We start from the raw sequence: 144,179 nt of genomic DNA, 5'->3' as shown, positions 1-144,179 counted from the left end.
GCGCCGCACTGGCATGTTTAACAGTCTTGGGAGGGAACCTTCAAGGGTGGGTACCTCAGGTCGAGATATGCCGAGAATATGTTAAGTGCCATATGCGAGACGATGCTTCAATAGTCGAAATGCAAGGACTGCTGCAAGACTACGTGAAAGAGGGGTGACGTATGAGAGCCTCCTGCCGTCATACTATGTATTCACGGCGTGAGTCAGTCTTAAAATGATTATATGCACACAGAGCCCGAAGTCTGTTTTTCGCTGCAAACAAGGCATCGACCATGTCCAGACACGTGAATACTGACAAGGAATGGGGAATCTGCAAAATGAAGAAGAAAAACGAGCAATGCCAATAAACGTACTGCTGTTTCATGCGGCCGTAATGGTACAGAAAAAAAAACTACAGGATAGTCTGTCACTAAAGAAACAGTATATACTTAGTGTCTCAACGCAGAGACCGTACCTGCCTACCTCATTTTCATCTGGTCAGAATTTCCAGAAAAGCACGACTTCAATAGCTCTGAGCACTAGCGAAAGAGCACAGCTTTCCGGCAGGGGACTTCTGACTGCAGATGCTGGTATCGCAGAAGCGTATGCAGTGTATATGTTTGTGGTTTCCCGCGCGTGCTCTGGCGATAAATGCAGCCGCATGCGGATAAATAAAAGTCAGTTCATAGCTCAGCGATCGCCTTGTCTGCCTCTTTCTGTCCCGTGTTTTAGATCAGTGGTTACAATTCGTGTTACACTACCAGAATTTTGTTTTGTAATATTCCAAAAGCTATCATATGAACACTGCAGGCGTCACAACTTCCGCCGCCGTGCTGTTTCAGGCCAAGCGCAGCGCATGCGCCTTCTTGTAGGTGACGTCATTTGGGCTGAGTGTGAAGGTGAACGTGCGAGGGGGAGAGAGATGGCTAGTGCCTTGAAGCGCACTGTCTTTGCAGCCACGTATTTTGTAGAAGACATGAACTGCTTGGTTTTTGAGGCGTGACACAGCGGAATAGGAAGAGCAGCAACAGCACGGAACGTTCGCTTTGGGACAAGCACGTCATCATACCAGCAATGTCAATGCGAGTGCTCGCGGTCATCGCTTCTACTCTGTTACAGAGGAAATATAACAGCGATGTCACATATCGACATCAATTGCTTTGGAAGCCCTGCTGATGAAATTGCTCATTGCTCGGGAGCTGGGACGCATAAATAAATTAATTGCTGCTGTGTGTGTTTCTTCTCTCCGTCGGGGTTCAAATTTCCCTGCTTTTCAAAATGAACGTAAACCAAGTTAGCCACCATTTTAGTCTTGTTAGAGTAAATAATTTTCAGGCCTTCAATTTGGTAGAAACCGGTGGACCGCGTCGAGGTCAGCGGGAGGAGGCCTACTGAGATCAAATTTTTCATCAACAATCCGCATAACCGCAACAAGTCGTAATGCTCATGACACCGTTATTCTTCAGCCAATAATGGTTTTCAAGTTACGTCACCTTGTGGGACACCTTGTTATTTCTGGGCCTTTGTTACTACCTACCACGGCTTCTGCGTTGTGCGGTGTTTTTACCTCTGCATTTGTATATGCGGTACTCCACCCTACGCCATCTGTCCCCTTATTCACAATAACAGCATCCCCAGCGTCAGCATGTGACCTAAATCAGTTTAGCTTCAAAATTTTCTCTCGCAGGGTTTTAGAAATTGCGGTGAACCTAACTTTCAGTCTGTCAATTTTCTTTGAGAAAACCACACTAGCCGGCACTCTTTCACAACCTGGTACGTCACACGATATAAAATTGACGCAGAATGAAAGTATGTGGTGTGAAACTGAGGCAGCAACGAATTTGCAAGGCAGAATTGCATTGGACAAGAACTAACGTGCACTGACGGAAAAAAATGTGTTATACCGCCATTCTTTTACAGTTTCTGCTGCTGTAGATTCACCGTCGAAGTCCGTTTCCTAACGTCAGCTTTTACAAACGTCGAGTCACCTTGGAGGGAGATCCCTAAATTTGTATCGATAAGACGATATCTTAAAAGCAACATGCTAACTAGCTAATGCGGTTCGCAATCGTCAGTACTTCTGATATATGAACGGCAGCTCCAAATGAATTTGCGACATATTTGGGTTGGGCTGCATACATGTTTCCTGTAGAAATTGATGAAAAAAATTACGAGGATTCAGCGCACTTCTTAAAATATATGTGAAGCGAAAGTTTCTTTAGAAGAGTATAGGCTCGGGCTGGTTGGTAAAACATAGTTACACGGGGAGCATAGCGCGCAAACGACGATCCACATAGACTAGACAGGACAAGGCTGCTATAAAATAAATGCACTCGGGACACTTGCGGTAACCATTACATGCAACATACCACATGATGTGTGTGTTGGTGCACCGCACAGCTGACAACGTTAGTGTCATGCAATATTTATGGTTACACACTACACCTGTTCACATGGTATGGCGAAATGAAAACAGCAGTTCAAGTGAGCGCGCGCTGCTGTTTGCATGAGCTGTGTAGATGACGAAGGCGATGATGGACATTTGTTGAGGGACGAATCGTGCGGAGAGATGTGTGCAGAGAAGACGCGAAAGACAGGAGTCAGGTTTTGCTTCACATTCGCACGCTTGCACGTGCGTGCACGCTCTTATACACAACTGCTTTCAGACGTGCTGTAGTACGTCAAGCACGCGCCAATGGCGCCAAAGAGCTACCCGCCCTGGGTACGCGAGACGTATGCGCACGTTTACATATTTATTTATCAAATACTGCAGGCTTTCACAGCGGGCCCTAGCAGGAGTGGCATAAAAATACAACAACGCGCAATATAAATTCAGCGTAATGACAGCACAAAACATAAGTGCTAGTCTACAATGGGATAGGTATGTTAACACCAGAAAACTTGCGCAGTGTGTAACATGAATATGAATCAGAAGCAATCAATTTGTCAATAGATTCAATGGTCATAATTGCATTACAAGACAGCTTGTTCCATTCCTCAATTGTACGTGGAAAAAGAATACTTAAAGACGTTTATTCTGGCGTGGTATGGAGTTAGAGATAGATCATGATGATGCCTTGTACGACGAGTAGTAATGGACGTAAGATAAGGGTGAGGACTCGTAGAAAGTTTGTTGTTCTTAAGTAAAAATATAAATTTTAGTCTGAATTTTAGTCTGAATCGGAGGGTGAGTCTTTACTGCGGTATTTTGAAAAAAATGAAGCGTACGGCTTTCTTCTGGATTTACTCTGGTGCCTCAATATTCTATTTAGTGTAGGGGTCCCAAACTGTGTAAGCGTACTCTAGTTTTGGTCAGATGAGGCTATAGAATGCTAAATGCTTTATCCTGTGAGGATAGCAGGATTAAAAAAATTGCGTGGTCCTATGGTTAAGAGATGCCGCTTCTTGACAGGCTTGAATCTGGAAATAACGCATAGCCATTCTGAGTGGAAGCTATTCGGCAAGACAGCGCGAACAGTTGCGTCCAGCAAAGACCGTGAGGATACGCAAAGAAAGCCTCACTCTAAAAAAGCGCTGTCCTACTTTCCCTAGTATATCCCTGTTCTGCGCATTAGCTATGTAATCGCGATTACATGGGGATGATGAAATGCACATGTTTATTATGACACCCAAACTAGGACTCTGTCGCCGCCGCAAGCCGACACACCCATTCTAATCACAACGACAGAACTGCATTAAAGCCTGATTTCCGAGGTCACCTTCGGAGGCGACCATCTTCTTTATTTCTCGTTTCGGCACATACAGGGGAAGTGCATATATAGGCAAGTGAACTAGCAGATTTTTTTTTTACTCAGACGAAATGTCGTAGCCTGAAATGCGTTCTGGTGAAGCACGACTGTGATGTTCGCTAATGAACGGTGCGCTGCGTTTCTTCCCAACCTGAACCAACAACGACGACGATGTGCACGAGCTCTCCTGCGCATCACCGATGATGGGCCAGAGCAATAAATAACGTAACCCGTGTCGGCGGCACATGAAAAACGACAGGCGAGGCACGTTCGGCTATGTTATAATGATTGTGCAGAGGGTTGCCATGACAAAGAGAAAAGAAAAGCCTCTTTGCTTCTCTTTTTAAAGCTGGCATATAAATAGGGTGGGACTTCGTTTATCTTGGGCAGTTCCGCTAGTTTTGCGATTTGTTCGAGTACATAGCAGAAGAGTCTTTAAATGTTTCCGAAAATTTTGATTCTGCTATGCTACGCTATGTCATGGTGCGAAGCCTGTGATGTAGACGACCGTGAAGGTAGGATTACCAGTAATCATTGTCATAGTACCTGTCTCTAGATTTAACTGCACTCCGTTGTGCAGGCGCACCACGTAATGTTTCAGATTGATTTCGACATCTACGGGGTGGTCCTTGATGATCTCTTTCACAATCTTGATTCTCTCAAAATTCAATTGAGATCAGTTTGTATGTATTTCCCACCATCGTGTACTGCATGTGCGGCGGTGCATGTTTAGTTCCTGCGGTAAACTGATATGCTAGGACAGAGCACTAAAAGGTAATGTGGGCTTGGCCAACGACCGAGCACTCACTGAAATTGTAGCCCCATTTACTATAAGAGTACACACCAAAAGCGACTTAAAATATTTCCGCAAGCTTTTATTCTATAATGCCACGCCATGTCACGTTGCGAAGCCTGTGATGTGGATGAAAGTGAGGGTAGGATTATCTATAATCATTGTGATAATGCCCGTATCTAAATTTAACTTCACTGCGAAGGTTAGGAGCACATCAAGTAATGTTTCAGTTCTCACTGACGGTCATCATTTTGCGTCCACTTCGCCTTCCTAACGCGCAGTGCTGTGGCTCCGAGATTATCAGTACAGAGCGCGTCAATAAAGTTATACACACTAAAAACAGTTGCACCCTTTGGGGTGTATATTTGCCACTCAACAATAATCGCCACCTGTCTTGCCCGCATTTCCTTTCTTTAACTTTGCGAGCCCAATACTTCGAAGTCAGGAATGGCATGTGCGTTATCAGCACGACAGAGGATTCTCGACATGAAAGTAACGAGCGCAGCGTTTTCAAGACAGGAAATGCAGGCAAGACAGATGACGATTATTGTAGTGTGGCAAATATACACCCCAAAGGGTGCAATTGTTTTTAGAGTGTGGCACTTTATTGACGCACTCTAAGAAAAGAGTACACCCTTTGGGGTGTATATTTTCCACACAACAATACTGGTCATCTGTCTAATAATATTGGAATTGGCCTGAAAAAAGAAGACGATGACGGCGCATGATAGGTTGGCTTCCCAACGCTGGTCTGTAATTTTAGGTCACTTTTAGCAAGCGTGGAGTTCTTTCTTTTTGTGCTTTGCTCTCAACTGTCGCCGGTCTCGGGTCACCGTCCTACGAGAGAAACACAGCCAGCGGCTCCCGATGCACACCGCGCCGAAGCAGCAGCGTAGCGGGCCTCCGCTGTCGCCCGCCCTACGTGATGCTCTAATGGCATCCACCACAAGCACTCAGCCATGAGGTCAGCATGTTCTTTCTGTTGACCACAGAGAAGATGAGCAAGCAAAGGAAAAGGCTTCGTGAATATGAGGTCCAGACAAGGGAATCATCAGGAGACAACGAAGAGATGGACCAAACAACCTTCGCTGCTGTCTCTTAAAGAAGGAAAAGAGCCGCAGGTGTTTATTCAGGTATTTATGTATTCAGAATACCGCTAAATGCCTTCTCGCAGGAGAGTATTATATGCGGGGGGGGGGGGGGCTGTAACGCATACAGATGTAACACATGAGTAATAAGTCGAAAAAAAGGCGGGAATTGACAAACTATAATAAAAGCAATAAATAATGATACAATGCTAATATAATTGCCGTAGTATTAATTGTTGTCATATTCAAGCCAACTCAGCCTGACAGTAGCTTATGGAAAGTAAACGCAAATCCCCTGGTTTCTGCGGTCATGACAACAGCTCAAGAAAAGGTGGTCAGGCATCTTCTTAAAAAGGATGGCGGCCTCATAGTGCCAGTGTCTACAGTTCCTGCAGCTAATCGCCTCTTCACAGTGACAGATCTGTCGGGTATTGATGCCGAAGCTCGACTTTCATGTTCCTATTCTGCCACGTACGGGAGGATATAGGACGTCCCTGTTGAGTACTCGGATGACGACCTCAAGGAGTATTTGAGCGTACAAGGAGTCATATCTGCTAAAAGGCAAGTTTCATACCTCCCTAATGAACATAGCATGGTAACGGAGACCCGAAGACGCCCAGTCATTCTCGCATTCCCAAAGGACGCCCCTTTACTAAACTGAGTGTCGTTTGGATTCTGCAGTTATCCCCTGACGGTGTACATGGGGTTCACTACTTAATGTTTCAGATCTGAACGACATGGACATATATCGAAATGTTGTAACGGTTCCATCCGCTCGAAGATATGCGCTGATCCACATACGCATAAGGAGTGCCCGTCACGTTCCCAGCCTCGATGTGAAAACTGTGCAGCTGAGCATGCTGCATCACAAGGTGGGTGTCCCAAAACTAAAGCAGCTTCTCTTGCACGAACAATGGAGTAAATCCAGGGAAATGTGCGGAAACGACGAGAACCACCACCGAATCGTGATGTGATGTTTATGTCTACAGACCAGAGGCAACACGATACGGTAAAGCGCAGCGACACGCTTTCGAAAATGTCCTGCGCCTCAGTCGTGAGAGAGAACCAGCAATGACGATCATCTGCGCAGAGTTAATGAAAACCCTCAAGTGATACAGCCGGCAGCCAACAACAACAATAAGCCCCAACGTCGCAGCAGAAGAACAGGAAGAACAAAGAAAAGCTGTTAGATGGTAGCACTGTAAAGGACACATCATGTAAGCTGATTCCTATGATCGGAGCAATGAAGGCTCTTCTCGGTGCCAGTCCGTCGTTTAAAGACATCCCCGAGATAGAAACCATCCTGGCTTTCGAACCGCTGGTGTCGACTTCTTTCACAGCGCAACGCCACTCAACGCCGTTCAGCGTTGTAACAATGACTTCGCCAACAATCATCTCGCCAGCAATGTCCACCAACAAGCATTTCCGCACATGTATTATATCCCCGTGGAAAGCTCATGATTTGCGCTCGCAGTTCACAGACTTCAAGTATCTTGCGCGAGTGTACCCATTGCCTTTTATGGTCATTTCTGAGTCTCGCGTAGACGAGCAGTTTAGCATAAAGGGGCACTATTTTTATCATTCAAAGCAACAAAACGCAATGAGTGACTCCTCGTTGGATTTCGAAACGAGGTGCCTGCTTCGGTGATTGACATAGCACCGCGTGACAGGGATCAATATATTTGTGCAACCACAGCGACTGAATCTAAAGTGTTTACCCTGATTTGCATCTACTTGGTACCAGGTTCACCTTCCGACGTGTCAATATTTGAAAACTTGTTGACAAGCACTCAATCCCCACATATCATTTGTGGTGGTGTTAGTGCACTTAACGAAGTTTGGGGCAGTTCACATACATGTGCTCGTGCTCCTAAACTGGTGAAGCTTCTTGCAAGATACGATATAGAGCTCCTGAATGATGGCAGCATGACACACCTGAAAAACGCGAACACTGTTAGCTGCACTGACGTCACATAGGTATCAAGAGAAGTTGCATTTATGTTCGGTTGGTGTACAGATATCGAGACTCATAGTAGCGATCACTACTCCGTCCTAATCTCTGCTCTTCATTTTCGGACGTCGTCCAGAAAAGCGAAAATTTAATAAAGTACCACGTGTTTTCGTAGTATATCTCACTCCAAAATAATTTAAATGCATGAGCCATACATTTCACGGTACAAATACGTCAGAGTGTGGCATGAGATGACATGCCTCCTATCGCTCGAAGCGATGGTTTCAATGTGGACTGCCTTGCGCTCTTTAGTAAACCAGTCGAGGACACCATCACCAGGCCTGTCTACATAATGTGCTCAGTGTTTAACGCCGCAGATAAGATACAAATTTCGGTACCATTTCATTGCATAACCGCATCGGCGATACCTGCGTGCCCTAATGGCGATAGCTTTGCTGGATTTGTTTTCCCACGCTTGTTGTCTTTGATTCGCAGTCGTCTACTACGCAACCGAGATTGGACGAGCCACCCAACGCACTGCGCGGGAGTGCGTTCCAATAATAAGAGGTATTCGACCGCATCCTCCAAACGAAATAGTTATAAAGGCAAGTAACAGAATCATGTTTAAACTATTCTGGTCAAGCAATTCCAGTAGTAACTGAAAAGGTTCTACAAGAAACATTGAAGAACAAGACAACTAAAGGTCAAAACTAACGTGAGAATTGAGAGTGTCGGCAACTCTAAATGCTATTTAAAGTCCAGTGTTGCAGATTATTCGTCTTATCTGGAATTGAAAAAAAATCCCATACGTCACAGCATTCTGAGATTGTATATCAAGGCTGGACCATTTCACCCGCCACCTAAAACGTAAAAAAAAATTGTGGTGTTTCATAAAAACGATTTATGTATCATTTCTCTGTATTCTTCATCACGTGAATGTGATGGAAATTTCGAAATTTGAAGTATCCTAAGCTCGTTTATTCATGCAGAACTTGTGACAGACGGCTAGCAGATATTGTGAAAATGCGTTTTTTTTATTATCGCCTGCCCTTTTGATTCACGTTGCCTTGAAGAAAACATAAATTTTCACCTCCGAACGCAAGATTCGGAGCAGGAGGTGTTAATACTTGCGTAGCTATTGGGATGATGAGATGGTAGGAAGTTGGCAAATGACCAACACAGTCTGAAGACGCTCACATTGGACAAAAACATTTAAAAAAAATTCGTAACTTCAATCTTCTGTCAACTGCGTTTAGACAAGACCAAGTTGGGAGCAGTACTGTATGTTCTTCCTCAGAGAGGCAAAACCTTCTCTACAAATTGCAAGTCATCAGCCTAGTCCGCTTCGAGGGACCCTTACTGACTTAGAATTACCATATACGCGTAGAAATGAAGAGCTTATGGCAGCAATCGGCGACACAAACAAGTGATCATAAGCTGGCCATGACGATGTGAGTTATGAAGCCCTCGGAAATCTATGCCGCGCATCTCGCTTACGTTTTCTGGAGTACTACAACGCCTCATGTATAGATGGGGAGGCCCCCCTACGGAATGGAAGCTTGCAAAAGTTATTCATATATTGAAGCCAGGAAAACTTCCAATAAATTTCGCCTCCTTATGACTCACATTTCTGCTTAGTTGCATAGGGAAGCTATTAGGGAAAAAAAGATTCACAAACGGTTAAACTGGTGCTTGGAAAATACAAAAGCGAGCGTAATAAGTTCTAAGGCGCAATAACAACATCATACGCGTAATTCGAAGACATGGGATCATTCCCCACCTGCGGCAAGTTGCTTTTTCATCAACTTTCAATTTGAATAATTTATAATATTTTCATTTCAATTAGTAATTACAAGTAATTTCCCCTATGTTGTCCTTGGTCTCCTTGTTTGTTGGCTGCTTATGATATCGTTAATAAAAATTGTGCCCCTCGGGTAGCCCAGTTTCTTCTCGTTTATTAAACAACGAGGGTCTCGAATCCGGCAACATTGATAACTTCAGGTTCCACGTGTGGGTTTTGTGACGGGTTGCCTTCACTTAAAGAATAACGTACTCGTGACGCCTGCGACAGAAAGGATGTTCCACATATGACGCCAAGGTTTGTGAGTAGTGGCGCTGGCTAACACTCCCTGGTATTGTTCTAGTTGTCACACATAATTACCCCAAAAAGTGGATGGGAAGACGGCGCTGCGGTAGCTCAAGTGGTAGAGCATCGCACGCATAATGCGAAGGCGTGGGATCGCTCCCCACCTGCGGCAAGTTGTTTTGTCACCCACTTTAAATTCCATTAATTTATAATTTTTTTTATTTCAGTAAGTAAGTACAAGTAATTTTCCCTCTGTTGTCCTTGGTGTCTTTGTTTGTTGGTTTCTTATGATACTGACCGGAGCTGTGAGACTTTAAGCACTCCAGAGGAAGGACAGACTCAGTTATTGTTATCTTTAGCCACCTATCAATGCTGAGTAGAAGTTGAGGGTGCGAAATTAACCAATGACTAAATGCACGCCCGAAGAAATCTGATGCGCCAGGTACGCGTACAGCGCGTCGATGGAATCGCCCACGCTGACGGCGTTGCTAGTTGCGCTCGGGAGTACCGTCCAGCGCAAAATTCCACGTCGGTGCTCGTGCGTCTCATTTTGGTCTTCCGACCGAGAGATGAACTGAATCTCGGTGAGTGGCCGCAGCACTCTATAGCCAGAGCTATAGGCACAGCGGCTCAGTTAAACGAGAGCACGCTCCACCAGCTAACCATCCGCATACGCCGAGAGCAGAACTTCGCAGTGGTCAGCACACCGGACAAAGAACTACCGGCAATACTGCAGCTGATCAAGTCTATATGCCTGGAAAACAAGCAGTACGAGGTTCAGGCCTATGTGGCTGCTCCAGATGCTTCCTGCAAAGGAGTAATCTCCGGCATAGAAAAGAACAGAATGCCGACAACGCCGATGACAAATATCCGATAAACGATGGCTCAGGTCCTGCATGCAAGAATGATGGGAAATTCAGCCACGGCCATAATCACGTTCTCTGGCATTCGGGTTCCCCGGTACATCTACTATTACGGAGCAGAATACCAGTGCTACATGCATAAACCCCGACAGCAGCCGTGCAGCGTGTGCCTCTCTCTCCACGGGTCATCGAGCGGATGTTTGCCCAACCCCGGATAAACCCCGGTGTGCTGCGTGCGGAACTTCCAACATCTCCGAAGGACATGATTAGACACTGAAATGTTTCCATTGTGGTGGTGAGCACCCCGCCACTGACTCTCGATGTCCAGTAAGAAACGCAAACCCTTTAACAAGAGCCACGTGTTCCGAGAGCAGCAGAAAATGGCGGAGCAACAACTCCCGCACGACAAGAAGTCCAGCAAGATAACGACTGCAATGTAACGTAACAAGGTAACAAGGAGGTGGCGACCGCCACCTCCTTCGCGTCTCTTCCGAGCGAGGACGTGCCTCCCAGCACGCCCGATACGCCGTCTACTACAGAGGGCGGCGCGCCCTCCGCAGCGTCGTCTTCCAGCAGTCCGGCTACACACGGGAACGCTACCGACGCGATGGAGCTTGCAGAGGAGACAACCACCGTTTTGTCACCGCAGGGCCCCGTGCAGCCCGCGGCGTGATAACTGAAGGACCCACCACGCCAGACTGCTCCGCGGCCGAAGCCAAAAGGGAAGAAGAAGAAGCAGAAGCAGAGAAACAGCAACTTCCTGATTTTATTTAAGTCGGTAATTCAACCCCATTCAATGCTATTCCCATAGATATTAGGAAATTTATGCTCTATATAATTTTGGAATAATCCACCCATTTCTTGGCCAATCCCCCATCGTGGGTAGGAGCCACACGTGCCACAGGCTACAACTACAACAACAACAAGGAGCCTGCCGATGTTTCGCCGTCCTCTCCCGTGGCAACAGACCACTCGCGGCGCCAACCTGCTACCCTGGTCGCCCCTAGCGTGCCTGCAGCGGCAGTACAGAAGGGGACGCCACCTGCCCGTGAGCCAACGTCAGACGGCTTCACTCTGGTGCAGTCGAAGGGGGACAGGCGGTGTGCACGGGCCCTGGAGAATGCTGCGCTCCCGGTAGACCCTGCGGTCATCGGCACGGTGCTCTTCCGTCCCTCGGCGCCTGGCTGAGCCTTCCGAGGAGCACCGCGCCTCGCACTTGCCGCGGCCCTCTCTTCGCGGCCCGGTGTATCAGCGGTTCGCGTCAACCACAGGCGCAACATCGTGTGTGCCCACACGACCACCCAGGAGTGCCTGGAGGGGTTGCTCAAGCTCACCGAGCTGCACGTGATCCCTGTGACTGCCTGACTACCGGCCGAGCGCGGCAAGAGCACCGGCTTCCTGCACGGTGTGAGCGGGCTGCCTGCAGACACGGACCTACTGGGAGCCATCGAGTCCAGCATCCCTGTGCTGTCGGCAACGATGGACGGGAGCACCGTCACCATCCGTTTCGCGGGACCGGTCCCCCCGGAGCACGTACGCCTCTTCAATCTCGGCTTCAGGGTGAGGCCAGCCAGGCCCCGCCCAGTACAGTGTCGACAGTGCGGCCGCTTCGGGCACGTCCAGGAGTCCTGTCGGTGGCCGACAGACTGCATCTCCTGTGGCAAAAGCCACACGGCGAACGTCTCCTGCCAGGCCGTACGCTGCAGGAACTGCGGGGCCCCCACAGGGCAGACACTCCTGGTTGCCCCAAATGCAAGGAAGAAAGCAAGGTGGCCACAATCATGGCTTCCTCCACATCGCCATTGTCGAGGCGCGCTGTCAGGGCAGCAGTCCGCGAGGAGAAGCGGCCGCAGCAGTCCTCGCCTCCGGTACCAGCCCCTCGTGCATCCCGCCGCCAGGACACACAGGAAACTGCCGCGCCTCCTACCCAGACTACCATGGATCAGCTGGTAGCGAGCCTGCTGCTCATCATGGAAGCAGTCAGCACCATGCTGCCAGCTGGCCACCCACTCCGACCCATCTGCCTGCAGGCAGTGGCGTGCCATCAGCCAGCCAACCACCATGGCTGATCAGCCAACAGTAAGGAAAGGTTGCCGCCGCCCGAGTGTTCTCCAGTGGAACACTAACTCTCTGCTGCGGCGACACGCATACCTTTTCCTGCATCTCCTGCAGAGCGACTAGGACGTGCTTGCTCTGCAGGAGGTGTACGCGATGGCCGAGCATCTGCGACTACCGGAATACACCGGTTACCCAGGCGCCACCACCTGCACGACACGCGGCTGCACGGACCCGCCGTGCCTGGACGACGCCCACCAGCCCGGCAAGCCACGGGCAGCCATCTACGTTCGGTGCAACCTGGCGCACGCTGTGGTTTCAGTGGCCGACGTCGTAGGAGGCTCCCTGGAGTGTTGTGCTGTCACGATGCGTCTCGGCAGCCAATACACGACCATGGCGAGCATATACATGCGACCAGAAAAGCCATGGGACTCCATCCTTGAGCATGTGTCTATAGGCCTCGGGAGGCAGGCAGTCCTGTGTGGCGATTTCAACGCCCACCACACAGACTGGGGAAGTCGCCGCTGCTCCAGCTGGGGCCGAAGCCTCCGCGACGACATCAGCAGAGCCGGACTGGTGACCTTGAACAGCAGAGGACCCACCTATGTCCGCCGAGGGGTGAACTCAGCCATCGATCTCTCCCTCACCACAGAACAGTGCTCCTACTCCTGGGACACAACTCCGAACACTTGGGGTTCGGACCACTTCCCCATTGTGATCACCTCTGTACACGGAAGGAAGCCAAAGACCAGAACTTTCCACGTCATAGACTGGTCTCTGTTTAGGAAGCACTGCAGTGAGGCGGCCGATCGCTATGACTTTCTAGACGCCATCGCGGAGTGCGCCCAGGCGGCTACCGTTTAGTGCTCTGCGCCTCCGGACACCCCTGCCCCGGATGTCCGCCTACTCAATCTCGGTGCCTCCAGGCGCCGCATGGAGCGCAGAGAAATTCGGGCAGGGAAGGCAGAGCACTGGACTGAACACAGACGAGTGGACGCCTGCTGTAGAAGACCGACCTGGCGCAGGAGGAACCAGAGCTGGGTGAGCCTGTGCTCCAGCATCAAGGACCGTTCAAGGGGCCCCCTAGCCTGGCAACTACTCAAGTCACTCACCGGCAAGAGGACGAGCCGTCAACCCGTCCTCGCTGTGCAGATCTCGCTAGGAATCAGCGAAGATGCCTTGGCGGAACTTCTGGCTCACCGGTTCGCCCCTCCCGTGCAACAGAGTGCAGCCATCCTGCCGGTCGGACACCGCCCTGCCCAGCTGCCCACCTGTCTAGACAGCATCCACCCTGCTTGGACGTCCAGCCAGGTCGCTGCCCTCAGCCAGGAGCCACTTGCCCTCCACGAGCTCCGGGCGGCTCTGAGGCGAGGGAAACGCCGCAGCGCACCAGGAGCAGGCGGTGTAACGCCACAGATGCTCCGCAACCTGGCCGCCAGCGAGCAACAGCGCCTGCTCGAGTGCTTCAATGACATCTGGCAGTCAGGGAAGCTGCCAGAGGCATGGCGCAAAGCCATTGTGCCACCCATCCTCAAGGCCAAGAAACCGGCTAGGGAACTGTCATCCTATCGACCGGTCTCCCTCACCTCCGCTGCCTGCAAGGTGATGGAGGCCATGGCTCTGGCACGACTGGACTGGGTGGCCCGTGCTCGCGGCTTCCTGGCAGACCAACAGACGGGCTTCCGGCGGCGGCGGTGCACTGCGTACTCCATTGCTGACATAGTATCCACCCTGGAGGACGCGAAGGTGGGCGGGGACCTCGTGATGCTCTTGGTAATCGACGTACAGGGTGCCTTCGACAGCCTCCCTCACGCAGTTGTCCAGCAGAGCCTGGACCTCCTCGGCATCTGTGGCAACCTGCGTGATCTCGTCTCGTCGTTCCTACACAATCGCACCCTCAGGGTACGTGTGGGTCGATCGAAGAGCACCCCCCGTCCAGTCACTGCAGGCGTGCCACAGGGGTAAGTGGTGAGCCCCTTCCTTTTCAACCTGGCCATGGCACGGTTGCCTGCTGCCAAGCCGATTGACCCTCACTTCCCCGTGCAGTCCTCAATCTACGCGGACGACATCACCCTATGTGTGCGGGGACCACCGCAACACATCCGCAATGCACGTGTGGCCCTACAGAAAGCCCTGGACACTGCGGCTGCCTACTTGTGCAGCATCAGCCTTACCATCTCGGCCAGGCAGACCGAGGCCCTGCTACTGCATCCCAGAGCATCAGCCCACCGCTAAGCTGCCCGGCTGCGCTTGGAGGGCATCCAGATCCCATGGAGCAAGGCAGTCACCTACCTGGGGCTGCGGATTGACCATCGGCTGACCTGGCTGCCGGCTACCCAGGCCCTGTGCGCCCAGACGCTTCGGGTCCGCAAGGCGATCTCACAGCTGCTTGCCCGTGGACAGGGCTGTACCACCAGGTGGGCGCTGCAGCTATTTGAAGCTGCAGCCACTTCAAGGCTACTGTATGCCCTCCCTCGTGTCGCGCTGCCCCCACCCCGCCTTCGGAAACTGGAGCTGCACCACCGGTCAGCAATGCGGCTCTGTCTTGGTGTTTCCCGAACCTCACAGGTGGCCGCCACTTTGGCTGAGGCAGGTGCCGGGCCCCTGTCATTACTCTTCCTGCAACAGGGGCTACGGCACATTGATCGCCTACATCATGCCGCAGATGTTCAAGCACTCCTGACCCGCCTATGCTCCCGGCCAGCATCACACATGGGACGGCTGTGTGGCCTCTACAAGGAAGTCATCGGGGACACGCCTGCAAACGCTGTACAGCCTCGCTTACTATATCGACCACCAATCCTTATCTCGACAGAGCTGCCAGGTGTCTCGAAGAACCGTTCCCCAACATGTGCCATACAGCAGACGGCAGCCTTTCTCCTCCAATAGAGACTTGGGGACCACCTTCACATCTTCATCGATGGGTCCGTGATGGCAGAGACGGGCTCATCCACAGCAGCCTGCGTTGCACCTGCCCTACATAAGAGCAAGCTGTGCCGTCTCCCAGGACATGCAAGCTCTACCGCAGCAGAGCTAGCAGGACTCCACCATGCTGTGGACCTACTTGCAGAGGAGCTACAAGCGACCCCGGCAGCCATCTTCTGCGACTCTCCAAGGCGGCGCTGTTCTGCCTGCAGAACCCTGACAGGGCTAGCCTTGGGGTTGCGCTGCTCTCTTCAAGACTGACGGCCCTTCAGGACGCAGGATGCTCACTATCCCTGCATTGGCTACCGGCACACGTGGGGATCCCGGGCAATGAAGAGGCGGACACTCTTGCAGAAAGTGCCTACCACTCAAACGTCCCCCTCAGCCCTGCTGTAACAGCCGCAGACTTCTCGAGACACAGGCTGCGCCGGCACATCATCGCCTGCCACCCGGACAAAGGGGTATCTCTGGGCCGGCCTCCACGGCCTCTTCCACAGCACGGCCTCCTATGAAGGGATGCCTCGTTGGTGCTCCGCTGCGAGTTGGCTGCTACTGGACGGCAGCCCGCCGGCACCGCCTTGGGAAAGTCACCTCGCCAGCCTGTGCCTCCTGTGTTGAACCAGAGACTCTGGAGCACCTCCTGCTGGTCTGCCCTGCTCACCTGCAGCACCGAGGCCGACTTCTGCAAGAGGTCCACCACCAGGGGCTCCCATGTTCACGAATAGAATATATCCTCTTACCCTGTCGTAATCAGCTACCAGCCTTCCTAAGTGTCGTCGAGTACCTCGACTCGTCAGAGCTCTCGGCGAGACTATAGCAAATTTCCACAAAGACGGATGGCCTAACGGCTATCCCATCACCTCGGGCTTCCTGATCCGCCACTACTTCGCTTGTGCTGGGCCACCTCCTATACGGTCTACCTCCAGCCTACTCGTCCGGTCGAACCCACTGGGCCCTCCCGGCCGGACTGCTCTGATGCTGCTAGGACGACCCTCTACCTTTCTCCCTCCTACCCTCTCTCTCTTTTAATCCCATCTCGCACACCCTGCTGGCGCTGAGCCGTGCTCCCGCATGGGTTGCAGAAGATAGTGCTAGCCTTTCCTCCTTCCTTCCCCACAAGAACCACTTCTCTCTCTATATATATAACAGTGATGAGTGCGCTGAAGAACCAATGTACGTCACGCCAGGCCGAGAGACGGGGCCCCAGCTCGCCGCATCGATGGTGGAGGCCATGGAGGAAGGAAACTGAGGAGAGGCCCTACCCCCTCCGCGCGCTAGGAGAAAAGTGTGGAGGAAATGACGTAATAGGCTCTTTGTGTTGCTGTTATTTCACTTCTATGCTGTAGTGACCCCGCCTTTCGGGCCGCAATGGCGGCTTTGTTACTGTTCTGTGCGCTCACACGTCTTGCTCCGTAGGTTTCGTACCGTGGCAAAGGCGCCGTGCGGGCAGGTTTGCGTTGGTCTCCGTGATTTGTTGCCCTGCGTTATCATTACCGTGCTCTACCGGATGTTGCTGTGGCCAGGTGGGACAGGAGGAACTCAAGTTCGTGAAATGAACGCGCATGCAACGCTGTACGCAATGTACCGCGCCACGGCAATGGCTACGGACGAAGGAATATCCGCGGGAAATGTTGCACTCTTTCGCGGAATCATGCTAACATGCTAACGATTGCTTAGTATTGCTGCGGAGCGCGCGGGTCCGGGCAGCACCATTGCGCGCAGCACGGCGTGGTTTCGCGAGAAATGTAAACAAGAGAGGACAGCAGGCCCGATAAGCGGAGCAACGCCATGAACAACGCCAACTTCCGGCTTCACTTTAGCTTCACAAAGAGTGACGTCAGGGCCTCTCCTTAGTTTCCTTCCTCCGTGGTGGAGGCGAAGCCTTGCGCGCCGCTGCTGCGGCGTTACCGAGAGAGGGCGCTCGCCGGTGTGATGTTACGCCAGACCGAGAGACGGGGCCCCAGCTCGCGGCATCGATGGTGGAGGCGAAGCCTTGCGCGCCGCTGCTGCGGCGCTAGTGAGAGAGGACGCTCGCTGGTGTGACGTCACGCCAGACCGAGAGAGGGGGCCCCACGTTGGGCCCCAGCTCGCGGCATCGATCGTGGAGGCGAAGCCTTCCGCGCCGCTGCTGCGGCGCTACCCAGAGAGGGCGCTCGCTGGTGTGACGTCACGCTAGGAGGATAAATGGGGCTACAGCTCGGCTCCTCGCAGTGGTCGGCGCGCTGCCTTGCGCTATGTCGGATGATGTGTACAGTCGCGATCTTTTTGACGGTGAACACGGGAGCGCGTGGCTTTCCGTACTGCCAGCGCAGTTTAGCGGCGACACCGAGAAGCAGTGCGCATGCGCAGTGCGCCTGGCGTGTGAGAATTTCACTTTCGCGCGCATTGCGTCACGCAAGTACGCGCGTGTCGTCTGCTACACAAGCACCGCGACAAGGGAGCCGTGCACTGCAAGAGCTGTAACAATACTGAAGTTGAAATTACATTCCACACGATGCATGAATAAACTTGAAACTGTTATCTTTTGCCGACGTTCCTATACTTGTAGGCATAACAGTGACCACCCCTGTGTTCGAGGAAGGTATGTATTTGTTCCCATTACCACGTTTATCAGAGCAGCTGCCTAACCTCAGCATGTCCCGTGTTCCTGAAGACGAGAGGTCGAAAATAGTAAAACTTTCGCTGAAGGAATATTTTCAGCGCTTCATCGGCGCATTGGCGCACAAGCCCCTGAAGACTATCAATAGGATCATCCAAGCATTCAGGAAGGAAGGCCGCATTTCTGACTCCCCACATAGGCGTCGGGAAATGGTAGCTACAGATGAAGGAGCCGCGCTTATGGTAGTTTCAGTAGTGGAGAATCCCTTTCAGTCCGCGAGGGAAGTGCGGGAGCTGCTCGATGTGGCCGCTTCAGTTCTTACCCTACGGCGATCCCTCAGGTGCGCTGGATAGCGAAGTTATGCGGCTGCATAAAAGCCCGTTCTCAGCGCTTCGAACAAGGTGTCACGACTACAATTTGCCGAAGCTCACGCCTTGTGGACTTCCGATGACTGGGGCCGAGTAATCTTCTCGGAGGAGTCGACTTTTTCAACACGTCAAAACCAGTGCGCGCGGCTGTGGCGCTCAAGAGGGACACGGTAAGAAAATTTTCTCGACGGATTTGATTTTGTGTGAGGAACTAAATTTAATATACTGTCGATGCTGTTACGAGCCAGCCAATCTGCAGGGAGTCGGGGCGAGCGGACGCACCTGCGTGAACGTGTGGGGCGCGCTGTCAAGACTTGCTGTCGGGCTTCTACATCGCATCGAGCGCCCTCTTACTTCGCAGGGCTACTGCAGCGAAATCTTGGACAACGTGCTCCTTCCTTAGGCCCACGCCGCTTTGCCAGATGCCGGTTTTGTGTTTCAGCATGACCTTGCGCCGGTGCACACTGCGAAAATTGTGAAAGAGTACCTAGAAACTAGTAGGGTCCATCTGTTCTCCGGGCCGGCCAAGGGCGCCTACATGAACATATGCGAAAATGTATGGGGCCGCATAAAAGCAGCCATGGTGCGGCACCTTATTCATTTGGCAACTGAGGACGATCTGTGGGAAGCTGTTTACCAAGAGTGGGAGCATCTCAGAGCAAGTAACTTTGCGCCTGCCCTGTGCTCTTCCCTACCGTGTAGAATCACAGCAGTTTTTGCTGCAAAAGGGAACATGACAAAATGGTAAAGAAAATGAAACAGCGATTAATTCAAGTTTACAGCTATTACTTTTCTAAGTCTTTCATTATATTGTGAAAAATGCACAAAATAAAAGTTCAGACGTTTGCGTTTTTAGCTTGTTTTCTGCATTGTGTGACTAAAGGAACCCGGGAGAAAAGAAATAAAAAAATTAGGTCACGATTTCCAGGTATTTAGCGTAACGCTAACAATGAGGAAGAAACCATTTACATTGGAAACATCTCGATTATGCTTACAGTGATAATTCGGTCACTGCCGAGGAAACAAAAAACAGCTAGCAGACAACAAGCGAGCGCTCCGATGACGTGGTGCGCGCGAAGGGAAGCTACTCTCGCCGCGCATGCGCACAGAGATTGTAAGGCGCCGCTTAACTGCGGTGGTAGTATCGAAGCCACGCGCTCCCGTGTTCACGCTCAAAAAGATTGCGACTGTACAAGGCGAGGCTGGAACGATCTGCTGCGGCCAAGCGACGGCGCTTGGCTTTCGCAATCTTCCAGGCTTAACCAAGCTAAGCCTTCAGCCAATTGTTTTTTGCTCAGGCCGTCCCCAGCAAAAAAGTGTTATGCGGCGTCCGCGCGCGGCTGCCCTAGAGGGCTTTGTTAGCGGAAGCGTGTTAGTGTGCCTATTATGCCTAGATTATACGCCGTGAGCAAAACGCCGCCAACGTCGCCTGTCACCCATGCTACGAAGCGTAGGCGAGCTTGGGCAGCACTGTTCCCGTCAGCGCTATGTGTGTGCTGCCTTGTTTGCCTCCTTGATCGTGATTTAACGCTTCTGTAAGCCTTCAGCGATGTCTTGAAAGCACTGTTGCGTAGTTGGTTGCTTTAAACTCGCTAGGCACACACTTAGTTTCCGGTGCTGCTTCACGAGCAAGATCGACGACGGCGGAGGTGGATCGCGGCTGTTCGACGGAGAAGACAAGCAATCGCCCGTTGATTACTGCGGTTTTATAGCGATTATTGTGTATTTATATTTTGCTTCATGTCGCTGCGCCTTTAGTAAACGCCCCCGCGTTTAAAGTTGGATTAGATGAATATATTAACACGTGTAGTTGTCTTTATCGGGCGGCACGTTTCACCGCCTACCAAATTTTATCGCACAGCGCAGGACGCGCCTCAATGTTTCGGAAGTTTCTGGAATGTTCTCGATGGGTCTAACCGCTGTTTGTTGTCGCCGAACCTTGCGTAATCTGAGTGCATGTATGCGCAACGCGAATGGTGTAGAAATTTGTGGAAGGCACGCGGGTCCCAGCGACTACTCTCGAACTATCGACGACTAATGTATAAAAGACTACGCGCTTGACTCGCTGATCAGATTTTCGACGATCGCCGAGTATGTTCGCCGCTATCATTGTTCTTTCAGTGTAGCCTGCTTTCGAGGGCACAAGTTCGCCCATTAAAACACCAGTTTCTATAATCATAGCTTGGCTGCCTTCTTCACCGTTACTACTACGTCACAATATTATGGAGTTTTACATGGAAAAATCACGATCTTATTATGACGCACGCCGTAGTGGAGGACTCCAGAAATTTGGACCACAGGCGGTTCTTTCACGCGCGCCTCAATGTGAGTACACGGTTTCAGGATTGGGGGCTCAATCCCATCGCTCGTAACCCGTTGTCAAGATTGGAGTCCGGCATGAATTCGAAGGTAGCTAGCCCCCCATGCCGTCGTCTCTCAGCAGTGTCCTTAACTCCATGATTGCTGCTTTACTGCCTTGGTGCTGCTCGTTAATTCTAGCTAGGAAAACACAACCTATCTAACACTCAACAATCTAGCTTCCCTACTGTTCTAAACAGAACAACCATAAAATGAAGCCAAGAGAGTCAAAGCAAGAACCAAGCACTCACCGCAGGCACAGCACCACGTCGCAAAGTCCATCTCACCGCTGTCAGCCAGTTTTCAGGATTGGGGGCTCAATCCCATCGCTCGTAACCGGTTGTCAAGATTGGAGTCCGGCATGAATTCGAAGGTAGCCGGCCCATGCCGTCGTCCAACTTATCCACGCTGAGGACGTTGATGAAGGGAAGGACTGCTTCTCATCGAGAACGAGGAATAAGGGTTTATTTACAGTATTTACATGCAGTTCATCAGTCTAGCATGACTGCGAGAGAAAGTACGTCAGCCAAACACGACTGCTTGAGAGAGTGTCTCAGTCTAACATGACTGCTTAAGAAAGTGTATCGAGCATCCGCACAACAGCCGTTTATAAACACTCGGTCCTCCCCCGATTACAATGTGGCGGAAACGTTCGTCCAGTCATCGTAAGCACGCCGCCTCTCCGCGCGCGCGCGCACACACACACGCACACGCACATACACACATACACACACACAGACAGGTTCTCGGTCCAAAACCACCATCACACGAATTTCGTAGAACTCGGAGCCGACCCGCGCAGTGCCACCGGGTAGCCTTTCTCTTGCGTCTTGGTCGGCGCGTGGGAAGGGGTGTCCGACGACGTTCCCGCGGCAACTCCCCCACTCATAGCAGATCAGGTCCGCGTGGGGGAGTTCGGTAACAATAGTTGGCCCGCCGAACTCATTCAGACACAACGGAGACGAGGCTAGAGTGTAACGGTGGCGGTTTCAGCGCAAAGCCTGCTTCGTCAAACGCATCCTAGCTGAAGCGACGGAGAGTGGAGGACGCGTGTATTGTTCCCGACACAAAGTCGACTTAGTCACGCCGTGGCTAGAGGTTGGCGGCGGCGCTCCAGGAAAAGATGATGCCCGCGGTCGCTACTGGTTGGCAAAACTTGCACTGCAGCTGGCCGTTCTTAGCAGCACCTCCATGGCCCGGAAAATCTCGACTGTCTAGCGCGGACAACCGCTAGGCAGGAAGAGAACGGCTGGTGGCCAGGGGGTGATGTCTTGACTCGCATTAACCACTTGAGTAATAATGTCACCGACTCGAATCATCCAACAAGGAGAGGCAACTGCAAAATGAACCCCACAACATGGCTCTGCGCTTAGATGACGTACCTTGGCTCTCACTTTAGACCCGCTAGGCTTAAAAAAACATAGGTGCAGAAAAAAAAAATGCTGCAATTCGCTATGCCAATTTTGGAAGCAATTTCGTCCTGACAAATTCAGCAATCATGGAGGGAATCCTGCTAAATGAGAGGGGATCTTCTTGGCTTAATAAAATTAACACTAGTAACACTAAAATTTAGGCGGGACCCTCAAAGGCAGAATTCAAATTATCCTGCTCAAACCATCCGCATTGCTATGCAGCATTCCCTTCTTATATCTAACAGAGAAGTTGTACTTTTGGAGAGTGAGACTCCATCGGAGCAAGCGGCAATTTTTGTGTGACATTTGATTCAGCCACGTCAGAGGACAGTGGTAGGTCTCGAAGATGAACTTCGCTCCGTACAAGTAACACGACAACTTCTGGGCGGCCCAAACTTAGCAAGCGCATTCCTTCTCTGAAGCGCTGTAGGCGTCCTCTCTTACATTTAGTTTACGGCTGGCATAGCGGATAGGATGCGCCTCGTTATCGTCGCCGACCTGACTAAGTACCACGCCCATACCTCTGTCGCTTGCGTCGCATTGAACTATGAATTCCTTTGTGTAGTCTGGCGCGCGAAGCACAGGAAGAGAAACCAATACCGTTTTCAAACTTTGGAAAGCGTTCTCTTTGTCCTTATCCCAGTGTACGCTACTCGCTGCTCCCTTTCGGAGGGCGTCCGTTAATGGACTTGCCATTTGCGAGTAATTCAGAATGTACCGTTGATAGTACCTCACAAGTCCCAAAAATGAACGAAGGTCTGTTTTCGTGCGCGGCTGAGAAAATTGTCCAATCGCAGCTATTTTCAGCTCGGCCGGCCGTCTCGTGCCTTGGCCGACAACATGGCCCAGATAAGTAACCTGTGAACAACCAAATCCACACTTTTCCACTTTCATCGATAAGCCGGCTTGCCTCAACCGTGAGAACACCTGTTTGAGGTGCGATACGTGTTGTTCCCAGCTGTCCGAAAAAATTGCTACATCATCCAGATATGGCAAGGCGAACTCCTGCAAGTTTTTTATGACAATATCCATTAACTTAGGGAAGCTAAACGGCGCGTTCTTCAGCCCGAAGCTGAGTGCGAGAGGGCGAAAAGTGCCTACAGGTGAGATGAATGCGGCATAGCGGCTGGCACTTTCTGAAAGGGGAACTTGCCAGTACCCCCGCACGAGATCTATAGTTGTAATGTATTTAGCAGCACTAACTCTTTCAATTCGTTCCTCAATGTTGGGTATCGGGTACAGCTGATCCCTAGTGATGGCATTTAACGTCCTGTAGTCAACACAAGGACGAGGGCACTTGTTAGGGGTTTCTACCAGTATTAGCGGTGACGTGTAGTCACCCTCAACGTACGAAGCCTCGCATTCTTGTCGTAATAGAATTTGGCGTTCTTTTGCGCCTCTCCCATGTTCTTTTCGACGAGTTCTTTGGTTGCGCTTAGCCGTTCCAGCAAATTTAACACGTATTCAAGCACTGTTGGACTCTCCCCTCTTTCCTCCCACATCTCTCTTAACATTCTCAATGGAGAACGGAGTGTCCTCCCATACACTAGTTCTGCTGGCGAGAACCCTGTCGCTTCATGTGGAACCGTTCGCAAAGCAAACAAAGTTGCCGGCAGACAGTTCTCCCAGTCCTGCTTGTGCTCCTAACAGAGCGCACGCAAAACTCGCTTAAGCACTGAATGCCACCTTTCTACACTGTTTGACTGAGGGTGATAGACGGAACTGTGTATTAACTTTACCCCGCACTTTTGCAAGAATGTGGAAGGCAGTGCGCTCGTGAATACTGACCCTTGATCTGCCTGAATTTCGGCTGGAAACCCAACTCGTGCAAACACTGTCAAAAGCGCGTCTACTACTTCGCTGGAGCTGAGCTCTTTCAGAGGGATTGCTTCCGGAAACTTTGTAGCCGGACACAGCATGGTAAACAAATACCTGCAGACCGATTTTGTTTTCGGAAGAGGCCCTACCGTGTCTATTACAAGTCGTCTGAAAGGCTCTCTTATTAAGGGCACTACCTTCAGTGAAGCTTTCCATGTCTCTCCTGGTTTACCCGAGCGCTGGCAGGCGTCGCATGATCTTACAAAGTTTTCTACGTCTTTGAAACAGCCAGGCAAGTAGTATCCCATAAGCAATCTTTCGTTTGATTTGTTTATGCCTAGGTGGCTGGAACACCCATTTCCATGACAGACTCAAAAGGTCCTCCCTATACTTAGTAGGTACGTACGACTAACTGATCTAAAATCCTACCCTTTCGATCTCTGTAGTGCCGATACAACAATCCTCATCTCTGATGTATCGTCACGTTGCGCCTAGCAATGCCTTCGTTGGGTGTGATGTAATTTAGCTAAGCTCTCATCATTATTGTGCTCGGCTGCCAATGAGTCTCTATCCACACGTAAGAGCTGATCAAAGTTCTTTGAGGCCGGTGATAATAACGACCCTGTCTCGCTTGTGAGTGCGTCAGCTTGCTCTTCCTGAAGGCTTGAACTAGGACACTCTAGCGATAAGCTCTCATTGAGCTGGTCAGCTGGCAGGCTCTCCTCGACTGATTTTTCATCCCTCTAGCCTAGCTCGGATTCGGGTATTGAATTTATCCCCTTTTCTGCTTCCGCTGGAGCAGCTTGTGCATTTTCAGCCCAAAGCGACGCGATTTTAGGAGCTTGGCCTCTCGTCAATGCCTGTACTATGCCCTCTCCCAGTTTAAGCCCTTTGTCACGCAGTAACTGATTCGAACGATTCGAAAAGATGTAAGGGTGCTGCAGTGACAAAAATTTGGAAACTGCAGCCTCAGTTCTAGCTTCCCGAATGGTCCACTGATTTTGACTTTGGCAATGGGCAGACACACGCTGTGTTCTTCTACAACCTGTTTGAACCATTCTACTTCTCCGGTGAAGTCATCTACCGTCACGTAAGACGGATGGACAATGTCCATCGAGGCAGCACTGTCTCTTAGCACTCGGCATGGTTTTCCATTAACTTGCAGGTCGTGAAGATAGGGGCTTAAAAGTTCCATATTGCCGTCTTTTTCCTCTACGTAGGAAAAAGCTACGCTAGGCTTCCCGCAGTTTACAGCTATATGTCCCAGTTTGTGGCATTTATAACAGCGGATCGGCCTAAAAGATTAGAATTTTCTTTTCTGTTCCTTTTGTGCGGTTTCTCCGTTAAGTTTGTCCTCGCTCTTTTCTGCGGGCTTTTCCTCCACGTCTACAGGCTCCGATCGTCTAGTCTGCGAACCCTTTTTGAAAGAAAATGGTTTCCGCGGTCCAATTCGACCGTCCCAATTTCCGTCCTCGATGTTCAACTTTCTACGGGTTGCGTACTCTTCGGCTAATTCAGCCGCCCTTTCCACAGTGTTGACATTCCCACTGTCTTGCACCCACAGTTGCACACCCTGGGGGATGGTTTTGTAAAACTGCTCTAGACACATGCATTCAATGATCATGTCTCTGCTGTCGTACGCTTCCGCGCTTTTCAGCCACTCGACTAGGTTGGCCTTTAAGCCGTATACAAACTCCGGATACCCCTCGCTATCTTTCTTGCTTGTGCTCCTAAACGTTTGCCGAAAAGCTTCGGCTGAAAGGCGGTATTTCTTGAGGAGACTAGCCTTAACTTTTGCATAATCATATGGATCCTCTGCACTCAGTCTGGCGATGACTTCCGCCGCCTCACACGGCAGCATAGACAGCAACCGCTGTGGCCATGTACTCGGGCCGAAGTTCACATTCTCGCAAGTCCTTTCAAAATTGCTTAGGAACAAGATTATGTCGGTCCCGACCTCAAATGGCTTTAATAGCCTGTCCACGCGGTATGATTCTGCCTCACTTGATCGTTCCAGAGCCCCTACACTTCCTTGAGACAACTCCAAACGTTTGCTTTCGGAAATTAAATGCAATAATTCCGATTTTAACATTTCCTTGCGTACATCTAGGCCCAGTTCCTCACCAACAATCAACAACTTGTCTCTCAGCAGTGTCCTTAACTCCATGATTGCTGCTTTACTGCCTTGGTGCTGCTCGTTAATTCTAGCTAGGAAAACACAACCTATCTAACACTCAACAATCTAGCTTCCCTACTGTTCTAAACAGAACAACCATAAAATGAAGCCAAGAGAGTCAAAGCAAGAACCAAGCACTCACCGCAGGCACAGCACCACGTCGCAGTCCATCTCACCGCTGTCGGCCAGTTTTCAGGATTGGGGGCTCAATCCCATCGCTCGTAACCGGTTGTCAAGATTGGAGTCCGGCATGAATTCGAAGGTAGCCGGCCCATGCCGTCGTCCAACTTATCCACGCTGAGGACGTTGATGAAGGGAAGGACTGCTTCTCATCGAGAACGAGAAATAAGGGTTTATTTACAGTATTTACATGCAGTTCATCAGTCCAGCATGACTGCGAGAGAAAGCACGTCAGTCTAACAAGACTGCTTGAGAGAGTGTCTCAGTCTAACATGACTGCTTAAGAAAGTGTATCGAGCATCTGCACAACAGCCGTTTATAAACACTCGGTCCTCCCCCGATTCCAATGTGGCGGAAACGTTCGTCCAGCCATCATAAACACGACGCCTCTCCGCGGGACAGTTTACACACACACACACACGCACATGCACACGCACACACACACGCACACACACACGCACGCACACACACACACACACACACACACACACACACACACACACACACACACACACACACACACACACACACACACACACACACACACACACACACACACACACACACACACACACACAGGTTCTCGGTCCGAAACCGACATCACACGAATTTCGTAGAACTCGGAGCCGACCCGCGCAGTGCGCCCGGGTAGCCTTTGTCTTGCGTCTTGGTCGGCGCGTGGGAAGGGGTGTCTGACGACGTTCCCGCGGCAACTCCCCCACTCATAGCAGATCAGATCCGCGTTGGGGAGTTCGGTAACAATAGTTGGCCCGCCGAACTTATTCAGTCACAACGGCGACCAGGCTGGAGTGTAACGTTGGCGGTTTCAGCACAAAGCCTGCTCCGTCAAACGCATCCTAGCTGAAGTGACGGAGAGTGGAGGACGCGCGTATTGTTCCCGACACAAAGTCGACTTATTCACGCCGTGGCTAGAGGTTGGCGGCGGCGCTGCAGGAAAACATGATGCCCGCGGTCGCAACTGGTTGGCGAAACTTGCACTGCAGCCGGTCGTTCGTAACAACGGGTGTTTTCCCATTTTGCCCCATCGAGTTACGTTCGCCGTGGCCGTGATTCGATTCCCCGACCTCGTGTATAGCAGCCCAGCAGCACAGCCACTAAGCAACCACGGTGGGTCGTTTAAACATGGGGGCCTTATCTACAGTCCAGAAGATACTGACACGTGGACTTGTTTATCTTTTTCGGGTTAGCGCTTTTCACCGTCTAACAAATGTTATCGATCAGCGCGGGACGCGCCTGCATGTATCGGAAGTTTCTGGAACGTTATAGATGGTTCTATCTGCTATGTATTTTCACCGAACCTGGCGTAAAATGATTGCATGTATGCGGGACGCGAACGACGTAGAACTTTCTGGAAGACATGCGGGCAGCAGTGATTACTCTGGAACGTTCGATGCCTCATGCATTAACGCTGACGTGCTTTACCCGCTGATCTGATTTTCGACGATCGCCGATTGTTTTCGCCGCTGTCACCGTTCTCTAATTGTAGCCTGTTTTGAGGGCACGGATTCGCCCAATGAAGCACTAGTTCCATCATTCCCAGTTTTTCTGCTTTCCTCACCGTCATTACTATGTGACATCTTGTAGAGGTACTAGTGCGTTCATGTACCGAACGCTCCCGCCAAGCCGCGATGCCAGCCCGAAGCCCGAGGACAACACCAACATCGCCAAAGACCAGAGAGCTAGCCGTTGGCAGCAAGGACTGCTACCGGTGAACGGACCTTTTCCCGAGAAGACCAGAAGGATCAATCCCAAGTCAGCAACCCCAATGGCTGCCCCAGCGTCCCCCATCCTGCTGCAACAACCTCGGGACCCACCAACCTTTCCCACCAACGCTCCATGGATCATCGTCTGAGGACTCAGAAACCTGGCTATGAAGACCTATGAGCGAACCGCTATGGAGACCTATGAACGAACCGCAACCTTGAACAACAAAGTGCCACGCCTTAACGACGTGGCACTTATTCCGAAGTGGCTTCCTGCAGACATTCACAGCGTCGTACGCCGAGAGCGAGCCCAAGCTCTACTAGAAACCCGAGTGCAGCTGCTTAATGAGACCACCGCGATCGTCACGGAGGAGATGAGCCGTCTCTTCCGCCGAAAAGAATGCGTTCTTAAGCTTGTGTCGTTTCATCACGTTGCAAGTACGAAAACTGTACCCTTGAATGTTCTAGATGTGCTGGTCGAAGGAACAACTTCTTCAGTGGGACTCTGGCGAACATGAATTTGGGAAGAAGTCTACCGAGAGGGAGGATGGGTATTCTGTAAGTGTCCAACCAGTGGACATGTCTACTTCGTCTACTGCTGACGTTCCGATTGGCTTGGCTGGGGTACGCGTCAGAAGGAGACATGCGCTAGCAGGCAATCAGCACTTTAATAGCAGTCAAAATGGACATGTCCACTGGGTGGATACTTGCAAAATTTAGGCTACCCGGCGGGAGCTTCCTAAAACGTCCAGCGCAAGAAATATACGTTTGGAAGTCGGCAAACCTACAGTTTCCTAGAATAATACCTGGATGGAACTCTATGATCAGCCACCATCGAAATCGTGGTTCGCTTCTTCGTGCTTGCGGCTTAAGATGATCTTCTGGCTTTGTGTATTACGCTTATATGCCCTCACTGGCCTATGCTTCCAGGCAGTCTGTAGTTTTATAAACGCGGAAGGCACGCATAACTGCTACTAAGGGTAATGTTGCTGCTTGTCTAGGGGGCCAAATCAAAACGCGCTGACTTGCCCCCAATAAATTCTGTATTGTGTCGATGCCACTTGGTGATGAGTCCGTTCATGGCTTAATGGTTTCAATTGGGCTTCTCTGCTAGATGTACATTGTTTGAACAGAGCCTTCGGACAATTTAAGAATGTTTCACTACAGTCTCTACTGTCACCGTTATGACGCGGACCGAACGAACAGCTAATATTTCACATTACAGAGACGCTACACCATATAAGTGATGCAGGCCATGAAATAACCTTCCAGTGGCTTCCAAGGCACTGTGGTATTATCGGCAATGAACCGGTCGATCAAGCTGCCCGCTCAGCCCATATTGAGGAGCACCACGTACCAGTTCCACTTTCTAGAATTGACGCAGCACGGAAGCTCCGCCTGCTTGCTCAGCCGTGCACCACGTCGCAATAGATGGAGCCACATTTAAGAAATACTGGACTGCACTACCTTGATCCGACATTAAGTCTTCGAGTGCCATCAAAGCTTCGACGTGGTGACGCCACGCTTCTGTATCGACTGTGGTTGGGCGTTGCCTTTACCAAAGCCTATGCATTCCCCACAGGGATGACCGACACCGCAATCTGTGACCACTGCGGCCGTGAAGAAGCGATCGACCCTGTTTCGTGCACCTGCCCGCAGTACAGTCCACAGAGTGAACGCCTTCGCCTAGAACATGACCAGCTCGAAGACCAACCGCTATCGGAAAAAAGAATTTTACACCATCGAAAGGACCTAACGTCACAGAAGAAGGCGGTGCAAGCACTATAGCGCTTTTTGCGATCTACCGGCCTTTGTGAACGTCTTTAACAGGAACGCCTTTTGTGTGTGTGTTTCTACGTGTGTGCATGTTTTTTAACGCTTTCCTCTCTGTCCTCTTTCTGACCCCTATCACCCATCCCCAGTGTAGGATAGCAAACCGGAGACTGATATCTGGTTAACCTCCCTGCCTTTCCTCTTCATCTCTCTCGCCCTCTCTTATGAATGCTTCATTATTTAAAAGGTAGTACTGTATGGAGAATGGTGAGTTCGCAAGGTCACGAAGACGTTTGAAGCCGGGAGAACGAAATTTAGTTATATCCGTTGAGAATCATACTGGCTGAACCACTCTGCTTGCACCTGCCGCAGACACAGTTCCTTGTAGTAATTATTGTATCAAAGGGTGTGGGGTCAATAGCTCGGGGGCTGACATCGTGAAGTAGCTCCTATTGTACAGCTGAAGAATTGTACAGATGTGTGGCCCACAGGCTGCGATATGCACACAGGCTACGCGGACCAAAGTGGCGTTTTGTTCAAGGCGAGAGAAGGCCGCGCATTTTGACTGCTATGAATATTGGGGGTATCAGGTCGAGTTCTACGCTAATGATTTATTCGCGATATCTATAATGGCCACTGTTTTCTACGCTGATCAGAAATGAAAATATGTTATTCTGTTTTTTTCAGCCTGTGTCTGAAGAAAAACCGGTGACTGTTGGTTATGTTATTAGTACTTACTGCGATATTTGTTTCCTTTAGCGCGAACGTTTATACGGCTATCAATGAAACTACACGCTGCATTCTGCGACGTGTCGCATGTCTTTACATACCCGCAAGCTACATAAAGAAACCACAACCTGATCTTTTCAGCTTCATCAGCTTTCCCATTGATTATCCTAAGCGTCTGCTGAAGGTGTCTGCGGCAAAGCTCTTGTTCTTGGAGTGGTTGCTTCGTGGTCGCTCAGTTGCTATGGTGTTGGCCTGCTGAGCACGAGGTCGCGGGATTGAATCCCGGCCATGGCGGCAGCATTTAGATGGGGGCGAAATACGGAAAGACCCGTGTACTTCGAGTTAGGTGCACGCTAAAGAACCTCAGGTGGTCGAAATTTCCGGATTCGTCCACTACGGCGTGCGTCATAATCAGACAGTGGTTTTGGCACGTAAAACCCTCAATATTTAATTTAATTTGCTGTATGAAAGACCGAATCTTTTAAAGGAAATCGCTCATTCGACAAATTGTGTGGTGAACGTGTAAAACATAGGTTCATCCTGCACTTCTAGTCGACAACGTGCTAGTATGGCTTTCTGGGAGGGCAATCCGTATGGAAAAAAAACGGGAACTGGTTGTAATTTGAACGCTGTTCTGTATGATTTCGCCTCAAAGTAACTTTTATAAAACCAAAGTTGTACAGCCTACGTACATAAGTGATGTAATGTGTTACTCATTCGTCATAGCAGTAATCGTGCAGTGTGCTTTTATTCGCTTTCTAACCAGTTTCTCAAGAGCGTTTGTGACGAGACCCAAGCGTGCGCAAAAGAACTAAATACTTTGGAGCTTCAGGTAAGCCCTCGCGAATGCGTAGGCCATAGTGAACAGCATTTGTTGAGTAAATACAGATATGAAACACTGGTGGAAGTACTGCAAGGGGTTCATATTTCCATATTTCCAATGGGTGCAACTCCGTGGAACCTGATTAGGCTCGGTTTCTTTAGTCCAAATTAAGACATAAATTAAGCTTTACTTCTGAAAGAACCTGTATGGGCTGAATGACAGCTATGATGAATGTACCAGATGTTTTCTAGAATTCTGAGAGAACCAAAAATCTCCTGCCGCAGATACCGCAATTTTATTACCTGAAGTAGATCACTCAAACATATGGGCGTTATTTGCGTGAGTAAACAATGCTTACACTTTGTTGTTTCGTCATTTTTTATTAGCTAGCGATTTAGCTCATTACCTTAAGGTACGCTAGGAGAGTGCCGACTTGAGCTCGGTGGTACGGCATTAAGGAAACGGAAAAAGGGTACACAGTGAAGGGGACATGCATACAGCGTTCCGTGTGTCCCTTCACTGTGTTCTCTGTTCGCGTGCGGTTATACGCCTATTTCGAAAAAAAAAGGCCTGGCGCATGTAGCAATTGCAAACTTAATCAGGTCAGTTGACAGCCGCCATGTAATATCATTTTGAAACTTTTATCGGTTTCGAGCTAGTCACTGCCACACCTGCAACATAAATGTTCTGTTTTTCTACATACGCACCACTTCGGGAGAACGCCCAATGTGCCGGCGACCACATTTGACGTGGGACATTGGTGTTCTGCGGCAATTTTGGATAGTTGTTTACCGTAGTGTTCTTTGTAATGTTTGAGCGAAGTAGCACACATTCATTGCAGAAGTCGAAGGAAACAACTGAAATTTTAGCAGAAAGGCTCATGCATAACGCCGCTCATGGTGGGATGCACGAGCTTATTCGGACCAGACGGTACCTGTTGTTGGCGTTTCTTGCTACACATTAAAAAATATAAACACCGCAACGGGAAAACTTTTCTAAGATTACGCACGCACCTAATTATGTTCTCTCATATTATTGTCTGACGCTTTGTTGCAGGCAATCATGCCGTGCGCGCGGAAGAAACTTTGGGCCATCTGGGTAGGTTACTACCAAAATTTTTTCTTTTTTTTTGTGTGTCAGAGGCTAAAATGCAGCATGAGCAGCTGCTGTTCTCGCAATGTGAGAGGCATTTACCCATTTAACACCGAAAAAAATGAACTAATTTAACCGGCCGCGCTGGTTTGTGCAAGCCTGTTAACATACATTTAACTTGCCTTGAACTTGACATAATTGCAGCACAATGCTTTCCTATGGCAGAAAATGAGCCTGTGATAGTATTGTCAGGAAAATGGCCCCCTTTATTCCTGACTGAAGGATATTTGTGTTCAAAATTTCCGCACATTCATGGAACCGCTACGGTAGGTTACCGGGTATGCCGTTGCGCTGCTGAGCTCGACGGAGTTCTTTCAATGTTGTCAATATGCAAAAGCGCTCGTGTACTAAAGTGTAATGCACGGTAAAGAATCCCCGGTATTCAAAATAACAACGGAATCCCTCGCTACGTTGGGCCTCGTAATATGATTGTGATTTTAGCAAGTAAAGCAGCAAAATGAATTTCGGTAACAACAATTTGTTTTAAGCCGAGCCCCACCAAAGATCTTTCTTGTATACGCACATCACGCAGTCGTCATCGCGCAAGACTGTAAGATGGTGATAATTTGCCTACCGAATGTTTAGGATGCAAGGCATAGCAAGGTTCGGTTTATAAAAACAATTGTCCTCTTCTATTTGTGTTGTTGTGGCAGTGTGAATGTGTAGGCGTCATTTGTTTGATCACTGATCGAGTCGTTCTGTGACAATATTCCTGACACCGGGGACATCGAGGTGAGTCGTAAAGATGACACTTTTTGAAGCGTGTTTCTGTGAAACTAAGTTGGCGATTATGGAGGACGACGTTGCCAATAGGTGACGGTTACAGCGTGATTGAGGGCTAGCGTAAACATCACCCCCGGAGTCTACCAGGTTGATACCAGGCGTCATAAGCAGTGGGTGGCCAATTAAGAAAGTTTCGGTGTTGCCAATAAAGCGTCTCAATTTTACTGGTATCCAACGGAAACCTCAATCACTTTCGCGTATTGCGGCGCTATGTTCTTTCTTTCTGGTTCGGTTTCTGTGGCCGCGAACGTTCCCACAACGTCGGAAAACCGACGACAGAGCACAAAGCGTCCTGAGCAGATCTATGGTGTAGCAACTCGCGAAGGAACAGCATGGCGAAAACTTTCCGTTTCCCAGCGAACGGCAGGCAAGCACGCCTTTTCTGCAGTCGTTATGACGGAAAAGAGAGCTATCCTTATGAAAACAGCTATAAGAAGAAAGAAAATATATTTCTTGATTTATGTCTAGTGAATATCCTTTTGGTTTGGCGGGACACATTTTGCTGCAGTGTTGTAAAGAACTGAAGCTACCTGTTTGCGATTGCTCATGAGCCGATTGATGCTAGCTCAGGAGCAGATAGAAATTTCGCCTCGTTATATGTTAGCGGTTGTTGGTCATTTTTTCAGCAATAGAAAACTTCAGAATTTATATTTACGAAAGGTACTTTAATGATTGCTGCACGAACTTGTTAGACTGGAGAAGATTGCGTTGACCAGTTTTTTGTTGTGACATCACCAGCTTTGAATGCTTATGACCAAGCAAGAAGCTAATAAAATTGAATTACATAGCAGTCACCGTTTACGTTTAAATTAAAATAAGAAATTGGAGCTACCTGCGTGACGACCGAGGTGCTCTTCACTTTTCAACCTGTGCTCAGAAGCAGGTAATTGTTTTGTAGCTTCTTCATACTCTCAAGTTTGGTACATACTGCTTGGAAAGCTGGCGGCTCTATATACGAAGTGTCTATCGACTGCCAGGGTCCCAGAAAACGAAGAATTCAAACATAATACTAATCCACAAGGAAGACGTTAAAGAAATAAAATATTATAGGTCCATTAGCTTACTCCCAGTATTATATAAAAATATTCATCAAAATATTCAGCAATAGAATAAGGGAAACACTGTACTTTAGTCAACCAAAGGAACAGGCTGACTTCAGGAAGGAATACTCTACAATGCATCACATCCATGCAATCAATCAGGTAATCGAGGTATTCACAGCATACAGTCAGTCTCTCTACATGGCTTTCATAGATTACGAATAGGCATTTGATTCAGTAGTGATACCAGCACGCACAGAGGCATTACGTAATGAAGGAGTACAGAAGGCTTACGTTAATATCTACAGATTCCACAGCTACCTTAATTCTCCAGAAAACAGTAGTGTGAAGAAGAAGACGCGCCTCGCGGCACAGACACATCGCCAACGCGCGGCTCGGCTCCGCTCGCGCTGTTGATTACTGTCGCCTTTTTTAGACAGTGCTTCGGGCTGTCTCGCCGTTCCCGGTCGCTGCGCTTTTGCCTTAGGAGCCGCCAATAAACCTCTTCTCAATTGGTGGAGGTGCTGGGACTCAAACCCCGTCGCTTGTAACCCTGGAGCTGCGATCAAGAACGCTATCGCCCGCCATGACCGACAGCTCATCCCAAACGGCGCCGACGCCACAGTCCGTCACTTGCACCGGCGTTGCACGACAACGCGACCCCAAGATCTTCAGCGGTGCAGACGACGAAGACGTAGAAGACTGGTTGGCGTCATATGAACGGGTGAGCGCGCACAACAAGTGGGATGATCCAGCGAAGTTAACCCACGTCATCTTTTATCTGGCTGGTGTTGCCCAACTCTGGTTTCACAACCAGGAAAGTGACTTACGTGACTTAGAAGATATCTATAAAGAAAGGGGTCCGACAAGGAGACACACTCTCTCCAATGTTATTCACTGCCTGCTAGAAAGATGTACTCAAACAATTAAACTGCGAATGCTTAATAGTGAGGATCAGTGGCGAATATGTCAGCAACCTTCGATTTGCAGATGACATTGTCTGGTTCAGCAACAATAGGCACGAGCTACAAGAAATGGTCGAGGGTCTTAACAGAGAGTGTCTAAAAGTGGGGTTTAAGGTTAATATCCAGAAGAGAAAGATAATGATCAATAGTCGGGCAAGGAAGCGATGAATAGAGCGAAGGAACGATGGAACAAAGAATCTTAGGCGTAACGTTAAGAACCGGCAGAGAACGGTGTGGATATAAGAGCTAACGGGCATACCCGATATTCTAATTGATAGCAAAAGAAAAAAAATCGAGGTGGGGAGGTCATGCATTGCGTAGGTTAGGTAACCGGTGAACCATTAGGGCTACAGAATGGATGCTAAGAGAAGGGAAGCGCAGTCGAGGATGGCAGAAGACTAGCTGAAATCGGAAAACACACACACCAGAGGCTATGTGTGTCACCAAACGACTGACGAATGAGACAGAAAGGTAAGAGAAGTTAGCGAAATAATGTTAACTACGGGGGAAGCACTAGAGAAGTTGAGGTATCTTGCTAGCCCATAGTTCTACCAACTCTTGTGGAGCCAAGTGGCACTCCATTGTTAAAGGAGGAAGCCAAGGATATGGAGAAATGTTTTCTGGAATACTTTGGCGTGATCCGTCACTTGCGCGGCGTGAACGTTGTATTGCAAGATAAGTTAAACAGCAGTCTATCCTACGAAATGTTTTGCTCTGAAAAGTGTTGCATAGACCTGATGGAGCAGGTCTGATACGCAGGGCTTTTGCTGCACATAAGTCACACCAATCTGGATCTCAAGAAAGCAGCGTTAGGGAAAGTCTGGAGCAATAAGAAAGCTCGAGAAGCTTGGAAATTACGAAAAAAAATGCTTCACTGATATCTTATTCTTTTTGTCGCTCCAATAGTTCTTAGGACGGTTTCAGGAGCAGCCTATATTTACAAAATATTCAGTCATTTGCATGAACGGCGTGCAGCGTTATCTTTGTGCAGACATTCAGTGCTCATGCGTTTGCACCCTCCTCTTTCAATTATCACATAGCTACCATACATGGATCTTGGGATGCTAGAATATCATTGAGCTTACTTCGACAAAGTTGTGCAACTACTTAGGTTACTCGGCACTCTTGCCTTCATTGGTTTGATTGATATGGATAAAGTGACAGGGCCCTCCTTTCCGCGAAGTCTCCAATAATCTTAAGTTTAAATACTTTCGCTTCTTTGTTTTGTCGACCCTAAAAGCCTCGTGACCGATAACCGCCAGCCAACGACTCAACTCGTAACGTAGCTCTGACACCTGTCCTATCTACTCTTCAAGCAGGTCGCACGAAGCTGAGCCTATGGGATCTGTAAAAGAAAGTGCATTGTGTACATTCTACGTGTTAAAGGAAGGTGTCGAAACGTTGAAACCAGAATCATAGTCAGCAGGTGGCCCTGATTGCATTAAATGCAGCCAATTTTTCTTACATTTTCAAATTTACCGTTTCTCGGCAAGAAACTCGGCGTTTTTTGTTGTTAGTTGACTTGGGAATGTTTCATTTATGCCTCGATGATAACAGAAGACACTGAAGTGCATTAAACATTTTAAGAACGATATGCACTATTCTCATGAGGAATTTCCTAATGAAAGATTGTTAGGAACGTTAAGCTCTGAATGAAGTTCTACTGGTCTTACGTGTGGTATCGCGAAACCAAACCCTATATGAAAAATGCTATTGTCATTTTCAATATAATTTTCTAAATATTTACCGCCACATCAGCATAACGCTACGCAGAAGTTTTGCTCGGTATAGCATGTTTTTTGGACAAGCAATTTCACCCGTTGTGTTTAACACAAAAGCAAGTTGTTTTTACTGGTATGCGAAAATGTTGATCTGCTTTTGATGATCTATATATTATTCACAGATAACTGTTGCCACAAAAACAGCTTTAGTAGGGTTGTATTGTGCGCAGAAAATGAACACGGCCTTTGTAGCAGTTTTCTGTCTATGAGAAATTGTAGGACGCTGTCTTATATAGGCATGATCGTAGTACAGAATGCGCCCATTTGTACTAAAAAAGTAAAGACACTCAGCTCTACATTATATTGTTGCGTATTGAATGCCTCGCTGTGTGATACGTTGCTAATAAAATTGACCGCAATTGCACTACTGTGAAGAGGAGGGGAGGCGAAGCTCGGTATCCGCGGCTCTTCGTTGTCGTAACGCCTCGGCTTTGCGCTTCCTAACGGCGGGGTCAGCACGTCGACGACGAGCGCTTTCTCGAGCGAGTTCCAGGCGACGTTCACCAAACACCGCCTCTTCTTCGGCCAAACGCAAGACTCACTGCCCTTCCTTCAACGCAATCTGTTCTTCGGCAGAACAAACCAAATGCGGCCTCCGCATCTGACTGCCGGGTCTGAACTGGTGGGAAACGTCGGGCGCGAGGCGAGCGAACACGCCATCACACCCTTTCTCTGCTCCGGGGCGAGGGGAAGCCTCTGATTGGCTGGCGCCTTGCGCTGCATCTAATTCTTCATGTATATAAAACACCGCTTTTAAGGGTGCATATGATTAACGGGCAGTAGCTGAAACGGTTAGCGTTGCGATCATGCAATGCGAGGGCACTGGTTCAAATCCCCAGCCCGAGAAGTAATTTTTATGCTCGCGCATCTTGGGTTGTTTTCGTACGGCAACACTAACACTGACACAGACGAGAGTGAGGCATTACAATCTACGCTTGGAAAAGCAGTGAATAAAGCACGTTTTTCTACCTGCTCACGTTCTGCCGAAACAAGATCGCTGCGTGCCACGGCGTGCTAGCTCGTCCATCTTGAAGAAAAAAAATATAAGTCTTCATACAAGTGCGTTTTGCACATGTGAGCATCAAAAATAAAGAGAAGCAGAAGCACGTTGCAAACCAGATGTGCAAGAGCAAACCAATCTAAAAAAAATAAATGCAAGCGGCGCAGGCTTCCGCTCGCACCTGCAGAGGAAGTCGTGCGCAGGCAACAAAAGGATGGCTTTTCACCCTCGCGCATAAGAAAAAACTTTTCGGGAGAACATGCTTGCTTTTTTCATTGTTTTTTTTTTGTCTTCCGGCCTACCAAATTTTTCCTACAAAGCACCGGAGAAGAATTTCGCGCCCGTGACAAAATCGCTGTTTACATGGGGGGTATACGAGTGACATAGACGTTTCAAAAGTATATCCGGCGCGACGGCCACTCCCTATGTGGCACGAGCGCGTCATTACAGCTGCATCCCCGCACGGTGACCGTCACTGAGCGATGGCGTTCACCGAGCGGTGATGGAATTAACGACGCACACGTGCCACATACGGAGTAAGGCTTGCGTCGGATATGCCCATGACACCTGGTAGCCATCCGTTAGACTCGAGGGATCTGTATACGCTGGGCCTCGTGTCCATAGGCCTCGCGTACTAGCTCTCAAGGCTTCGTCCTTTGAGCGAAACTGTAAACTGTTCAAGAATGCATATTTAGGGACTTGTATTTGCGAGCATGCAACGAAGCTACCACTGGTGCGTAAAATTCACGTTTCACTTTCGCGTTCTGGCTAATTCCTTTGAAAGAGATATCAATTTCTTTCGCATTCAAGTAGCCAAAATCGAAGCAGCGCAGAGTTTTCTAAATAAGAAAGAAGCACACAGATAAGCTTGGACGCTAATCAGCAGCGAGTGTCTCGAATCTGAAGCCTTGGCGCCTTTGGTGCCATATGAATGATTATCAGCAAGTTGCCTGCTAATAAGCCCACGGAATGCCTGCGGTTTAATGCGTGGTGCACAAACTTTGCAGCCGCCTATTGGTGGAGCATGAAAGTTATCAAGAAATGATAGCTCCAAAGGCAAATTGTGTTTTCAGCAGCTCTTATATCGACGTCGATTACTGTGTACCAACCTATGCTCCTGTTCCGAAAAGTTTACTTGTTCACTTTTGTTCATGTGTGCAACGAGAGAGAAGTTCCTTAACAGAATTGGTGAGGCGCGGCTTAACACGAAGTATCTAGGGTTCACTTTACTGTCCCTTCACAACTCAGGCGAAAAGAGGTAAGTGCCTTCGCCTCGCCTTTTCTCTCAATCTTTTCTTTTTCGCATTTTCTGAATGTCTGCTTGGTATGAAATGATGTTCGGTGTTGCGGATAGCTGTTTTGTTCTGAAGAGCCAGTATTGTTTTCCGATAATCGCAGTGGTGTGTTCCCTGCCTGAGTGAGCCTCGCTAACCCTTGCAGATACAGGCAAAAGTAAGGCCACTGGTCATTTTAGAGCTACTCAGTTTCTCAGACGAAGATTGTGACTGAATGTTAGAAGTCTGTGTATACGTTTCTGCGACATTTTTTATTCGTGTTACATTGATGGAGGTGCTGGGCTTATGTGCATGCCTAACAGTCCCACGGACAAGTGTGCGTGACTACCTACGCCCACCACCTACTCAACTTGAGAGTGCGTTCTTTCTGAATAAAGTGCGAGTGTCTCGCTGTTAAGTTGATGGTCACTAAATTTGGAGCGCTTTTGGCTACCCGTTTTTTTGTCAACGCGGATCGCCATGGCCCCTGAGGGCTCTTGTGAATAAATATCCGAAAGCCTATTTTGTTTGGCACCATGAATTAAAAATGATCTCTGGTTAGTTTAAAAGTTTGCCTGCTGGCTTAATGACGTCAACTGCTTGTCCAGTAACTCCACCGATCCAGCTGAAGTCAGCGGACGGGATTCCCACGCATATCTCCCAGCCTAACTGATTTTCTCAATAATGATACAGAACAGCTAAAAGAAGAGTTAAGATATTCAACGATCGAGGGCTTGGTTATAGTCACCTGAATCGCGCTCTGCGACGTTCGCTTCAGGCGAGTACATTATGTACCGGCGCAACATGGCTTCTTGTTGCCGTAATTTCCTGCTGGCCCTCCCAGATTCTCTCCAGGCTACTGTTCATGAGCAGCTCCACAGGACACCTTGTTGCAAGTGGTACAGGTGTACCGCCTGCTATGGTACAGGTCTACCTTAGCACAAGGCACCTTGGTACCAATCATTCCTACAACGGAGACCAACGTCGGAATTACTGGTCAGACCTTTACAGCTTCGTGCAACGTTTTCTCGCTTCTCCTGATATCAGCCACTGGAGTTGGCGCGCTTCGCAGGCTCTGAAGATTGCCAGCAGCCTACACAGGTTTTTGGGCTACTTCATGCCATCGACAGAGATGCACAAGCGTTCGTCCGTGTCGGCGTGCAGCTTGATGACTCTTTCGCGACATCAGTGTCCCGAATCAAGTGGTTAGCCATAGCAGCATACTACGCGAAGCGCTATGCGGTGTAACACGCTACGCACATTCACTGCTCACCATGTCCGGTGTATACGTTGCAAGTATGGACAGCTGGGCTAGTTGGTTATGATTAGCATTATGAAACATAGTTCCAGCGCACATTTGGACAAGGACGAAGAGAGAAAGACAACACGAACGCCGGACTTCAACTGACGTAGCCGCCGTAGCAGCCGTAGTACTCCAAGACGAGATACCTTTCAATGACACACCTCACTAGCTGGTCACAAACAGTAACCACTACTTCCTGTCGCAAGTCGTCGAAGAGAATCTTCGTTCCTGCTCCACAGAACGCCGACACACAGCTCCCGATCTCGCACAAACCGACTGACGAAATTAACAATTTTATTTTACCTTGTGAGAGATGATGATGTCTATGTAAAGAAGCGTTGAATATGGGCTGCAACATGGTTCCCGCGGTCGAAGGGGCTGCAAGACTTCATGGTGATGCTGAAGGAAACAAAACATAGTTTAATACTCACCAGTGCTTGAAATAGTGTTTAGTTAATAAATTGTTTTTGCGTATCGTTGCCGCCATGCAATCTGGAAACCCTTTTGATCTTGTCAGAAACTTGTCGGAGATGATGATGTCTATGTAAAGAAACGTTCAATATGGGCTGCAACATGGAAAAAAAAACATAGTTTAATACTCACCAGTGCTCTAAATAGTGTTAAGTAAATTTTTTTGCGTGTCGGTGCCGCCATGCGCTCATGAAACCTTTTCGACCTCGGGCACCGTTCTGTAACTCATTTTGAACACGAATCTGCATTTTGGCCTATCGTTGCAATTGAGATAGCCTAATGCCTCTTGTGTAAGTGACCCTCGCATTAAAATTTGCCTTCACAGCAATACCTGTGTCCCCCCTTCTAGCTTTTTCGTCAGCTATCCCATATGCAGTTTGGCACCACTTTTTTCCGGTGCCACAACATAACTCTGAATATGGCACAGAAGCATGCCACATGTCCACAGTAGCACGCCTGGTGAGATCACCTGCAATCGACTCAGAGTGCTACAAGAATCACAAATGACCAAGACGAGAAGAAAGGGGGTTAACCGAGGGGCCCGATTTTCATTAGTCATATCATCGGAAGCCAACAAACACAGACACCAACGTCAACATAGGGGGAAAAAGTTGTGCTTAATAAATTGAATGAAGAAACGATAAATTAATGGAAATTAAAGTGGATGAAAATACAACTTGCCGCAGGTGGGAACCGAACCCACAACCTTCGCATTTCGCGTGCGATGCTCTACCAATTGAGCTACCGCGGCGCTGTTTCCCCATCCACTTTCTTGGCCAAGACGACATTCACCACCTGAACTTTCAGATATCTCTTGCAACTCTAGCTCTTATGCCGTGTTCTTATCCCTGCGCCGGTACACATGAGAAGCTGCTTTCACGCTACACCGTCCCTTACAAGGTTTTTCAAGGTTAAGCAAAGTGAACTACGTAACTTGGCCTGCTGAAAGAAAATAATCGAATGATCTTCCCTGTTACAGGTGTTGTATGCCGTTCAAAATTGTTCACTTAGGGTATTTGCAGGGCATTCTAGCAAACTTCAGATGACGCTCCAGCAGCTATAAAAAATAGTTATGATCCAATGCGAAGTGCAGTCACCGGCGGAGGAAAGTGAACTAGAACATATGACGAGCTACTTGCCTGACTACGTGCGTACCACGTTGCGCGTCTGCCAGTGTATATATATATATATATATAGACGGTATGTATATTGTTACGTCCAAGCGCGTAAAATGGACGCGGGGACCAAGAAGAAAAGAGGAAAACGAAGACTGTGCAGCAGCCATTTCTGTTGTTCGTAGCCTGCCGTTCCTGCTCTCGCACGCCTAAATAAACCCTTCCCCCGTGCTTGTAACAAATTGGTGGAGGTGCGGGGTAGACATTCTTCTTAGTCACTGCGTGTAATCTTCGATAATCGGCGCAAAATCTCCAGTTACTGTCTTTCTTTCTGACGAGTATGACCGGAGCTGCCCAGGGACTCGAGGACTCCTGTATTATCCCATTTTTTATCATGTCACTCACTTGTTCCCCGATTATCTTGCGCTTGTTAGGCGACACGCGATAAGGCTTTTGCCTGATCGGGTGCGCAGATCCCGTATCGATAGTAGGGCGTGTTCGTGACTCGGGGATCGAGAACGCTTTGTCCGGCTGCGCAAAGTCAAACACTGACAGATGCTTAGAAAGCGTATCCACCAAGGTATGGCGCTCCGTTGTGCTGAGCGACTTTTTATCATAGACAGAAGCTTTTTGTCTGAGTCGTGGCGAAGGTCAGCAGGTTCACACGGCGAGTCTGTTAGTACGGCTACGGACGAAGACGTGTATTCTGTAAAGCAGGCGAGTTTCAAGCCGTGTGGAAGCAGGACAGGTTCTGCCGCGCAGTTGGCCGTCCACAAGCCATCACGCCTGTTGCGGATGGATACCACACAGTGAGGGACAAAAACGTTCTTCTTCACACAATTCAGATGCATTGGCTCTACGGAGGCATCGAAACTGTCTGGAACTTCACCGCGACATACAACCGACACGCACACAAAGGTGGACGCAGGCACAACAGTATCTGCAGATACACAAAGTTAACCTTGACTGCAAGTCTCCTCTAAGAGCCCGGACGAAACATGGCCATCGACGCAAACTTCCCCCGTGCGACAATCGATGGTCGCACCACACTGTCGCAGAAAGTCGATGCCCAAAATCACTTCGTGCGTTGATCGGGGAATAACTACAAATTCCGTCGCGAAAACTCCACCAGCCAGGGACACTTCAGCAGTGCACACACAAACAGGTGCAACGACTCGCTGCTCACTCCCCAAAACGTTGCAGCCTGGTCCCACAGAAATACAACTTTGCGCCCCAACCAACCTTTCAAACCGAGACTCATTACGGATACAGTTGCTCCGGTATCCACTAAAGCCATTGTAGAAACACCATCAACAAGTACATGCACTTTGTTCTTAATCATAGCAACTGCAGGGGGCATTTCTGTCGATAGCACGTGTCGAGCGACTTCACCACCATCGGCCGCGCTAGCTAGTTTTCCGGTTTTGAAGGCGAGGCGGAGCGGCGCACTGGCGATGGCGATTGACGTAAATGCGGTGCACGAGAAGATGGCGGTGGCGTCAAACTCCTGTAAGATGCCGGCGAGCGGCTCCGAAAGCTTCTCTGCCAGTAATCGTTGCTGGGAGGGACGCCAGCTGACCAAGAGGTGTTGTACGGCTGTTGGGTTGTCCTCATAGGAGGTGTGGTCCTTGTTGAAGACCCGGATCGACCATTCCACGGCGTTGGGCGACGATTGCAAAAGCTCGCTATGTGGCCCGCGACACCGCATTGGAAACACACCGGCAGATGCCGCAAATTTCAATGTTCTTCCATGTAGTCACGCATGTTGTTGTCGACTGCATATGCTTTCCATGTATGTTGCGTCCGATCACAAGAACTGGGGTGAAGTTCTACCGTTTATTACTTACGCATACAACACCGCCAAGCACGAGACAACCGGCTACAGCCCCTTCTTCCTTCTATATGCTCGGCCGCCCTGGTATACTCTCGACACTGTTCTCCCTTTTTACCACCACGACAATCCTACGGTCGCCGATACGCTATGCCTCGCTGAAGAGGCTCGGAGACTTGCGCGTCTGCGGACTTTGGCATCACAAGAAAACTCAAAAGCCCGCTACGACGCACGACATCGGCCTCTTACATATCATCCTGGTGATCTAGTTTGGCTTTGGACTCCCACAAGGAAGCGCGGTTTGTGCCAAAAGCTGCTGGCAAACTACGATGGAACGTATTTTGTCATCGACAAAGTCAGCGAAGTGAACTATACTCTCGCGCGCCTCACGAACCCTGGTAGACGTTCTGCTAGGAAACAAGTCGCGCATGTCGCACGGTTGAAATCATGCACGCCACGACAAGCTAGTTGACTCGCCCAGTGGGCTTTGTCGGCGAGGAGAGGTATGTTACGTCCAAGCGCTGTTGGGAATCGCACCGCTGGCACGAGTTGTTGGAACCTCAGTGCTGACGCCCGTTATTGCAAATGGGTCGCAAGCCCCAAGGGTAGCGTTGGCCTGGCGGCCTGGGGCACTGGAAGCATCCGAAGGTCTCGGCAAAGCATGAGTCGACTGGTAACAGAACAACTGGTTTATTCTAACATCGCAAAAGAGCGGGCGGTCAGGTCGACCGAAGTGAGAGACGGGAGAGCACGTAACTCGACAGAAGAAATCGGAGCCTCTCTCTCGGCGTCCGGGGGCAGCTGCTCTTATAGTCTCGGAGTTGAGGGCGAGAAGGAACGCCTCGTCACTGGCGCACGTGACGGCGCCACGGACACGCTGAGAGACAGGTTGAGACAAGTGTAGTGACGCATCGCCAGGCCGGCGCCGTGGTCAGACCTCCTCGCTTCACTCTTGGGGAGCTCCTCTCCCCGGCTGCCGCGCTTTGACAAGCGTGGGCACACACACACACACGCACACACGAAGACACGTGGCACTGAAACACGCCTGGACGCGCTTGGCGGGGAGGCGTATCGGCGGCGCTGAACGGGCCAAAATGTCCGCCGCTTTGAACGAAGCCCCGGCGTCCGTTGCATCCGCGCCGGCTATACCGCGCGTCGTAGGCGAAACGTAACAGACCGCCCCGCCGGGGGAAGGAGATCCCGATGGTCAGGGGACTGCATCCGCTGTCCGGAGGGATGTCGCTCGATGATGCACATAACCGAAGTCGGGCGTCCGTCGGCGTTTCTTGAGCGCAGCGCACGGAGAAGGCCTCGTTCTCTCGTTCAGGTTCACACAGGACACTGCAATGTGACTTCGGGAGAGTTGACATTTTTGTTCTCGTTCCCGGCAAGCGTTAGAACTACGCCGAAAGTCAACCGCTCAGTCAGCAAGCACGGCACAACCCTCACTAAGCCCTGCCAGGCTCTTTCCCCTTTTATACTACTGCCTAGTTCCTTACAGTAGTTTAGCAGCACTCAGAACGCGTCCATAAATCGGAAAATTGCACTAGAAAGCACATCATCACTTTGAAACACTACACAAAAGCAATATGTTAAAAATCCTGCCTCAGGAAGAAAAACATCAGTAACAAACAATTTTGAGGCTGATTCCCACGTTAGGGGCTTCGACTTAAGCCATCGGCGTTACCGTTGAGACTCCCCTTTTTGTAACGCACCTCAAAGGAATATTGTTGCAAAGCGAGGCTCCAGCGCAGGAGGCGGCCATTTTTGGGAGAGATGGTCTGCAGCCATTGGAGAGGGCAGTGATCCGTCTCGAAGCATGCGAAGCGGAGATCGCAGCGAGCGACCGTACACTAGCTCAGCTGGCGAAAACCCCGTAGCCGCAGGCGGCGCGGTCCTCAATGCAAACATCACCCCAGGCAGACACAGCTCCCAGTCAGTTTGTTGTTCAAACCACAATGCTCTCAACACGCGCTTCATGACGGAGTGGAGCTTCTCAACGGAATTCGACTGTGGGTGGTACACTGAGCTGTCTAACAGCTTTACCCCACACCTTTCGAGAAAGGCTGTCGTCAAAGCGCTAGTAAACACTGTGCCCTGATCTGATTGGATTTCCGCAGGAAAACCAACTCGCGCAAATATGGACAGTAGTGCATTGACTATCTCAACTGAGCTTAGTTCTTTAAGCGGCACTGCTTCAGGGAACTTTGTCGCTGGGCAGATCACAGTCAAAATGTGTCTGTACCCCGTGGCTGTTACCGGCAGAGGTCCCACTGTATCAATAACGAGCCGTCTAAAAGGCTCCGTAATGATAGGTACCAACTTCAACGGCGCCCTCGATTTGTCCCCTGGTTTGCCCACCCGCTGACAGGTGTCACATGTCTTCACAAAGTGGTCTGCGTCCCGAAAACACCCTGGCCAATAGTACTCTTGCAAGAGACGGTCCTTAGTTTTCTTCACTCCTAGGTGTCCGGACCACGAACCCCCATGCGACAAGCGCAACAGATCCTGACGGTAGCACTGAGGCACGATCAGCTGATCGAACTCCACTCCTCTGCGGTCTAGATACTTTCGGTACAGGACCCCACCTCTTTCCACAAAGCGAGCATTTTTCTTGGCGATACCTTCCTTGACAGTGCAGCGGATGTTTTCTAGGCTGCCATCCTTCTTTTGCTCGGCTATCAAAGCCGACCGGCTGACTTTTAGCAACCTATTAAGTCCATCTGACGTAGGCGCGATGAGCAAATCTGCAGATAGCTCTTCTAACTTTCCCGCATCGGGAATTTCCTCTCCAGTATCTGGTGCCTTTAACGCTACAGGCTCAATTTTATTCAGTTCGGGCGTGCTCTGAATACCAGCTTGCTGCGCTTCTGACTCTTTCTCATTGTTCGACAACGTCGGCCCCGCAACTACTGCCTTTGCAGCGAGCTCCCGAACCTTCGATCTGGTTAAGGCCTGAACGCTAGCCTCACCAAACAAAAGCCCCTTCTCGCGCAGGAGGTGATCGGACCTGTTCGAAAATAGGTACGGGTACTGGGGGGGCAGCATAGATGACACTGCGGCCTCCGTCTCAAGCGCTCCGAAAGGTCCTTCAATAAGCACTTTTGCTACGGGCAGACACACGCTATGAGCTTCCACGGCTTGCTTGATCCATGCGCACTCGCCCGTGAACATATCGGGTTCTACGTAAGAGGGGTGAACTACATCCATTGTAGCTGCGGAATCGCGAAGCACTCGGCACTCTTTCCCGTTCACGAGGAGGTCTCGCATGTAAGGCTCGAGAAGCTTCATGTTCTCGTCAGTGCTGCATAAAGACAAAAACACGACTTTTGTTTTTGTTTCTGGACACTGCGCCGAAAAGTGACCCGGCTTCTGGCACGTATAACAAACGCGCGCTTGCCTCGTCTCGAACCGCTTTCTGCGTTCGGCTTCGGTTGCCGCCGTCTCCTTACGTTCGGTCGGACTGCTTTCACTCGCATCCGCACTACGTGTGTCCCCCTTTGCTCTCATGGGCGTGAACTTTGGCCTCTCAAACTTGGAGCCAAATTCACCCTTTTGACCGTCCTTAGCTCCGCGAGCCCGACGCGTCACAAACTCCTCGGCTAGCTCAGCGGCTCTAGCCACCGTACTAACGTCTGGCCTATCCAAGACCCAGTACCGCACGTTCTCAGGTAACCGACTATAAAACTGTTCTAGCCCGAAACACTGCAGAACTTTCTCGTGGTCACCAAACGCTTTCTCTTCTTTGAGCCACTCCTGCATGTTTGACATAAGCCTGTAGGCAAACTCTGTATATGACTCACTTTTGCCTTTCTCATTTTCCCGAAACTTCCGACGGAACGCCTCCGCGGACAGCCTGTACTTTTTTAGCAGACTCGATTTCACTTGGTCGAAATCCTCTGCCTCCTCTCTCTTCAAGCGAGCGACTACGTCGGCCGCCTCGCCGGGTAACAAAGTGAGCAAGCGCTGTGGCCACGTTTCCCGAGAGAACCCCTGCTTCTCGCACGTTCGCTCAAAGTTAACCAGGAACAAACCAATGTCCTCTCCAAGCTTAAACGGCCGCATCAGGTCAGTCATTTTGAACGATACTCGTTCTCCTGCACCGTGTGCCTGACTTCCATTACGAGCGCGTTCCATCTCTACCTCGAGACGCTTCATTTCCAAAGCGTGTTGACGGTCGCGCTCTGCTTTTTCTTTTTGTTCTTTTCGTTCGCGCTCCTGTTTCTGTTCTTTAAGTTCGCGCTCCTGTTTCTCTTTTTTCTCTTTAAGTTCGAGCTCATGTCTTTTTGCCCGCTCCTCAATGGTCTCAAGGCATTCCGACAGCTCGTCATCCTCAGCTTCTAACTCGAGAATAGCCCTTAGCAGTTCTGGTTTTCTGAGTTTGTCTGAGACATCCAGACCCAACTCTCTTGCAAGCTCCAGCAATATCGGTTTGCGCAACGACTTCAAATCCATGGCTGCTCTGAATGCTGCTTTCTCTACTGCCTACTATTGTCTTGCCGCAATGTAACCCGGCAGCAACGACAACCACAATTACCAGCTCTGTTTCTGACACTAACAAAAGCCTGGCAAAACTCAGTAGAAGAAAGTCCCGCACTCACCAAACCTCGCAGCCAAGAATTCAGCGCAGTCGTTCCGCTGCAGGCAACCAGTCATCACACAGGGCTCGTTGCACTGCTCCCGGATGGTCGTTGTGCTGCTCAGCATACAGTCAACTGCATCTCTTCGCTGCTGGCCTCCGTTGTCGCGATCTCACCGCTGGCAACCAGCTGTTAGAATCGCACCGCTGGCACGAGTTGTTGGAACCTCAGCGCTGACGCCCGTTATTGCAAATGGGTCGCAAGCCCCAAGGGTAGCGTTGGCCTGGCGGCCTGGGGCACTGGAAGCATCCGAAGGTCTCGGCAAATCATGAGTCGACTGGTAACAGAACAACTGGTTTATTCTAACATCGCAAAAGAGCGGGCGGTCAGGTCGACCGAAGTGAGAGACGGGAGAGCACGTAACTCGATAGAAGAAATCGGAGCCTCTCTCTCGGCGTCCGGGGGCAGCTGCTCTTATAGTCTCGGAGTTGAGGGCGAGAAGGAACGCCTCGTCACTGGTGCACGTGACGACGCCACGGACACGCTGAGAGACAGGTTGAGACGAGTGTAGTGACGCATCGCCAGGCCGGCGCCGTGGTCAGACCTCCTCGCTTCACTCTTGGGGAGCTCCTCTCCCCGGCTGCCGCGCTTTGACAAGCGTGGGCACACACACACACACGCACACACGAAGACACGTGGCACTGAAACACGCCTGGACGCGCTTGGCGGGGAGGCGTATCGGCGGCGCTGAACGGGCCAAAATGTCCGCCGCTTTGAACGAAGCCCCGGCGTCCGTTGCATCCGCGCCGGCTATACCGCGCGTCGTAGGCGAAACGTAACAGCGCGTAAAAGGGACGCGGGGATCAAGAAGAGAAGAGAAGAGGAAAACGAAGACTGTGCAGCAGCCATTCCTGTTGTTCGTAGCCTGCCGTTCCTGCTCTCACACGCCTAAATAAACCCTTCCCCCCGTGCTTGTAACAATATATATATATATATATATATATATATATATATATATATATATATATATATATATATATATATATATATATATATATATATATATATATATATAGGTCGTATATATGTTTCTGCAATAGTCTTCCATCCCATGTCATCATACATGCAAAGGAAACGTGTATTCAAGAGTGCAGTCACTGCAGAGAGTTTTGTTCTCTAAAACGTGCACAGGCTTTAATTGCATGTTTACGGAAACATTTTCTTGTGTCTTCCCTGTTTGCAATATGGTGCTTCCTCGAGCTGCAAACCTAATACTCCCTTTACCTGTAAAACAATCTATTTTTTTCCATTCCTACAGCAAGACACCCTATCTTATGACATGAAGACAAGAAAGATTGTAGACAAGTTTGTGGTAAGTACTGAGAAAGAGTCCAATGTATCTTCTTGTATTCATGGGGAGCATTATAGGTGCAGTTTGTTACGCACTGAGGTTACATGCATTTTTTTTTTATAATTCGGCAGTGTTTTTGGTACGTGTGGAGCCGCCATCCAGGCGGATTTCAGAAAGTGCTGGGTAAGAACTATCGGCGACGAGAAGGGCTACGAGATAAGTGGTGGACGCTGGGTTGTGTTGACGTGTATAAGGAGTAGAACGCGCTGTTCTCAAATTGCGGTCGGACAAGCTCTTGAACCATCGCAATCGTGGCTGGTGGTGGATTTGTAGGCATCGTGGAGACGGATGGTGAATAGGCTGCCTCAAAATCGTGGCGCACGATGTGGATTACACTGTTACACTGGCTGACGCTACTGATCCTTACCAGACGTTGTCCTTGCGGTATTGGGCGGACGCGCGATGTGCTGCGTGATATGGCGGCTCTTGTGCAAAGCGAGGGCATTCCTTTATAATGGCTTGGATAGTATAGGCTTGACAGAAAACAAGCAAGTGGGAAGCGGCACTAGCGATTTTTTTAGTATGTTAGCCACTTTTTTTTAGGCATCTTGCCATCTCCTCAGCGGCAAAGGCCAAAATGTCTTGTAATAATTAGTCATAAGGCTCTGTAGATGTCCGGACAAGCTTTGAAAAAGGCCTTTCTTGAGGCAACGCTGCGCCCAAGGAGGTCGCCAAAAAGATCGCGTATCTTTGAAAATATCTCGTCTAGGTAACTCGTCTTTATGCGTTTGGAACCACGTATGTAGGCATAATGGTTCTGTCCCAGCAATTATTAGTTCTGTTGCATGCATCAAGCTTCATTCATTCGTCGACGTCAGCCCCGTCCAGGCCGAAACACTTATCAGGATTTCGAGGAGAGCAAGCGTGGCAATTGGCGCAATCTCACGAGCCCTAGTCATTGCTAATGGGGTCTATTCACCGGGTGGCATGCTCACTGTAGCGACCACTGCAGAGCGCGGCGGCGTGAATGAGGATCACGCATGTCCATTAAAATGCTACGCGTGGAGAAACACAGAGAAGCAGACTGTGTAGTCTTTATGTAGAAGAGCAGGCTAGCCAGAAACCACGGTAGAAAGTTGCTCGCGCCAAGCGCCCAGAAGCATTGGGCGCAATCAAATATGGGATCATGTTAAGGCATCGGTGATGTAATGCTGTATACTTAAGTGTTCGCCAGATCACAGTGTCAAATCGCACTGCTAATTACATTGCATTTGTCCCTGGCTCTGACATTGTTGCAGCCGCAGAACGCAAGGTGCAAGTGGCTGCTTCCTATCTCGTTCTTAATAGCGCAATGTCACCGCAGTATATCACCATGGCGCGTAATAGCTTATTGACTCGCCCCGCCTCCGCCCCCCCCCCCCCGCAACAAAGCTATAAAGATTCCAGGGTCATTCAATGAAGCCGCAGGAAGAAGGGAAACGTGTGTTTCATTGGACAAAGGTGATGCATCAATAAAATAATGAATTGGTGGCCCGGCGACTAACCCACGCCACATTACACACAACCCGTTCGCAGTATGACGGCCTTCACGCGAAGCAGTAGTTAACAATGTGCAGTGATACTTTATGAGTATTGCTGGAGGACTGTGCGACGCAGCCTTTCACAGATGCGTTTTGCATGTGTGAAACTTAGTGGGTTATCTCCTGGTGAAATGGCGGCAACGAAAAAAATTTGTGGGGTAGTCACGAGTAGAATACAAGCAGAAGCACCAACCCGCGACGTCACAGCACCATCGAGAATGCAGGAGTCGATGTCGACGCGAAAAAAACGTCGGCGATAGAGACACGAGCCTGGCGAGCATGGTTTCTTACGTCCTTGCAAGGTCACGATGAGTCTCTTCCCCACTTTGGCAAGTGTATTAGCGACTACGTCGTGTGCTCGAGCAAGTCGCCATGCCAGACACTTTCAATAGATGTAGCCGAACCCGCCTCTGTAGCTGAGTCGTTAAAGCGACCTACTGCTAAGCATTCGGTCGCAGGCACATTTGGATGGGGATAAACGCAAAACTTGATTTGACCTAACGCTTTGAAAGTGCGCACTACCAACCGCAAGTACTCAAAATTAATCCGGAGACATGTATCATGAGGCGTTTCTCATAGCCACAGTGTTGTTTTGGGCCGTTAAACCTGCTGGTATAATTAATCCAGATTAGTCAGACTTTATCAAGCTAGCACGTAAGAGTACCCGAAAGGGCTTTAATCTGGAAACACACGTAAGCCCGGACAGCGTTCCTGACTTGGTTTGGTTACGCACGACGCCACAGCGCATTGTTACGGCGTAGCTGAGGCGTAGCTGACAAGCAAGAATATGCTGGACCCCCTCCAGTGGCAAAAGTATAAATCATTCACGAACGCAGGCGCCTCAGAAACAAACTTTCTAAAGTGAATGCTCCATGCCACGGAGACCTGGGGCCCTATAACGTAAAACTATTCCAATATGTTTCTATTCCAATTTCCTGACGTCAAATTTGCGTAACCACCGACGCAAGCACCGGGCGGTCACCCGCAGTGTTGTCTTAACAGACCAATCAAACACTCTCCTCGTTCATAGGAGGTCATAACATTGCCTACACTGAGCGGCTTGTCGTATCTAATTGGCTGACAAGAGGCGAGGAGCACGGTCAAGTGGAGAGGGATTCACTGGGGCAGAGCCACAGCACTGAAAATCGATAACCGGATGAAGAGGGTGGTGCCGGCGTCTGCGATTGGTCAGCTTTCCCTTACTTAGCTTGCGGTGGCTGGTCGAAAATCTCGGTGGCATGCAACGGAAGCTTAACAATGACGCTAAAACTGACCCTCAGGAAAGAAGAGTTGGCCGAATGGGGTGGTAAACATGCCGAAAGTGCTCGAAAACCTTACACGGCCACGCAAGAAGTTTTATTATACGCAAATACACCCATGCTCTACGGCAGGTGTGAGTAGCCAGCGTCTCAGTGATCGGCGGCAGCCATCTTTTATTCCTTTCGGAACGGGGCAACCTGCGGCTATTCCGAAGAAAATTCAGTTTTTTTCGGCATATTAATGCATCTTTATCGCGTACACGTCACTTTGACGCGGTGAGTTTGTGCGGTTTTGTGACGTCGCGTGACAGGCAGGTGAAGTGGGTGCAGCCCTAAAACTTTTTACCAATAGCCGAGGGCTAATGGCGAAAAGGGGTCAAATCAGAAATAACTGTTTTTCTTTTTTCTGTCAAATCACGCATAATCAGTGTGTACACATCATATCAGATGGGGAACTATCGCGGTTTTCGTGACGTCGCGTGAGAGACAGGTGAAGTGGGGGTGGTCGAAAAAAGCTTTTCACCAATCGTGGAGGGCTGATAGCAGAATTGGAATAGAAAAGTTTGGAATAGTTTTACGTTATAGCGCCACTGCACGGAAAACGGCATGCAACCGGCGCTGGCAATTTGAGCCGCATTTGGTACTTCACATGATTTCACTTTTCTCTTCACTCGGCACGACAACACAAGAATGCAAGAAAAATTGCCCCTCAAAGAATGATCAACTTCTTGAAATTTGTCATTATACATAGAGTCTGTTCATAGTCGTGATGTCGGCAACTTCACGTAAGGCAAGAAAATGGTGCATGAAATTCAGTCTAATGAAGAATATCATCTTTTTATTTCAGACCTGCACTGTTTCCACCGCTCCCAACGCCAAGGTAGCATGGCATCTCCTAAAGGTGGTATTGCGTGTGGCAGGCTAGATTTCCGGCCTGACCGAGGAATGTAAAGGTGACGGCACTATAATTTCGATTATGTTAAGTCAACGAGACTTACACAAATAAAGTTTCAGGAGCCTTGTGGGTAAAAAATGGCAAGGCGTATAGCATACATAAAAACGCGCGTTCCTTCTGGTTTTTTTGGCTGTAATAAAATGACAATACGGAAGATCATGCCAAGGGAAACTGGTTTGATTGCAACAATTACTGTTGCCTCGCTAGAAACTCTGTCGTAGCTGGATAGCGGCACCGATTGCTCAGTACCTCCTAAGCGGCTCATGAAGAAACCTTCAGAATATATGAGCTTCACTGAAGCAGACCATGACGAACCACTGATCATAATCGGCCCAGAAGCAGGCTGGTGATTTATTTTGCATAATAAACCTACATTTGCTGCACACGAAATCTAATGTCAGGCCTGCGGCACAATATAATAAAGGCCAAGTACAGCATGATGACCGACACCAAAGGTGCACCGGAAATCTACTGCCAACTCCGTTGGCGAGCGATTTCAAATATCTGCAACAATGCAGTAGGGGTGTCGTTCGTGTCTGAAAAAAAAAAAACGCCCTGGTTGCTGCTTCTATTCTCATATTTTCAGACTTATTTCTGTGAGGGCATCCTCCCTGCATTGTTCTCGAGCTAACAGCACCAGTGAATCGGCATTGTTGTTACATAGTCTAGTGCCTGCCACTACTGGCAGTTATTTGCTTTTGCCTACAGCATTTAGATGTTCACACATTGACGCAACGAACTTTCCGGGCGTTCTGATTCGCTGGAAGACATTGATCATGAAGATTCGCTATCAAATTAGCTTGATGTATGTTAAACGAAGAATGTTATTCATGAAACCCACTGAAGTATGGTCGGGGTAGGGCGGCTTTGCCGGAGCGAGCCGCATCACACTTTTAAGCTACTGAAGAGTGCGTGGCCCGTCTAGCCTATGTTGCGGGTGCCAACGCAGTACTTCATTCTCACGCACTAACAAATGTTCCTATTTTTCTCGTACTAGTCAACAAGATCCCCATTATCTATCAATACACCGTCTCTTTCTCGCAGCAGAGGAACTACCTGCAGATACTGGTGCCAGAACGAACGTTATTATGTTTTAAAACGGGTGATAATGTACCGGAGCCGCCACTTGATTTGTAGAGACGTAGGTCTCGTTGTTCTTCATGGAATTTAGCACATAATATTTACAGAATGGCTGCCAGTGATGGCTAAGTTAAAGAGCTTAATCAGCTTGGTGTATTAGAGCTCATTCTAAAAGCGCCTGAGCGTTTTTGCAACCCGCCTGATGGGAACGCGGCTTTCCTGGATAGAAATCGTCGCCGCGGCATCATGCTGAGATGCAGGCCGCTACTAAGTCATTGTGGCGATTTAAGAAGCGCACATATGACTGCATGTTGTAGTAATGCTGGTAACTCGCGCTGAGAATAACAGTGTTCTTGGTTTGCTGCTGGCACTTCTCCAAGTACTCGCATTACATTGTACTTATTTGCTCGTTGAATATTACGAATACTCCACAGCATGAACTTGGAAAACACAGCGCCAACAATGACTAGTTCCTACTTCAAGTATGCACCATCAACCGGAATGAATCTTGCACGTCCCGGCATCAACCCCCAAGGGCCATTGCGTAACCAGAGTTTTGGTGTGTTGCAACACCACGTACCGGACCACATGGGGGCTGGACCCTCCCGCGTCTAACCGTGCGCGGCTTAACCTAAAAGGGCATCCTTAGGGCTGAATTGATGCTGAGTGTGTGGACCTTAAAGGCCCCTTGGCGGAGGCAACACATCCCTTTGGCTTCGGCTTCACGTAGACGGCACCCCAGGATTGACCTAGCCGGGGGAAATCGGCAGTTGCCTTTTCCTCCCACTCCTTCTCCAACCTGCACCTTTCTCTCTCACTTTTAATACTTCCTGTCTTCACTTCTTTTACTTCGGATCTTCCTGTCAGCAAGGGCTAATCTTGTGTGGAAAAACGAACCTTGGCCTTACATATTTGGTTATAGCTGAAAAAAAAATAGTTGGCGTCCGCAGGACTTGTATTCTTCAAAGGCTTGAGGCGTCTTCTTTTTGGACTCCACTATGGCCGACTGGCGTTACTTCCAAAACTGAATATTTCCAATGCATAGTTCTTTTCCAAGACTTTCTAATTGCCCTCAGAAACGAGGGCGCACGGAATCAGTACATACATTTTTGGGCATACACACTGAAAACTTCTTCCGCTATCAAGGATTTCCTGGATTCTCAGAGCGGCACATATTGTGCCGCTCTGGGAATCCAGAAAAGAAAATGAGAATGATCTCCCTCTTCCCGTTTACAAATGTCAAACGAAAGAAAAAACCCACATGATTGGCCCAGGCAATAAGGCATCGACACTGGCAAGTGTCGACCTGCTCTTGAAACTTGATGACAAAAAAAAACATTATCAAGAACTAAGTAACCTAGTGTCTTTCGGGGATACACCAGATTCAGCGACCCCTCAGCACACCATGAACACCATTCGGGGCGTGATTTCTGCTGACGACTTGATGGAGATGACCGAGACTGAACTTCTGGAAGAACCTAAGGAGCAAAGTGTTATCAACGCAAAACGAATGAAAAGAAGGCGTGACAAGAAAGAAATCGACATCACGCACCTAATCCTTACATTCGCCCTAAAACCATCCAGGCAGGCTATGTTAAAATCCAAGTAAAGCCGTACATCCTCAACCCTCTCTGTAGGTACAAATGCCGAAGATTCGGCCACAGTTCGCAGAACTGCTGAGGCAGACGGACCTGTGCTAAGTGCAGTGCACACGAACATCTATCTGAATCATGTAAAAACGCCGTACACTGTATAAACTGCGATAGGGGAGCACGTCGCATGCTCGCGGTCCTGCCCATCTCAGAAAAGTTAGAAAATATCGGGGCAATTCAGGTAAAAGAGAACCTATCTTTGAAACAAGCATGAAGGCAGGTGCCGTAAATGACAAAAAAATAGATTTGTCGAAGTGGAGAGTGAGTGGGCAGCGTGAAAACGGCTTCCGGTTGCAGTGCTGCCCACACGTAGTGAGGCGACAGCAACGACACCCGCCCCCTTGGTGGCTACTTGCCAGCGCTATTACTTAATAAGAAGGAGCCGACGTATTATAGCGTTGCACACAATACCTACTTATCAACTGAGTTACGTACAGTAGCCAACACTCTTCTGCCGTACTTCGAATGGAGCGTTATTAAGAACTCTTACGGAGAGAGCGAGATGGAGGAAAGATAGGGAGGTTAACGAGAGGGTAGTTTCCAGTTTGCTACCCTGCGCTAGGGTGGGGGATATAGCGGTTAAGGAAGTGACCACTTCCTGGTAGCTTTAAATTTTGCAATACAGGATGAATACTCTCCTCATGTTCCTCGATGGAAGGTTATCTCGGCGAACTGGAAACTACTCCGAGGAGGTATACGTTTAGACAGGGAACACATTGCTGACATTAATATAGACAATGCTGTGGATTACTTGACATGTTTTTTTTATAGACGGTGCCACAAAATGCATCCAAGAAACGCACTGACTATGTAATAAACGCCGCACCCCACGATAAAATTACACATGTCAAAAGGCAAACAAACAGCAAAACAGCTTTGAGGGCTCCTACGTGACTGCCCAACTGCGAGAAGATCCTTAATTTTAAACAAGCAGCGCCGCAGGGCTGAAGAACACTTCGTCGAGCTAAGAGATATATTAGGGAAACGCGTATATACAGTATTAGTTCACACACTGTTAAGAAAAAGCTACGCAACCAGGTAAACAAACCAAAAGGCTGGCAGTCTTGTCCTCTACCCCTGGCAAATGCCCAAGGAAACAGCCCAGGTAATTAGGCAGATTTTCAAGGTGAGCACTTCGGACAATTCTCGAGTGCACTGCTCTACACAAACACCTTCCTGTTGTTCAAAGAATACACAGAGTGACCGCACCTCGAACGCAGTGATGGGAGAAATGAAATGTAGAGTCGCCCGCTCATTCTAGTTGAACTTGAGGCATCTCCGAATGGTTGAAAAAACTCGGCGCCAGGCAGTGACCGCAACAATTACGAAATGATCAAGTGCTTACACTAAGAAACTCTAAAAACGCTTGCTATGTGGGCAGCTGGATACATTCCACCTGATTGGAAAGAAGCTGGTATCTCCAACAAGGGAAGGACTTGCCGTCCCTAGCCAGTAGGTACAGACAAATAGCTCTGACATGCTCCCTGTGCAAGCTCTTCGAAAAATGATAGACCGGCGGCTAATGTGTTGCTTAGAACATAACAACATATTAGACTCCTTCCCATTTTGTTTCCGAGAAGGCAGGTCGACATCAGGCCACCTCGTTCGCATGTACGCCAACATCAGGAATGTCTTTATACATAAATAGCTCCGTATTTCAGTACTTCTCGACCTAGAGAAAGTAATAAGATACGACATGGTGGTTCGGCATTCTACCGGGTTTCGTGTAAGAGTGGGCATCAGTTACTTTAGAACATTCACCCAAGAGGCGGGTGTGCCCCAAGGAAGTGTGCTTAGTTGTACACTCTTTGTCGCAAAAATGAAGCCATTTTACACAGTCATTCCACGTAAAGTTTTTATTCTGTGTATGTCGACGATGTGCAGATGTTGTTCGTGGAAAATTGCTATCTGCGTACATTAGGTCCATCTTGGTTTAAACAAATAATCTAGATGGGTGAATGAAAACGGTTTTTAACTGAACACACACAAAACTACTAGCAAGCTATTCTGCAAGAATAGAGGCGCAACGCCAATCCCTGGTATTTTTATCAATGGAGATGAACTCACTGTCAGCAGTGAACATAAAGTCTCAGGTATTATCTTCTATTCAATACCAACGTTTATAGGTAATATCAAATATCTCAGAAGGAAATGCATGAAAACAATGTGCATCCTAGAACTTCTGTCACACACTATACGGGGTAGCGACAGGAAGTGCCTATTGGACCTGTACAAAAGCCTTATACGTGCACGTTTACACTATGTTGACGCTGTATGCCACTCTGTCGCACTGTGCGCATTGAAGATGCTGGATCCGAGTCATCATTGGGGTATTCGCCTAGCCACAGGTGCGTTCAGGACATGTCCTCTGCAAAGCTTCCACACGGAACCGAACGCGTGGTCAGTTAACTTGCGAGGTCATACTCTGGCTCTTCATATTTTCTGGAGGTACGCTCTAAAAAAAAATTATACCCTTTGGGGCTTGTCTTTTTTCCATAACGATAATCGTCATCTGTTTTTGTCCATATTTCCTTTATTTAAAGCTGCGAGTCTGGTACTTGCAAGCCACGAACGGATTGCGCTTTATCAGAGTGACACTGCATTCACGACAGGAAAGTAACAAGCGCCGACTTTTCAACAAAGGCAATGCAAGCAAGGAAAATGACGATTATCGTGGTGGGACAAATAGACACCCCAAATATTGCAGCCGTTTTTAACAGTGTACACACAAACCCTGAACATCCGTGTTACGCCACTATAAATGATGTGATGTGCACTACACGGTTTCGTAACCGACACACACCAAAGAAGGCCTTCTCCCTGCGTGTGAGGCGGCTCACTGATGAAATGGGTGTGCCACTTGCGTAACCACGTCTAAAGGATTCCGGCAGAGCTGCTACGGCTATGGCAATGGCAGCTTATTAATTATGCCACGTTGTCTGTTCACATTACCAAGCACAATTCGAGGAAGACATCCGAATGCACTTTCTAGAACTCCAGTTAAAGTACTCATTCCCGGCATTTTTATAGTGACGCATCAAAGTCCCATCTTTTGCAGCGGTTTGTCCATGATTCCGATTGCACCCGGAAACAAGTATCCATTCCGCGGAAGCATACGTAGTAATGTGGCCTCTTAAATGTATCAGGAAAACCAACCTACCCAATGCCATCCTATTCACTGAATCTGAGTGTCATCATCATCATCATTAGCCTGGTTACGCCCACTGCAGGCCAAAGGCCTCTCCCATACTTCTCCAACAACCCCGGTCATGTACTCATTGTGGCCATGTCGTCCCTGCAAACTTCTTAGTCTCATCCACCCACCTAACTTTCTGCCGCCGCCTGCTACGCTTCCCTTCCCTTGGAATCCAGTCCTAAACCTTAATGACCATCGGTTATCTTCCCTCCTCATTACATGTCCTGCCCATGCCCATTTCTTTTTTCTTGATTTCAACTAAGATGTCATTAACTCGCGTTTGTTCCCTCACCCAATCTGCTCTTTTCTTATCCCTTAACGTTACTCCCATCATTCTTCTTTCCATACATCTGAGTGTAGTAAGGTACTTAATGTCGTTGTGCAAGAACAAAAGTCTTGTACTAAACAAGCTTTATTTACTTATGTGCACTGCGTACATATTAAACTAGCTTATTATGATCTGCTGGGTGGCCGGCCACAGAGGCATCGAAGGGAATATGCTGGCTGACCAGATGGCCACATTTGTTACAGCAAAAGATAGCAGCACTTTCATACCTGTCACTCTGACAGACTTGAAGTCTTTTCTCCACATAAAAGTTAGGACATACTGACAGCGAATGTAGGACACTCAAACGTCAAATAAGCTTCATTAAATTATGCCTCACTTGGGTAATTGGCGACAAACAACAACAACACGTCGAACGAAAGTAATTCTTTGTCGGCTTAGGATAGTCCATTCCTACGCGACCAACTCTTACTTGTTCTCTGATGAACTTCCCATCTGCGCTAAATGTGGTGAGACGCTAACACTCCTACGCGTCCCGTTGGAGTGCTGTAAATCAGAAGCTGAAAGCAAATAGCAATTTTTCTCTAGCTTACAGACATAATATTCCTTTTCATGCAACAATGATGCTTCACATGGAGTCATTGTTCAGCAGGAAATCACTTCTAAACTATTTAGATGATGTTCATTCATTACAAGTTCCATGCCCGATGAATTCGTAGCATGACCTCTCAACAGAGGCTACTGCTGCGATAGTTGCGTTTGTGTGGCACGTGCCTCCAAAGCCTTGCATGACGGGGAGGGTGGCATATCCAAAATATATGATTGGTGTTCAGGCGGTCGCCGCTGTGTATGCAGGTAGGGGGATCTTCTGCTATACCTTGGAGAAGGTGAAGGTGGGCTGGTGCCAGTTAGAAGGATATCTGTGTCTGCTTTGCAGATGATGGTGCCTTGTTGGCTTGTGATGTTTGGGAGTTTGCAATAGAAGTCGGTGATAGCTCCGTTAGACAGGATACCAGTAAGCTATCGCAGGAGACGAAAGATCTGATCAAGAAACGCCAATGTATGAAAGCCTCTAACCCTACAGCTAGAATAGAACTGGCAGAACTTTCGAAGTTAATCAACAAGCGTAAGACAGCTGACATAAGGAAGTATAATATGGATAGAATTGAACATGCTCTCAGGAACGGAGGAAGCCTAAAAGCAGTGAAGAAGAAACTAGGAATTGGCAAGAATCAGATGTATGCGTTAAGAGACAAAGCCGGCAATATCATTACTAATATGGATGAGATAGTTCAAGTGGCTGAGGAGCTCTATAGAGATTTATACACTACCAGTGGCACCCACGACGATAATGGAAGACAAAATAGTCTAGAGGAATTTCACATCCCACAAGTAACGACGGAAAAAGTAAAGAAAGCCTTAGGAGCTATGCAAAGCGGGAAGGCAGCTGGGGAGGATCAGGTAACAGCAGATTTGTTGAAAGATGGTGGGCAGATTGTTCTAGAGAAACTGGCCGCCCTGTATACGCAATGCCTCATGACTTCGAGCGTACCGAAATCTTGAAAAAACGCTAACATAATCCTAATCCATAAGAAAGGGGACGCCAAAGACTTGAAAAATTATAGACCGATCAGTTTACTTTCCGTTGCCTACAAAGTATTTACTAAGGTAATTGCAAATAGAATCAGGAAGACCTTAGACTTCCGTCAACCAAAGGACCAGGCAGGATTCCGTAAAGGCTACTCAACAATAGACCATATTCACACTATCAATCAGGTGATAGAAAAATGTGCGGAATATAAACAACCTTTATATATAGCTTTCATTGATTACGAGAAAGCGTTTGATTCAGTCGAAACCTCAGCAGTCATGGAGGCATTCCGTAATCAGGGTGTAGACGAGCCGTATGTAAAAATACTGAAAAATATCTATAGCGGCTCCACAGCCACCGTAGTGCTCCATAAAGAAAGCAACAAAATCCCAATAAAGAAAGGCGTCAGGCAGGGAGATACGATCTCTCCGATGCTATTCAGAGCGTGTTTACAGGAGGTATTCAGAGACCTGGATTGGGAAGAATTGGGGATAAGAGTTAATGGAGAATACCTTAGTAACTTGCGATTCGCTGATGATATTGCCTTGCTTAGTAACTCAGGGGACCAACTGCAATTCATGCTCACCGACCTGGAGAGGCAAAGCCAAAGGGTGGGTCTAAAAATTAATCTTCAGAAAACTAAAGTAATGTTTAACAGTCTCGGAAGGGAACAGCAGTTTAGAATAGGTGGTGAGGCACTGGAAGTGGTAAGGGAATACATCTACTTAGGACAGGTAGTGACTGCGGATCCGGATCATGAGATTGAAATAATCAGAAGAATAAGAATGGGCCGGGGTGCGTTTGGCAGGCATTCTCAGATCATGAACAGCAGGTTGCCATTATCCCTCAAGAGAAAAGTTTATAACAGCTGTGTCTTACCAGTACTCACGTACGGGGCAGAAACCTGGAGGCTTACGAAAAGGGTTCTTCTTAAATTGAGGACGACGCAACGAGCTATGGAATGAAGAATGATTGGTATAACGTTAAGGGACAAGAAAAGAGCAGACTGGGTGAGGGAACAAACGCGAGTTAATGATATCTTAGTTGAAATAAAAAAAAAAAGAAATGGGCATGGGCAGGACACGTGATTAGGAGGGAAGATAACCGATGGTCATTAAGAGTTACGGAGTGGATTCCAAGGGAAGGAAAGCGTAGCAGCGGGCGGCAGAAAGTTAGGTGGGCGGATGAGATTAAGAAGTTTGCAGGGACAACATGGCCACAATTAGTACATGACCGGGGTAGTTGGAGAAGTATGGGAGAGGCTTTTTCCCTGCAGTGGGGATAACCAGGCTGATGATGATGATGATGTTTGGGAGTATAGAAGGGAATAAGCGTAGAGAACGCTTGTGTGGCTCGAGTGGAGGTGTGTCTGTGGTGCTTGTCTGGGTAGACCCAGAAATGAGGGTAGCTCGGAAAAGTGTTTCTCGGGCGAGAAAGTTGTCTTTTTCATTGCACGGCATACGCCGGTGACCTGGAATGCAGACGATTTCAACAGGTGAGCGTACGTCGCATTGGATTTGTTGAGCGATGTGGTATGGAATCGAGTTATGTATAAGGCGCCGACAAGCGGCCATGCACTCCGTCAATATGACGGGTACAGCGGTAGTGGAAGCTGAAGGAGTGTGGGTGATGGCTGCTGCTATTGCGTGTAATTCCGCTGTGCGAATAATGATCTGTGACAGCTATGGCTGTGTGTCTGAGAAGTGCTGGCATCGTTGTAAAGGTAAGATTGGTGTGGATTGCAGGCACTGTAGCGGATGTAGTATGGAGTGCGTTGAATGCATTGTGGTGAATACCGTAGTGAATGCACGTGCCGAGGTAGTGGTGATATGTAGGATTAGGGAGAGTTGTTTCGCGTAGAGGGGGGTGGTTTGGACATGGTGACCTGGTTGTGTCAGAATGTGGCGTACCTGTCGTGTGAGAAGAAGGCGGATTTTCCGACGGCGTCTGTGAAAGGCCACTAGTTTATCAAACAAGCGCGACTGTGCCAAGTGAATGCATGGCAGCCTTCTGGCTTCAACTGCTGACGTGCGCGTTGTGTGCATGCAATAAGCGGCCCAACTAAGCACTTATGCGCGTACCACACCGTAGTGAATGTCAAGCTAAATGTATGTAATACTTTTTGAGCTGCTGATCAACTACAACAATTTTCTTTTAGTCTCACCATCGACGTGCGACACGTGCAACGCTGCTGGCACGCTCCTGATAACGTAAGCCTCCTCTATTTTTTCAATGCCCGTGCAATCTCTCCTTCCCCAATGGGAGCCGTTGGTGCGCCTTCGTATATCGTGAGTTGCCGCGATGCGATGCTACCCAAATGATTGGACTAAAACCCCTAAATGAAATAAAATTAGCACCATCTCCTCTCTCCTCTTAATGCGCCGGCGTTCACTCTCTCTCTTTTCGAACGTGGCTACCCCAACGCGGTGCAGAACTTGTAGAGGCTCACCGAAGACGCTCTCCGCGCGTCTCTCTTCAACGCTAAGCGGTGAGAACCCAAAGGGGGAAGCTATATCAGCAGTTGTGCACACTTTGTCGGCAACGCAGATCGCTTTGAAGGAACGGTGCGTGAGGCGGTGCCGCCGCCCGAGTACGCTTGGTCACGGTTGATGACGGTTCGACGGTGATGGATAAGGCGCTAAAGAGTGACACCGCCTTATAATGATCGGAATGTCATCAGAGCACCTGTTTGCTTACGTAGCGTCACCACTTCGTAACGAACGGCGATACACTCACAAGGTGGTGTTTGCATATATTCAGGCCAAACAAAGTCAACGCCGTGGAATGTATGACTGAGCCGACAAAAAGCACGTGCGTTTGAAGACGACTTGATTGAAGTCGTGCAAGAAAGTTGCAAATAAGAGCAGCACGAGCGTGTGGAATTTATGACAGCGAAAAACAAACGAAGCCGAATAGAAAAGTGACAGCATATGAGATGCGGGATGACTGAAGAATCGCTCGTTTACTTCACAGATTCGGGACCATTGCGCTGAGTTGAAATCAGCCCGCCTGATTTTTTGAAGCCAGACCTTCCTCCGTGCTGCGTCTCGCTTGGCAGATGGAATACGGAATAGTCGCTTGCCATTTTTTTCACTTGCACTCCACCCGAAGGCACATCAACGCGGCATCGCAAACACGGAACTACGCTACAAAAGTAGAAAGGAGGCGCTAAGGTTTTGGAAACTGGACCGCAGTATCAATAAATAAATAAATAAATAAATAAATAAATAAATAAATAAATAAAGACGTGATGCTTGAGTATGCCACTTGCAATGCTTCGCGCCTCGATTGCCGCGAAAGGAAAATACAAGCAATAAAAAAGCGCGCCAGAGCGCGCTACGGCGTTCGTCCAATGGAATGGCCGTACGTCCAGTAAAAGTGTAGGATAGGAAAACGGCGGGAATCTTCAAAGGATGGCGCTAATCTTGTTCTTTATTTAGGGGTTTTAGATACGGCTATACTCGCGGACAGCTTTCTGTGGCAATGAAGGGAAAGCTACAGGGGCGAAGCTTCTGCACATGTGTTAGCGCGCCAAGTAGTGCGCCAGCATTTGACGGTGCTTTGGTTGCTCGGAATAGACGCTTAATCGACGCAGCTTCCACATACGACGGCTTCGCGTTTGCCCAGACGCGGAAGGGAAAAGCTACAAAATAAATAAACGTTTATATTCAGTGGCGCTTTTCATCATATCGAACTATTCCTAATAAGGTGCTTATATTTTCTCTTTCCAGGCTTAAACTAACGTTCATGAGAGCACGGGACATATCAGAAGCGGTCTCACTTGTTCGCGCTTTGCCTTGGTAGCTTACCCTTGATTGCCACAGAAAATTGTCCGCCAGTATAGGTACGACTGCTTGTGTCACGCATGCGTCTGAGCGCGCACCGCTGCCGTTCCGGCAGAGGACCGGTAGACGTTCCGTCCCTGCGCCTGTCAGGTTTTCCTACGTCTGTCAGTCTTCCTCCGCCTTCCGTCGTGAGGCCCCGCCGAGATTGTACTCGCCCCCACGACCGCAAAGCAGACGGTGGAGGTAGGAAAGGACGATAGGAGAGGGCGGTGAACGGTCGAATGAACCACATTTGGCTGGCTAGAGGCGGTGCTGCGCGAGCGCTCTGAGACGCCTCAGTGCCACGCTAGACCTTGCTATTACTTTGAGTGCTTCGGCTTCTGGCGAAGCTTACAATTTTGTAAAGTTGCATGTGGTCGGTGCTGCTCACTTCCTGTACTTCCGTTTTTGTGCAACTCAGTAGTTGGCAAATTCGTAGTGTGCTCATTTTATTGCGATAGCGCTTATAGGGCCATTCCAGACGCACTTCTGCCATCGCCGTCGCCATGATGTTCCGTATGAAGTCCAAGGGAGCTAACACCGTCGCCGCGCGTCGTATGGTGAATGTGCGAGTGAATGCACGCGAGGAAAGCCGAAGATCGCGGCTCTACCTGGCGAGCGTGAAGAAAGCGGAGAGCAGGCGCACCGCACCGTCTTCCGTCGCGCGAAAGAACGTGGGAGATCAGGAGGGAGGAAGGGAGAGGGCGGCGTTCTGCTCCGGCAGCAACTAAGCATTTCACGACGATACCTAGAGGGGAATTGACGATCGCGGCTCAGCTCTCGCGAGCCATAGATGTAGGAAAGCGGGGAGGCCGCGCGGGAGGGAGGAGGGCAGCTTGGACTCCAGCAACAAGTGCCTACTTTGCACGTCCGCGCGCTACCGTTCGCCGTAACTGGAAAGGGATCTGCAGATGGCTCATGCCTTTCTGCGCGCTGTTTTCGGCGCTCTTGCACTGAAGCGATGTACAGCACGAAGGTCACTTCGCTCGCTGCTGCAGGAGCGCTTGCTTACGCCAGCGTTTTGATAGCAAGTGTCCTTGCTTGTCCTCGCTGACACCATGCTAGTTACTTCAGTTAGTAAGCGAATGCTTTCGAGTTTATACGGCGGAGAAGACGACTATCCTTACTTCGTATTGCTGTGTAACAATTTGGTATCGCACTCGATGCTTAGTCATTTGGACGAGACTGCATCTTTTTTACTGTATCGGCCAACAAGGAGCGTTACAGTTGCTGACTTCTGAACTTTATTCATAAATGTTTGGTCATTTTGAAACTGCGTCCTTCATTCGTGCTCACTAAATCCTCGTACATGTGCGTGCGTGAGAAGTGTGTACGCGCCTGCAACGCACCTGCGTCGTTGTCTGTCTGCCTGCGTGCTTTTTTGGGATGGCAAAAGCAAAGTGAGTGTAGGCCTTCTATGTTACAGACAGGTTATTTTCGCAGCCATAGGTCGCTATACACAGAGGGTAGGCGTCGTACATTTTTTTTTTTTTTTTTGCTGCCAGAAGTAAGAAAGGAAAGGAAGAGGGGAAAAGCCGAGAGGTTAACCAGAGGTAAGGGGCACAATAAATAGGAAAACCAGAGAAGACTAAAATAAAAAAAAAAAAACCAGTTTGCACATTATGTGGTTTTTCAATGAGTCATGTTTAATTTAAATATCACACTAGCGCTCTTAAAGCAGTTCGTGCCGACGTCAGGTTGGACCAGGGTCCAAGAATTCTGTCTTCCGTGTGGGACGGTTGTAAATCCTGTCGAGCTTGGTGCTGAGGACTTGTCTTTGTGCACTGAAACGAAAACGACAACAATCACAGAGAAGGTGTGCTATCGTCTCTTTGCGTCCACAAGCTTCCCAATCTGGACTTGTGGCCATTCCGGTGAGGAAGGAGTACGCATTGGTAAAAGGTACTGCAAGCCATAGGCGACAGATGAGAGTTAGCTCCCATCCTGGTAAGCCATGTGGAAGGTGGAGCTTCAGATCAGGCTCCAGGGAACAACGGCGCTAGTTTTTAGTGTCCGCCGACTTCAGCGGCAGAGAAAAGTGTATAGCAGCTGTGTCTTACCAGTACTCACGTACGGGGCAGAAACCTGAAGGCTCACGAAAAGGGTTCTGCTTAAATTGAGGACGAAGGAACGAGCTATGGAAAGAAGAAAAAAATTAAATTATGGGGTTTTACGTGCCAAAACACCTTTCTGATTATGAGGCACGCCGTAGTGGAGGACTACGGAAATTTCGACCACCTGGGGTTCTTCACGTGCACCTAAATCTAAGTACACGGGTGTTTTCGCATTTCGCCCCCATCGAAATGTGGCTGCCGTGGCCAGGATTCGATCCCGCGACCTCGTGCTCACACCATAGCCACTGAGCAACCACGGCGGGTATGGAAAGAAGAATGATTGGTATAACGTTAAGGGACAAGAAAAGAGCAGATTGGGTGAGGGAACAAACGCGAGTTAATGACATCTTAGTTGAAATCAAGAGAAAGACATGGGCCTGGGCAGGACATGTAATGAGGAGGGAAGATAACCGATAGTAATTAAGGGTTACGGACTGGATTCCAAGGGAAGGGAAGTGTAGCAGGGGACGGCAGTAAGTTAGGGGGGCAGATGAGATTAAGAAGTTTGCAGGGACGAGGTGGCCACAATTAGTACATGACCGGGGTAGTTGGAGAAGTATGGCAGATGCCTTTGCCCTGCAGTGAGCGTAACCAGGCTGATGATGATGATCATGATTATGATGATGATGAATTCAGCGGCATAATTCCCCCTCCTCCCCGCATACGTCACCACTCCTCACACACATTCCTAAAGCACCGCCAAATCAACCTTCAGAGTTGAAAGCTATTCGGTGGCCAAAATTTTCCTGCCTTTGTCACTCCTTTTCGATGGCGGTAGTTATCGGCATCGCCTGGTGTGTGAAGGACTGTTTTCTAGTCCATTCGGTGCCCGCGCGATTAACTAGAGATGCGTTCAGTGTTCACCATCTATTCAACGGCCACGCGCATCTATATGTTGCTTCGTTAGCTTAACCTTCTTTGTTTAGACTGATCCAGGGACCAGGAAAAGGACTCTGTTCGTAGTCAGCTGGTCTTTATGCGGGTGGAACGAGTTGTGGCCGGAGAAAACTCCAGTTCGGTTTAACTTTTCCTTTTGCTTCATTATTTCCTCGAGTGACGTCTCGGCGCGACGCTAGCAGATACTCAGAACCATGTACCCACGATATGGGTTAGGTAAGGTAGACCATAAGATAACGCGAAACAGCGTCCATTATCAAATGCTGCAATAACCCTTAAACTCATAAGCAATATGACTATCACCCATTACCTCGTCTGGTTTTTCCCGAACTATACAGCACTTTTCGCGCAACACTGGTAACTGGAAAGAACTAGTCGCAGGGAGTTGATAAATTAAGCGAGCTACTAAGGGAGGCAACATAAAAAGATGAAGGAAAAGCGATAATTAACAAATTTAACCCTTGTTTTATTTAAAAAGGAAGTACAGAAAACGATGCCGGGAGTGGAGAGCGATTCCCTGTGTTTTGAATGATGCTTCTAGTTACCAGTGGAACCGCCTGACGTAGTCACTTGTCTGCTGTGCTTATGTGCGTGTCTTACCCGCCGTAGTTGCTCAGTGGCTATGGTGTTAGGCTGCTGAGCACGAGGTCGCGGGATTGAATCCCGGCCACGGCGGCCGCATTTCGATGGGGGCGAAATGCGAAAACACCCGTGTGCTTAGATTTAGGTGCACGTTAAAGAACCCCAGGTGGTCGAAATTTCCGGAGTCCCCCACTACGGCGTGCCTCATAATCAGAAAGTGGTTTTGGCACGTAAAACCCCATAATTTTTTTTTAATGTGCGTGTCTTTCTAGCCTTCCGCGGTGGGCTATGTCTAGAACCGCAAAGTCCTGCGCTCTACGCGGTTGTACAGGATTGCCGCCACGCATCGTTACGCAGCTTCTCAAATAACAATACTAGACGGCTTTGGCACTTAACTTGGTAGACCAGTAAAAGAGGAATCCAAAAGAACTTTGATTGTTCCGCAAATATATATATATATATATATATATATATATATATGGTGTATAATATTCATGCAATCCCACATCGCCTGTCTGTGACTCGACACCACGAAAACCGCGATAGCTCCCCAGCTGATATCACGTGTACACACTGATTATGCATGAATAGACCGAGCTGAAGAAACATAGTTATCTCTTATTGGACGCCTTGTTGCCACTTGCCTTCCGCTATTTGCCTTCCGCTTGACGGACGGTGGTGTCGCAAATCTTTTAGCATATCACGCGAAATGTTGCGTTGAATCTGCAAATACCGCAAACATTTGGCGTCGAAATGCCTCCGATATATTGGGAGAGGAATGGCGGATGACCTGCTCATAACGGCTACGCATCGTTGTTGTATTATATTTGAAGCGTGTATGCTTCGTATGTGAAGTTTTCTGTGCTCACTATAAAACTTAGCGTTCTTGTGATTTACTCTAAAAATGATAGATATGCATTTTTTTATGATTGTCAGGCATTTTAGGTCATTCCCGTTTTTGTACTTACATTTGTCAACAGTGCAATGACCACTCTAGGGAAAGCCGCGAAGTGTACTCTTGTGGTCAGCCAAACTGAAAGTACCTGCAAAGTGTTGCAAAAATTTTGAGAAAGGCGGAGCAAAGTGACCCAATCGATTCCTTGCAGGCATGCATGGGATATAATAGATACGACTATGGTAACCATTTGTGAAGCTTGTATTGCAATAATGTCTTGTCTGTAATACATAAACTAGTATTGTGACAAATTCAGCTAGTTAAATGCGGCAACCTTAAGAGGAAGTTTCAGCGCGGGAGCTTCAATTTTATTACATGGGAACGGAGAAAGTGCTTATACCAGCAAATAGTAAACTTAATAAACAAAGAAACAGTGCACAGACTTAAAGTTTTACGTAAACTGCGAAATGATGCATTGAATTTGTTCATCTGAAAAGACTATAATACATGCGTTAACATTTTGTTGCAGAGTTACGTATTGAAAAAGTTCGTACTTGTATTTTTAATTACCAATGTTTAGCAATTTTTTAAACATTTGAAGTCCTCAATTCAAGTTCTGTTCTATGGAGTTACTGAAATTTTAATTTCTCTCTCAAATGCGACAAATTTTATTCGTATTGATCGAGCGCATGGCTCACACAAGCAGTTTTATGTTTTACATACATTTGAATAGGGAAATCGGAGTTCTACAAAAGCTAAAGCTTATTGTTGTACTTCTGTGCTTTGTACCTCGTTCAAACCTGCTACAAAACGCCTACTGTGTAAAGAGCGGAGTACTCAAGCGCTCTGTGATCCTCTGTAGCTACTCACGCTAAACACTGATTTATATTGTCGTCTGGTGGTAATGCACCAGTCATGAAGGATTGTTCGCAAGTTTTTTGTTCAAAAGTTCTTGTTTCTTTTTCTCTGATATTGACACGTGTACTTATCTTTATCGGGCGACCACGTTTGGCCGCCTAACAAATGTTATCGCGCAGCGCAGGACGCGCCGGCATGTAAAAGAAGTTTCTGGAATGTTATCGATGGTTCCGTCCACTGTCTTTCACCGCAACTTGTGTAATCTGATTGCATGTATGCGCGACGCGAATAGTGTAGAACTTTGTGGAAGCCACGCGGGTCCCATCGGTTAATCTGGAACATTCGACGACTGATCTATAAAAGCCGACGCGATTGACCCGCTGATCAGATTTCCGACAATCGCCGACCGTGTTCGCCGCTATCATTGTGCTATAAGTGTAGCCTGTTTTTGTGGGCACAGGTTCGCCCAATAAAAGCTAGTTTTGTATTCCACCGTATTGCTGCTTTCTTCAACGTCACTACCACGGGACAATATCAAACACAACACGGAATTCCCCTGTGCTTTTCCCTTTGATCTAGCCTAAAGAGATTAAATGCACTAGTCTTTTTTCTAGCTGTTGCACAGGTGTAGTGAGTCTCCATACAACAAGTAGCTTAATTGTTTATGCATTTCGTATTATTGACATTCCAGTAAAAGAACGTTCCGTCGATAGCTCAGTTGGTAGACCGGTAGACTAGGAGTACTGCGGGAGTAAAAGAACATGCATGTAATTGATGACCCAAGACGCGAAAGACTAGATCTCTTTCCGGTATATATCCAACCATATAAAAAAAAGTTTCTCGGACGACCCATATTTTTAAAACATTCGTAACATCGTAAAAGGGCGCCGTAAAACATCGTAAACATCGTAAAAGAGCAAACAGCTCCTTGTATTCAGTGCTGGGACATTTGAATATTCGGTTTTGACTTCCACAAGACAATGTGTACTCCCATATTGCTTTGCACGGTAAAAGCTAACTACAAGAAACTTTAACTTTAGCAAAATTAGTAATATATTCGTAATATATTCAATTCAAGCAATTTTGATTGCTGTGTAATTTTCGCTTTGGCATCGTTTTAATAGCACTTAGCACACGGCGCTTGCACCCGGTGGTTAGCGGATATAAAGGAAATCGCAACATGCCACCTCACAGATTTCTCAGTTACCGCCAGCTAAATAGGGTACCGCCTAATTTCTTAGAGCTTGGGTCCTGCTGGGGTACCATGCTGGTTATCAGGATGAGTGGTGGTTCTCAATATGCAGCTAAGAGACAGATGTACCCCTCAGGACAGGAAAATGACAGACCACTGAAAAGCAAGTCTATGCAGGTAATTTTTAAACACCCGAATTGTGGCCATTTCGGGCGCTAGATCTGCAACAATTTTATCAAGCTGAGGGGGACACCAACATACCTTATTTTATAGATGTATCTAAACAAGAATCAACGGATACATGTTCTAGATGTTTTCGGCGAAATGTTCTCTAGCCATCTTGAGACGACGCTATGCAGACATGTTAGCCATCTTCACAAGATAACTTTAGACCGTCTTTCACGAGACATCTTCTAGATTTCGACAAACGTGTGGTTTGTAGCCATCATAGGTAGTTGACGTTTTATTGAGGATTGGGCGAGTTGGTATTGTATTCTAGAAGTTCTAGAATGCAATACCAACTAGCATTCTATAAGTTTCTTCCTTTGTATGTTGCGCTGTACCAGTTCTAGAATGACGTTTTAGCACATTTTCGCTGATCAAACACGTCACAAGATGTCTTGTGTTCAGTGGGAGGCATGCCCCATGCTTGTACAGCAAGGGCCTTATAACGTGAAACTATTCCAATATGTTTTTATTCCATTCTCCTGACGTCAAACTTGCGTAACCACCAACGCAAGCATCAGGCGATCACCAGCAGTGTTGTCTGAACAGACCAATCAAACGCTCTTCTCGCTCATAGGAGGTCGATTTTGTTTGCTTCAAAACCGAATAACATTGCGTACACCGAGCAGCTTGTCTTATCTAATTGGCTGACAAGAGGTGAGAAGCTTACTCAACGGCAGAGGGATTCGATGGGACCGAGCCAACGCACTGAAAATCGACAACCGGATAAGGAAGGGTGGTGCCGGCGTCTGCGATCGGTCCGCTTTCCCGTACATAGCTGGCAGTGGCTGGTCGAAAATCGCGGCGGCATGGAACGGAACCTTGAGAATGACGCCAAAACGAATTCTCAGAAAAGAAAAGTTGGCAGAACAAAGTCGTAAACGTGCCAAAGTGCTCTAAAATGTTAAACGGACACGCAAAAAGCTTTATTATACGCAAGTAAACCCATGCTTTGCGGCAGGTGCGTGTAGCCAGTGCCTGAGCGATCGGCGGCAGCCATCGTTTATTCCTTTCGGAAAGGGGCTGCATGCGGCTATTCAGAAAAAAACAGCTTTGTTCGGCATATTGACACGTATACTTATATTTATCGGGCGACCACGTTTAGCCGCCTAACAAATCTTATCGCAGAGCGCTGGACGCGCCTCCATGTATCCGAAGTTTCTGGAAAGTTATGGATGCTTCTATCCGCTGTCTGTTGTCGCCGAACCTTGTGTTATGTGATTTCATCGCGTGACGCGAATGGTGTAGAACTTTGTGGCAGGCACGTCGGTCCCAACGATTAGTCTGAAACATTCGACGACTGCTGTATAAAAGCCGACGCGCTTGACCCGCTGATCAGAATTTCGACGATCGCCGACCGTGTTCGCCGCTATCGTTGTGCTATAAGGGTAGCCTGATTTGTGGGCACAGGTTCGCCCAATAAAAGTTGGTTTTGTCCTTCACAGTATCGCTACTGTGTTCTTCAACGTCACCACCACGTGACATCCGGTGGAGGTGCTTTTTGTTCATGTACCGGACGCCCCCGACAAGCTGTGATCCAAGCCCGGACCGCAAAGAGAACACCAACGTAGTCCCGGACCATCGAGCAAGCCGCCGTCTTCAACAGCGGCCCCAGGAGCACGGACCTCTACCGGAGAAGACCAAGAAGATTGTGACCAAGGCAACCCCAATGGCAGCCACAGCGTCCCCCATCGTGCTGCAGCAGCCCAGGGAACCACCGACGTTCCGCGGTTCCACATTTGAGGACCCGGAAAGCTGGCTGGAAACGTATGAGAGGGTCGCTACGTTTAACAACTGGGCAAGCGACGACAAGTTACGACATGTCTATTTCGCATTAGAAGACGCCGTCAGGACTTGGTTCGAGAATCGAGAAGCCACCTTGCCGACGTGGGACGTCTTCCGTAGCGGCTTCCTGCAAACATTTACAAGCGTCGTGCTAAAAGAGTGAGCTCAAGCTCTACTGGAGACCAGAACGCAGCTGCCAAATGAGACGATCGCGATCTTCACTGAGGAAATGAGCCGTCTGTTCCGCCACGCCGACCCAGAAATGTCCGAGGAGAAGAAAGTCCGCCTACTGATGCGTGGTGCATAGGAGGAACTTTTCGCCGGAATGGTAAGAAGCCCTCCGAAGACCGTCGACGAGTTTCTTCGTGAGGCGACGAGCATCGAGAAGACACTGGAATTGCGGAACCGGCAATTCGAACGACGCACCAAGCCGACAAGCTACGCCGGAATTCAATCACTGGCCACGGACGATCTGTGCGAGACCATCAGGGCCATTGTGCGCGAAGAACTGCGCCAGGTCTTCCCATCGTCGCAGCCTCAAGTGGCCTCGATCGCCGACATCGTGAAAGAAGAGGTGCACCGATCGCTTGGAGTTCCTGAGGTGCAACCACAAGTACCGCAGCCCCAGCCAGAAGCGATGACTTACGCCGCCGTCGCACGCCGTCAAGGTCCCCCTCCCCGACCGCGCCAGGGCCCTGTAACGCCGCAATTCCGTCGTCCGCCGCCACCGCCTCCAGCACGCCCACCCGTCGCCCAGCGCACCTACGCGAGGAAGACGGACATCTGGCAAGCCCCCGACCACCGCCCACTCTGCTACCACTGCGGCGAAGCCGGCCATGTTTACCGCCGATGCCCATACCGCGAGCTGGGATTGCGAAGCTTCGCCGTCAACGCACAGCGCCCGAGGGAAGGTGAACGCCCTCGTTACATCGCCGACTACCTCGCCGCTACTCAGTGGAGCCCTCGACGACCGTCCCCTTCGCCGTCACCAGGCCGCTACCTGTAACCACATCGCCGACCATACACTGGCCCAGCCCGGCTGCAACAGCTCAAAAGTTCGCGTGCAAAGGGGCATTACCTTGCAACAAAAAGCGGTGCAATGTTTTTCAGCATGCATGTGAGGTTTTCTTGCCGAGGCGGGAAGGCAAGATATGTTTTAAAGGGTGTTTAAAGAGAACTTCACACACGTACGCTGGACAATTATGTGAACGTAATTTTGGCTACCGAAACCAGCCGATTAAGGGTCGTCGGCAAGAGCACTATCGGGCCTGCAGTTATGTCACTGGTCGTTAACAGGACGCCATTTGTCCCATACCGTGGTTCACAGCAGCTGCACGTTTTCGATATATGCGGTGCAGACACGTAGATTTAAACGCACTTCAAACATTCATACGCGCACATTTTATGCAAAGCTCAATTTTATGACTCACTCATACGACAAACTAAACATCTGCTTCTTAGCAGCAAATCTGCAAGTGGAAACAGGTTCAAGATGCACGAGCTTCTAGATCAAATTTATTCCGTACAAGGGAATGGATGAGCAATGACTGGTGGCAGCAGGGGAAGAGTGCTCGTTCTTGGAGCCTTGGGGGGCAGAATTAAAAGCAACTGGGAAGGCAACATACTATTAAGAGTAACAACAGGATTTTTTTATTGCACTAATCACATAAGATGGCAAACTTGCAAATTAATTAATCACTCATTGCACAGTTTAATATGACAACATATTCTTGTATATCTCTTCATACTACTCTAGGCAATTTACTATAACACAGCGCTTATTAAACATACAAAAAGAACTCACGTCGACTAAGTTCGATCGAACAAGTAAGATATTGCGGGCGGCAAATACTGAAGCTATCGCAGCTGTTTCATAAGCGTGATGGCACGATATCTTCGCTTACTGCAAAACAATGAACACTAGTACATCAGTCAACGCTACATGACAAATCAGAACGCGGACAAAAAATAAAAAATACAGGGGAGAGAAAAACTAGGGTGGAGCGGGTAAATCGCATCTGTTAGTATTTACACTGGTCTGAACACACTCTTCCATACCAGCATAGTCAGAACAATCGTTCAAGCAACACTGCGAATTGGGTGAGTTGGTAAGTTAATATTCTTGGCGTATGTGTGCAGCGCGACACAGGCGTGTCATTCATTCTTTATCCCGCGTCTGTCGCGCTGCACATATACACCAAATCGTACAAGCGAGCAACCCTTCATGCCAGGTGTACGCATTTCAGTGTGTACGGAGTCTTACTCGTGATAAATGCTGCTTTATTGTAAACAAGGCGAGCGCACCTCGCATATCCTGGTCCCTTTCAGAGCCGGCCAGTCACGGCCCATACGCAGTGGCCACACTGGTCTCCGGCGCACGTCTATCCGTCCTCACGGCACTGCGCAATAAACGTTTCCACCTTCCGTGCTGTTTGTAATGTTTGGTGCGCTGCACCCCATCACACTCTAATACAAGTGTCAATATGTGTTTAGTATCACTTTACCAAAGTCCTTAACTTAGTATCGTCGAATACCGTACCTGCAATTCGGAGCCGATGAACGCAACGCACGCTCGACGGTGCGCTAATTGCAATGATGGTGGCACTGACGAAATCAAGTCGGCGTAGCGCATGTAAAGTTGGCTTCGCAGCGGGGCAGTTGAACATTTGATGTAATTTTGCACCACGTGATAGCGCTCCGCGAATAGCGGTGTGAACAGCGCCGGAAAAGTGATGCCTTACTCTGGTCCCTGCGGTAGCATATCGTATACACTCTACTAAGGGTCACGCTCGTGTAAGGGCCGCTCCCTCAAACTTGGCAGTCAAAATTTTGAAGAAAAGTTAAAGAATCTCGCCAGAAAACGGCAGCGTCGTCGCGTCTCGCGTACGGCGCATATCGCGGGAGCCACCAGATGGCAATGGCTGTCCTGCGGCTTCGTCACGCGGCGCTGCTGTGAGCTTCGGGCGCGTGGCACTATCTGAGTCGCCTTTCCCGCCGGCGCCATTCATCCTTTGAGCCGCCATTCGTTTGGACAACTGCCTATAGCACAAGCGCTTGCGATGGAAAAGAAAAAGATGCTTAACCGCATACGATGCTGCGCTCAAACTTCAAGTTGTCGCATACGCCGAACAGAATGGAAAACGTGCAGCCGGCCGGAATTTCCACGTCGACGACAAGTGCGTGCTTCGCTGGTGCGACCAAAAGGAAGAGTTGGCCGCAATAAACAAGACTAGGAAAGCATTCCGCTGCAAGCCTTGCAAGTTTCCAACACTCGAGAAGGAGCTCATGAAAGACGTCACGGAAATCAGGAAAGACGGCTACGCGTTGCCAACCGCGATGCTCCGCGTGAAGGCCCTTGTAATCGCACGCCACATGAACATTTCACCGACGGATTTCAAGGCAAGCGAGGGATGGCTTCCGAGGTTTATGAAGCGACAACACTCAGCATCCGCCGTTGGACAACACTCTGCCAAACACTTCCACGCGAGTACGACGACAAAGTGATCAGGTTTCACCGCTTTATTAACGCGCTGCGAGCGGAGCGCGAGTACCACCGAGACCAGATAAGGAACGCGGACCAAACGCCTGTTTTGTTCAATGCTCCTGAGAACACGACGGTCAACCAAACCGGCGCTAAGAGCGTCCTTGTACGCGCGACCGGTGCCGAGCGTCAGCGTTGCACTGTAATGCTATTCGTCGCAGCGAACGGAAGGAATAAGCTTCCCCCGTACGCAGTGTTTAAACGAAAGACGCTACCCAAGGAGAGCTTCCCGAATGAAATCATCATCAGAGTGCAAGGCAATGGCTTGATGTCCGATGAACTAGTCGTGGACTGGGTGAAAACGGTGTGGGCTAACAGGCCGGGAGGCCTGCTGCAACGGAACCCCGCTGTTAGATACGGGACTTTTGCTTGGCATCCTTCGAGTTCACCAGACCACATCGAAACGCCGTCGCACCTAATTAAGGTGGGGAAAAGCGCATCTACCACATTCCCGAGGCGCAGCACGTCCAGAGAAGTTGGTGTCCCCCACCTCGTGCGCAGCATGTTGAGCTATTGTCCTACTGCTTGACTCTTCCCGAAAGTGTACTGAAAACCTGGCACGATTCCAGCTAACCTGGGTCCCGAGCAAAGCTGCTTTGCGGCTCTGAAAGGTCGCTGGAGAACGACGGCTGTAAATCACCGCGAAGCCCTCGGAACCCCCCTCCCGCTATTATGGCGGCGCTTGCCAACCCGGAGGGAACGACGGCTGTACTTCACCGTGAAGCCCTGGGAGCAGCCCCCCCCCCCCCCCACCCACCTATTGTGACCGCAGTTGCAGACCAGAAGGGCAATACCGGGGGCAAGTCATCCCTCGGATAGAGAAACCAATGGAGTCACTCCCTGAGCCGAATGTGACTGCACTCGCACGGGCGCCTACCATTGGCCGAAAATGACGACACCTGAGCGGGCTCGACGACTGGCCGAACAGGACGTGACCTCGAGACACTGAAGGGGTTGAAAGCCAGACACCGGGAACAGAGAGCAAGCATTCCTTCATTGATCTCTTTCGGGGTTCTTGCCATGGGCCGCAGCGTCCGAGTTGCTGCCGGCCAGCAATGACTTGACTACTGTTAATTTCTATGTATTCTCACGGTAAATAATGTAAGCAAACCTCCAGTTTTCATCTCAAAGTCCTCCTCAACCTCGGCCAACTCCCGCACTCAACGCCAAGATCCAATAACTGGGGGACAGCGGTGGTATTGTCCTCCAGTTCCAACAACTGGTGGCAGGGATATGGATGAACCTTCGTCCAAAGAAAACCTGTGGAACCGGGAACAACGAAGAAGAAAGAGCCTTCGTCCAAAGAAGTCCTAAGGAACTGGGAACAGCGAAGAAGAAACATCCTTCGACTCAGAGAGTCCTGAGGAACCCGGAACAGCGAAGAAGAAAGAGCCTTCGTCCAAAGGAGTCCCTAGGAACCTGGAACAGCGAAGAAGAAAGAGCATTCGTCCAAAGCTGTTCTGAGGAACTCGGAACAGCGAAGAAGAGCGAGCCTTGGACCTAGAGAGTCCTGAGGAACCGGGAACAGCGGACCGATGAACCACATGGCAGGGTGCTGCAACCGTAAGCAGGCGGTTGTTTTTTTTCCTATATTTTTTCCTATATTTTTTTTCCTATATTGTGTGTTTGCACAAATTATTTAAGGAAAACAGTTCTAACCACCAATCGGGGCAGTTGCCATGGATCTTGGAAGGTTGACGAAGCCATATTTGTTGTTAGTGTGCGATGACTTGGGAGTTGAGGCGCACGAACAGATGAAAAAGCTAGCTATCATAAAGGCAATTAAAGATAGTGGCAATGATGATGAAAGCATTAAGAGTGCTTGGGAGGCGATACAAGAACCACGGGAGCGTGGGCGTCAAGAACATGAGAGTGAGCGTGAGTGTCAAGAACGTGAGAATGAATGGAAGCGTGAGCTTTAAGAACTTAAGAGTAAGTGTGAGCGTCAGGAACGTGAGCGTGAGCGTCAAGAAAGTGAGAATGAACAGAAGCGTGAGCGTCAAGAACGTGAGCGTGAGTGGCAAGAACGTGAGCGTGAGCTTGACCGTCAAGAACGAGAGAGGGAGCGTGAGCATTAGCGAAAACAGGATAAGCACGAGGAAGGGATGGCAGAAATGAAGAAACGGATACAAAATTTTAGACAGTTAATAGCACAAAGAGAACGGCTGTCTGAAAATTCCGTAGGTGGTACAGAGCAAAAGAATGAGGAAGTATCTAGCGGATTTTCGCCAGACGCCGAAGAGAAGAGTAGTGCCTGTGAGATTAGCGGCACATTCATGGTGAACGGAAAGGGCTAGCTGCTAACGATGGCTTAGCGGCAACAGTGGTCGTTAAAAGCCGTAGTGAGAGCGACGAGATGCTGTGCCAACAGAGCACTGCAGAGACAGCTAGGCCACTTGTGAATGAATTGGCACAGTCACCGCGCATGTGCGTCGCAGGTAATGTTAACGAGGTTGTTAACGAAATACAGAGTACTGCTGACCCGACAGACTCGAGCACCCATGTCGAGTCAGATCTGCGAGCCGAAGAGAAGTGCCAGCTGGACGATGCAGTTGAGGGCAGTACGCATGATTGCGAGCCGCGGAGATCAAGGGAAGACAACTGCGTGGTTCAGGGACCGGTGCAGCTGACCGCCAGTCTAGGTAGCCGACAGAAGGATGATTTAGTTACGAATCACTCGGACTGTGCACGTGAGACAGCGATCGAGACCGACGAATTGAGTGCCGATGCACAGCGTGAGCTGGACAGTGCAGTAGAGGGCAGTTCGCAGGAGTGCGAGTTACATAACTCGAGTAAAGCCTGCTGCATTGTTTCAGAGAAGGTTGAGCTGTCCGCCAGTCGAGGCAAAGAGAGAGTCGATTTAAAGGAAAATCCCTCAGACTGTGCGGGTAGCAGAGCGATCCGGACCGACGATATCTGTACCGGCCAGCTTGAGGCGCGAGAAGGCGGCATGAATGGGAGTTCGAGGAAAAAGCGCCGTAAAGATCGGTCTGCGGTGAGTAATGTAGCGTAGCCAAAGACGGCAAGAGACGCAAAAATGAAGGGCGTGAAGAAAATAAATGTGCGGTCGTCGTGGACGACGTGTGCGCATCAAGCACGTTCGAGCCACCGGTCAAAAAGAGACCAAGAAGCGTGCTCTGCGCGGACGCAGACAAAGGGCATGGGGCAATTTTGTTCCTCGTCGTTCCGTCGTTCTTTTCGGAATGCAGAATGTAGTGCGAAGGAGTGCAAGGTGGCAGGACGAGAAGAGGTGAGAGGGAGTCGCGACATGGTCAGTCGAGGTCGTGATAAAAGCATGGCGCCAGGGCGCAACTTGGATGAGACTGTAACGTCTTGAAGGAGCTGATAGTGTGTCAGCCCTCTTGTTGTTCCTGGGTAGCCAGAATAGCTTTCGAACCGCGACCACCTCAATTACGGCTCAAAAGTATGAGTCAGTCGTAAACGTGTGGAACGGGAGACAAAAAGACTTCCGTAGAAATTAAACGTTTTCTTTTGTGTTATTTTTGAGCCTTTTAAAAATTTCGCGATTTCAGACTGAGTTTCTTTCAATGTCAGGTATGAGCTCTGTTTATGTTTTGCTTTGGGAAGCTCCCATACTTGAAAGAGGCATTTTAAGTAAAACTTTAGTTTCGCGAGGAGTTAATCAATGACTAGATATGCTTTTTTTTGTCAGTAAACTGAAGCGTCAAGGTTATCGGTGAGACGCCTGTGGGGACGCGTGTGTGCATTAGTTAACCTTCTTTATTTTTAGATGTGTTATCGAAATTTCTAAGGTTAAGAGCGTAGGTTTTCAGTTAGTGCATAATTTGCACTGAGAATCGTTCTTCGTTCCATTAGTGCGTGTCCTGTGCGGACGGAAGGAAGCAGAATGTTTATGATTGGGTCGCTCGTGTGTGTTGAGGGCGGCCGCGTTCTGACTTCTCTACTAAGTAGGCGTGCAACTAGTTATCAGAAGACGCATTTTTAAAGCGTTCTGCGGAGTGCGTAAGTTGTGCAAATTTATTTGTTCGTTTCAGGTATGTGTCCTGTAGGGACTAAACTAAGGAGCGTGAGTAAGCGTAATGAAGCGTTTGCCTACGACGCAAGTACGCGTTCTGAATAGTGACCACAAAGCTAGCGCGATTGTGATTTCATACCTGTGGAGTGGAGCAGACTGTTCAGTGGTACCAGTATGTGCGATAAGCACGCCACTGCGATAGGGTAGGAAAAGGCTGTTCGTGAAGTTAGGCCGCTTAAATTATGTTCGGCTGTTTTCATTAATTGTTTAACTTTCTCCCCTTTGTTTTGCAACGACAATATCACTCTGCCCTTGTCGGCATTCATGGAGATATGGGAAGCAGTTTAGAAAGATGGTTGGAAATGCTTTATCAAAATTGGGGAAAGAAACAGAAAGCCGGAGTTCATTTGGACATAGTAATAACCTGGCCAGTGAGGGGTAAAGAGCCTGCGCTTACACGTGGTGCAGAGCTATGTTGTTTCGTTTGTTTTACGTACGTTCTCAAGGGCCCAGGATCTCGAAGTTCGTCACACGAGGCTCGTCACCAGGACCTTACATGTTCTATCAGCCTTCCTCATGACCAGCGAATTGAGTTCACCGGCCATTCCGAACTTTCGGGGCGGGGAGGAGCTGTTAGATACGTGCCCTTTTCCTGGCATCCTTCGAGTTCACGAGACCACATCGAAAAGCCTGGCACGATTACAGGTAACCTGGGTCCCGAGCAAAGCTGCTTTGCGGCTCTGAAAGGTCGCTCGAGAACGACGAAACCCTCGGAACCCCCGTCCCCCTATTGTGACGGCGCTTGCCAACCCGGAGGGAACGACGGCTGTACTTCAATGTGAAGCCCTGGGAGCAGCCCCCCACCCGCCTATTGTGACGGCAGTTGCAGACCAGAAGGGCAATACCGGGGGCAAGTCATCCCTCCGACAGTGAAGCCCATGGAGCGACTCCCTCAGCCGAATGTGACTGCACTCTCGGGCGCGTACCACTGGCCGAAAATGACGACACCTGAGCGGGCTCGACGATTGGCCGAACAGGACGTGACCTCCACACACTGAAGGTGTTAAAAGTCAGAGACCGGGAGCAGAAAGCAAGCATTCCTTCATTCATCTCTTTCGGGCTTCTTGCCACGTGCCGCAGCGCCCGAGTTGCTGCCGGGCAGCACACCATTTATTGCTCTTAATTTCTATGTATTCTCACTATAAATAAACCTCCAGTTTTCATCTCAAAGTCCTCCTCAACCTCGGCCAACACCCGCACCCAACGGCAAGATCAATAACTGGGGGACAGCGGTGGTATTGTCCTCCAGATCCAACACCGTGCTCTTATTGCACAGCTTCCGTGGCCACCTCACAGAGCGCGTGAAGGCTCGTCTTGCAGAAGCTCGTACGCATCTGGCGGTCATCCCCGGCAGTTTAACAAGCATGCTGCAACCACTGGATGTGTCTATTAATAGGCCGTTTAAGGCAGAATTCAGACGTAGGTACTCTGAATGGGTGGCAGCGCGCCACCTCGAGAAAACGCTGACCGGATGACTAAGGAGGACGTTGCTTCAGTTGGTCTGCTCTTCGATTATAAACGCGTGGCGTGCGGTATCCACGGACATTATTGTAAAGAGCTTTAAGGTCACCTGGATTTCCAATTCCACGGACGGCACTGAGGATGATTGGATACATGAACGTGCGGATGATAGGGGCAGCGGCGACGAGCCGAGCCCGAGCAGCGATACCTTTGAAAATATCTAGCGGGGATGTCCGCAGCTAGACGCCAGATATACCATCGTTAGGCATATATGGCCTGATTAAACAGGTTTTTCACACGTGGATCGAAAATTCAACAAAAATTTCACAATTCTGTGGAAGGGCCGCACCCCATCAAAATCGCCGAAAAAGTGTGGCTCTTGCACGAGAGTATACGGTATGCAAGAACACTAGGCGATTCATGGCGCTAGCGCCATCTATGTGAGTAGCGAGCACTTCCGGTGGCACAAAAAATAAGTAACGTCATTTTGTTCTGGAAGGCGCGAAATTGGTTGTGGTGGCCTGGCATTAGAGCTGTATATTAAATGCCCCGCCATTCAACTTTGTGGGCGTTTCGAGCTTTCAGCGCCGAAAGGTCTGCAGGGAAAGGCCAGCCACCCGGTTGTCGAAATCGCACCCTTAGCCAGAACCTACTTTCTCTGGAGGCCGACGATAGCTTTAGGTGTAGAGTGCTGGTGCTTTCGTCGGACGCCAAGCCCGTCGGCCAGTCTAGTCGCACGAAAAGAAATAAAGTAAATCATCTGACGGTCGTAACTCACTAGTTTTAACTGAACAGGCTAAGAAACATTGAAGCTACCCGCGTCATCCAATTCAGACAAACTTCGACGAGCAAAACAGCACAACGTGTAAAGGGGGCGTTCTGTAAAAGGTGAACTTAACGAGCGCGACTTTCTGCACACTTCAAGGGCTGCATTGCATTATAAGTGACAGCGCCGTCTTACGATGGGCGCTGAAAAGAGGTATTTATTGATAATAATAAAATAAAAGAAACTTGTCTTTTCTTTACTCATCACGCATATTGACCGTCAGTTTTATTTTCGTTGAATGAATCTGTGTCTCCCGTTTTTTTCTTTCCCAGTCTTTGTTCCCTCCAATCATAGTCGCGCCTCAATCGCTTTTCCCATAATCTCCCTTGCTGATGTCGGTGACAATTTTTTCTGAACCTCTTTTTCCCGAAGCTTCGCGACCTATTTGGATCGACCTTGGCCCTAATCGCCGCAGAGCCCTTCGTGCGCAGCACATACCCACCCCCTCCGCTTTTCCCTTTGCGCTCCTTGGCCCTCGCCACTTTTTTCATCACCCGCTGCGCTCTGCGCTCGCTCTGGTCTTTTGCTTTGCTTATTCGCTCGGTTACGAAGTAGGACACCGACGCCGACGCTCGCCGCAGGAGCGGGCGCCTAAGAGCTGTGCTCTAAAACACCATGTGAGTAGCACTGACTAGACAAACAGCATACCTTTAGAGCAGATGACTTCCGAATGCAGATGCTGTGATCGCATGTGCAGGTGCTATGTATGTGTAGGTTTCTACGCGTGTTAGGCTATTTATATAGCCCCATGTGCAAAGATAAAGATCAGTTATAGCCCAGCGATGACTTAGTCTGTCTCCTGCGGTTTCGTGTTCTTAGTTCAGGGCATAGTTTCCTACAATTACTATAAGGAAGTCTCTGGCTGCGACCGTGCATCCACCATAAGAATGATGGATTTGCTTGATCTTCGCGGTTAAGGCTTGCGACATTCTTGTGGCTTCGTGTATCTGGATCCAAATTGGCCTAAATTTCAAAGGAAGTTATACTTTTACTGCGATAGCAGCTATACGGACACTCCAGGCCCATTTCTGTCGCCGGCGTCGCCGTGCGGTTCGTATACAGTACAAGGGTGATAAAATCGTCGCCGCGTTCCGTGCTCTGTATGTGCTAGTGAAATCGTGTCAGCGTGAGCCGGCAATCGTGGCTCAATCTCGCGCACACAACAAAGGGAAGTGGGGGGAAAGCGTGCCGCCTTCAATCGCGCGCGAGACTTCAGGGGGAGGGTAGGGAAATCGTTCGCGTTCGGCTCCGGGCGGCCCGAGCGGCCGCACACGCCCGGCGGGCCACTGTATCTTGAAAGCCATCCGCGACGGGTACACAGTCCACGCTGCGCTATGTTTTCGCGACTTAGTTCGCGTCGATGGGAGCGGGAGCGCGAAGGGCAATTCGCTCGCTGCTGCTGCTGCTGCTGCCGCGTTTCCTCACTGCAGCGTTTTCAGACCGAGTTACCGCGGTCATCGAGTGAGATGTGTTTATGTTTGCTTGTGCGCAAGTTACACCATGCTTCGTAATTTAGTTAGTATACCTATGTTTAAAAGCTTATACGGCTATTAAAGCTACAGCCTTGCTTCGTGCAACTGCCCACTTTCCATCACAATCGACACTTCCCCTTTCGGGCGAAACTGCGGATTCTTTCATTCAGAGCGCAATACGCCACTACAGAAGATGGTTTTTCTTTATTTAATTATATATAAGGCAGCGTTTTCTGAAATAAGATCATTTTCCAATGCCACGAAGCCAAGTAAAGAAAAAGGGCGACGTTTAGGCAAATCCGTATACAAGCCCTCAGTCCCATGCTGGCTGAACTGCCTTGCTTGCTGCTCTCGTAGACACTAGCGCCACCGTTCGTCTATTAATTTTATGAAATTCTATGATTCAGGTAAGCAGATTTTTTTTGTACTGATAGAATTGGCCGGGACACCTCAGGCACATTTGGGCAGCAATTTCCGCCGCCTAGCTGTTCAAACCTAAGCGTGACCTGCGCGCCGTGTTGGACAGGTGACGTGACCTGGGCCGAGTGCGATGGTGAACGTACGCGGGTGAGTGAGAAGGCTGGCACCTCGATGCGCACTGTCTTACGAGTTATGCAGTGTGGGAGGGGACATGAACTGCTTGGTTTTTGAGGCGCGGCACGTCAGACCAGGAAAAGAAGCAGCAGCAAGGAACGTTTGCTTTGGGGCAGGTACGTCATCACACCAGCGCTGTGAATGCGAGTGTTCGTGGTCATCGCGTCTGCTCATTTACACAGGATATGTAACAGCGATGCGACTTATTGTAATCCATTTCCTTGAAAGCCTTGCTGAAGAAATTGTCTCTCGCTCTGGAGCTTGAACGCATATCTAATTTTGCTCCTGCTTGCGTTTCTTCTCTCCGTCAGTGTTGGATTTGCTGTGCTTTTTAAGATCAACGTAAACCAAGTTGCCCTACTTTGAGTCCTGTTACAGATAATTATATTTCGACCTTCCCTTTAGTAGAAACCGCTGAACTGCGTCGAGGTCAGCGGGGGAGGCCTATTGATATCAAATTTTTCATCGACAGTATGCCTAACTGCAAGAAGTCGTAATCGTTAGGACACCACGATTCTTCAGCCGAAAATGCTTTCTATGTTTCGTCATCCTGCTAGACTTCTTATTCTCAGTTTTCTGGGTTATTTTTACAACCTACCGCGGCCCTTGCGTTGCGCAGTTTTTATAGTGCTGCCTTTAGGAATTCGATGCTCGCCTCTAAGGTAGTTATCGGCTCATATAATATAACGACATCCCAGCGTAAATATGTGTCATGAAACATTTTTGTTTCAAAATTTTGTCTTATAGACCATTAAGCATCCTTTCGACAAGCCTTACATTAAGTTTGTCAATTTTCTTTGAGGAAACATATCCGCCGGTATTTTTTCAGAAAGCTGGTTCTCGAATATAGATAAAATAAACCCAGAGCTGAAGGAATGTGGTCGTGAGCCCAGGCAGCAATGCAGCTACAGGGCGAAATTGAATTGGACAAAAACGTCCACTGACAGACAGAAATGTTTGAGACGGCGTTTCATCTAGAGTCGCTGCTGCCATATATAAACCGTTGAACTGTGTTTTATAGTGTCACATCATTTACAAACATTGCACCATACCTGGTGAAACACCAATAATGCAAATCGATCAGGCCACAACTTAACTTAAGCATATGCTGGTTTTCTCATGTTGGTTCAAGATCGTCAATACTTGTGCTATATAAGTGAGAACCCCAACTAATGTTTTCGGCGCAATTGGGTTTGACTGCCTGCGGGATACCTGTGGCGATGGACAATAAAAAAATAGGATGACGCAAGCGCACTTTCTGGAATCTATATCAAGCGAAAGTTTTATGAAGTTTGTAATTAAATGCTATGAAATAAATGCATATATTGCAATTGTATTTATTAACATTATGTGCTAAATATTTCATCTGGTGGACTGTTTGTTCGTGTGCTGCACATGTCATGCAACGTTAACGTCATGCAATATTAATGGCTATACACTAGACACGTTCACAGGGTATGCTGAAATGCAAGTAGCAGTTAATGCCAATGCACACTGCTATTTGCATGGTCTGTGTACGTGCAGTACTGTTTCACTCACGTGATTGTTGATGATTATTCAGTGAAGAACGGTGCGGGGAATTGTATGCACAGGGAAAACGTGCGAGACGTGGTTAAAGTTGAATGTTATTCGCGCGTTTCATTCCTGCATATCTGGTCAAATCATAACAAGTGCGCGGTCACGCGTTTTTGCGTTTCACGTGCACTCTCACCATTATTCACAGGTGTTACAGGACGTCACGCACGCTCTAACTGAATAGAAGAGCCATCTGGCGTTGGTACGGGAGAAGTAGACCTATCATTAACAACAAGGACAAATTGCGATCATACGGTTACAACACCAGGGTTCTGTGCTGGATGGTCAAGGCTTCATTGCACTTCTAACACGTCATGATTTTCTCTGCGAGAGCTGTATGGCTGCACAGTAGGAGCAGCTGCGTTCATCAAAAACAGGGAGAGTTCGCCAAGAAATCTTCGCTTTGAAAGAACCGTTGTCCTGCCTTTCGTCGTGTATCCCCCCATTTTCTGCGTGTTATCTTTTCTACTTCTTAAGTTACCGGCCATGAACTAGACTGGACGAAATGCACATGTTCAATACACGCCAACAAGGTGTGCCGCGTATGGAAACCCATTCCATGTGACGCCATTCGGGATGGCTGCCGCATGCCAACACGCCAATGCTGACAAATTAAAGCGACGCAACTACGTAAGCTCTACGCTTGATTTCGCAGATCACATTGAGCGACTACTATCTTATTTTTCTCGTTTCGGCACTTGCAGGACAGCTGCAGAGCTAGGCAAGTAAACTTGTATTTTTTTTACTATGTGGAACAGCGGTAGCATGAAAAGTGCTTTGATGAAGCACCTCAGCGATGTTTACTAATGAACGGTGCGCTGTGTTACTTCGAAAGCTGAACCAACTACGACGACGCTGCGCACGAGCTGGATGAAGGGTCAGAGCAATAAATTCCGCTACCCGTGTCGGCAACACATGAAAAACGACAAGGGAGTTACTTTTCTCTGGCTTATAAAGATTTACTGCAACATTGCCATGACAAAAATAAAATAAAAACCTCTTTGTGTCTGTTTTTAAACGTGGCATAAAAAATCTACTCCTCACTTGATTTCTTTTAGGAAAATCAACCTGAAGCAGTTCAGTTGTGCGATTTCTACGAGCGCACATCAGAAGCATCTTGAAATGTTTCCGAAAATTTTGCTTCTCTTTACCTGCGCCGTGTCTTGGTGCGAGGCCTGTGATGTGGATGACCGTGAAGGTAGGATTATCATTAAGCATGGCGATAGTTCCCGTTTGTATATTTAACTGAACTGATAAACGCAGAAGCGTATCCAGTAACGTTACACTGTCATTTCGCTATCTACAAAGTGGTGTTGATCTCTTTCACGATCATTGCATCTCTCAAAAAGCATTTGAAGCATTTTGTCGCTCACGCGATCGACCATTCCATTTTAAGCTGTGCAAGGTTAGTTCCTTGGTTTATTAATATTGTTACGAGTCAGCTCTTTGGACAATGAAAAAGACGACAACCACCGGGATGTTGCGTGTGCTCAGCCATCTCGGCCATCTCTGTAAGTAGTCTTGTTTATAAATAGTGCTTCACTGTTCATCTATTTGACGCCCCGTTACGCACTGGTGGAGTTGCGGAGTATACTTGTCAGTGTACGGAGCTCCGAAGCGGTCGGCGCTGTGGTGCAACCACCATGGAAGACCAGCCGAAATCGTCTGCGCCGTGGACCGCGATCGTGTTAGCCCACCCTCGAGACCCTGGAACCTTCAGCGGGACCAATGTCATCGATGTTTAGGAGTAGCTGACGCAATACGAAAGCATGAGTGACCACAATAACTGGGACCTGACAGTGATGTTGAACAATGTGGTATTTTGGCTTAGTGGAACGATGAAGTTGTGGTATGACAATCGTTAGGCCGAACTTGATAGCTGGGATACGTTGAAGCAAAAGCTCCGTTACCTGTCCTGTAAGGCCCCCAGTCAAAAAATCGCTGCAGAGAAACTGCTCTACACTTGAGTCCAAACGTCTACAGAGTCATACCTGTCGTACATGAAGGATGTGTTGACGCTGTACCGCTGTGCACAGCGTGGACGCTGTGCACACGTCTCCGTGTGCACAGAGCGGCCACCATCTCAGTTTTCACCGCCTTCGGCCTAATTGGGTAGGATTATCCGCCGCGAAATTGAAGTGATGGCGCCAGCTAGCCTCTTTCAACTCTAACGCCGGCGAATCGATCATAACAGCGGCTTCACTAGTCCAAGTAATCGCGCGGAACGAACATGCGAATCTCGGGGTTCACGCTGCTTCCGCTGTGGTCAGCCCGCTCCTGGGGCTCCGACATCGTTCCTTCTTTATCAACGGTTCGCTTCGCAATTTCGGAAACCCACTGACTGTGAATTGAAGACGATAGGTCTCTTCTTCTTTACCTGCCACTGTGTCGGTCACGTTGCTCGCTACTGTAACAAGCGCTGGGCGTCCCCCCAACGTACTTCATACTTTGACTTTGCTCGCCGCATATAGCGCATTCCCTTTGAGCTGCTATCTGCGGCACACCTATACAATCCTGACGTGGCTTAGACATGGTCCAGCGGCTCGCCGTCACCGAGAGGTCACCAGTCGCGTTCGCAAACATTTCGCCGTTCGTCCTCCCACTCCCCGCCACCTCGCCGCGCGGAAAACTAGACGAGGCAACGCCCGGAGGCAACGCTGCACCCATGACTCCGTCTTGAACCCCTCTAATTATGCTGCCGACACGACGATGTATGCTGGACGGCGACGTTGATCCCGTGACCATCTCTGCACTTGTTGACACCGGGGCTCATATTTCTGTCTTCACCATCGCTTAAAGAATGTGGTCACATCTGCTCTAACCCGCGCTGTGAGACTGGCCCATGGAAGGAATCCTGCCGCCCGGAGAATGTGCACCATCCGCATCACCATCGCTGGTCACCCAACTGCTGTTTAATTTGCCGTTCTTGAGTAATGTCCTTATAAAGTTATACTTGTTATGAACATTCTAAGGACTTATTCTGCCAATAATGACCGTGCGACTGGCTTCCTGCAGCTCCAATTGCCTCACCTAGCCGATGCTCGAACCATGCCTTCGACCCATCTCTGCTGTCTCAACTAGGCGCACATGCCGCTATGCGCGCTGCACCTCATCTTTTATTTGTACCACAACGAGTTCGCTGCGTGGTGCCTTTGTGGGATTTATCCCCGCTGGCCTTTCTCCTGCTCAAGCTACCGACCTTCGCTGCCTCCTGTAGTCACACGAAGACATTCAGAATTAAAGAGAAGAAAAACGTGAACTAAAATAATTTTAATTTTAGAAACCCGTCGTTTTCGAGCCCGACTGGCTCCTTCTTCAGGGGTGAGATGGCGTGAGGCGCAGCAGTGCTTATATGCATTTTAGGTGGTTTGAAATGGCACGCCGACACTTTCCGCATACCTTGAGCGTAAACGGTGGGAAGTGTTCCGGACCAGGGATTGATGTTACCCGGCGTCTTCTTGATGTGCCTGGATTCCGAAAGGAGCTGCTGCAGGTGCTGGTCTAGAGCGCACCTCTTAGGCGCCAGTTTCTGCGGCGCCGTCGGCCCTCGTAGCCAAGTATACGAACACAGAGAAGCGTGAAAGCGAACGCGGAGCACAGCGGGAGATGGATCTTCAAGGGGAGTACGGTAGCGGTCCAGTTGCTGGGCATTGCTGGCCCCAGCCAGTTGGAATGCTTCGCGCGCTGGGAGAACAAAAGTACCCTACAGGTATGTAAATGAACCTACTAAACCACGTTCAAATACTTTCAGGCAGTCAAAACTTGAAACTCTTGTAATTACGCGCGTGATGGAGCACACCGCGTGCATGCGCCGTGTTTCAGGACCACGAATTTACGCCTTACATAATATTTTTTCTCTATTGCGCAATTACAACACGGCATTATTAGGGCCAGTTACTGACAGACGAAGCAAAATCTCGCCTGAAGAACTGCTCCACAGGGCTCGAACGAAGTTTTCCGCGGATTTCCTCCGGTAACGCGTTAGCCGTCTTCGACCAATGATGTCCCAGGTAGGATCTTCACCCTCTCTGTTGAATAAAAGTTCTCACCACCACCACCGCCTTCTGCTACGGCAGGGTCGACATAGGTGCTGCCACTCTCGAGGCCGCTCTGGCCGCGCTGAGCGGTCGAGTGTAACGGAGGAGGAGGGAAGTGGTAGGCGCTACTTTTAAGTATTGAGGGGTTTTAGCGCGCTCCTCTGTACTGTCCCCTGGGCGCAATTCTCTTCTCAACCTCTAGGTGCCTTCCTCCTCTGCCGCTCACTTCCCTCGCGGCAACACACATAATCTCGCCGATTTCGCAGGCCGGGCATGTACGTTCGCGCATAAAAGAAAGATGGCAGCTGGCGCCTTTGCGTCGACAACCAACACTTGAACAACATCACGCGCAAGGAAGTATACCCGCTACCCCGAAACAATGAAGCCTTGGACTGCCTACACAGAGCCACGTACTTTTCCTCTACCGACTTGCTCTCCCGATAGTGGCAGATTAACATTGGCGCCTTAGGCCGCGAGAAGACTGCGTTAGTCACTCTAGGTAGATTTTGCAGGTTAAAGATTACGCCTTTTGGATTGTGTAATGCCGCCACAACCTTCGAGAGAATGGTGGATTTTCTCCTCAGGGGCTATAAGGGGTCTATTTGTCTTTGCTATCTAGATGCTGCGATTGCTTTTCGCATACTTCTGATAACCACCTGACCTGCCTATTGGCCATTCTCGATGTGTTTCGCCGCGCAGGCCTGAAATCAGCTCCTCTAGGTGCCGTTTCGCTCGACGTCACATCGCCGTTCTAGGTCACCTGACCCCGCCAAAGTGCGTGTCGTCCAAGACTTTCCTGTAGCTCGCTCAGTCAGAGATGTCCGGAGCTTTGTCGGCTCGCGCTCTTACTTCCGCCGCTTTGTCAGAAATTTTGCTGACATCGCCCGGCCGCTTGCTGATATACTCAAAAAGGACCTCTCTTTTTCATGGGATCGTGAGCAAGCTACCGGGTTCACAGCGCTGATCAGTTTATTTACATCACCGCCCACTTTTGCACACTTTGACTCGTTGGCCCCTGCGGAAGCTCGCACTGAAGCGAATGAACACGGTGTAGCTGTAGTCCTCGCCCAACGCAAGCACCACCAAGAACGTGTCATTGCCTACGCTAGCAGCCTTCTCTAGCCGTCATAGCGGAATTTTTTGATAACTTAACGCGAATGCCTCGCTTTAGTCTGCGCTGTGACGAGAATCCGTCCGTTCTCATATGGCCGCACGTTTTCTGTCGTCACGAACCACCACCCCCTTTCCTGGCTCTCGTCACTGAAAGATCCTACAGGAAAGCTTGGCCGCTGGGCATTACGGCTCAAGCAAAACACCTGTGACGTTCTCTACATGTCTGGCCGGAGCACCAAGATGCTGATTGCTTATAACGCTACCCTGTCGACCCTCCCGGCACCGCCGACCGTTATACCGCTGACTTCGTCATGGCTATTTCAGATCTGGCCAACATCCGCGTTGAATAGAAAAGCAACGACGCCTACGGTCTATAATCGGCCGCCTCCATTCTTGTCAGCCCAACTCATCGCTCCTTCTGTTTGAGCTTCACGACGACATTCTTAACCGGGAGTACAACTCCCGATGGCCCGCAGTTTCTGATTGTTCGGCTAAAGCAAATTCGTGTTACTGTTCTCAAAGATCTCCACGATGCCCCAACCGCTGGCCATCTTGGAGTATCTGGCACATACGACCACGTGCGGTGCCGGTTTTTCTGAAATGGCCCGTAGCGATGTGTTCTATGCTACGTTGCTGCGTGTGACCTTTGTCAGCGGCGTAAACGGCTCTGAGTTGCTTGCAGGCCTTCTGCTGCCCATTTACATGCCCAAGAAGCCGTTCTACAGCATCGCTATTGACATCCGCGGCCCTTTCCCTGCGTCTACTTCAGGGAACAAGTGGGTCTAAGTTGCCACCGACTACGCTACGCGGTATGCCATCACATCAGCTTTGCCGAGTAGTTGAGCACCTAAGGTCGCCGATTTTCTACTTCATGACGTTATGCTTCATCACGGTGCCCCTAGGTAATTGTTCACTGACCGAGGCCCCTACTTCCTATTCAAAGTCGTCACTGAGCTCCTTCGTTTCTGTTCCGTGGAGCACAAGCTCACTACTGCACACCTAACCGCAGGCGAACGAGTTCGCCGAGAGGCTTAACCGCACCTTAACCGATGTGTTGGTGATGTACGTTTTTGACGATCATAGTAACTGGGACAGCACTTTGCCACAAGTCACGTTCGGGTGCAGCTTATCTATTCACGACAATTTTACCTACTGCTTGGCCACCACCCAGCATCGCCTTTCGTGAAGGTACTATCTGTTCTTGTGCAACATAACACGGAGTATGCCCGGGATGGTGCTGCTCTAGCCCATCTGGCGCGTCAGATAGTTCATGAGCAACTCCAGGATTTGCAACTCTATTATTTTGTAAGGGCCACTATGACCGCACTCACCGACACGTCTGCTTGTCTCCGGTATCTCTCGTACTTTTCTGGACTCCTTCTCGTCGTGTAAGTCTTTCGGAAGATCACTACTCGCGTTACACCGAAGATTACAAGGTTTTACGGCAACTTAGTAACATTAACTACAAGCTCGCACCACTGGACAGTTCTTCGCCATCTATATATACTGTCATCTTGCGCCGTCGCGCACATATCCCTGTTGAAACCGTACTTTTCTGCCACCGCCTCCTTGCGTAATTAGTCTGCACCGAGAAGGCCTGTCGGGGAGGCTAGATGCTAAAAGCCACCTCCTTGGACTAACAAAGCAGACGACGATCACCGGGATGTTGCGCGTGTTCAGCCATCTTGGCCGTCATTCTAGCTTTACGAAAACTTCTCTCATCTATTTGTTGAGTCGAAATGATAACTGACTCCTTATTCGTTTGTTTCGCTCTAACAGTGCTAGATTCATCTGCCATTTTCCGAGATTTCATTCATGTATCCCCCAACATTTGTGCCTGATCCATTTGATATGGGTACCAGGGCACACGGGACTCACTTTAAGTTAGTCAGCCGACGTACTGGCGGTGGCGTCTCTTAGAGACCCTGTATTGAGGATCCTAAAACCTTCGGCATACATCACGGCTGCAAGATTTAGAGAATATTGTGTTCAAGAAGAACATGATAAATCATGTGTAATAAATAACACAGATTTCCAGCACCTTAGATTCCTTCGGCACAGCAAGTGGTGTTCAGCAAGAAAACTTGAAGTTTCATTCACTAGAATGCGTCGCCGAATACCAATGCCCAATTTTCATTCGCAGAGATCTGGTTCGGCACCCCCCCTTCATTTATTTTTATTGCAACGAAATATGGAACATTTCTTTATAGAGTGTGGTAGGTTCGGCGTGCACAGAAAACGATGTCTGGAAGGTCCCCTTCGCGAACTTAGATGGGGCCTTAACGCTCCCTGTGATACTGTCTTTTGGGGCGTCGGCACTAGGACACTGCAATAGGAACGTATTTGATGCCATATATAATTCTGTAAGTCAAACAAAGAGACATCCATGTTAATTTTATTGTTTTGCTTTCCTCAATATGAACACGAGAATATTAACTACAATTTTTAATTTAATAGAGCGTGAAAATTGGTAAATATGATTAGCATTTATTTAATATCATTTCTAAATTACAAAGTTTCTTTGAGTATTCGTCCCTTCTTACCGAACGCCACCCGATTTATGGCCGATCTCCCGTTGTGGGTTGAGCCATATCCGTAGGCAGCACACCAAACTAAACCAAACTTGGCCGTCTCAAATAGTCGGTTTATAAATCTTGCTTCGCTCATCACTTATTTGACGCCCGGTCGCAATATGCTAAAGCACCGCAGGAAAAGAAAGGCGGACTTGGCCAAGGGCAGATGATTTACTCTAATTGTCGTCCCATTTGCTATGCAGTTCTCTACGACGGTCACAAGTTTTGCGGAAACTTCTTCCTAACTCTATCTATCGAGTCCTTTTCTCTGAAAGTGTTTCTACGTGCGTTAATAGCGTACTAGCCATCGGGCACGCCGCTTTAGGTACAGTAAACAGGCTCGACCATCATGAAGGATAGTACCATGCGGTAAAATGACCTGTGAAAAGGTGCCACATTTTAAACAATAAATTTGTCTTCTGCTCAATATTCCCCTGCCACTGCCCTTTTTAAAAGGTGGGATCCTCGTCAAGCGAATTTTTTCTAATCTGTGCTATGTTAACGTCAAGATGGAGACTAAAATTGCCTTCTAATTGGCGTGCAGTTTGACTGATGCCTCTTTAAGTGCCTCATCCTGAATTGGAAAGTAACGTTTATTTTGTTTCTGTCGAACAACACAACTAAACAATGGAAGATGTGTGTTCTATCGTGAGTGTGCTTCTTGATGATTCACTGATTTACACTGGCCCAAAGCAGAAACACTTGATGCAACTGAAGAAACACCATAAGCCAGAAAAAATACGAAAATGAACACACGGAGACGAAAGAACCAAGAAACCAGGTAGCTTTATATGATTTTTGTCGCTTAACAATAGTGACATTGCTACGCGAGAAAATGAACTTTAAGTACAGCAGGGAGTAACTACAGAAACATCGACGGCATTACACACCGGGGAATGCGACAGCACACGTCTCACTGGGAATTCTTATAGAAAAAGAAGAGGGATGAAGGATTTTGAAGTATATTGTACTCTAAAAAATAATTTAAATGCCTTAGCCATAGGTTACACTTTGGAAATTCGCGATAGCATTGGCACGAGATGATATATGCCTAGGCTAGCTGTAAGCGATGCTTTCAGTCTGGACTGCCTGGTGTTCTTTAGCAAACTAGTCGATATCCAGCGTCAGTCTTGTCTACCTAATGTGCTCAGTCTTTGACGCTACCGATACGCCCCAAATATTTTATTGCATAACTGCATCGGCGATACCGGCGCGCCATAATAGCGCTAGCTTTCGTTGATTTGTTTTCCTGCGCTTGTTGTCTGATTCGCAGTGGTCTACTACGCAACCGAGCTTGGACGAGCCACTCAACGCAGTGTGCGGGATTGCGTTCCGATGTTAGGAGAGATACAACCGAATCCGCCGAACGAGGTAGTTATAAAGGCAAGTCGCAGAATTTGGTCTAAACCACTCAGTTCGAGCAATTCCTTTGGTAATCAAAAAGTCGCACAAGAACTATTTGACACAAACACAAACAAGAGCCAAAGCTAACGTGGGACATTAGTGTAGGCAACTTTACATACTAATTAAGGTCCAGTGTTGAGATTATTGGTCTCCGCTGAAATTAGGAAAAAGTAAAATAGTCACACGCCACTACAATCTTAGATTGGATGTCTGGTCTGCACAATGTAACCTACCACCTAAGACGTTAAACTTTTTCTTAGGCATCACATAAAGGCAATTTCTGCATAATTTCTGTACATTTTTCATGCGACTGTGATTCAAATAAAGGAATTTTTAGGATCCCTAAATATGTTTCACCATACAGAAGTTGTAACAGACGGAGCTTACATATTGTGAAAAACTACTTTAATTGCTTTATTCCTACTATCTCTTTCACTTTTCGTTGGCGTCCAGAAAATATAAGTTTGCTACTCGGTAAGCAATATTCGGCGAAGGAAATGTAAATATTTGAGCAACTTTTAAGATGATGAGATAGTGGGAATGTTGACAAACCTGCAGCACAGCCTAAAGAAGCTCACGCTAGGCGAAACATTTAAAGCAAGATCAGTCTCCTGTCAACAGTTTTTGGACTTCACCAAATTGCTGAATCTCGTTGAATCTCGCTGTGGTTCAGCTCTGTCTCGCTTCACAGCATTTTTTTTTATTTGGTTGTCCTTTTATTTGTTCTCTTACTATGCAAATTGAAAAGTTATAGACCGATCAGTTTACTGTCGCTTGCCTACAAAGTATTTACTAAGGTAATTGCAAATACAATCAGGAACACCTTAGACTTCCGTCAACCGAAGGACCAGGCAGGATTCCGTAAAGGCTACTCAACAATTGACCATATTCACACTATCAATCAGGTGATAGAAAATGTGCGGAATATAACCAACCTTTATATGTAGCTTTCATTGATTACGAGAAAGCGTTTGATTCAGTCGAAACCTCAGCAGTCATGGAGGCATTGCGTAATCAGGGTGTAGACGAGTCGTATGTAAAAATACTGAAATATATCTATAGCGGCTCCACAGCCACCGTAGTCCTGCATAAAGAAAGCAACAAAATCCCAATAAAGAAAGACGTCAGGCAGGGAGATACGATCTCTCCGATGCTATTCACAGCGTGTTTACAGGAGGTATTGAGAGACCTAGATTGGGAAGAATTGGGGATAAGAGTTAATGGAGAATACCTTAGTAATTTGCGATTCGCTGATGATATTGCCTTGCTTAGTAACTCAGGGGACCAACTGCAATGCATGCTCACTGACCTGGAGAGGCAAAGCCGAAGGGTGGGTCTAAAAATTAATCTGCAGAAAACTAAAGTAATGTTTAACAGTCTCGGAAGGGAACAGCAGTTTACAATAGGTAGTGAGGCACTGGAAGTGGTAAGGGAATACATCTACTTAGGACAGGTAGTGACTGCGGATCCGGATCATGAGACTGAAATAATCAGAAGAATAAGAATGGGCTGGGGTGCGTTTAGCAGGCATTCTCAGATCATGAACAGCAGGTTGCCATTATCCCTGAATAGAAAAGTTTATAACAGCTGTGTCTTACCAGTACTCACGTACGGGGCAGAAACCTGGAGGCTTACGAAAAGTATTCTACTTAAATTGAGGACGACGCAACGAGCTATGGAAAGAAGAATGATGGGTATAACGTTAAGGGACAAGAAAAGATCAGAATGGGTGAGGGAACAAACGCGGGAGGTAATGATATCTTAGTTGAAATCAAGAAAAAGAAATGGGCATGGGCAGGACGCGTAATGAGGAAGGAAGATAACCGATGGTCATTAAGAGTTACGGAATGGATTCCAAGGGAAGGAAAGCGTGGCAGAGGGCGGCAGAAAGTTAGGTGCGCGGATGAGATTAGGAAGTTTGCAGGGACAACATGGCCACAATTAGTACATGACCGGGGTAGTTGGAGAAGCATGGGAAAGGCCTTTGCCCTGCAGTGGGCATAACAAGGCTGATGATGATGATGATGACTATGCAAATAAAAAGTCAATTGTTCGTTACCCGTGAAGTCTATGAGGAACTGCAGTTAGCCGAGAGGTGCTTCTAATCATTGGCGCATTTTAGACCTATTTTTGTGCACAGAAAATACGAACCAGCTTCCTCGCAGATCAGGGCTTCGTGTATTTTCATCCCTTGAGCTGTACCTCATGCTGTTGTTAAAGTTCCGCAGGTTGTTGTGTTTAGCGATATTCTCATCATGGCGGTTGCAATTAGTTAAAGGACTGTTTTATTTGAACCTTGTCTCGTGTGTTTGCATATTGAAGTTTTATTGTTTTGTCACCATCATCTGTCACAGAAACTTACTTGTGGTAAATTATTTGGGCCCATCCTGCTGTTATACCAGCTTCCATTCCGATGCCTAAATGAAACAAGTAAACTCCTAAAATATGTCACCAGCCCTTGTATTTGTCCGGCAATTCATGGTTACTGTACCTTTCTTATTTTTTTTTACTCAGATACCCTAAAGCCCCTTACGGGCCTTACATAGAAGGGGGGGGGGTAACAACACGTTATTTGAAACACAATTAGGGGGGAAAGACAATATAGAACACCGTGGTAAATATCGCCGAATACAACAAGAAAATATAAAAAAGAAAAAGTAAAGAAAGAAATTGCTTACATGACGAAAAAAATACTCGGTACAAAGCATGCAGATGCACTTACAATGCGTCAAAGGCATAAAATTATGTTTTTACTCAACATGCGTAAAACTGCGCTTCAAATGACTTACAAATGAGTCATGATCATGTATAGAAGCAATTTATTTTGGCAGCTTGTTGCAGTGATAAATAGCATGAAAGAGCGGTGACTGTCGAAGGAGATTCGTACGCGCAAACATGGGACGCAATCTGAAGGGATGGTGGAGGCGGGGAAACTTTTTTGCGGGGGTTTGACATGGGATGCTGTAAAGGATGACGGGGTATGATACACTCTGCGGAAGTAGGAAAGCAGTGCCGACAGTCGTCGTGTTTCTAGAGACGGTAATTGGAGGGTTAATTTGGTAGCCGTGATGCTGGATGTTCTAGAATAGGTTTTAGTGATGAAACGTGCTGCTTTATTTTGTAAAGATTCAAGCTTGTTTATTAGGTACGTCTGATTTGGATTCCATATTATGGAAGCGTATTCAATCTTTGAGCGAACTAGAGCTGTGTAAGCTAATAATTTAATTGACTGATTTGCTAAATGCAAATTTCGCCTGATGAATCCAAGTGTTTTAGTCGCTTTCGAAATTATTTCATCAATGTGATGATTCCATGTAAGGTTTGAAGTTAGATGGACGCCCAAGTATGTTAATGTAGACACATTCTCTATGCATATGTTGTTCATAAAATATGAACCTGAACCTAAGTAAACGTTACTGGCTCTGGTAAATGTTATTGTTTTTGTTTTAGAAACATTAATTTCCATTTGCCATTGCTCGCGCCAACGTGAAATTTTGTTTAGGTCGGCCTGTAAAATATTAGTATCTTCAGAGGTGATAATTTGTCTGTAAAGAACGCAGTCATCTGCAAACAACCGAACTGTTGAGCTCAGGTAGTTACTGATGTCATTAATGTAAATAAAGAATAAGATTGGGCCAAGTATGGATCCCCGAGGAACGCCAGATTTAACTTGAGCTAAAGCGGAAAAGTGCACATTTACGGAAACAAATTGGTAGCGATTGGTTAAAAACTTGAGATCCAATTAACAATTTTACCATGTATGTTACGCCGACTAAGTTTTATCATTAGGCGAGAATGGGGAACTTTATCGAATGCTTTCTTTAAGTCAATAAATATAGCATCCATTTTTATGAAATCGTGAACAACTTGATGAAGATCAGTTATAAGTGCAAAAAGCTGTGTTTCACAAGAGCGTCCTTGCGGAAATCCATGCTGATTATTAAAAAAAGGTATGTTCAGAGAAATATTTCATAACTGTGGAAGATATAATATGCTCAAGCAATTTACCTGGAATACAAGTCAAGGATATAGGTCTATAGTTTGAGGGCACTGATCGTTCACCTGATTTGTAAATGAGAGTGATACGATCAATCTTCCAATCATCTGGTACAATTCCTGCATCTATTGATTGCTGGAAAAGGGCGGCTAACACGGGAGATATAATAGGTTTAATCATTTTAAGCATCTTCGTGCAGATGCCGTCTGGACCTGGCACTGAGTTATTCGAAAGTCAATCGATGGCCGATTCTATTCCCTCCGGTGTAATTATAACGTCCATCATAGATGAGTTAATTGAAGGAAACGTAAGATCAGGTGGTATTGGATTTTCGTTTGTCAATACAGAGCTGAAAAGCGAGTTTAATTCAGTCGCAGCTTCAGAGGGTGAGAATAGTACGCCGTTATTAACGATTGGTATAGTGAATTGAGCAGAGTGTTTACGGTTAATCACTTTCCAAAACTGCTTTGGATTGTTAATTAACATGCTGATGGTGTCACCGTTAAAAAACTTGTCTTTAGATGCTTCATTTTCAGCTTTACATTTAATTGATTGTTCTCGGTATGGCTGCCAATCACCATCCCAGTCGGACAACTTAGCTTTAGAGTAAAGACGTTCCTTTTTATTTATTGCACTCTTCACTTGGGACGTAAACCATGTGCTCTGTGTTGATGAGGTGATTTCAATTTTGGGAATGTCCTTTTGTTTCAGTTCAGTAAGCTTTCTTCGGATAGCGAGCCAGTTATCATTTGTGTTGTGATAAGCCATGGTTTCCAAGAACCACACAGAAAAAAATGACAGCTCTGTGAGAATCGCGTCGCTATTTGCACGGGTGTAATCGTAAATAGATTTCGTTGCTTTGTATGGTTTACTACTTTGTAAAAGATATTCACAGTGTACTGCGTTGTGGTTGCTAATGCATTCAAGGACGTGACCAAGCATATTTTACGGTTCAGTTGTGAGAACTAGATCTAGAACTGAGATTCCACGTGTTGCCTTGCAAACTATTTGAAGCAAATCAAATGAACAAAGAACATGGAGAAATTCCTTGCATTCGTTCTTCCTTGCGCAACCTAGAGGAGTACACGTCTGCCAACTTATTGTGAGGTAGTTGAAATCGCCAGCAAGAATTATAGGTGAAGTTGGATACTTGTCTTGGATTAAAGTTAGTGAATGATTAAGACTCTCGATGAATTCAGCGGTAGAATCAGGCGCACGGTAAAAGACCCCGACTGCACAAGTCACAGAGGGACAGAACTGAAGTCCACAAAATTTCAATATTTGACTGCGTGTCAACAACGCGATCACATAGATTAGATTTCACTGCAGCTACAACACCGCCTCCCCGTGCGCCCACCCTACCATTTCTAAATACAGCAAACCATAAAACTTGGTGCTGAGCTAGTTGGTGATGCATTCTTTAAAACGTAGCGTTTCGTTTCAGCAGCGTTTCTTCGTCGTTGTGTCGTCTTTTCACTGTGTGTTCGTCCTTTTTAGCGCTACCTTCAGTTTTAAATATAGCAAAGTTTCTAGTGAGCGACAGCTCGTTGTCCCCAATATCAGGTGTAAGCAAAGTTTCTGTAAACCAAGGTGAGCATACGTTGCTGTAAGCCAAGAACAATATCTACAGAACAAGCCTCAATATATTCGCATAGCTGATCTTGTTTGTGAAACATGCTTTGAAAGCTGCACACCAGGAGTGACAATGAATCACCTTGATTAGCATGACTGTGTCAATCATTCTGGTTAGTTTCGTCTCCTGTTTTTTTCCTGATGAGCTGCATTTGGGCCGAGACATCTTCTTCAATCCACACGCGTGGCTGCTGCAGGTCCTTTAGTTTGGAAGCATTTCTTAAAAGTCTTTAAAATTCAGAAATTTCACGACAATTGGTCGGATGTGGCCTGCTTTAGGTCGACCTACTCTGTGGGCTCGCTCTATTTCGCCTGCATTGAAGCCTAGCTTAGTTAACACAAAGTGATTGATGATGCGTTCAGTTTCACCCCATTTTCTTTTGTTCTTCCGGAATTCCCTTAAATATTAGGTTATTTCTGCGCATACGGTTATTCAGGTCATGAACAACTAGATTGGCCTGCTCCAACTGCTTAGTTTCTATGGTCTTCAGCTGGTCTTGCGATTCCTGAACGACTGAGTTAAAGGTGGTGACGTCATGGCACAGGTTATCAACTGCTTTTAGTCGATCTTCTACACCGCTGAGTCGCCTTTTGATGTCATTGACGCTCGTTGGAATATCCTTTAGTTTGTTTGAAGCGTCTTTCTGAAATAATGCATTTGACAATGTTAACTCTTTCACAAGCGCGAGAACTTGGTCCACGTTATCCGGGCCTGGGTTGGTCTCTACGTCACCAGCGCAGAGTATCAAATCGGAAATACAAAACAACACCAAGGGACACCGTTCACCCATGCGCCAGCAACTAGTAACCAACGCAGGCCTAAGCCATATTGGCGAACAACCACTGGCAAAATGGCCATGCGCCACAAAGCGGCCTATACCCGTGCATGGTAGGTACATAGATCAATGCGCATGGTGAATCAAACGACACTCGGGATTTGCAGCCTAAACAGTAACGAAGTTAAAGAAGCTCTCGTCACAACCGCCTCGCCTATGATACGTGAAACAAAAATGCGTCAGCTGCGAACAGTCGGTTGCAAATCCCGTTCGGTACTTGTGGACGATCCCCTTTGTAGGCGACCGAGTGCAGGGCGTTGCGTGCGATGTCAGCCGCTTCTGGTTGGATTGGGGCGCAGATCGCCTGCGCGATGGAAGGCGATCAGGCTGTAGCCACGAGGCAGCTCGGCAGGTGCCCCGATGACCAGCTATCAGCTTGGAGCTCCACAAGCTTCGTGTCGTCGCTTGCTTTTCGAAAGTGTCAGAGCCTATGATACATGAAACAAAAATGCGTGAGCTGCGAACAGTCGGCTGCAAATCCCTTGGACATTAAGGATTAAACTTTATATTCCGCCGGCTTGTGGGGATGCAGGAGGCATCCACGTTTTATTAAAGCTTCATCATCATCAATCTGCCGGCACTCTACAATTTGGACAAAACTCACCGCCAGAGAAAATCTGAGGGCAGCGCTACAATCGACCAAAAAGAACATGACTGGCTTACGAAAGAGACACGACTGTTGTTGAAATAACAGTAATAATACGCTCACACTAGCGCATTCTACCCATGCATTCTTTTACCCATGCTTCCCTGTTTATCCGGCTCCGGCTTGTGCTGGCTCTGGTATACTTTAGTTTAGATTCTCGCACCAAAAAGCATTGGTCCGTGCTTGGCTTTCCTAGAACAGTGGCCAGGGATGGATTGAGCGAAGCCCAATCAAGGAGCCGGTGACACTCTACTGATGAGACTGTTAAACAATGGCGAGGGAATGCTTCAATGCAGCTCTTCTGGCATGCTGAAAGTGCAAAGCGTACATCAGCGCTCGACAGGCACTCAAGCGCAGCGGCAGACTATAGATAGTTTGGGTCACTCATTCCTGTGGAATCGCTGTCGGCAAAAAAAGCTGCGCCACTGTACGAATACTAATTAGAGAGTGCGTTAGCGCGTCTTAATGCCATGGAAGATACATTGAGCTGCACATAATTTAACATCGCCGTTCCTTCTGCTAAAATTATGAGGCGTCCCCATTTTTGAATCAGTCCATTATTCATGTCAGCAATTTAAACATTCCGCATTTCAACATGACTCTCTCCCGCGGCGAGCTAAGCAAGTGCATATAATTTTGATACCAGTTTGAGGCGACAGTCGAAAAACATCCGCTCCTGAGTGCTACCGGCATATTTTATTACTGGAACACGCGCCTGCCAGTAGAGGCAAAATCAGCTAATGCTAACCTGCAAGCGACTGAAACAGTCTAAAGATGACGCCATTCCGATTTCGCTGGGCTGTTTTAGAGATCACTTTCCCATCAAGCAGGATCACCTTTTTTATGCTAACATGACCTGAGCATAAAAAGATGCGAATTAACCATAATAAGAAATTTTCACATTTTCGCATCACATCAACTACCAGCCGCACATTCACTCCAAGAGCAAAATGGCATACCCGAATTTGCGTTCTAGTCAAAGTTCGTTCATACTTCCCGTTTTCCACTGTCATGCCACTGTATTGTCCTTTGTCCTTTCGTTCACTCCCGCATTAACAACAACATGGTGTAAGGGAGCAACACGTATAACAACCACCGTATAATGCCGTTGCAAGCCACTCAAAATTGAGCAATTGGTATAATAACATTTTCCTCACCTGGTCCTCGCGCGAATCAGTTACTGCGAACGAATAACATCTTGAGCGTAACCGATCTTATTAACTCTAACCTTGCCATTCTTATTTTCAGCGTTTCAAGCGATATTGTTCCAGTAACCATTTTAATGAAGACATCTATCCTAATACTAACAACAGGAGATTTGCAGAAAGCACACACCTTATTTTACGTAGTTTTTGGACGAACCACGGCGAACAGTTAGTGCAGTGTTCCACTCTATCTATGTGGGACGTGCCTTTCCCTGTTAAATTACGTAACGGTCACAAATTTCAAAAGGATGTAAAGCTTAACATATTAGCGACCCCTGTCTAGTGACATAATTCTTCGCATCTCTTCTATGTTTATTGCGTTTCTTTCTCAAACTTCGTTTTTCGAATACTGAAAATGGTACAATGCGATTTTATCTGTTAATATTTTCTTCACGGCCGTAGGTTGCATGTGCATAATTTGTGTCCTGACATTTTACAACATTTTATGTTTTCACGTGTTGCCATTGCTTCTACGGTTAAAATTTATATTCATCATTCAAAGGAGGACCCAGTTCAGTTTGTAACTACGGGATCTCCTTATCTATGCACATTTTCTTGTAATGAATTATTGACATGAATATGCAGAACAAACTTATTCTGATTCTATCTTCGCCACCAATTCAACAGAAGGAGAGTGTCATATTTCGCTGCTGATTATAGTTTTCTAGCCGATGCCAGCCTCCAAACTTAAGGCACTTCATCAGAGTTGAAGTAAACAGCCGGGTAGTGCTGCTGACCTTTGAAGCTTGTCTACCGCTTACTAGAATTTTAAATTTTCTCAGGTTGCTATAGAAAATTGCAAAATGCTGATGAATTTCTCCATGTGCTTCCGGTTACGATGAAATTCTCGTTTGGGCTACGCAAATCGACAGCAAATTTTATAGTTTATACTTACTTTGAGGCTCCTGTTATTATTAAACATTTATTTAATGAAGTCTCTTTATTCAAGCTAAAACGAGAATTCATGATGGCCTAGCGTAAGCTCGTCATGTTAGATAATGTAGATTATGAAAGAAACCAGCCGAAGGGCAAGGTGATCACTATGAGACAAAATATGCTTGCAAAAAACTAGAGAAAGCAGAACAAGCGCGACACTTTAGTGATGCTGCAGGGGAAAGAAAACGCACGTAAGTGCCACCTTTGGGAGAATCGGCACAATAGGGTAGACTTTATTCTAACACAGTCGCTCTTCGCCGCAACCGACCAGGTCAGCAACATTGCTAATTCGTGTCGGCAGCAAACTACTTTCAATAATATTTAATAAGTCATGACTTCAGTTATTGGTTTAGGGCCTATAACCGCTATTGGCTAAATCTTAGGTGTCACCTGGGTGAGAACGAAGCAGCCTCCTTCTTGAAGCCATAATTATAGAAGGCATCGACACGTTTGTCTTCGCTCTACAAGGAAAGAAACCTTGAAAAACAACGAAATGCCAAAACTTGAATTGTAATAAAAATGGGTGCTGAGCCTATTTTGCAGAATGCAACGGGGTCGAAACAGTGTCACTTCACATGACCAATGTAAAACATGGGCAATAATTTTTTTATGCCACTTACGCAGTTAACCAATTTGCAGCCAAACAAGCAGATAAGCCGCTTTCATTACTTTCGTTCATGCTAGAACTCGCCCGGAAATGAGGCCACAAGCGCTTTGTAAAAGGCTGTTGTGCCTATGGTTGGGTCACGGTAAATTTTAGTAACCCGCGTAACTAGTGAAAAGCTGAGCGTCGCCAGCACCTAGCGCTCGGCGCTAAGTATATGCGTTCGCTCACACCTACATGAAACTCTGCTGCTTTGTTTGATGTGGCAGCATACGTTTGTTTCACTGGATACAGATAAATTATTCAGTTGAAGCCCACTGAAAGCGCCAGCACACCTAGACGTACGAACAGCAATAGCACAATGGCACAGTAGCAGTGCTTCGCTAATCAGCCTAGGCGATCCACAACTCCGGAGTTTACATGGCGAGATGCGTTCGTTGAGCTCCAGTACTTTTTTAGGTCATATTTTGCATGCTAATATGATGGCAATGTGTGGCAACTGAAATCAAAACACGACATCACGTGAGCAGTCCACCATCAGTCACCGTGGCGTCGCATCAGTAATTTATGAAGCCTACGATTTTTCCTTACTTCCATGTGAGAGCGCAATGTTCTTTTTTACATATGAATGCATTTTTCCTTTTTGCGAAACGAGGCGTCACATCTCTATATTCAAAAAATGTCTCTAAATTCTGTATCATTGCAGCCGGGAGAGAACTCAGTCCATATTCCACACAAAACAGTCCCTACGAAGCTTCCTCTTGCGGGCAGTGCACAGGTAGACAGGTGCCTTTTGCGGGCAGGCGTCTTTTGCACGCAGTTAATACATCCGCCTCTTGAGTTCGTTTGGATTCCATCGGGTGCGACCACCAGCGGCCGCAATTTCGAAAAGATAGAACGTCAGGCTTCGAAAGAAGCCCGAAAAGAAGCCTGGCGTTCTCTGTTTTCATTGTTCATTTAATGAAGACAACAAGCTCCTTTCTAAGCGCAAGCCTGCTGTTTTTGTTGAAACAAATCCTTCTGTTCAAAGGAATGTCTATCAGTGACGTCAGATAACGAAATAGATATTCTTCGTCGTGAGGCCCGTTCTTTTCGCTGCACTTTGAAGGGCCATCGTTCAGGTGAATGTCGTCGACGCGATGTTTGCTCACCTGCAAAGGACGACATGCATATTTTCGTTCTACTCAGGCAGCTGCCGTTGCCTGCGTCTCATGCTGAAAAAGTATATTATGCTGCTAAGAATGATGAGACGGAAGAGTGATTTCTTCGTTAGACTTCTCCACCCTGGGCAGTGTTTGGCGTTCAATGAAGCTTCATACGATGCGTGCTAGATGGAGGCAGCCAAATAAGTTTCGTGAAGCAAGATAGACGGAGGAAACTAAATTTTGCAGTAGTCGGTGTTTTTACCCTGTCTATGAACACGTTGGCTAAATGAAATAGACCGGGAGCAAGAAATATGGTTTTGTGATATACATTGCAGAGCCAATTTGACAACGCACATTGTTGTAGAGATATGGTGGAAGATTCCGTGATTTCCCGAGTAATTCAGATTGCGTCACTGACACTGCGTTTATAAATAAATTTGGGGAAGCGCGAAAAAACAACGGTAGCATAGCCATGACTTAATCTGGCATATTAGATGATAGCAGAGGACTTCTGACTGGTGATGGCCAGATGTTTAATTTGACTGGCGAAATTTTGCAGCCCAAGAATTCTAATATTGTTGCCTTGAACTATTTACTTGGTTCGACCTGTCGAGGGTAGTACAGGAAACAAAAGTTAACAGGCTACATTGCTTTGCATCCTGTGTGTGCTGCAAAGCTGTGTGGATTCTGAGGATGAGCGAGATCAAGCCGACCCTGCCCTCAATTTTGGGAACTTGAGACCCCGGACATTCGTAATCGCAAACTAGCAATTCAGAAGAACCCGGCGCTTGGTAACTTATAATCGCCTATTAAAAAGATCAATGACTGGTAAAGAATCGGGCTTGCAGGAAAAGAGGTCGCATTGACTCCTTCGAAGGCAACCGCAGAGAAATTCTGCAAAGAAATAATTACTTATGGCAACGGATATTAAGAAAACCCGTCTTGTTGCAGGGAATATACAACTCAATACTGCAGTATATTGTTAATGCACGCGCGGAACTGTCACCGGAGTATGAGGGGCAAATATAGCATATCTAATATATGCCGCACAGGCAAGTGCCGAAAGGTCATCCAACGAAAGAACTTCTAGTTGCTTTCGACGCCTGCTCTTTCGTTTTCCGTCACTAAATGTGTTTCTGGACAAACGAGTAAGCTTAAAACTAGAATTTCTTGAACTTCCGACGACAGCTTCAAACTTTTATCTTCACCTCTTCCACCCCCACACAATATCGCTCATACTGTCCATACTGTGGAGCAAAGCCCACAGTATATCATTGCACTTGGGAGTGCCCACAGCCTCCGGATTACTCCCCTATTCCTTCACTTTTACCTTCCTCCTGGGAGACTGCACTGACCAGCTTAGACCTGCAAGAGCAGCGACGGTTGATCCGGCGGGCACGCGGAGTGGCACGAGCCAATGTGGCTGTGAACTAAGGGCTATACCCTACGAGGATGTCACCCCATCTCATTACAAATAAATGTTTTCTCTCTCTCTCTTTCTTAATCTTTTACTTGGATTTCGGTGTCTTCCTCTAGATCAACTACTGAGGTTGTGATGGGCCTTCTGAAAATGGGAGTGTAAGAAACAAACCTCGATGCTTTCCGATTTTTTTTTACTAGAACGTGTCGATATAATATTAGTCTGATGAACTGGAGGAGGTGTCACATTTCTCGAAAGCCTATTTGCGCCACCGTAAACTCATTCATATGGTCGGCAACGCTTCAACATCATCTGGACACTCGTAGGAGACAACAAGATGATCGCGGATCAAATCAACACTTGATCCTATCTAGATGATACGCTTACTTTAGTGGGCTGCAAAGAATATGCATTTCACATGAACAAATGACCTAAAGTGATAATTTTCAACGCAGGAATGATGCTGAAGAAATTGTCTACGAACTGTGCTCTCCTGAAAGAAAATTTTATTAACTCCCATCAAGCGCATGTATAATTCCACAACCAGCATCTAATATTGCTGCCTAGGAAAGGTGGAAATAATTTGGCATAGCATCAGGTGAAGATGACACCATGCATCCCAGCCTTAATTTTGCGCATCTTGCTTTGAAAAATACACCACCTGCGAATTGTTTAGTTCTTCGTGATATATGTGGAATCTTCAATCCCTCGGGAAGTTTTAGTCTGTCTTAGGAGGAAAGATGTTTCTTCAACAGCTATGGATCGAAAAAAAAGGATGGTACTCTCGACTTCTGGAGGAGCATGAGTGCCAGTTGGTCACGTCGACTTGTAGAGGCTCAAAGAGATCAGCGCTTCATGATGTTAATTTTACTTTTTCACATACTGATTATGTGTACATGGTGTGTGACTCAAGTACCCATGTCTATGGTGCCGTGGCATATATGCATTGTCGAAACGAAATAGGAGCTAATCGGAAGATCTACTTGCTAAGGTCAGAGTGACACCAATCAGGTTGACAGAACCAAAGCTTGCGCGTATGGGAGCATTATTTACTTCCAGGATGACCAAATCGGATGGTATTTATTCGATGGTCTTGTATAACCACGCCTTGAACCGACTCCTCTATAATCTTAGGTTGGTTGGACGACAAAAACGGGAAACATTTGCTGCGAATAGAGTTGCTGAAATGTCAGAAATCTCACATCCTCAACAGTGGAAGTACTGCCCAAGAGAAACGAATTCGGCAGATCTGCTTATTCAAGGTAGTTATACTGAAGAGATCATAAACAGCAGTTCGGTGAAAATTACCATGTTGATTTTAAACAATCGAATTTTGAACCCAAGATACCCGGCAGGGCCAGATTCCTTGATGAGCAACTGTTTGCTTAATTTACAATTGCAGACATTCCAGAAGTACCTCTAATATGCTTATTGAGAAATGCAGCAACCTGAAGCTCTTCAATATAACCATGTCGGTACTATGTTCCAGCAAGAAATCTCATTTATTAACTAACGGTCCCTTGACCACGGCAGAAATTGAAGCTGCATAAAAATCATTCACCAAACTAGAAAAGGCCAAATAGTGCCGTCAGGCGTTGTGATACCGTATGCACTCAGGAATAAGGACGGTCTGCGGCACTACTATGCTCGAGTCATTAGTCTAAGCTGAGGAACAGATAAGAGAGCGAAGTCCACAAGTTTCATCACACCGAAACAAATATAATTGCCCGTTACATTAACCAAAATTTAATATGGGGACCTTATCATTGACGGCACTTACCGCAGACTTCTATAAAGTGCTCTATAACACCTATTAATAAAACTGCGTGAAAGCTTCTTAATTTCGAAGCTACGAAACCGTGCTAAGAACAGTATATTCTACTACCCAATTGAGAAATGGTACACACCAACATCTGTTTGAATTGTTACTACACAAATTCCCGCCTACTGACTACGAGAACGAAGGAACTTTGACGAGCTTCACTTTGACATTGGTGGACCGTTATTGATTACTGACAACAAATTAACACTACACGTTTTTATAATCATCCGTTGAATAAGAAGACCTGTTCATCTTGAACAATTGCAGTGTCTGACGACTGATTCTTGCTATGCGCCTTTGAGAGGTCCATAGCAAAATGGCCAGCGTCGTCTATTCAGACAACTGTCTTACTTTGATTTACCTATTGCTCACTTATGAACAATGAACTTCTGCTGCCACAGTGAATTTTCTCTGTTCGGCATGGCATTGTCTAAGAGCTCTTTTTTTTCTGAACGCTGTGGTGGAGTGGTTTCTGGCAGCACCTCATAGGCTCTTTAATGTGAGCGTTGAGAACCGCATTATAGAGAGCCTCTGTCACCTCGGAGCAATTTTACAGAGTGCTCTTTGAAATAGAAGCAATTATGAGATCCAGGCTGCTCAGCTTCGCTTATAGCACTAGCAATAGTGAACCATCTGTGTTGAGACGAGCCTAAATTTTATGCGGCAGAAGGCTAAAAACATCAAAACTCCGCCTTCTTCGCCAACTGAGCACAACCGGAAGCGTTGCCGCTGTTTACTGAGTGGGTTGCGGGCACGATAGGAAAAGAACGCGCTCTTCAGCTTGCATCATTTCATAACATCGCATGTAGGAAGACTTGAAAGTTGTAGACCTGCTGTTCGAAGATCAAACTGCTTCAATAGGACTCTGGAGATAAAAAGTGACCGAAATAGTTTACCCAGGGCAAGACAACGGATTTCGCAGCTGCCAAATTAGGCTACGTGCTGGAATGTTCTGAACACGTCAAGTACAAGAAGTACACCCTCTGGATGTCGTAAAGCTTAAGAATTTTCTGGAATAATTATTAGAGGCAATTCTGCTGCTTTTCTCGTCCGCCCACCACTGGAATACTAGTTTCTTCGTGCTTGTGGCTTGAGATGTTCTGTGGCTTTGTGATTACGCTTAATTTGTCTTCATTCTTCGATATTTCAAGGCAATGTGTACTTTTCTAAATGTAGAATGCAATATCATCCGATATACACGCATATTTGCTACTAATTGCAGCAGTTCCACCACTCAAGGTAGCGAAATTGCCACGCGCCAAGCGTCTTAATTCACCCGTGAGAAATTCTTCAGGGTGTTCTTTGCCGTTCAGCGACAAATCCGCTCGTGACGCAGTAGTTTGAATATTGGGCTTGTGTTATAGACGTGCTATATTCGGATCGTGCCTTTGCGCAATTTTGTGAATGCTTATGCAATCATCTATAACGCATGACTTTGGTTGAGAATGATGAGTTTGCAAAGTCACGAAGCAGTATAAAGTCAGGAAGACGAAGTTTAGGCAATTCTATGTACTAAAAATCATTCCCATGATCGCTGAACCATCCTGCTTGCAGCTCCTGCAGGCACTGTTCCCTCTAACAAGAGAGAGAGAGAGAATGAAGAGGAAAGGCAGGGAGGTTAACCAGATATGAGTCTCCGGTTTGCTACCCTACACTGGGGATGGGGGATAGGGGTTAGAAAGATGACAGAGAGGAAAACGAAAAAAAAAATAATAAAAAAAAGGGAGGGGAACGCGCACACATGGAGACACACACACAAAAGGCGTTCCAATTAAAGTCGTTCACACAGGCCGGTAGATCTCAAGAAGCGCAAAAGCGCTTGCACGGCCTTCTTCTGTGAAGGTAGGTCCTTTCGATGTTTTAGAATTCTTTTTTCGGATAGCGGTTGGTCGTCCAGTCGGTCAAGTTCGTGGCTAAGGCATGCCCTCTGTGGACTGTACTGCGGGCAGGCGCACAAAATGTGGCCAATTGATTCTTCCTGGCCGCAGTGGTCACAGGTTGGTGTGTCGGTCATCCCTATGCGGAAGGCATAGGCTTTAGTAAAGGCAACGCCCAACCAAAGTCGATATAAAAGCGCGGCGTCTCTACGGCGAAGCTGTGATGGCGCTCGAAGACTTAATGTTGGATCAAGTGAGTACAGTCGCGTATTTCTTAAATGTGGCTCATTCCATTGCGATGCGGTGCACTGCCGAGCAAGTAGGTGGAGCTTCCGTGCCGCGTCAGTTCTAGAAACAGGAATTGGGACGTGGCGCTCCTCAGTATGGGCTGAGCGGGCAGCGTGATCCGCCCGTTCATTGCCGATAATCCCGCAGTGACTTGGAAGCCACTGGAAGGTTACTTCATGGCCTGCGTCACTTATATGGTGTAACGTCTCTGTAATATGGAATATTAGCTGTTCGTGCGGTCCGCGTCGTAAAGGTGACAGTAGAGACTGCAGGGCCGCCTTCGAATCGCAGAATATTGTCCACTTGTGTGGCGGTTCATCACCGATGTGATGAAGGGCAGTAAAGAGCGCTGCGAGCTCTGCTGCCGTCAATGTTGTCGCGTGGGTCGTCTTAAATTTAATTGTTGTAGCTTTCGCTGGTATGACGATTGCCGCCGCGGAGCTGCTTGGAAGGACAGATCCATCAGTGTAAATATGCGTAGAGTCACGGTAGTTCTCGTACAAATATAGTAGCGTGAGCTGTCTAAGGGCTGGTGATGACAGATCAGCTTTTTTCGAGATGCCAGGTATTGCGAGGTTGATTTTTGGCTGAGCGAGGCACCATGGAGGGATCGAAGGTCTCGCAGCCGGAGTGAAACATGCTGGCAATGATTCAACATATGCAGTTATCGTTTGGCTGAAAGATGTGTGTGGCCTGTCCGTTGGTAGAGAGGCTAAATGGTGACGAGGAGTCCTGGCTAGATGCCTTATATGGGTCCTGAGTACTTCAATTTCAATGTGGGTCTTGACAAGGTGGTCTCTAGCGATTGCTATCGTAGCCAATGTTGAAGCACTCTGAGGCAGGCCTAGACAGATCCGGAGCACTTGACCCTGAAGACTTTGTATTGTGCGTAGATTCGTTTTGCCTGTGTTGTTTATTGCTGGCAAGCTGTATCGCAGAAATCCTAGAAAGAGCACCCTGTACAGTTGTAACATGGCACTAGGCGACATTCCCCAGGTCTTGCCAGCGAAAAACTTGAACAGGTGGCAGATGCCTGTCAACCGTTTTTTCACGTATGATATGTGTGGGCTCCATGACAAGTCCCTGTCGATTATGACACCTAGAAACTTGTACGATCGGACCCGTCGTATTATTTGGCCATTTATCATTACACTGTAGTTTGCCATAGGTTTGCGCGTAAATGGCACTAGTGCGCATTTCTCGGAAGAAATTTCCAGGCCTCGATTACGGAGGTAGATAGCAGTTTGTGTGGCGGCTCTCTGAATTCTCGCTCGCAACTGTAGGCGTGTTACTGCAGATGTCCATATGCAGATGTCATCCGCGTACATTGATAGCCTGACTGTGGTTGGCACGTGCTCAAGGAGAGCAATTAGCGTTAGGTTAAATAACACGGGGCTAAGTACACCGCCCTGGGGGACGCCACGGTAGCTATAATGTAGAGAAGTATGGCCTTCCTCGGTGCTTACAAAGAAGGATCGCATGGACAGATAGCTCCGTATCCATTGAAACATCCGACCACCCACTCCTACCTCTGCGAGAGCAGAGAGGATGGCTTCATGCGTAACGTTGTCATACGCCCCTTTAACGTCGAGGAATAAGGATGCGCAGAGACGCTTACGGCATTTCTCATGTTGAATGTAGGTCACCAGGTCGACGACGTTATCGACCTCTAACAAATATTGTATAAATCTCTATGTCCTCAAAAGTTCGGGGGATGATATGAAAAAAAAAAGAGCCCCCTTAGCGGGCGTGTCGTGAAGCAGTAAAAAAATAAGCACGCTTATCAGTTTTCCTAACTGCCAATTATTCTGCTTTCAAATATATTTTATGCACGTGTGTGCAAAATGATGTCGGTTTAGTGCAGGTCAGTTTGACGGAAGAGCCTATGCGGTGCACGCTGCATACGCTGCAATGTGAGGGACTACCAACACGGCGAGGTATCCTAGGCGAAGACGGAGGCAAGAAGAGCGTCGCACGACGTGAATTTGATATGGCAAATGATGAAACTTTGCCAGACATGAAGACAACCACGTGGTTGCATAAAACACGCGCTGTCAATACTGCTGAATGACGATTTACTGCAGGTTATGAAGTAATATATCCACTCTATTCACAAAATTGTTCCGCTTCATGGCTGACGCGCTGCGATATGTGCATAGAAGCTTCCTGAACTTTCATTGTCCCAGGCTTTGATGCGAAAGTGTCTTGCTCTCCGATGCCCGCGCATTCAAGAAAGAATTGAATTTACTTCCCCTTTGTACGCGCCCGCGTACTGGAACCCTTCCACTTTTCCATAAGTTTTATCACAGCTCGCTTAATCAACCACCCTATATCCTCCCCGCAGCCCGGACATCTCCACGGCACACTTTTCAAGTGGGCCGCCCTCGCATGCGCACTGTTACCTTTTCCGCCTCATTCTTTTGCCATGCCGCTACAGATTGGAACAACCTGCCCCAAGAAATCGCCGCCATCATTTGCCCCTGTATGTTCATGAAGGGTGTCACTGCGCACTTTTCACAATAAAAATGACTTGTGTTAGCAGACTTATATGCTCGTGCAACTTTAGTTTTTATTATTTAGGTCCATGTATTTGCGCTGACGTATGTAACACTTTAGCTCATGTAGTTCTTTGTTGTTGTTTGCATGTTCAGTTACGTATTATGCAAACTATGTACTAATGTATTCCCATCCCTTATGTAATACCCCTACCAAGGGGTTTTAAGGTAATAAAATGAAATGAAATGAAATTTCCACTGTTACTGATATCGCAGGGATCTGCACAAGTCCTACTGTGATTGATTATTCGCAATGCCCATCATTGCCACTGTTCTCTACTTTGATCAGAAATGCGATTGTGTTATAGTGTTTTTCAGCCTGTGCCTGAAGCGGAGCTTGCAATGATTTTATTTGCACTTATTCTGATTTTTCTTTTATAAATCGACAATGTTTTCGCAGCTACAAGTGAAACTACGCGCAGAATTCTGCGACGTGTCACATGTCTGCATATACCCACAAGCGACATCAGGATGCCGTAGATTTCTTTCAACTTGGTCACCTTTCCCATTGATAGTCCTAACTGCCTGCTGACGCTGTTTCAAGCTAAGGACTGGTTCTTGCAGTATGAACAACCGAACATGCTAAAGGAAATCAGTCATACACAGAAACCACGTGGACCCGGCGCGCTTGCTTAGTGGCTATGGTGCTGGGCTCTTAAGCACGAGGTCGCGCGATCGAATGCAGGCCACAGCGGCCGCATTTTGATTGTAGCGAAATGCGAAAATACCCGTCTACTTCGATCTATATACTTGGACGTTAAAGAACTCCAGGTGCTCAAAATTTCCGGCGTTCCTCTCTTTGGCATGCCTCATAATCAGATAGTGGTTTTGACACGTAAAACGCTATAATTCCTCTTTTTTTAGAAATCGCCTAGCGAAATATATGGGCATAGAACAAGGGAGCATGATAAAAATTATGCAGATCTCACGCACTGTGGGAATCGATGTAAGCAAAGCAAGGTTTGCCAGCTGTGTGCGTTAATCGACGTGATATATTGGTGGTATGGGACAGTTGTGACAGGATGTCAAATGTTACCTTGCCTGCTCCGCATGTGTTTGTTGTTCTTTCTCCACTCGACGCTTTACGCGAGCCTTCGTCTCGTCGGCACTAAGTGCCCGCTTCGGCGCCATTCTGGGTTGTAGCGTCGGCGCCATTCTGGGTTGTAGCGTTGTAGCTCAGGAAACTGCGTCCTGTCTCTCTCTCTCTCTCTCTCTCTATTCCTTCGCTAATATTCTCCCCACCTCTTCCCTCTACTGTTGTGGATGAGCACAGAGACAAGCGCGGCAGCTCCTGAAGAGCATATGTGAGGGGTCGCGCCTAGGTAGGCGTCCTGATGGCATTGTGCAGATGCGACGCGGCGTAAATCTTCACACGGGCTTCTCTGGTCGCCTTTCCTTTGTGCCACACTCCTGTCATGTACTAACGCGATAGCGTAAAGAGCCCCGCGTTGCAGAATATCCGTTGTCGACGCAGCGGCCGTCGCTTGGCGAATAATCATCCTGAACCGCAACCACGCAGGCCCTCCATGTGGCGCATACCTTGCCTTACATTCTTTACAATGTTATTCCTCGGAATTTTGAGAATGACAGCCCATAAACAAATATCTTGAAAAAATGTTCTAAAATCCCGGGGAACTCATAGTTCAACGTCTTGTTATCACTGGCTTTACTCAGCAATAAAATATAACAAAAGCATAGACGTTTCGCTACCTATGCGGGTGGCATCGTCAGTACCAAAATGGCAACAAATGAGAAAATACATCCTATTTATGCATGATACTGCCGTAAACATTCGGCAAGGGGCCACGGTTAGAATTGCATGCAGATTGATTGCGACCAATAAACTATGATTTCACAAATTTTCTCGGGCCCCATCGGTGTTCCCGTGGTAACGTGGCTACATTATTAAAATCAAATAAGTGTCCTTTTGGTAAACAATGATCCACCAGTTCCGTCTTTGCACGTGTGGCATGGGTGGCTTTCGTAGCATCCCTTAAGCGTTCTTTGAGTCGAGTGCGACGTCGCCGCCCCGTCTGGCACCACAGTCCGTGCAGTCAGGCTTGTAGGCGACACCCCTTTGTTCGTTCGGAGGTGTGCGGTCCTTTGGCTTTGGGAACAGGTTAGCACGGAAACGCCAATGAGGTCCAAGAAAATATGTGGAATCATGGATTATCTGTGGCGATCCATCTGCATGCCATTCTAACCATGGCCCCCTGCCGGATATTTACGGCAATATCATACATAAATAGCATGTATGTTCTCATTTGTTGGCATTTGCGTACTGATGATGCCACCCGCATAGGTAGCGCAACGTCTGTTTTTGTTATATTTTAGTGTTGAGTAAAGCCAGTGATAACAACACGTTGAAGTAAACGTCATGAAAGAAACTACTGAGAGCGCATGCCTTTCATGTTTTTGTGATGTGGCCGCGTCTCAACCACGTCATAACGCGGCCGGCGTTAACGGCGTGCCGGACAGCAGCAGCCGCAGCAGTTCAGAGAAGCAGCAGTAGTGGGAGAGTCGAAGGAAGAGGCGAAGAAAGTTTCGCTTTAAAACTCACCGGCGATTACGATACTCCCTAATGCGAAATTCAAGTGCAGCTGTATACGTATTTTCATTTCGGTATAAATTAGCTGGCGCGGATATTCTTTCTCATGCCGCACGTTCCAAACGGAGCGAAGTGTGGCGCGTCTGCCTCGCTTATCGGGAGATCGCGAAAGGCAGCGCGGGGATGACGGGTGGGCGCGATTAACCGCAGCAGCCGCAGACAGACCTCCGCTCATGCCGAGCATTGTTTCCACAGAGGACGCGTGCTATTCATGCCATATTGTAGCCATCGTCGCCCCACAGCCCACTTTGCGCTGCACTACCCGTGTAAACTATTTTACGCTTTCGTTCCAGCATCGGCAACAGTGGCCCTTCTTCGCGAGGAAGTCGTGTGACAACAGTGTCGGCGGCGACAACACCCTATGGAGCGCCACATCGAGCGTTATGCGTTGCTGCTCGCCATCGCCCCTTGCAGGAGCTGTGAAATTCCCCGTCATATACTCTGATACCGGAGACTGATCTCAGCCGCCGACGGCGCCGGCGAGCGTAACCCTCCCCACCTCACGGCACACTGACACAACCGCCCCCCCCCCCCCTCCGCCTCGCCTACGCGGAGGCGCAGATGACATTGCCCACGCAGCTTCGGATGCCTAGTGTGCCGGCAACTCTGCGTATACGTAGGCCGTCTACCCTCTGCTCTTCCGCCGCTTTCCGCCTCATGGTACCGCTGCACCCTCCTCCTGCGCTATCTACTGTCTTTCATCTCCCGCTGCGCTCCACGTTCGCTTTCATTCTTCCCGGCGCTTGATCGAACGGTTAAGCCGTCGCTCGCCAAAGGAACCGGTGCCTAAGTGACGTGGTCTAAAACATAACACTAGTTTATTGTGCATCGAGCTGTTGCAATTCTCGTGGATAGCGTGCTACTGCAGCTTTCTGCGTGGGTTATCTATCTGACAAAATATATTGGAGCACGGTACTAATTTGAGGGTGGTTCTCCACAATTTCATCTGAAAATTAATTTTGTCACTCCAATGTAGTTCAAGCCTACGTGCAGATACGTTGACGGTGATGATTACCACGCATTTCTGCACAGGGGTGAACGCTGTAATTGTACAGTGTGCTTTTCTTTGCTTTGTCACCAGTTTCTCAAGAGCATTTGTAACGAGAGCCAAGCATGCGCAAAGGAATTGAAAACTATAGAGCTTCAGGTAAGACCTCGGGAATGCTTAGAGCATAGTTTACAACGCTTGTTAATTAAGTCAGTATAAATATGCAGCACAGGCTGAAGTACGAAAAACAAATAAGCATATTACCGCGGAACTGCACCCGTGAAAGCAATAAAAAATTCAGCTCGGCTTATTTTAGAGCAAGATGATACATACGTTGACACTCAATACTGAACGGAGGTACACGTACTGCATGACAGATTCGGTGCATATATTGGATATTTCCTTTAAACTTTATATATAATAGAAAACCTCCGGCCGCAAATGCCACAGTCTTACTGCCTGAAGTAAGTTATCCAAAGAGAAGAACATTATTTCTGTGGGAAGTCAGAGTTTACACTTTGGTAAGCAGTCATTTCCTATTAGCTAGCATTTTAACTCAATACTATAGGGCACATTAGGATCGTCAGGACTTAAGTTCGTTGAGATGGCATCATGAAAATCAAAACAGAGGACTCAGTTAAGGGGACACACATGAAACGTTGTATGCGTCCCCTTACTTTGTCCTGCGTTCGCGGGCTGCTATAGCTCTGTATAAAAATAAAGATAAGGTAGATGTCCCAATTGGTAAATTAAATCCAGTCAGTTGACAAGTATGTCTCTTTGTAATGCCATGTTGAAACTAGCATAAATTTCGTAGCTAGGCACCGTCACACTTGCGGCGAAAATGCCCTTTTTGCATACCCCGGATACGTGCATAGTAAGGAGGACGCCCAATGTAGCCGCAACCACATTTGACGTGGAACATTGATGTTGTGCTGCAGTTTCGTTGAGTGGTGTACCGGCCTGCCCTTAATGTTGTTTAAATGCAGTGGCCTTGATGCTCTGACACCATCAGGTGAAAGCAACGAATATTTCAACGCAATACCTCATGCATCCCGCCGGTCACCGTTTGTGTCGGCTGCACATTTTTGGAGGTCATGGTGCAACATATTGGGTTCTGTTGCTGGGAAAAAAAGCATGCCGCACTTCAAAAGGTTCCCAGGCTCGTAAACGTGCCTTATCATAATCTCTCGTATTAATGTCTGACATTTTGTTGCAGCTTCTCATACCATGCACACGGAAGAAACTTTGGGCCATATGGGTATGTTACTACCAACACCTTCCTATTATGGTAAATCAGCGGCTAAAATGGAGCATGAGTTGCTGCCGCTCAATCAGGGAGCCTTATTTACCTCCGCTGGTGCCATATAATAAAATCATTATGCCTGCCGCACACACTCATTCCAACCTTACAGTTGACGAACAGCCTACGTAAATTTGGCATAAGTGCAGCGCTATGCTTCCCGATTCCAGAAAATGACTCTATAACGATATCATCACAAAACTGACCTCCGCATTGCCTGAATGCTGCATGTATTATAAGTATATGCACAGTCATCATATCTGCCGCCGTAGCATACATAGTGACTATGGTCTTGCGCGGCTGACCTCAAAGTCCCGAGTTCGATTTCGGCCTCGGCTGCCCGATCTCACTTAGGCGACCTGCAAAAAGGTTCGTGTGCTTACGTTTAGTGCGCGGTTAAGAACCCCAGGTGATAAAAACCAATCCGGAATCCCTCCCTGCAGCGTGTTTCAGAATGAGATGGCCGTTTTGCAAGTGAAACCCCAGAATTCCCTTATTTACAACGAATGCGTGTTATGCCGCACCTCATCAAAAATCTCTCTCGTGTGCGCACGCCACGCGACCGTCATCACGCAAAAGCGCGAGATGGAGATTCTTTGCCTACGTAATGATAAGGATACAAGGCAAAGCAATGTTAGAAATGTTCCGTTTATTAAAGGATTTGTGCTGTTCAAGACGTACATTTGTGGTAATATGGATTTGTCACCGCCCCGTTTCAAAGGCGATGCCACTAAATCATTCTTATTATCATCATCATCATCATTATTGTTATCTATTGATTTGTGTTTGATGTGGGAGAAGCGCAGAGCAAAATTAGTTTTTATGAACGACCCAGGAACATGGATGAAAATAAATGGACGGCTGAAATGGACTAGTAGAGTGCACTAGAACATGAAGAGTGTCCTGAACAGTCGCTCTTTCAATGCATTCAAAGTGAAGCCAAAAGACCGTAACGCCGTTGGGGGCGCTGAGATCGATAGCACTCACGCGGCGTGGTGCAGAGGTAGAATGTCTGCTTCGCACGCAAAAGACCGGGGTTGGAATCTCAGCAAGGGGTAGTGTTATTTCTCTTTTTTTAATACTTCAGACGTTGAGGTTTACATTCTTTATACTCCTGCTTATTATTTGCTTCCGTTGCTATGTAACGCAAGAAAGAGTAAGCGATAACATGGAGGAATAACAACAAAATTTAATTTTTTAACATTCAACGTTAATTTTTGCAGCGCCACCTCACAGGAATGAACAAAAATACCACAACCATAGCGTGGCCTCTGAGCCCTGTACGCATACACAAGCCTGCTGACGCCGGCATGACAGGCTCCGCTTGCTTCGCTAGCTGTACCAGCCGTGGTTGCTCAGTGGCTATGGTGGTAGGCTGCTGAGCACCAGGTCGCGGTATCGAATCTCGGCCACGGCGGCCGCATTTCGATGAGTGCGAATGCGAAAACACCCGAGTACTTAGATTTAGGTGCCCGTACGTTAAAGAAAATTTCCTGAGTCCTCCACTACGGCGTGCCTCATAATCAGAAAGTGGTTCTAGCACGTAAAACCCCTTAATTTAATTTGCCGCCTGTGCTTTCCGAAGCCATCGACGCAAAAGGGAAACTGGCTGTAGTAGCCCACATTTGGTGGCCGACATGCTGAAAGCTTTCGTAAATTAACGATCCGACTGGCCGTCATTTTTCGTTTGGCATTAAGACTTAAGTAATCTTTTCTCGTATACAAAGGTCCGCCCGCTTTGTTGGTCCAACGTATGGTCCAACCTATGTTGTGGTTTGTTGCGGTGCCCTGAGCAACGAAGAATGCTAGTCCTCCCGATTAAATTCACGTTTATTTATCGTTTTTGAGGGTGGAGGCACAAAGAAAAAATAATTTGCCAAATATACGACTACCGCTCTTTGAAGTTGTTGTGACTGGTGACGCATGCGCCGGGCAGCGCAGTCATTACACTGCAGTTATTGCGATAAGCTGCCGCACACGACACTCCTTGCTTTCTAATTTAACATGGGAACGAAATGAAGTCTCTGGCTGAAATATATCCGTTGGGCCGCGATCCCAATTCGATTAGCCTCGTGCAGCCAGTTCTTCTTTCCCTGTAGGTGGGTCTCGCAGTCTCTCAGACGCAGCCAAAGGGGAGGTTCTGGCGTGACGTCCCTGGAAAGGAATGGCATGGAAGCTTTTATGTCACTTGCGCACTGTTTAGTCTGCAAGGCCTGTACCACTCAACGCGCATGTTGAACGGACGTGCTCGGCAAGGTGCGCTGCAGTGAATATAGGATGGTAAGATCTCGAATTAGCCTACACTTGAGGAGGGAATGGAAGAAACTGGTACGTAAGAAGCCGATCAATGAGTTAGTGGTAAGAGGGAAAACAGAGAAATTCCGGATCAAGCTACGGAACAGGTATTCGGCTTTAACTCAGGAAGGGACCTTAGTGTTAGGACCTCACATAACTAACGTTTAACATACTCGAAAGAGAACAGCAGTTTATGATAGGTATTGAAGCACTGGAAGTGGTAAGGGAATACATCCACTTAGAGCAGGTAGTGACGGCGTATCCGGATAATGACACTCAAATAATCAGAAGAATAAGAATGGGCTGGAGCAGGCACGTACCCAGAATTTTTTTTCGGGGGGGGCCCACCACCTCCATCATCATCATCATCATCATCATCATCATCATCATCATCATCATAATCAGCCTGTTTTATGTCCACTGCAGGACGAAGGCCTCTCCCTGCGATCTCTAATTACCCCTGTCTTGCGCCAACAGATTCCAACTAGCACCCGCGAATTTCCTAATTTCATCGCTCCACCTAGTGTTTTGTCGTCCTCGATTGCGTTTTCCTTCTCTTGAGGGGCCATCCTAGGACTCGGGCCTGCCAGATAACTGCGCAGAATCTCAATAAACTTGTTACCACCACCTTCTCTTGGTACCCATTCTGTAACCCTAATGGTCCAACGGTTATGTAACCGGCGCATCACATGACCTGCCCAGCTACATTTTTTCCTTTTGATGTCAATTAGAATATCGTCTATACCCGTTCGCTCTCTGATCCAAACCGCTCTCTTTCTCTCTCTTAACGTTATGCCAAGCAATCTTCGTTCGATCGCTCTTTGCACGGTCCTTAACTTGCTCTCAAGTCTCTGCCCCATATGTCAGCACTGGCAAAATGCACTGATTGCACACCTTACTTTTCAGTAATAATGGTATGCTTCCAGTCAGGAGCTGGCAATGTCTAACGTATGCGATCCAACTTATTTTTATTCTTCTGTGAATTTCCTTCTTATGATCAGTGTTCCCTGTGATTGATTGACCTAGGTAAACGTATACTCCTTCACAGTCTCTAGTGGCCGACTGGCGATCCTGATCTCTTGTTCCTTTGCCCGGCTATTTATCATTATCTTCATATTCTGCATATTAATATTCAACCCCACTCTTACACTCTCTCTGTTAAGGTCTCCAATTATTTGTTGTAACTCGTCTGCATTGTTGTTGAATAGAACAATGTCATCGGCAAACCGAAGGTTGCTGAGATATTTGCCGTCGATCATTACTCCTAAGCCTTCCCAGTTTAATAGCTTGAATTCTTCTAAGCCCGCAGTGAATAGCTTTGGAGAAATTGTGTCTCCCTGTCTGACCCCTTTCTCCATAGGTATCTCCCTGCTTTTCTTGTGTAGAATTAAGGTAGCTGTAGAACCTCTGTAGATATTCTTACGCGAAGGACGAGTCAGTAAGACGAGAAACTATTTACAGATTATATTTACAACAACTGTTGCAGCGCTGACCGGTTAGATTCACAGCGCGAGCCCAGTTCCTTCTTACTCCTCTTTTTTTGAACGAGGTGCGTGGGCGCCTCGTTCAAACAAACAAATACCACACGCATGTAGCAATATTTTCCAAGCTTTTTACGTAAGCGTACTGTACTCCTTGATTACGTAGTGCCTCTATGACTGCTGGTATCTTTACTGAATCAAATGCCTTTTCGTAATCTATATAAGCCACATAGAGGCTTATTGTACTCTGCGGATTTCGCGATAACCTGATTGATGACATGGATGTGATCCATTGTAAAGTATCTCTTCCTGAAGCCAGCCTGTTCCCTTGGTTGACAAAATCCAGTGTTGCCCTTATTCTATTGGAGGTTATTTTGGTAAATATTTTATGTAATACTGGGAGCAAGCTAATGGTCCTATAATTTTTCAAATCTTTAACGTCTCCTTTTTTGCGGATTAGTATAACGTCTGCATTCTTGCAGTTTTCTGGGACCCTTGCAGTCGATAGACACTTCGTATAAAGAGCCGCCAGTTTTCCAAGCATTATGTCTCCTCCATCTTTGATTAAATCGACTGTTATTCCACCTTCTCCTCCCGTTCTTCATCGTTTCATGTCCTGCAGGGCCCTTCTGACCTCATCGCTAGTTATAGGAGAGTTTCTGTATCCTGTTCATTATTGTTTCTAAGTGAGCTATCGTGACTCCTCTAGGTACTGTATACAGGTCAGCTTAGAATTTTTCCGCTGCTTTTACTATATCTTCGAGATTGCTGATTCGAGAAACAACGGTTAACTTTTTTTATTATTCGCTTTTCCTTGCAGTTTGGTTGTTGCCTTGGCTCTCTCCCTTAGTAGATCGCTTAATTTTTCAACTCTTTGCGATTTTTGTTTCCAGTTGCCAATTTTGCACGAAAAGTGCTATACAATCAGGGAAAAACAGACGAGGTAACGGGCGACAGACATCTTGCTTATGGGTTTAAGGGTTATTGCAGGGTTTCATGATGGATACTCTTTCACATTATTTTATTTCCCACCTTATCTAACGCATATCACGTGTATATGGTTCCGGGCATCTGCCAGCGTCGTGGCGAGACGTAACTCAAGGAAATAATGAAACAAAGGGAAAAGTTAAACGCAATTGGCGTTTTCTTCGGCCGCAACACGTTCCACGAGAGTACAGACCAGCTGAGTAACAGCCGCATCCCTTTCCTGGCCCCAGGATCAGCCTAAACAAAGAAGGTTGAACTAACAAAAGCAACAGCTATGCGCGTGACGGTTCAATAGATGGTGACAACTGAACGCATCTCGAGTTAATCGCGCGGGTGCGGAATCTATGAGAAAACATCCCTTCACATTACAAGAGATGCGGATAACTACCGCCATCTAAAAGCAGTGATAAAGGCAGCATAATGCTGACTGATGAATTGCTGCCGAGTCTCAACATTGATCTGGCGGCGCTTTAGGAATGTGTGAGGAGTGGTGGCGTGGGTCAGGAGGGGGGGGGGGGGAGGTATGCCACTTGATTTCGGGAGGGGGCCCGGGCCCCCCCGGGCCCCCCCCTGGGTACGTGCCTGGGCTGGAGTGTGTTTCGCAACAAACACTAGTGAATGTTGAAATCAATCACTCTTAGTTGAAATCAAGAAGAACAAATGGGTATGGCCAGGGCATGTAATGAGGAGGGAAGATAATCGATGGTCATTAAGGGTTACGGACTGGATTCCAATAGAAGGGAAGTGTAGCAGGAGGCGGCGGAAAGTTAGATGGACAGAGGAGATTAAAACGTTTGCAGGGATACCACGGCCACAATTAGCACATGACCGGGATAGTTGGAAAAGTATGGGAGATGCCTTTGCCCTGCAGTGGGCGTAGCCAGGCTGATGATGATGATGATGATGATGATGATGATGATGATTTTGTTCTGACCGGCTGTTGAACACAAAGGAAAACGTCCGGCCACTTGCAGTGAGCGTCCACTACGGCCAGAAATACTGTCTGTTAATACGGAACAGCGACATCTATGTGGACGCATTGCCATGGTACTGTTGGCCATGTGCACTGGTGTAGAGGGGCTTTGCGAGGAGCATTACGTTATTCCCTGCAACGGGCACAGTTTACAACTTTGCTCTTGAGGTTCGGTGCGATAGACGCCTAGCACACGTAACCGTGCCCCAGATCATTGCTGCACATGCAGCCAGTTTGCCCCTCGTAGAATTCAACCAGCAAGACGTTTTGTAGCTTTGGTGGAATTATGAATATGGGGTGTACGTTACACTGCCTTTGCCCGCAGGGGCGTCTGCGTCAGCAGGTGTTTGGTGTGTTGCGAGACCAAATAGCCGACCACATGGGGGCTGGACCCGCCCGCGTGTAGGCGTGCGCGGCTTAGCCGTGTCTGGGGAAAGGGAGATCCTGGGGGTTGAGCCGATGCCGGGTGTACGGACTTTTAAGGCCCCCAGGCGGAGGCAATACACCTCTTTGGCCTCAGCTTCACATAGACGGCACCTCCAGACTGACCCACCTGGAGGAAATCGGCAGTCGCCTTCTCCTGTCCTTCGCTCCAATCTACGTCTTTCTCTCGGCCATTTATTCTTTCCTGTCCTCTCTTCACTTCATCTCACTTCCGAGTTTCCCAGCGGCAAGGGTTAACCTTGTTAAGCTGGCCGGTCTTGCTTATGCTGTATTTGGTTATAGCAGCGATGTACGGCTGGCGTTGGCAGGGTTTTCCTCGCAGGAACTTCTGTCACATCCCCATGTTGGGCTGCATGGTGGGTGGTTGGCATCGCTGCCAAAAAACCCATCCATACAGATAAAAAATGCTTTCCTTAAGCTCCCTGATCGCCCTCAGAAACGAGGGCGCTCTCAAGATGTCTTCCAGAAACTTCCCCCGTTTCCATGTTATTCACTAGACAGACAAACCAGTGTGAACCATAACCGTTTCTTGTTTCAAAGTCGTTAGTTGAAGTATTTGGTCCAGGTTATAAGGCGTCGAGGATGGCAAGTGGTGATCTCCTCTTGGAGCTCCGCGATCAGAAGCAGTATAAGAAACTGCCGAAACTAGTGTCATTTGGGGAGACCCAGGTAACAGTAACACCGCACCGTACTGTGAACGCCACCCGCGGCGTTGTGTCGGACGATGATAGTGTCAGTTAGAGGGGTTCTTTTCACTAAGTTTGTAGCTTTCTGTTCCATATATATGCCCCCAATGTAGCACGTCCAAAAACCAGATTTCTATAATCTCATAAATCAGATCCCGGAACCCTACAATCTTGTGCATGATTTCAACGCCCACAACAGGTCATGGGGAGACGCGCGATGCGATGCAAGAGGTAGACTCGTTGAAAATTTCGTTCTTACATCTGGTACCTGCCTGTTCCAACACAGCTCAAATTCATCCACAGACCTAGCAATGGGCTCTGCTTCTCTTCTGCCTCATCTGGAATGGAATGTGATCAATAATGATTTTGGGAGTGACCACTTCCCTATAACCTTAAGCCTAAAAACGCAGCATGAAAACCTCCGCGTGTTCTCATTTGTAAATTAGCATTGGCTAACTGGGAGCATTTTGAAGAATAAACTCATTTATCACCCGATTTTATAAGCAATCTTAGTATAGATGATGATGTCGCATATTACACTGCTTTTATTATTGATGCTGCTGAAAAGCTTATCCCGCAAACGAATGCCGGTTCACTTAAAAGACGTGTTCCTTCATGCAATGAAGACTGCAGAGATGTGGGACAGACGCAGAATAAGGCATGGGTACTATTACGCAGATCGCCGAATACAGGAAATCTCATTGAATGTAAACACATAAAATCGCAAGGAAGGCGAATGCGACGTCAGGCGAAGAGAGGAAGCTGGGCGAGGCTTCTACGCACAGGAGCCGAAGTTTCGAAGAGCGTAAGGAGGCTAAAAGGGCAGCAAATATATCCGATGCCTCTGGTGAACGATCAAGGGAAAACCTTAGAAGAGCAGGCAGACACCCTGGGGGAGCACTTTGAGCGTGTGTCAAGCTCAATTCACTACTCACAATCATTCATGAGGTACAGAGAAATAGAAGAATGTAAGGCATTTGAGCAGAAATCCCCACAACACGCCCCATATAAGCGTGCTTTCTACATTGCCGAGCAGAGAGCTGCCTTAATCGCATGCAAGAGCTCTGGACCGAGACCTGATAGAATAATGTACTGCATGAGTAAGAACGCGCGCACTGATACACAACTGATAATACTTGCATTTTTCAACACTATTTGGGCTGCAGGAGAGCTTCCACCTGGATGGAAAAAAGCGATCGTGGTCCCTGTTTTGAAGCAAAGTAAAGATCCTTCGTCAGCGGCAAGCTACCGCCCGATAGCTCTCACGAGTTGCGTCTGTAAGCTGTTTGAGAAAATGATTAACCGGCGACTCATACATATCCTTCAAATGAACAAAATTCTTGATCCCTATCAGTGTGGCTTCAGAGAGGGTAGGTCAAAACCGATCATCGCGTTCGCACTGAGGGATATATGCGTGACGCGTTGGTACAGTTTTTCATATCGATATTCCTCTATATAGAGAAAGCGTACGACACAACGTGGCGTTACGGGATCTTGTGAAACTTGTCCGGAATGGGCATCCGTGGCAGTATGCTGAACCTGATAGAGAGTTATCTGTCCAATGGTACCTTCAGCGTGAAAGTCGGGAATGTACTCTCACGTCCAATTATACAGAAAACTGGTGTACTCCAGGGAGGTGCGCTCAGCTGCACACTCTTTACAGTTAAGATGAACACAATCCACGCTTCATTACCACCAAGCTATATTTTATTCCGTTTACGTAGACGACATACAAATAGCTTTCAAGTCCTGTAACCAAGCAGTTTGCGAGAGACAAGTACAGCAGGGCTTGAACACGATATCTAAGTGCGCAGACGAAAATGGGTTTAAAGCCAACGCCCACAAAAGTTATTGTGTTCTCCTTACAAGAGAGAGAGGCCTGGTTCCAGACCCGTGGATTGAACTGTGTGGAGATCAAATACCTGTGAACAAAGAGCACAAATTTCTAGGTATAATACTTCACTCTTGTAGCGTTCCTAGTTAAAGGACCCAATAGACGTAAAGCATTGCTGTGGAACTGGCCTCCAACTTGTCTACCTTTATTCTAACTCCATTCTCCTCTTCTCCTATACACAGGTTCCTGCGCTTCTTCATCTTCTATTCGAAGGCTTATGCCACTTCACCGTTCCAGGTTTCCTTTGCTAACCTTTCCTGAGGTAATACTTGAAGACCGTTCCAATCGAAGCACCTTCAACTGAGCCACGTTCACCTATGTACCACACAGTCTTCAATATTCCTTTCTGAGTGGCTGTCTTTGTCACAGTAAGGACCATAAAATTTGGCACTGGATTCTCTTACTTTCCTAACTAGAACGAGGTCGGTGACTTGAATGTGTGGGATATCTGAACAATGTGTCGTGTCAACATTTTTCTTCATTCGTTTACGGTCCCTCTCCTCGACCATCTTGAGATTTTCTAACAGCCCCAGCTCACGGTCCGCCTGATGAATAGGCGCTTCTCCTGAAGAAGCGAACTGCGGGTTCCATCCCCAGCCACTGGAGTAGCAGCGATTGTGATGTCTTACAGCTGCTTCTAAAAAGCATTTCCGTCCACTAAGGAAACAATCGTACATCCTTATGTATTGTTTCACATATCGTATAGCCAGCTCTGCAAGCCAATTCGCCGCGGGATGGTATGGCGCACATAATTTGATTGATATATTGTGGTCTCGAGCCTATATTCCTACTTTTTCACTCCTGAATGCTGGGCCGTTGTCACATACGATCGTCCTTGTTGTCCTAAACATATCCCGCTCGAGGAGGGCGATGACACTCTTCTCGCCTTCTTTTCCTGCCCGTGCCGCGACCATGCTGGTGCATTCATATAGGGACAGAAGAAAAGCTTGCGTTTTTCAGACGCCTTCTCGTTTCTTATTTAGCTTGGCGAAATCTAGGTGTATAACTTCAAAAGGCACGTTCGATTGGAAAAGTATTATCATGGCGTCCGTAGGCTGCTAATATTTCACTTTGTTGACTCGACAAATGTGGCATGAACGAACGTATTGATTGACGTCTTCTTCCATGTGAGGCCATGTAAATCTCTTGACTAGCTTGTTGTAGGTGCACCAAAATCCGTCGTGTCCTCCAGATTCTGGGCTATCGTGGTACAAATAAAGCACCCTGGAAACCAGCGTTGGCGGGTACTTGATAGCTACCTTTCGTAAAAATCAAAAGTAGGCGGCAGAGTCATGATCTTCAGGCTTTCACGAAAAAACAAATTTGACGTAAAGTGGGACGGACCCATAAAGGCTACCCAGAAAATATCGGTCACTAACTACACCCTAGAAGTTGCCGGAAAAAGGAATAAAAGAATTATTTACCACTGCAATTTAATGAAGCCTTATTGTGGAAGGGAAGAGGCTGTAAACATGGTGGTAAATGCATCTGAAGAAGTAGCTATCGAACTTGAAGTTTTAGCGGCAGGGGCAGATGCGGAACGCTCCATAGAGGACACGCTGAATCTGTCTGTAAACCGACTGGCTCTCCAGGCCGATCGAGTAAGCGACCTCCGGAAACTCTGAGGAATTTCGCCAATGCTTCAGTAGCCGGCCGGGGAGAATGACGCTCATTACTCGTGAGACTGGGTTGACATCAGACGATCCCGTCCAATCCAAACCGTACCAGGTCGCACCTCGTCAGCGAGAAATAATGGAAGTAGAGATCAAACGAATCCTTGAGTTGGGAATCATCGAGCCAGCAGACAGTGATTACACTCCCCCGATGATTCTCGTAGAGGTGAGCGGGAAAGAGCCGGACCCATGTATGGATTATAGGAAATTGTATGCGATTACAAGTGACCAACTTTACCCTGTACCTAACATAGAAGAACGAGTTGAACGGGTCGGTGGAGCCCAGTACATTTCAACAATCGACTTAGTTAGGGGGTACTGGCAGGTGACCATGTCAGGAAGCTGAACTCGCTACGCAGCATTCACTTCCCCGCTTGGCACATTTCGACCACTAAAGTTAAGTTTCGGGCTTAAGAACGCGCCGTTTAGCTTTTCCAAGCTGATGGATATTGTTTTGAAAGACCTACAAGATAACGCGATCCCCTGCTTAGATGATGTGGCCATCTTTTCCAACAGCTGGAACAATCCCATGGAGTACTTAAACAAGGTGTGCGCACGTCTACGAGACACGGGTCACACGGTAAAGGCCGAAAAGTGCAGCTTAGTGTGTTCGCAAGTTACCTACCTAGGCCATGTCACAGGACAAAGAACGGGGCGGCCTTGCGTACTAAAGATAGGGCTTATCAATATCTTTCCTGAACCACGAACTAAGACAGATGTCAGAGCCTTTCTGGGGCTCGTGGGATATTACCAGCGGTACATTACAAATTTCTCACAGGTAGCAAGCTCCCTAACAGACAACCTCCGAAAGGGAGATCCCGATAAAGTTCGATGGAATAAGGCCAAAGAAAGCGCATTTCAGCACCTGAAAGAGGTTCTGATCTCAGGACCAGTGCTTCGGACCCCCGATTATTCTAAGGAATTTACCGTGTAGTGCGATGCTAGCGACAGAGGGTTGGGAGTCGTCCTCAGCCCGGTGGGCGAAGACGCTCAGGAGCATCGGGTACTGTGTGCTAGCCGAAAACTAATGTGAAGAAAGGAGGCGTACAGTGCTTCCGAAAAAGAATGCGCCTGCTTAGCTTGGGCAGTCCAGAAATTATCTTGTTATCTGTACGGAGCGAAATTCACTTTCGAGACCGACCACTGTCCTCTGACCTGGCTCAAACAAATGTCCCGTAAGAACGGACGCTTGCTCAAATGGAGTCTAATTCTCCAGGAATATCGCTTCACCGTCCGTTACAAAAGGGGCAAGTTAAATCGGAACGCGGATGGTTTGAGCTGGTTGTATTACCGACGTATTACCTTCCCTCCTTTTACTAACGAGGTAGGAAGTGTTATTATAGACTGGAAGTCATACTTGTAGTTTCAAAGCTTAGCTTGTGTATAGGTATAGAAATTGTTTTCATTAATTGTTTACCTTCTCCGCTTCTTTTTCAACGACAATATTGACACGTGTACTTATATTTATCGGGCGACCATGTTTCGCCGCCTAACAAATCTTATCGCACAGCGCGGGACGCGCTTGCATGTATTCGAAGTTTCTGGAAAGTTATCGATGCTTCTATCCGCAGTCTGTTGTCGCCGAACCTTGTGTTATCTGAGTTATTCGCCTGACGCGAATGGTGTAGAACTTTGTGGAAGGCACGCGGGTCCCAACGATTAGTCTGGAACATTCGACGATTCCATATAAAAGCCGACGCGCTTGACCCGCTGATCAGATTGTCGACGATCGCCGACTGTGTTCGCCGCTTTCGTTGTGCTATAAGTGTAGCCTGTTTTGTGGGCACAGGTTCGCCCAATAAAATCTAGTTTTGCCTTTCACAGTATTGCTACTGTGTTCTTAACGTCACCACCACGTGACATCTGGTGGAGGTGCTATTTGTTCATGTACCGGACGCCCCCGACAAGCCGTAATTCAAGCCCGGACCGCAAAGACAACACCAGCGCCGTCCCGGAACATCGAGCAAGCCGCCGTCTACAGCAGCTGCCCCCGGAACACGGAATTCTACCAGAGACGACCAAGAAGAGCGTCCGAGAAGTTCGTCCAGAGACGACCAAGAAGACAGCCCCAATGGCAGCCGGAGCAGCCCCAATAGTTCTGCAGCAGCCCAGGGAGCCACCGACGTTCCGCGGTTCCACATTTGAGCACCCGGAAAGCTGGCTGGAGACGTATGAGAGGGTCGCTAAGTTTAACGGTTGGGACAGCGACGACAAGCTGCGGCATGTCTATTTCGCATTGGAAGACGCCGCCAGGACGTGGTTCGAGAATCGGGAAGCCACCTTAACGACGTGGGACCTGTTCCGAAGCGGCTTCTTGCACACGTTTACAAGCGCCGTGCGAAAAGAGCGAGCCCAAGCTCTACTAGAAACCAGAGTGCAGCTGCCAAACGAGACGATTGCGATCTTCAGGGAAGAGATGGCCCGTCTTTTCCGTCACGCCGACCCGGAAATGTCGGAGGAGAAAAAAGTTCGCTTCCTGATGCGGGGCGTAAAGCAAGAACTTTTCGCCGGACTTATTTGTAACCCACCGAAGACTGTGGCTGAGTTTTCTGCAGAGGCATCGATGATCGAGAAAGCTCTGGAGATGCGCACCCAGCAATATAACCGCCAGGGGCGCACGCCGCAGTATGCCATCCAAGGACTGGGTTCGGACGACCTTCAAGAGACCATCAGGGCCATTGTGCGCGAAGAACTGCGCAAGGTCCTGCCTTCGTCGCAGCCTCAAGTAGCTTCGATCGCTGACATCGTGAAAGATGAGGTTCGGCGATCGCTTGGGGTTCCTGAGGTGCAACCTCAATTACCGCAGCCCCAGCCAGAAGCGATGACCTACGCCGCCGTCGCACGCCGTCAAGGTCCCCCTCCGCGACCACGCCAGGGCCCTGCAACGCCGCGATTCCGTCGTCCACCGCCGCCGCCGCCAGCACGCCCACCCATCGCCCAGCGCAGCTACGCGAGGAAGACGGACATTTGGCGAGCCCCCGACCACCGCCCGCTCTGCTACCACTCACCGCCGACATCGCCCGTTACGTCAAGACATGCCGAGACTGTCAGCGGTGCAAGACACCACCGAAAAGGCCAGCAGGATTACTACAGCCGATCGAACCTCCTCGTCGACCATTCCAGCAGATTGGGATGGATTTGTTGGGGCCGTTTCCAACGTCAACATCCGGGAATAAGTGGATCGTCGTGGCGACGGACTACCTCACCCGCTTCGCTGAAACTAAAGCTCTACCAAAAGGCAGCGCAGCCGAAGTGGCGAAATTTTTCGTCGAGCACATCCTGCTGCGACATGGTGCCCCAGAAGTCCTCATCACCGACAGAGGAACGGCTTTTAATGCAGAGCTCACCCAAGCCATTCTGCAATACAGCCAGACAAGTCATAGGAGGACAACTGCGTACCATCCGCAGACGAATGGTCTCACGGAGCGCCTGAACAAAACCCTCGCCGACATGCTAGCAATGTACGTCGACGTCGAACACAAGACCTGGGATGCCGTCCTGCCGTACGTAACATTCGCTTACAACACGGCGGTGCAAGAAACAACACAGATCACGCCATTTAAGCTGGTTTACGGCAGGAATCCGATGACGACGCTCGACGCCATGCTGCCGCACGCCACTGACGAGGAAAATCTTGACGTCGCTAGCTATCTCCAGCGCGCCGAAGAAGCCCGACAGCTCGCCCGCCTGCGGATCAAGAACCAGCAGAGGACCGACAGCCGACACTACAACCTCCGACGACGCTTTGTCGAGTACCAGCCCGGTGACCGTGTTTGGGTTTGGACCCCTATACGCCGACGAGGACTGAGCGAGAAGCTCTTGCGTCGCTATTTCGGACCGTACAAGATCATCCGACGTATTGGCGCACTGGACTATGAGGTCGTGCCAGACGGCATTTCGCTGTCACAGCGGCGCCGCTCACGACCTGAAATTGTCCACGTTTTGCGACTCAAGCCGTACCACCAGCGTTGACGAACTTTAGGACTTCGCGTAACTGACCTTTGGACTTGATTTCTTTTCGTTGTTTTGTTACTTATGTTTAATAAGTGTCCTTTTGTGTTTTGCTCTTATATTTGTAGCATCGGGACGATGCTTTTTAAGAGGGGGGTGTTGACACGTGTACTTATATTTATCGGGCGACCATGTTTCGCCGCCTAACAAATCTTATCGCACAGCGCGGGACGCGCTTGCATGTATTCGAAGTTTCTGGAAAGTTATCGATGCTTCTATCCGCAGTCTGTTGTCGCCGAACCTTGTGTTATCTGAGTTATTCGCCTGACGCGAATGGTGTAGAACTTTGTGGAAGGCACGCGGGTCCCAACGATTAGTCTGGAACATTCGACGATTCCATATAAAAGCCGACGCGCTTGACCCGCTGATCAGATTGTCGACGATCGCCGACTGTGTTCGCCGCTTTCGTTGTGCTATAAGTGTAGCCTGTTTTGTGGGCACAGGTTCGCCCAATAAAATCTAGTTTTGCCTTTCACAGTATTGCTACTGTGTTCTTAACGTCACCACCACGTGACAATATCATTCTGGCCTTGTAGGCATTCGGGAAGATATGGGAAGCTGTTTGCAAAGGTGGTTGGAACAGCTTTATCAAAATTGGGGAAAACACGCAGGGTTGATTTTGACGTAGTAATAACCTGGCGAGTCAGGGCGCAAGAGCCTGCGCTTGCACGTGGTGCAGCGCTATGCTGTTTCGTTTGTTTTACGTACATTCTCCAGGGGCCGGGATCCAGAAATTCGTCACAGGAGGCTCGTCACCAGTACACTACATATTCCATCAGCGTTCCTCATGGCCAGCGAATCGCGTACACCGGCCATTCCGAACTTCTGCGGCGAGGAGAAGCTGTTGGATACGGACCCTTTTCCTGGCATCACTCAAGCTACCCGACCACATCCAATCGTCGTCGCATTCAAATAATGGTGCGCTGGGGCGCGTCTATCATGTTACCGGACCCGTAAGACAGGTTGGCGACCCCCACATCATGCGCCGCACGTCGAGCTTTTGTCTCCATCCCCCCTGCTTGACTCTTCCCGAAATTGTAACGAGAGGCTGGAACGGTTCCAGGTAGTCGATCTTAGTCCCGAGCAAAGCTGTTTTGCGGCTCTGGAAGGTCGTTTGAGAACAACCCGCTCCTCCAGCTGGGCGCTTCCAGGCAACAAGGCGACGCCGGAGGCAAGTCAACTCTCGGACAATGGAGCCTTTGGAGCGTCCCCATTGGCCGAATGTGACGGCACTTGCACGGGCGCCTACCATTGGAGGAAAATGATTACACCTGAGCTGGCTCCACGATTGCCGAAGATGACGTGACCCCGGGAGACCGAAGGGGTTAAAAGGGAGATACCGAGAGAATAGTTTTTTCGTTGTTCTTGCCATGGACCTCAGCATCCGATTTGCTGCCGGCCGTCGATGACTTTATGACTGTTTATTACTTTGTGTTATTAATGTATGTAATGTAAATAAACCTTCAGTTCTCAAAATCCTGCTCAATGTCGGTCAACTCCCGCACTCAACGGCAAGATATAATAGGGTGGACGTGCGTTCTTAGTCTGTGTGGGCTTGGAACCAGATGATTTCCATGCCGTGAAATTTCTCAGGTTACACAACTTTGCCTTTACTGTTTAGAGTTCTTTTAGCTTCGACTGATACCCGCTCTCTCGCGTAATTTTGTATAGCCGCTTGAAAGTCGCTGATAATTTATCCATATTTGGGAGAAGCGATAGCCAGAGGGATGGCAATCTCTTTTGCGACCAAGCATTTTTTGGCTATGAACAAATATTGTTCATATACCCCCTTTGAAACTGTGTCTTTCGTGTGTTTGGAAGACATTCTAAGCATCGCCGGGAAAGCGTTTTTTCAGCCCCAGCAATAGCTTACGACACAATAGGAGGTGCGGCGCGATGGGAGGGAGATAAATGAGATGCGAAAGGCAGGGAGGTTAAAAGGAAGGTGGATATCCAGTTTGCTACCTGGTTTGTTACGGCGATACTGATGGTGTGTGTACTAGAAAGCCGATTGTCTGATTAATTCCGTACCACCTTGCGTCTCTGCCAATACAACACTATATGTATAGAGCTTGTATATACGTTTGTGGCACAGCTATTCCCATGTTGCAAAAGATTTCACCCCGTGTCTCTACACACACAAAAGAAACGCGCGCCCCAGGTGAGCGTAGAGTGCTTTTGTTTTCTAAAACTCGCACAAGCTTTTTATTGAGCGCATTAAATGCATACGGAAATATTTTTTGTTTGCGTCTTCCCTGTTTGCACTAAGGTGGTACCTCCACCTGGAAACTTAGGATACCAGTATTTAACTGTATAATATTCTACTCTTATTCCGTTCCTGCAGGGAGATCACCCACTTTATGACTACAACACAAAAAAGATTGTTGAGAAGATGGTGGTAAGTACTGAGAAAGAGGCCAATGCTTATTCTTTATTTCGTAGGGAGAACTATAGATGCAGTTTGTTACGCACTCAGGTTTCAGACCATTCGTTTAATGAATTCGGCAGTGTTATGTGTGGTGCCACCACTAAGACGGATTGCAAAAAGTCCCGGGAATGGACTGTCGGTTAGAAGGTGCGCGAGAGGAGACGTGGGCCCTGGGTTGAGTCAACGCGCACACAGAGTAGAGACCGATGTTCTTGTTGGGAGCTTGGTTTAACGGGCGCAAGTATTACACGTTCTGACAGCTTGACAACGAAGATTCGACTGGTTTTATTCAAAAGCAAAATCAGGTTTGCCAGTTGACTGTGGTGGTGCCAAAATCGGGCAGCCGCGCTTCCAAGAAAGAGCAGGGCGCAATGACCCCTCCCCCTGCGAGGCACGGCGAGGTAAACTGGATTTCTAGAGCAAGGGGCATTCATCGCCACGGCGGGGCGACGGACGGTCGCTACAAGGGCACCCCCCCCCCCCCCCTAGAATGGCGGAGGCTTAGGTATGAGTGGCGCAAGGAATGAAAAGTTAAATGTTCAGGATAAGCTGGTTTCACGCGGTTGCACGACACTCTCCCTTCTTTGGCGTGCACGTGAATCTGCAAGGTTTTCTTTGAACGCGAAACCACACGAAAAGGGTCCTCACAAGAAGAAGTCAGTGGTGTCTTGATAGAGTCGCGCCGCAGAAAGACGTGCGTGGTTGTGTCTAATGTCGGGAAACTAAAGAGATGGCTTCCTCCTCCGCACACTCAACGCTGTGGATTTTAATCGTGCTTCCGGATGTGATAACCCCTCTATAGTCTACCACGGCCACAGCATGGGCAGTACCGGCCTTGTAAGGCGATGCGTCTACATAGACTACGTCTGCGTTTTTGCGATATTGTTTGTGGAGTGCTTGGGCCCTCGGTAGCTCGCGCTCTTCATCCTGAGTGGGGTGCATATTTCTCGGCAAGGGGAATACATGGACACCTTTCCAGTGCAGAGGGTCTATACTGACTTTGGGGGACATCATTATCTCATACTGTATTGCAGCTTTTTGCAGAATGGTTCTAGCTGGAGCGGCTTGTGAGAGACGCTCATATTGGTTTATGAGGTGAGCCTCGACGACCTCATCGAGGGTGTTGTGCACCCCCAACGCAAGAAGTTTCTCAGTTGATGCATATACAGGAAGGCCAAGGGCAGCCTTGTGCGCATTCCGTATAATACATTCTACCTTGTTCTTTTCCACACCTCGTAGGTTAAGATGTATTATACACGGCTGATAACAAAGACCTGTACCATCCTAATGAGCTCAGCCTCTTTTAGCACTGAATGGTTATTTGAATTTCTGTGCAGTAAAGGAAGTTTTTGCTGTAGCTGGGTGTCGAGTTTTATATGGTCTCTATTTAATCGTGGCGTCTTCTCTATCAGCAGGAGTAGGCGCAGCGTCATCCATGGCTAGTATTCAAAGAAAAACGTGAATGTTCTGGGAATGTCCACTTGTTGGTAGCTCGGTTTAGTGGAGGCAAGGGATTGACGTTTTCGCAGCTTGTGAACAGAGAATCCACTGGCTTTATTTAAAGGCAAAAGCAGGTTTGCCGAGCGGCTGTGGTGTTAGGCTGCTGAGCACATGGTCGCGGGATCGAATCCCGGCCACGGCGGCCGCATTTCAATGGGGGCGAAATACGAAAACACCCGTGTACTTAGATTTAGGTGCACGTTAAAAAACCGCCGGTGGTCGAAATTTATGGAGTCCTGCACTACGGCGTGCCTCATAAACAGAAAGTGGTTTTGGCACGTAAAACCCCATAATTTCATTTTTAAGCATTTGCTCCAGTCCTTCACAGCGGCCAATAAGATACAATGTTCAACGTACACGGCAGCCACACGGCGACTAATTTCCTTTTAGGAAACACATTCAGCTCTCAAAAACCTCACGACACCATGCTGTTCAACTTTTGGAGCGTCCATTATGTCTCAGAAATATGTTCAATGCAGCGTATCGGAGCATTCAACACATTTATTCTCACACCTGTGTGTCTCTTTTGTAAATGAGAGATCCCTGTGTGCTACGCGCATGCCTCGCAGTTAATGAAATGAACCATTATTGTGCGGGATAGGTTGGCTCACTTTCATTTGACTCGTCCTCTTATGTTAAAAATGTGACGATACAATGAAATGTACAAACGCGAAAACACAACTTGATAAAGGGCAAAAAAAGTGTCACTGGATACAAGGCTCACTGCACGTATATAGAAAACCTCGTAACAATATATCTAAAGATGCGTTAATGTCTCCAATGAATTTAAGTATCTAAGAAAACGTCACTGCGTATAACACGTCAAACAAGGCAAATAAACACGTTGCGCAATCACACAGAATCCTAAGTGTCGCCCCCTCTACTCCCCCTGACGTATCGCGACAGAAGGCGGCGCGCATCCTCCCCGCTTTTCTCCCTTGCGCACGCAAAACTGAGCCATCATCGCCGGCTCACCAAGCCACTACGCTTTCACTCGCACAAACAACAAGCGCGCAGCGCCACGTAATGATGCTACCGCCCTTGTACTTCATACGGAACATGAGAGTTACGGCGACGGCAGGAATGCGCCTGAGTGTCCGTAAGATTGCTGAAGCAGTAATATAATAAAGGTATCCGGGAAATTAAGCGTCCAGCGGCTCATCACTGCGACGATCCGCTGCGCCGCAACAATGTCTTTTTTTCTTTTGTGGGGCGGGGGCACCGAAATTAAAGAACTCGAACGAAAGTATGCTGGCCGCAATCGCATGCCTACTTTTGGCACCTAATGTGGCTCCCGAAGGAATATCGAAGAAAACGTGAGACGTTTGGCCCACAGAGAACCATACGCATACTGCTCGGTATCCTACACCGGGGGGACAAGACCTTCCGGAGTGGCTGCGCTCAAGCGAGCGCGTTGCAATCCAGCGAGCCCCCACAGTGATGGCGGCGAGCGACCATTGTTTCTTTTTCTCGCCTGCTAGTCGGGAAGCGTCCAAGACACTGCCAGGCCAAAATCCACTCGACCACAGAAAAACGAACGCGCTCCAATGGGGCCACGCGATGGATGGGGCAACAAGAGAAAAATGCATGTGCTCTGGCTGGCTCCAGCAGCCCGCCGGTAGCGAGAACAAGAAAATTGAAGAGGCTCAATATGGGGGTCCTCGCGAATAAAAGCCAAACTACAAACAAGAAATAAGAACGTAGTTACCTTTGCCGGCTTTACTGTCTTGACATGTATGCTTTGGCGCAAGTGAAAGAAATGTTGATATTCTTTTCTGTGACTCGACGGCACAAATGAACCGCCGCAACGCTCCGTCTCATCGGCCCATAATGCGTGCCTTGTCAAATTATCTGATAGTGTGTTTATTTGGCTTGTGTATGGTCCAATCTACAACTTTAGAAAAGGTAATGCACCTTTGGCGGGAAATGTTTATAACAATATTAAACCCGCCAAGTTCCGGAATTGAAAATCTAATGCACGACTTTGGAAATGTCAGTGCAGCTTTCACATCAAAAATTTATCAGAACTTTATACCCAATAATTTTCGGAATTGAAATCCCGGCGCTCTGTAGATTCTGCGGCCTAAGTGAAATGCCGCGACGAGCCCGCTCGCCATCAAAACGCACTTGAAACTTGGTGCTTGGATGGGACTCCTTGCGTTATGCGACTCCAGGTGCATGGACGTTGCCATGAAATCCAGTCAGAGTTTGCAATGTTCGCGCTGAAATGCCCATGTCTTTTCGAGTGTGAAATAGACATTCTAGACAAAATGCAGAATGATTTCCGGCGCAGGGGGTTGTTTTGGTCGGTGATGCATGACACCACGAGGAAATTTCGCGGGGGGGGGGGCGAAGCGGCTGAAGCCCGATAAGCCCCCCCCCCCCCACCCACCCTGCGACGCCCCTACCGGGAGGTATTGTTATATGCTCAATATAGCAACCGCTTCAGAGCTGCGGGGCTCGGATGAAGATCGCGCACTTCCACCTATATGTTGTGTGTAGAGAAACACTGAGAAGGATAAAGTTTCCACTGTATTTACGAGAGCAGGCTCGCCAGAAACCAAGGTGGAAAATAGTTCGCGCCAAGCACACAGTGGCACGGCGTCATCTTTCTCCGAGCGGCGGGCGTATTCCGCATTTGATCCTATCGTAATAATATGTTTCGCTAGAATAGAAGACGTACGCACGGAGTCACGGAATACATACAATACATACAAGCCGAATACATACAAGCCGAAGAAGCGCATAGCCGTGCTTGCACAGCACAGAGAACGTAGGAGTCGGTGCCCATGCGAACAAAAGATCGACAATAGAGACAGGCGTCCGGTGAGCACATGCGTCCGGTCACATTGAGTCTCTTCCGCCGGTATAGTTAGGTTATTATGGACGGCGATGCGTGCTCGAGCAAGTCACCATGCCAGGCGCGTCCAATGGATGTATACGGGCAGGTGTACCCGCCGCTGCCGAGTGGCTACGGCACTCTGCTGCTGCGCACTATACCGCTGGTTCCATTCCCTGTCGTGGTAGGAGCCGTGGCAGATTTCCTTGGAGATAAATGCAAAATCTGGCCATAGTTACACCTCTGAAAGTGCGTAGCACCGAGCCCGTGTATTCGAACTTAAACCGCAGCCGTCCATTACGGGGAATTTCTGTTAGCCACAGTGCTGGTTTGGGACGCTGAACTTCATGAATCAAATAATCAGAATGCGTATTCCTGTTTTGGCTGTCCCTTCGCCCTCCCCCTTTACACATAATCTTCTCACTGTATCACGCAAATGCAACGAAGGACCTCCAACCACGTTATTCTGGAAACGGGGATAAGCGCTGCCGATGGCGGTCGCAACTTTCTTCCGTTGCGCGCGACGTCGCAGGGAAGAGGCGTAGCGGGCTAGAAAAAGGCGGTTACGCTAGCATCCTCGGGTCGCTAAGGAGACATCGTTCGTGAAGTATGGCTCGGACACGCAGAAACAAACGTACCGCCTTGAATGGTCGGCCCCACGGACAACCTGAAGAGGAAGGGACGCATAGGCTGCGCTTGGCTAAGTCACCGCCTGGCTTGGACCGAGTTCACTGTAGCTGTTGTCTTAGCTCGCCACGACTGTGGAAGAACGACTGAAACAATTTTCTCCAGGGACAATAAGCTCGACATATTATATTTAGACAAGTGAATTTTGGTTTATAGTCGTGACGCTGGAACCTTCAAATAAGACAAGAAATGGCGTATCAGATTAAGTGTAATAAAAGTATAATCATTTATTTTTTCTTTCAGGACTGCGCTATTTCTACCGTTCCCAACACTAAGGTAGCATGGCTCCTCGTGAAGGTGGCGCTGCGTGTGGCGGGTTAGACGCCGCACCTGGCCGAGGAACGTAATGGGGGTGGCACAATATAGTTTCGATCATTTTGTGTCAACCAGCCTTCAAAAAATAAAGATTCTGGAACCATGTAGAATGTGAAGGTGTACAGCATACGTCGAAAACCCTTGTTCTCCTTGTATTTCTTTTTGGCGGTGCAATAAAATCACGACGTGACAGATCGTGGTAAAGCAAACTGGTTTGTTTTGCGACAATTATTGTTGCTTCTTTCAAAACTCTCTTGCAGCTCTATAGCGAACCCGGTTCCTCGGTAGTTCCTAAGAGGCTCGTGAAGAAATGTATTGAATATCTGGCATTGATTGAAGCATAGGGTGATGAACAAACACGCATAATCGGCAGATTACAGAGCTTGTGATACATATTGCAGATCAAACCTACATTTCCATAACATGAAACATAATGTTAGACCTTGGGTGTTTTTGCACAAAAGATCAAGTAGAGCGTAACCACCGAGACCGCAGGTGTACTGAAAACCTACTCCTCTTTCCTTTGCCGAGTGATTTCACATATTTGCAAAGGCGTGGTAATACTGTATTTTGCGACCATTATGACATTGGCTTGATTTTTGTTAAATGCAAAGTGTGGCTCATGAACCCCCTTGTAATATGGTCCAGTACGGCAGCTTAACTTCAGCAAAATGGATCCCACTTTAAAGTTAATGCTGCGGGCAGTAGACAGTTACGCCTGAATTTTTTTTAGTAACGCAAGGAAGTTAAGTTACACTTTCTTGCATAACACCCGCCCCCATCACAGATGACTTGTCGATGTAGGGCGTTGCCGGTTGTTTGGATAGCGCCGTACAGAAATTTTAAAGATGGTTCCGAGGTGCTCAAGGTTTTGTTAGATGCAGGTTCACAACCAATATACCAAGGAACAGATAATGAAGCTAGATAAAGTTGTCGACTTTCATTCTACCTTTGCCTTAATAGCTATGGATTCAAACGAAACGGGGAAAATGAAAACCATGAAGCTTTCTCTGGCTTCACTGTCTTTTCCATCCCATGCTTGCCCTGTATAACTGTAGCTCTCGGCTTCATTTCATGACATACTGTAAGTCGATGCCATTTGAATGTGGGACTTCATAACCCTTCTAGCCGATGTTGCGGGTGCTAAGGAGGTACCGCCTTCACATGCACTGGTGAATTTTTCTACTTTTTCATATTCGTGTGCCGCATCCCCATTTTCTTGGCAATAAACAGTTACTTTCTCGCAGCAATGGTGTCTCCTACAGATAATGGTACGACAATGAAGGTTATTATGTGTACAAAAGATGTTATTCACAGGGGCCACATCTTGATTTATATTGAGAAGGAGATGGGTCTCGTTGTTTCTGACTTGCACTAACGTGTGT

At 48.0% G+C, this 144,179-nt stretch overlaps 1 protein-coding gene, 1 long non-coding RNA gene and 1 other non-coding gene across 4 annotated transcripts; 2 read left to right on the top strand and 1 right to left on the bottom strand.

Moving 5' to 3' along the window:
* Positions 1-31,390: 31,390 nt before the first annotated feature.
* On the top strand, positions 31,391-54,042 carry LOC129383167 (uncharacterized). The gene is made up of 4 exons (XR_011893075.1): positions 31,391-31,458; positions 32,506-32,547; positions 50,063-50,116; positions 53,782-54,042. It is a non-coding gene; the product is annotated as an uncharacterized lncRNA (long non-coding RNA).
* Positions 41,897-41,969, bottom strand: TRNAS-CGA (transfer RNA serine (anticodon CGA)). Its single transcript has one exon. It is a non-coding gene; the product is annotated as a tRNA-Ser (tRNA).
* Positions 54,043-88,659: 34,617 nt separating the features above from the next.
* On the top strand, positions 88,660-143,003 carry LOC129383219 (uncharacterized). 2 transcript variants are annotated; one of them, XM_055067581.2, is made up of 6 exons: positions 88,660-88,790; positions 96,589-96,698; positions 119,372-119,437; positions 120,498-120,539; positions 137,370-137,423; positions 142,723-143,003. In XM_055067581.2, exons 1-6 carry the CDS (start codon positions 88,715-88,717, stop codon positions 142,798-142,800), a joined length of 426 nt encoding a protein of 141 aa, XP_054923556.2. In that variant the 5' UTR covers positions 88,660-88,714; the 3' UTR covers positions 142,801-143,003. The 2 variants fall into 2 exon arrangements, with proteins under 2 accessions (XP_054923556.2, XP_054923557.2); XM_055067582.2 differs by lacking the exon at positions 137,370-137,423.
* The last annotated feature ends 1,176 nt before the right edge of the window (positions 143,004-144,179 follow it).

Source organism: Dermacentor andersoni, chromosome 3, assembly GCF_023375885.2.
Source record: "Dermacentor andersoni chromosome 3, qqDerAnde1_hic_scaffold, whole genome shotgun sequence".
In the NCBI taxonomy this organism is placed as follows: domain Eukaryota; kingdom Metazoa; phylum Arthropoda; class Arachnida; order Ixodida; family Ixodidae; genus Dermacentor; species Dermacentor andersoni.
The sequence above is the reverse complement of the archived record's forward strand: the minus strand, read 5'-3'. Positions and strand labels throughout refer to the sequence as shown.

Excerpts from the sequence above, each read along its gene's own strand:
- LOC129383219 (XM_055067581.2), top strand. The coding sequence starts at position 88,715 with ATGTTTCCGAAAATTTTGCTTCTCTTTACCTGCGCCGTGTCTTGGTGC. Across the intron at positions 88,791-96,588 it reads TGATGTGGATGACCGTGAAG|TGGTCTACTACGCAACCGAG; the intron begins GTAGGATTATCA and ends TCTGATTCGCAG. Across the intron at positions 96,699-119,371 it reads CGAACGAGGTAGTTATAAAG|TTTCTCAAGAGCATTTGTAA; the intron begins GCAAGTCGCAGA and ends CTTTGTCACCAG.